The 144,179-nt window shown below is 35.6% G+C and overlaps 4 protein-coding genes and 1 pseudogene across 4 annotated transcripts; all 5 read left to right on the forward strand.

Annotated features, from left to right (window-relative positions):
• The first annotated feature begins 3,255 nt into the window (after positions 1–3,255).
• On the forward strand, positions 3,256–29,173 carry LOC145592372 (DNA-directed RNA polymerase I subunit 1-like). The gene is made up of 21 exons (XM_081648818.1): positions 3,256–3,596; positions 3,732–3,901; positions 4,756–4,915; positions 5,024–5,296; positions 7,878–8,099; positions 8,239–8,418; positions 8,590–8,752; positions 13,478–13,668; positions 15,353–15,613; positions 17,743–17,831; positions 17,925–18,072; positions 18,169–18,387; positions 18,505–18,909; positions 19,022–19,163; positions 22,513–22,715; positions 24,070–24,272; positions 24,936–25,134; positions 25,230–25,486; positions 26,542–26,682; positions 27,153–27,873; positions 28,460–29,173. The coding sequence occupies exons 1-21, from the start codon at positions 3,579–3,581 to the stop codon at positions 29,036–29,038; spliced, it is 4,944 nt and encodes a 1,647-aa protein (XP_081504944.1). The 5' UTR covers positions 3,256–3,578; the 3' UTR covers positions 29,039–29,173.
• A 14,469-nt stretch (positions 29,174–43,642) lies between these two features.
• On the forward strand, positions 43,643–57,502 carry LOC145592373 (DNA-directed RNA polymerase I subunit 1-like). The gene is made up of 13 exons (XM_081648819.1): positions 43,643–43,933; positions 46,069–46,157; positions 46,251–46,398; positions 46,495–46,713; positions 46,831–47,235; positions 47,348–47,489; positions 50,843–51,045; positions 52,400–52,602; positions 53,265–53,463; positions 53,559–53,815; positions 54,871–55,011; positions 55,482–56,202; positions 56,789–57,502. The coding sequence occupies exons 1-13, from the start codon at positions 43,658–43,660 to the stop codon at positions 57,365–57,367; spliced, it is 3,582 nt and encodes a 1,193-aa protein (XP_081504945.1). The 5' UTR covers positions 43,643–43,657; the 3' UTR covers positions 57,368–57,502.
• A 14,151-nt stretch (positions 57,503–71,653) lies between these two features.
• LOC145592375 (DNA-directed RNA polymerase I subunit 1-like) lies at positions 71,654–85,826 on the forward strand (annotated as a pseudogene).
• Positions 85,827–93,139: 7,313 nt separating this feature from the next.
• LOC145592069 (DNA-directed RNA polymerase I subunit 1-like) lies at positions 93,140–114,144 on the forward strand. The gene is made up of 15 exons (XM_081648533.1): positions 93,140–93,374; positions 94,108–94,268; positions 100,325–100,585; positions 102,715–102,803; positions 102,897–103,044; positions 103,141–103,359; positions 103,477–103,881; positions 103,994–104,135; positions 107,489–107,691; positions 109,045–109,247; positions 109,909–110,107; positions 110,203–110,459; positions 111,513–111,653; positions 112,124–112,840; positions 113,427–114,144. The coding sequence occupies exons 1-15, from the start codon at positions 93,140–93,142 to the stop codon at positions 114,007–114,009; spliced, it is 3,963 nt and encodes a 1,320-aa protein (XP_081504659.1). The 3' UTR covers positions 114,010–114,144.
• Positions 114,145–128,251: 14,107 nt separating this feature from the next.
• Positions 128,252–142,313, forward strand: LOC145592376 (DNA-directed RNA polymerase I subunit 1-like). Its single transcript, XM_081648820.1, has 13 exons — positions 128,252–128,748; positions 130,878–130,966; positions 131,060–131,207; positions 131,304–131,522; positions 131,640–132,044; positions 132,157–132,298; positions 135,652–135,854; positions 137,210–137,412; positions 138,075–138,273; positions 138,369–138,625; positions 139,682–139,822; positions 140,293–141,013; positions 141,600–142,313. Exons 1-13 carry the CDS (start codon positions 128,473–128,475, stop codon positions 142,176–142,178), a joined length of 3,582 nt encoding a protein of 1,193 aa, XP_081504946.1. The 5' UTR covers positions 128,252–128,472; the 3' UTR covers positions 142,179–142,313.
• Positions 142,314–144,179: the final 1,866 nt, after the last annotated feature.

Here is a 144,179-nt window from a genome sequence, read left to right on the forward strand (position 1 = left end):
AAATGAATAAGGAAGTCATTTGAGGTACATAACTCAAGAGAGTATAAAAGTGGTAAGTTCCAAAAAGGAACAATAAGCACCAAGAAAAGTATTTCATCAATTACTGCATAAATAAAATAAACATCCAGGAGAACAATTCTAAACCACAAAGGAAAAGGGCTTAAAAAAGTAAGATCAATAACTTGGCCAAATCTATAAAAAATACAGGTAGTACCCAAAAAATATAGCAACATATAGCTGATAAGTATATGGATCAATAACTTGGCCAAATCTATAAAAAATACAGGTACCCAAAAAATATAGGAACATATAGCGGATAAGTACCATAGCCCAGCAATACCAAAAAAGGTAAAAGGATCATCAATTGCAATCAATAGAAGAGTGAGTACCTGAATGAAGCAATTGATGAAGTACTAGTACAACCCAAAGGAATTATTATGAGAATGTTCAAAAAAAGATAGGTAGCCAGTAGCATGGCATAAACATACAAGGTAACAAGAGAAAGTCAAAGAAGATGACTTTGAAGCAAAGAACTGAAAACAACTAGTCAAACTCACCCAGATAAGTATATAATAAAACCATAAAGGACTAATATCAATTGTCCATAATGAACAAGTATCACAAGGTCCATTAGGAACAAAGGGCCGATTATACAAGTTAATACACCATAAAAAAGAAGAATCAATCATAACATAATACTAAAACAGACACCAGGAATGACACGTGTCACTTCCTGGCGCTGTTTTTTCCCTCCAATATTCTTTCTTTCTTTATTTTTTTAAATAACCAAATTTAAACAACACTATATATATCAAGTCTATGATTTCAATATGCTTTGATTGATATATTTCATTCCTTATATAAATTAATCTTTATTTAAATATTAAGTCTATAATTTCAATATATTTTGACTAAAACACTTTATACATTTATATATCACAATAGGAAATATTTCAATGATACTATATTGTTTAGTCATTGCGATATATTACCATACAATGTAGTAATATATATAAGTCATTGTGATACTTTTACTATGCACGTATTAGTCATCATTGTGATGTAATTACAATAAATTTTATTTTAAAATATCATGCACAATTTTGTGACTGAAATATATCCTTTCTTATTCTAAGTTACTAACTAAGACCACTACGCGCATTAATACATTGTATATAGTAGCTAGAACTAGAATATCATACACATTAACTTAATCAAATCAATATTCTTTATCAAAAAAAAAAAAAAAAAAAAAAATTCATTGCAAGCATATAATTTAAAAATATCATGCACAATTTTGAGATCGAAATATTTCCTTCCTTACTTTTAATTAGATCAGTGCATGCATTTATTCATTATATATTGTAGTAGCTAGAATATTTTTACACTAACTAAATCAAATAAATATTCTTTATTAAAAATAAAGTCAAAGCAATATTCAATATTGAGTTACTTGTGCAATTATACTATTTTTGGTAAATTAAACATGGTATGAAAGTCATCCCCATTCTCCAAACTATACATAATTCATTATACGACTATCTTATTAAATATTTTCGTATTATATGATTTTTATACTACTAAACCGAAATAATCCAATTTATTATTATTATTATTATTATTATTATTATTATTATTATTATATTATTATTATTATATTTGAATAACACTATATGTGAATACATGTGTATTGGAGCCACAAGCACTCTTATTTTCACTAAAATTAAAGGTTGGTATCCTAGCTAAGCTGCTTAGAAATTAAGAATGATTATAGGCTTGTGCACTAGGTTTGGACATCAATGTTTGCTATATATTTTGTATTTATACTACTCTGTAAGATTTTGATGAATAAACTTGACAAGGATTTGTGGACTATTTGTTAGAGAGTCCTAATTAGTATCATACACATTTTTTATCGAACATAATGCTATCTCTAACCTATATTGTTAAACTAGCTAGCGATTAAATTTGTTCTTAACCCGACGATTAAATTTATTCTTTTACTTCAAATATAGACTACTGATGATGAATGTGAATCACACAATGTATTTTTTTACAAGACATTTTTTTTATTTTTTATTTTTTTTTTTCTGTGAAGTGACAAGACATTTGTTAGAGTTATTAAGTTGGTTTAGACGCAGCTGACATAATTTCAAATCGTGGACTCTAGGTGCATTTTACTTAAAATACTCAATGAAATAAATTAGATGAATAAAAAAAATTGTAAAAGAATTAGTGATCAACTTAATTATATTTTTACTCAATTTAATAATTAAGTTTCCGATAATTTGTTCCATATCTTTGATAATTTTAATCATATTATGTTTGTTATACATAATTAGGTTTTTATTTTTTATTTTTTGAGAGTTTGTTAAATTTTGGACCTACCGTGCATGGCACGGGTCCTAAACTAGTAAGTACATAAAAATTGAGCCAAAGAGAAACAGAAGCAGACAAGGTTCCAAATCAGAGGTTTAACCAAAGTTTCATAGAAGAAAGGGAGGGACCAAGTAAGGAGGCAAGAATCAATGAGTAGTAATATGAAAAATCCAAATATAGACATACAAATCAACTGCAAAAGGGTAAGAATGACATTTGATTTACACAACTCAAGAGGGTATAAGTGTCGTAAGATCCAAATAGGAACAATAAGCAACAAGAAAAGTATGCCATCAATTACTACATAATTATAGAAAGCAAGTAGTACAACAAGTCTACAAAACAAATTAAAAGGAATTGATAAAGTAAGATCAAACCATGGCCAAATTTATAAAGAACACGGGTAGTGTTTAGGTGGGGGGTTAATAGAAATTTTTTGTGAAAATCATCAGGAGTATATGGGTAAAAAAGAAGGAAGAAGGGCAATTGAAATTGAAAAGCCCAAAAGTACATGCTTAGAGAGTAATAATACCAAAACCAAATTAAAACAAGGATAAAGTTACCGATCGTATGAGATCTAATAAGAAAAAGAGCTCCTGACTTGATGAAGAACACTCATAAACCCCAAATTTGTGAGGATGGAGATGTGACAAATCCTTAAATTGGAAAAGGAGGAGAGTAAGCAGCAAACCCATAATTGAGGAGCGCTCAAGAGGAAACTGAGTCAAAACCCAGAATTTTGATACTCCATTGTTGACGGCAAAATTGCTGTAGTTCAAATTTGAAGACAAACTTGAATCAAGGACGGATTGAAACCAAAGGAGAACTAACCATTAATAACACTGCACATTCTTTAGATGAATTTGAAAATGGACTGAAAATGAATGAGGTAGGAGACAGGGGAGCCGAATACGGCGGGCTAAGGGTCTTAGGGTTTCAGTAGATGAGAGCATATTTCTCTCTCTTAAGCAACAAAAAACTCACTGACCTTATTTTACAAATCCACCCATTAAACAAAACAAGCCCTTAAAAATTCTTTCACAGGCTAAAACCTCAGCTCACTTCAATTCTTCCAGTAAAACCCCGCCTCATTTCTCTTCCTCCCTTTCTCCCTTCTACCACCACCACTTCCACCACCTGCTTCCCTCTTTTCCCCTCAATCAAACCCTACCAAAAAATCTCAATCTAAACTTCACAATATGAATCAAACTTCCGAGGTATTTCATTCCACTTTTTTCTTCAATTCAATTATTGTTTGCTGAATTTATTTCGTGTGTTTGATAAATTCGGACAATTTTTGTATGTATAGCTAATTTTGTTGAATTGCGGTTTTTGTTTTGTTTTGTTTGTAGTCGGCGTCGGAGACGGTGGCGGCAGTGCGTTTCGGTGTTATGACGGATGAAGAGATACGGAAGCTTAGCGTAGTCAAAATTACGAACCGTAATATATTGAATTTGGTTGGCCGGCCCGAGCCGGGTGGTCTGTGTGATCCTGCTTTAGGTCCATCGGATGATCATAGTCTGTATGTTCCTTTAATTTTCCAAACCTTATTGTTGTTAATTTTATTGAATTTGGCATATTTATTTTTTCGGTTTTTAAAAAAATACAAGTATATATTTGTTGTACCTATAGACAAATATATGTTGGTGAGTCACGAATTCGGATTGTGGAATTAATACGGAAAGGTTATATTAAGTTTATATTTGGAGTATCTGTACACGGTTTTTGGGAAGAAAATGTTGTAATGGAAATAATGTAGAGGGAACTGGGGAGTGTATTACGTTGTTGAATAAATGCGTTGAAAGAATGGCTTACCTTATACTACGTACTTTGCACTATGTGTTATCCTTGACTCTCTGTGTTTTGGGGTGTTTTGGATATGGGATGCTAACTATTTGTCATTTTTGTGTTTCATATTGTAAAAGAAAATAGAAACTCCATTGACATTTAATTTTAAAATGGACAATAAGAGAGTGTGACAAAATTCTTAACTTTAATCAGCAATAATGGTTGGTGCCATACTGCTCTAAGAACTGTAGAATTGTGATCTAAAAAATCTTTCACAACAGAAAGATTTGGCTTGTAATAACCCTTGTTTTCTGTCTTCTGTGTGTGTATGTGGCGTGCATGCGCAAGTGCATGTGCGTGTGCGTGCCGCGTCGCCTAAAACCCCTGTATTAGATTTATTGAACCTTTTTTTACCAGTAAGTAATTTTTTATTAGACATGATTAAGGGGTGTCTTTAATTGTGTAGGAGAGGAGGGAAGGAGATGCTTTACACTTGAGTTTATTTACTCCTTAATCATCTTCATGCTGATTATATTGCGTTATTTTGTTCAGATTGCTATCATATTAATAATTTGCATTTCTGTGCAGCTGCAAAACTTGTGGTCATCGTGCCTTCTATTGCCCCGGACATTGTGGTCATATAGATTTCGTGTCATTGGTTTATCACCCTTTATTGTTCGATATGCTCTACAGAATACTGCAGAATACCTGTTTGGCTTGCTACCATTTTAAGGCACCTCCAGAGGAGGTATTTTCTATAATTGTGCAAATCTTGCCTTGACAAATTAACTTAAAATAATGCTTTCCTTAGAGTTTCATGGTCATCTAATTTTATAATTTCGTTTTTTGACTACAGGTTGAGATGTGCATCTGTAAATTGAACCTTATAACAAAGGGTGATATTGTTGGGGCCAGAGAGCTAGATAATTCAAATGGGTATCCTGATGACAGTTATAAAAGCCTTGGTGGGATTTTTGAGGGCCTTAAGCATCGTAACTTGACCTCTTTTCAGCTTACCGAAGCACTTTCAGTCTTGAGAAGTTTATTGAAGAAACGAAGTCCCAAATGTAATCGTTGTGGTGCCAAGAATCCTCCCATTACTAAGCCTACGTTTGGTTGGTTTCACATGGTAAATTAATTTATGTCCTTCAGCCCATTAAAAACTGTTTTTTTATCGCTATGGTTGTCTTACTAATTGTTTTGTATAGAAGCTACTTGGTGTTTGAAATGCTAATTTGCCTTTGCCCCATAATTTCTGAGAATATTGTCTATTCTTTTGAGCAATTAACTCTTTGCACTTACATAAAAATCCTCTCTATTAGAACTCCTGTACTAGTGACTAGTGAGGTGACTTGTCACTTGTGGTATGGAATGTGCTCCATTGTCAGTCTACAAGTCTTTCGGTCTCCATAAGTCCACTTGCTCAAATAAAATGAGAAGGGTTATTAAGTAACAGTTTTGCATCGAGTTGATACAATTTCAGACTGATTTCCATCCTTTAGGATTTACCATGTCTCTTTTTTTATTACTATTACTGTGGGAATTAGGATAACCAAAATATTAAAATAAAACAAAGTAAATGAAAATAAAATAACTTTTAATAATAAGAAAACTAAAAATGAAAGAAAGCGTTGAAATTAAGTTACCTGATAAAGCTGCAAATATACTATAATTAAAAGACAAATGATGGAAATAAGAGAAATTAAGGTTAAAACGAGAGAAATAATTGGAAAATAAACCAAAAGACTATCCTAAAAATACCCTTAAAAGTGACATAATTGTCATTTGTCAATTACATCCCTTTCTAGTTGTTTTCTTCATATTTTGCCAAATAATTTCTATTATATAGATTATGCATGTGTTTGAATTTATTATTGGGTACAATCGCAAACTATTACTTTAACAATTTGACACCAATTCCTGGATGTTTTCTATGCCATGTACACATTCGCCATGGAGAAATAGAAGATCATGTTGTGTTCAACACCATTTTCATTTTTATGCTGGAAAACATAAAGAATAATCTTAGTTAGTAATAATTGATTACTCCGAGAAACAATTGAATGTTTGGACGTATTTGGGTGCATTGCGTCCTATCTTGTGTTCTCTACTGAGAGCATGCAGATTGAGTAGAGTCCTTGTGGACTTCTGGTTTCTTATTGAAATTGTTTTCTTGTAACCATTTGCCTATTTTACATTTTACATTGTAAAAACGGTTGTAAATGCGAGCCAAGTAGTCTGTTTGTTCGAGCTAAGCTTGATAAAAATTATAAGTTTTTGAGCTATCTAGAGCTTGAACAAGCTTTTAAAAATCTTGTTCAAGCTTGGCTTGTTAAAAGTTTAGCTTAGTCGAATTTTGTTCACGAATGTTCTTGGTAGCTGTAGCATGAACAATCTTAAATTGAGATGGATTAAATAAACAAGCCCTAATTGTCGTTAAAAAATGTTTTATTTTTTTTATTTTTTATTTTTTAAGTTTTAGTGCATCCACTCAGTTTAATACTTCCTCCGTTTTTGTTTAGTTGACATGTTTAATTTAGGCACACATATTAAGGAGAGGAGAGAGAATGAGAGAGAATGATAAAGCGAGTGGGGTACACTAGTAAATGCAAGGTATAAAATTTACCCAAAAAGGAAACGTGTCAAATAAATAAGCATCCTAAAAAAGAATGTGTTAACAAAAGAAAAGGAGGTAAGTATAAGATATTTTTATTCTTTCTATAGAAAAGATAATGGTGGTGTTTTCATGCCTATATATGTTGATAATTTGTTATTTTTACATATATATATACGAGTAATAAATCTAGTAATATATATACTAAAGTAGTTTTAATAGAGATTTTTTCAACTTGAACGAGCTGTTATAATTGGGTGTGAAGTCGTGGACAAGCTTATAAATGAACTTAATCGAGCCGTTGACAAACATTATCGAGTCGAACATAATGTTGTTTGAGCTTTGTTCATTAAATTGACGAGCTTAAATTTTTTATTTAGGCTTATTTGTTAACTTAACAATCGATCACTGACTGAGCTTGTTCGCAAATATTTTATGGAAGTATCAATTCATTTACACCCCTAATTGTAAACCACATTTTTTTGTGTGGTTCTTTTGCTTTTAAGTTACTGTTTAGTTCATCGGATTTGAAAAACTGAACATTAATTATTAGAGCATATCACCAAAAATTTACCTTTTAAAAAATATAACTATGCGTTTCAGTATTATATTGACACATTTGAGGTCTTATCATTATATAACTAATAATAGATCATGGTAGGTTTTACCAATTTATATTAAAATGGCAAAGTAACCAATTATAATGTATTAGTTTGTACCATAATTATAAGTCTGGTTAAGCAAACATTGAAGAGAATGATGAACAGTCAGGGTGGGAAGGGTTGTCTGTTTTGTTAGCAAAGGAAGTCTTCTGCTCAATAATCAATACCCCCCTCCTCTCTTTTGTGCGATTGTGAACTTCTGCTATCCTATTGAGCTTTAATGCTTAAACTGCGGGATTGTCATATTGCTGTTAACACTACGGAAATGTTAACAGAACAAAATCTATGTTAGCACTTTTAATGAAGAAAGTTTATTCTTGTAGCTTCATCATGGATGCATTAACTTTTTCACAAAAATCTGGTAATATAATGAGATTATTAATTTGATCTCTTTGGTTTCTCTTGATACGTATATTCACTTTCTTATTTAAAAGGGTGGCTTAAATGATAGCAACATAAAAGCAAATATCATCAAAGGGCATAGGTTGGATGGACCTTTGGCTGAAGGAGATGATGATAATGCTTTGTCTGAGGTAGAAAATGCTGAGGATCATGATGATGGAAAATTAGCATCGCGTAAGAAAAGGAAAAAAAAAGATGACCTGCAGCTAGAATTTATGAAGTGGAAAAAGTCACGATCTCTTTTACCAACAGAAGTATGTTATTTTCCTTGTTCATATCATTAATCATTACCATTGATCTCATTTATCTCAAATCTTTTCCATTTTTATTCTTTTGATGCGATAGTTATTTGTATACTTAAAATGACTGTGTAATTTCCTCCAATAATTGCAGGTTAGAGGAATATTAGAGCGTCTATGGGAAAATGAGGCTCGATTTTGCTCGTTTGTTTGTGATATTCAGCAACATCAAGGATTTACATATGAGAAGAAAGCTGCTTTTATGATGTTTTTCTTAAAAACTCTTCTAGTACCTCCATTGAAGTTTCGTCCGCCCTCTAAGGGAGGGGAATTAGTAAGTTTCAGCTGTATTATCCCTTGCATTCATCTAATTTGGGGCAGTTTCATTGATTCTTAACCATGGTTAACTGACTTGGGAAGATTGCACTGGTTGTTCATCAATGTCAATTTTTTACCCTGGCTTTTATGCATGCACATCTATAAAGAGTTATAATTGTTTATTTAGGTGATGGAGCATCCTCGGACAGTTTTACTGAGCAAGATTTTGGAGTCTAATATATCCTTGGCAAATGCTTATGAGCAGCATGCTGAACATAACTTTATTCTTAGTAGGTGGATGAATCTTCAACAATCTGTAAATGTTCTTTTCAATAGCAAGAGTGCAGCAGGTCAGTCTGTATTTTTGTTTATTCACCTTTACCTTGTGTCCTACCTTACCATACAAGCTGCAGTCCATGTTCCTTAATGTTTGTCTAACCAAGGACTTGTTAGTCATGTGTTATTTTTGGAATTGTAATAAAAGCTATTATTACGTCAATGGCCAATTAACAATCTAATGTTTTTGGGAATTCATATATATATCGATAAGGTCTTTTTAGCTAATGGAGAGGATCAGAGGACCTTCATTTTATGTTTTACTGCAGTTGTTTGTTATAAAATTAGAACCCTTTATGAGAAGTACTTGAGCTGTTTTTTGCTATTCCTCAAAACCGAATTCTTACAACCTATTCTAGTTTCTACTGTGATATTATTATAAAAAAAAATCTAATTATAAACTTCATTACAAGACATGCAAGGCATACCAGGTGCTGAATTCATTACGTACATGAGGCATTATTTGTGAAAATTTTGTTAACACTATTAAAGAGTGTGAATCCTAAAACATAACCATTTTTTGGTATCATCTAGTACAAGTAGTTCAAAAAACGCTTTTGAATTTTTCCTTAAAAGTGGATTCAGCAAATGATTTATGTTGTATAGTTTAATCATAAATATGGATACTCCCTCCATTTTTAAATACTTGCTCCATTTCTTCATGCGCGGAGTTTTAGGAGAAATTGGAGAAAGTAATAAAATATGGAGGTAGTGGGGTAGGTGGAAGAATAAAAAATTGTAAAAGGGAAAAGCAGTGGAGAGAATTGGACAAGAGAGAATATGAAATTAATATAATACTCCCTCCGTATTTTAATAAGTGTTACACTTACCAAATCCGGCCGTGTTTTAATAAGTGTTACACTTCCTTTTTTTGGGCAAAAAGCTACATTAAAATATTATATCTCTCTCCTCTCATGGTCCCCACTCAAACCCACTACTACTTTTTTTATTATATCTTTCCTCTCACATTCATTACTTTTCAATAAACTATTAACCCCACTATCTTTCTTTTACAATTTTTTAATACTCCAACTACCCCATTTACCTCTTATTTTATTTAAGTCAATTAAATTGCCTAAAACTATGTGCCGGTCAAACTGTAACACTTAAAAAACACGGAGGGAGTATGAATCATGGTGGGTTCGCTAGGTGAGAGAAACTAATTAAATATTGTAAAAACTTTCCAAATAAGGAAATAGAGCAAGTATTTAAAAACGACCGGAAATGAAAAGTGGAGCAAGTATTTAAAAATGAGTGAGTAGTATAGTAGGTATTCCTTAAATTGGGAAAAAAAACTGGTTCATGAAATAGAAATGCAAAAACTTGTCTTGTCATTGCCACTTTATGCCTCGCATGGCTACTAACCTAAGCTCAGATATAGTCACGAAAAAAAAAAAAAAGAAGAATCATAAGATAGAATAAATAAGAAAATCAAAATTGAAAGTATATCATATGGAACATAAGGAACAAGAAATGAAGTAGTGTAATTAGAGGGACGGAATGAAGAAGTGTTATTAGCTAACCAATAAGGATGAGTAAGGATGAGCACTAAGTAGTGTCGGGATAAAAAGTAACATATGCATTTTCCCCCTGTGTACCAAAGTAATGTGTATCTTTGGGATTCCATGCTCCACTAATCATAAGTGTGTATATTGGATGGATTCCAAATTCTTATAGACTTTTCAAAGTCTAAATATTATTTGAATATAGTATTTGACATAAACCCGCTACTAATTCTTCTTGGAACATTTTGTTTCTGAGCATAAAAGTCGTTTTCAAGTAGTCCAAATGCAATTTATTGTATTATCATTATTAGTAATAGGAAAAATTGTCAAAAACAATCTTTTAAAGTGACCACTGTATTTAAAACAACCTTATGATTTTTTTTTGTTACTTCAGATTACAAAATTTATTGTCAAAGACAACCTAGAGCTACTTTCCGGCATTAACCATAGTGTGCTTGTCACGTGACCCTTACTTTTGCTAATTGCACCCCTTCCACCTCCACATTCCTACTTAAAAAAGTCCTGCGCTCTCATTTCCTCAATTTCATCCTTTGTCTTCAACAAGGTGTCGAGGGTTAATTACTCCCAAAAACTAATTGTTTCTACAATTTAAAGTCTTCAACCTCAATTTTGAACAGGTACTGTGCTTCTCCTTCTTTAATGTATAAAATTATTTTGAAAATTGAGGATTATTGAAAATTAGGGGTTTTTTCCCCAAATTTTTTCAAATCGATTTATTGACGAGCGGTTTATTAATTATGCAGTAGCCATGGTTTATTTGAAGGATATCAAATGTGCTTTATGGTCTCCGGAACCTCCTAGATGATAATGCAAGTTTCCTCCTCCCTTTGTTTTTAACCATGGTAGAAAACGTAAAAAATTAAAAAAACCCTATAAAAGAGGAAAGTTTGTATGACTTGCATCAATTAATTCTTACAGTATTTGGAAAGTCTTCATTAATGGAACTTGTAACTGCAGATATGAGTTGCAAAGTGAATGACGAACACTAATTTTTGTCTCCAAATTGAGGGAGTTTAAGAATAGAGGTTTTATGTGAGTGATCTGGAGGCAAAATGGGTACATGTAGGATAATAAGAGGTCATGTGACATTGTGACAAGCACACTATGTTCAATGCCGGAAATTAAAGGGTCAACACCGAAAAGTAGGTTTAGGTTGTCTTTGACAAAAAATTTTGTAATCGGGGGTCTGAAGTAAGTCAGTCAATCAATCAAAGCCTTAATCTCATAAATGGGGTTGGGTATATGAACCAAATATGATTATTTTGTGTGGTTGTCCACAAAAATCTTCCTCCTCCATCCCTTACGATCCAATACCTCATCCTCATGCAAATCCATGTATTTCATATCCTTCGTAACTCCTTCCAACCAAGTCATTTTTTGGTCTTCCTCTCCCTCGTTTAGCCTCTCCATGGTCCCACCCTTCCACTCTTCGCACCGGTGCACCCTTGGGTCTCCGTTTTACATGCCTAAAACAACGCAGACGATTTTCCCTTAGTTTGTCTGCAATGCCTGCCACCCCTACTTTCTTGCGGCTAACCTCATTTCTGATTCTATCTCTTAGAGTGTTCCCACACATCCGCCTTAACATGCGCAATTCTGTAACCGCCATCTTTTTAATGTGCTCCTTCTTAGAAGCTAAGAAGCCCAACATTGGTCTTATGATAGTCCTGTAGAATTTTCCCTTCAATTGTAAGGGAATGCTTTGGTCACATAACACTCCTATGGCCGCTCTCCATTTAAGCCACCTTGACTTATCCTGTGGGCCACATCTTGATAATGCTCCTATTTTTCAGGATGATCGACCCAAGATATTTAAAACAATCACTCATGGTCAAGTCTTTTCCATTCATTTCCATTCAAACTCACCACATCATTGCCTGTCCCCCTCTGAGTACCAAATCAGCATACCAAATATTCAGTCTTACTCCGACTTAACTTAAACCTCTAGATTCCAACCTTTGCTTCCATTGTTCCAACTTGGCATTAACCCCATCTTTAGTTTCATCCACCAAAACAGTTGTTTCTAATTCTAACAAAGTGGTCGCTTTAAAAGGTTGTTTTTAACAATTTTACCTTATTAATATTGATAGACCAAATATAATCCGATCTAATACAAAGTTTTGGTCAACTTATTAACTTTCCTTTTGGGTCCAATACTTCAATTTAAGCCATTTTGGCCTAGTAGTAAATCCATAAGAACTTTGTGCTTAATTTGAAATGTCACTCACACAAACATGCATATATACTCTGATTAGTCTCCCTCCCTCAGTCCACCTCTCAATTGCCTTTGCCAAGAGACAATACTTTAAAATCTATTTTCTGAAAATTAACAAGTCACATTATTACAGGGACCTGATGTTTCTCTGTTAATTATAAAGCATTCCTTTGACCTTAAAAGTAGTGTGAACTCATGATATACTTGTTTGAACATGTGTGTCAGTACAAGCATTTTGGTCTTTTAATCTAGAAAGGCAGAGTTTATTCTAAATTTAGACAATCATAAATAGAAACTGAGAAGTTTATTTAAGGACGAAAGGTGTAAATTACAAGCAGCTATCACAGAATATGGAGGCTATGCTAGTCTGAAGGGAGCAAAATGGACAATTTTATGGTGCGATTAGGGGCCCTAACTCTAATAGCCCTCCAAAAAGAATAAAATGGCCTCTATAACTTTCTTTGTGTGATAATATAATGAATTATGTTTTCCTTTCTTAATTGGTTTATTTATCTTTCAAGCATATTGTTGAGATTGAGCATTAAGATAAATTTCTAATTATATAGTTGGATCTGCCTGTTGGTTATGAATTTATAATAGGTTTAGGAGGCATATGGGCAGAATTTTCACTGGATATCAGCATTCTTGACCATTTTAATGTAGTATTTGGAATGAAATGGCAGAATTGGAGTTGGTCCTCTGGTCAAGAGTTATTGTTTGATAGAGCATCTTTGTTATTTCTGTTCGATGGTATTGTATGGGTCTGTGGCGTTATCTTGGAATTTTTGTGATGCATAACTTAATAGACACAAAATTTTCTCAGCTCTCCTAGCTGTTCATGTTTTTGTCCCTTGTAAAAAAAGTTGTGTAGTGTTTTGCTAGAGCATGTGTGAATGCATCTTGTTCATGTTAGAAATAAGAATGCAGCAAAATATTTCATCCCAACCAGGCTGTTCTGACAGGAGCTGAATGTATGTCCATTTTGGTCTAAATAACAGGTCCTGGACAAAGAGAATTGGCTTCTGGGATATGTCAATCTCTGGAAAAAAAGGAGGGTTTGTTCCGGCAGAAGATGATGGGGAAACGAGTTAATTTTGCTTGTCGTTCTGTTATATCACCTGATCCATATCTAGCAGTCAATGAGATTGGCATTCCCCCGGTTTTTGCATTGAAGTTGACCTACCCTGAGGTGAGATTTGATCTTATCAATTATCATCATGCTGTTTCATGTTATCTTGAACTTCTTGGTCTTTTCCTTCAAACTTATAATTGGCCTAGTGATATTTTCTATTGGCTGGGGGCAAATGGTTTCCAGACTTGTCATATTCTCTCTCTTTCTATATATATATATATATATATATATATATATATATATATATATATATATATATATATATATATATATATATATATGTGACAAGTTGACTTTTAATAAGTGTATTATAAAGTCAGCTTGTTGCTTGTAATAAGAAATGAAGTATGTTTTATTTTTTATTTTTTTTATTTTATGCATCCTTTGTAGTATTGAAAGAAGATTTTATGGATAGTCACTTGCAGGTATCCTTCCTGACCATGTATTACACTCATTCTGATTATTCCTAGTAAGAAGTTCAGGAATAAATGGAAATAACTTTTCACCTAAGAGAACAAGTATTTTAAATGAGGAAAAACCATCAATTGGACTGTTATTTAATATAGATTTTTCTGAAATAGCTCCCAAAACATTTCTTGGGAAATAATCCTCACGTGTTATGCGTACTAAAATACTTATATACTCCTTCTGTTCTTTTATTATTGTAACAATTGGGTATTTAGTTATTTACACTATTGACACACCATCATGTGACAATCTGCTGTGATGTTACGCAAGTTAAAAGAAGTTTAGTGGGGTCTTGTTAGATATTTCTCAATGTATACTATTACAATGTGAACATATGAGAGCCAACTTTGGTCTTCACTTGAATATAAGAAGTATATAATATGTTCACATCACCTTTTCCCATTCGTTTTGCCATTGTTCATCTTGTGATGTATTCCATTTCTTATCTTAAGTAGCCAAATCTTCATTAATTTAATTTTTTGATGGGAAGATCTAATGCAATTTTTGTGTAGCATCTTATGGCCAAGAGCAAGCTCCCTTGTTGCATTGTTGACTCTAGGACTAGTTCGACACTTTTTGTTAGTTCGTCACTGATCTCAAATAGATTCTAGATTTCCATGGATGTACTTAGACATTGCATACAATCTTATATAATTAAGATCACATAAATTGTATTGTTTTCTCTTTATGACATTGTTGAAGATAGTATCCTTTGACGGTGAGCATCAAGCTGTCTTAATTTTGACAAAAGTTTGTTTCTACAAATATTATTGGTAAACTAAACATTTATTGTACATTTTTTTAAAATTATATTTCGTTTGGAAAGACTGAAAGAGAAATATTCTCTTTTTTGAGATCCCATGTTTTGGTGTACTAGGATAGGTCTCTGTAGATTGAACTTTTCATTCTATCTATGTTTTTATTTCATATGTGGCTATATTTTCAATGGTTGTATACTTGTTTAAGCCTCTATCTAGCTGCATTTACTTTGAACCTGGTTTATTTATGTATGCTAGAACTCTCGAATTATTTATTTATTTATTTATTTTTATTTAGTAATCTGATATTTTCTTATCTTTTTTCTTTCTTACTGATTAGGCTACATGAACAATGAATTAAACTTGGTCTAATAAGTCATTAAGTGATTACAATTGAATGTAATTTGGTGACCTGAAGAATGCCTCCCCTTCCCCCTCCTCTTCTTACTTTCTGTTGATCATGCTAAGTGCTAATATTGGATATTAAAGTTGTTCGATTAATGTTGTCTACACAGAGAGTGACTCCATGGAATGCGACAAGCTTAAGAGAAGCAATTGTTAATGGACCTGATATTCATCCTGGGGCCACACACTATGTTGATAAAATAACATCAAAACTACCACCTATCAGGAAATCTCGTATTGCTTTTGCAAGAAAATTACCTTCTTCAAGAGGAGTCACAACCCAACCTGGGAAGTCTTTCAGTAATGATTACGAAGGGAAGGTTGTACACCGTCACTTGCGCAATGGGGACGTAGTTCTGGTGAATCGACAGGTATGAGGAAACAACAGTTGTTTGAAAAATGGAATGTGGCAGTGGATCTACTGTTGATCTGTTTGTGGGAAAAATGTGATGATGTGTACATTTATGTGTACTTGTATTTAACTTATGTTAAAACTTGTTAATCCTCTTGTGTATGTGCCTATGTGAGCATATGTGAGTCCTTATAGTTAAATGCTTGTAGTTCCCTTCGAGTTGTTGGTACTTGTATAAAATAAAAAATTCATGAATCAACTTAATTATTTTGCTGTTAAAATTGGATTATTGCTTTTGGTTGTTTCAACTGTAGTGTGGTTCTGGGAAGTGACTGCAAAATGAGGAACCTGAGAAGATAAATTAATGTGTTGCAGCAAAGGGATGAATATTAGGCTATAGATTTTCTGTTTTGTTATGTATTTTGCTTACTTTGACTTCCCAGAACTTAAGAAGAATTAAAGTTGCTTTCCATTTGTATAAAGGAGAAGCTATGCTGGTTTTGCTCTTAGTCTTCTTTTCTTCTGCTTTTTTTTAAGAAAATATAATTGGTATATTCTTATGTGGGACTAATTTTTGGGGGCATTTTCTTCTCTTTATAATCATGTCAGTGTTGACAGTGAAATAGCAAATCCATTGTGGAAGTATGTGTGGTTTCTCAATGCCAATGCTAGTTCAGGAGGAAGGATTAAGTAGAGCCCTTAAAACTATATAAGACTAACGTCTTTCCCTTTATGTTGCTGATATGAGAGTGCTTCTGGAATTTAGGTTTATCGCTTAGCCTGTCAGGCTCAAGTCCCATATCGTGCAATTGGTTTATAACGTAGTGTAACACAAAAATGGTCTTGGGATATCTAGGCTTGGGTGACCAGTGCAACATAAGATCCTCCACCATTGGTATGAGGGCACAAAGGGGGAGGTTGATTGGTTGGATATCAATCGATGCGTCTTTGGGTGTGCCTTATTCTGAAAGTTAGCTCCAAGGGAGTCCCCTCCCCATATGATTAATGAGGGATAAGTAATATACCTTAGAATTGAACTGTCACAGACCTCCCCACCCTCAGCTATAAGGTAAGGAGATCAAAAAATTGTCACAAGACCAAAAAAGATTATCATGTCTGATAATGGAAATGGATTATTCTATGGATGACATCAATACGGAAACATAATTTGAACACAATGAGAGGCTGACAAGTTCAAGCCATTGATTTCACTTCCACACTAACAAGTTTAGCAATGATTTACAACCAATAATAATACTTCAAAGGTTACTTTTAGCCTAGTGCATATAATTACTATCAGCAAGTCTCCTCATACCATTTATCCTCATTCTTTTCTGGAAGTGTTGGTGCATGTGTGGAAATTCATTGGATAAGGTAGGCCATACCTCTCTAGAACAGTCGGTTTCCAAAAATCTATTCTTACATTTCTCTTTTACCTTGATTTATTGAAGATGAACTTATTTGATTAAACTAAAAGAAACCCTGATTTATCAACATAATGATCATTCTATAATATGTTGTTTAATCAACAAAATTTTTTAACTTTCCAATATCTGGAACCACCAAGAAGGGAAAGCATTGCTTGTGGAAATTTTCTGTTCTGCCTACTAGGTCATAGCATCTGAATTCGGGATGAGTCAGAGATTCTTGTTGATTTATTCAGAAAGCCTAGATCTTCTGTGGTGAAATTACCTCGATGAATTGCGTTGTAAATAGGTGCTTTTATTTATTTATTTTATTTTTATTGCCCCTGTTTTTGTGCCTATGTTTAAGTAGTTTGGATTTTTGGGATATCTGTGCCATGATTTATGCCAGAGTTGTCTTTTTGGTCTTGTAATATTTGGGGTCCTGTGTTTGCTCTTCTATATGCCATTTATAATTTTGTATGTCTTTTACTTATTTATATATTATTATTGTTATTGTTATTGTTGTTGTTATTGTTACTGTTATTGTTATTATTATTGTTCTTGTTATTGTTATTGTAAAAAAAGAAGGAAATAATCAATGGATGTGTTTGACTGTTTAGGAGTTGGTTGGGCATTAGTCAACCGAGCTTGCCTATTCAGAATAACAATAACAATAATATTTTATGTGATTACTTTTGCCGCCTTGGTTTTTAGTCACTCTAATATTTTATATGCTTCTCAGCCGACGCTTCATAAACCAAGTATAATTGCACTTAAGGTCCGAGTCCTGCCTGGAGAGAAGACTATTCGTTTTCATTATGCAAACTGCGAGTATGTTTCCTACCCTTTACAATATGGCTTTGTGTTATGATTCTGCAAGGTTCTTGCTGCTGATACTTGTCACTACCTGCTGACTTTATGCAGTTCTTTCAATGCTGATTTTGACGGTGATGAAATAAACGTTCACTTTCCACAAGATGAGATATCTCGGGCTGAAGCTTACAACATTGTCAATGCTGATAACCAATATATAGTTCCTACTCGTGGTGATCCTAAAAGAGCCTTAATTCAGGTTCTTATATAAAATGAGGGTCATATGATTGATTATAATTTACCTTAATCTGTCCTCAATATCTTATTTTTCTCATATTTTCATACTTGTGAATAGGATCACATTGTAGGTGCTGTACTTCTCACAAAGAGAGATACTTTTCTTACCTTACAAGAATTTAATGAGCTTCTATATATGTCCGGTGTGTGTTCTTCTGGCGCATCATCCCTGAATGCCAAATCTGGAAAGAAAATATCTGTAGTAGATGCAGAAAATGTTATACAGGTTCATCCACCCGCTATAATTAAACCACAGATGCTTTGGACAGGGAAGCAGGTTTGAATTACCCTTATGAGATTTCTCTGTAGTAACATATCAGTCTTCTGTATTTCTTGTTGTTAGCTCTCTGATTTTCTGAATAAACTTTTACAGTCTATAATCGCTCTTGTGTAGGTTATAACTGCCATCTTGAATCACGTAACGAGAGGTTCTTTACCATTTACTGCAAAAAAGCGTGCTAAAATTGCTCGAGAATATTTTGGGAGGGATGAATCCAAACGGAAGAATGATGAAAATCTTAAGACAGCTGAAGAGGGTTCTCAAAAGAAAAAGAAGAAAAGTCGGAGTTCTAAGAAGATGACTGCTGGAGATTCGGCAATAAACATTCAAAGGGACCCCAGCCACAGCATCGATGAAGATGTTGTGTTTGTTTACAAAAATGAGCTGGTTCAAGGGGTTATTGACAAGGAACAGTTTGGGAAGTTTGGTTTAGTTCATACTGTGCAGGAGATGTACGGGTCTAATGCTGCAGGAACCTTGCTTTCTGTATTGAGTCGTGTTTTCACAGCTTTCCTGCAGGTGGCTACCCAACCTTCTTATTAGCCTGATTTTCACCTAATGCGAAATGATTTGTGTACATATGTACGTGTTGCATTTTGACTTATCTTTATAAATTTCTTGTGTCTTGTAGTTGCATGGTTTTACCTGTGGAGTTGATGATATTCTCCTATTACAACCTTATGACATCCTGAGGAAAAAATTGCTTGATATTTGCCATAATTGTGGCGAGGAGGTTCACCAGCAATTTATTGGCCGCGAGAAAGAAGGTTTAGGTACATGACAATTCTTCAATGCAAAGTTCTTGACTATAGGATGTAGCTTTGTGTTAATTTATACACTCCCTGCTCAAATGGAAAAAAATTATATCATTGCTGTCCTAGATCTAACATAATTTCAACAAAATTTCCTTACAATCTCAGTCAACTCCTTACAATTAAAAGTGGGTGGTAGTATATTAGGCTATCCAATCATATCTGTTCTATATCAGGAAATTTGGCAACTTTACTCAAAGTCCAAACATCCAAAATTATTTTTGTGACTATTATCTTAGGATGAAGATAGCATGAAGTGATTAGGTTTAGAATGTGAGATTAGTTTTCTTTGAGATTGTGCCTTGTATCTTATCCCCATTTTATACTCCCATTACTTATTTGAAAACTGTGCAAGGCATGTTGTTGAGCCTTTTTATATAAAGAAAAGGCAAGCTTGATAAAGCTGATTTCATTGTCAAATCACATATCACTCTGATGTTTGTTAGAGCAGTACAATATGTTGAGGTTTCGGCAAGAGCCTTTCTTATGCTGGTATGGTACAGCTGATCAAATCAGTCCTGTTTTCTATTCAGAATTACTGTAAAAGTCTCTTAATATTACCCTTTCAAGGACATTGAGCGGATTTTTTTTCACATTCCCATTGGTTATCATCTGCTTGTTCCATAGAAGATGGTTTTTAGACTTCCATATATTTTATAATTGTATTCTCAACTACTCCTTACATTTTTTTAAATGCTACACTTGCCTTATTCAGCCGTTTTTTTTTTTCAAATGACACACTTCCTCTTTTGGATATTCCTTATATTTTAACTTTACCCACCAATGGTCCCCACTCTCACTTATTTTATCATTTCTCACTCCTTGAATGGTTCCCATTCCCTCTCACATCCTTTTACTTTTCAATAAAATAAGAACCCCACTATTTTCTCTTACATTTTTTTTAGGTAAATACAAGTCTATAACAGAGATAATCAATTCTTGTTTATCACAGGGTACTTATGTATTTACCATTTGACTTTGACTTAACTGCCGTTTCCCATTCTCTCTTCAATTGACATTCTCTTTCCTGCTTCAACCTTGTTCAATGGCAGAATTAATGACTTTTCAGTCTTCAGAATCAAACAAGCGAAATCAATGGAGAAAGGAAAGCATACATACCCTTTAGGGTTTACCATGCCCTTTATTTCTCCCTTTGTTATTCGGGTTTTGTTTTCAGCCGCCGGAAATGGTTTGCTGGCAGAGTCGAAGGCGGGAAGAAGTAGATGTACATGAAGGAAGAATAAGATGAATAGAAAGAAAAAGATAGGAGGAGGAAGATGATGAATTTTGCAACCATTAGCAAATGTTTGCTAACGTCTGTCATCTCCATCTGTCACTGCCATATGACAAATAAAGTACAAAATATATTTTTAATGGGCCAGCAAAACCCATGCATTTGTAGTATACTAATTGTGTGAGAGAAACAACCAGGTTTATCTCTGTTATAAACCTGGGCTCCTTTTTTTTTTTTTTCCCTAATTATCCTACCTACCCCACTAGCATCTTATTTTATTTAAATCAATAAAACCTCCTAAAACTCTGTGCATTCACAACTCTACCCTTTAAAAAAAAAAACAGAGGGAGTACTTTATTGTGGTTACCATAGGTTAATTCCATAGAGGAGGGTTTTTAGACTTCCATATATATACATATATATGTGGTTACCATAGGTTACTTCCTCTGTTTTTTGTTTTGTTTTGTTTTGTTTTTTTTTTTAATTGCATCACTATACTAAAAAAGAAGTTTTAAATTAATTGCATCACTATCCTTTTTAACTTATAAGTTTTCTCTATCTCTCTCCTACCACATGGGCCCCATTTATTTTTTCTCTCTACCCAAAAAATGTCTAGGAGTCTATGAAAACAAAAGTGATGCAACTAAACTGAGGAAGTATATGTAGTTAGGATCCGGTGAGAAGTATGCTTATGGTGGGAAGCGTGAGAAATAAAGGTACATTAAGTATATAGAACTGATACATCCAATGTGTATTATAGATACATTGAAATAACATCATATATACATCAAGCCTTTTCCTCCTTTTTCCTTTTAAATATGGACATATCGGCAATACAACGCCTACACATGCCCATTACAGAAACTCACCTCTTTCTCAAGCCTTGTTAGAATTCAATTAGTGTCATAAACTTATTAATTAAATTTGAAAACCAAAACCCCCTCTTTCTGTCTTTCTCTACCAACAAATACATCATGATATTGCTGCAGCTAGCTATAAACAATGACCTTGGTTGACAACGGCATATGAAATTTAAAGGTAATTTATGAGGGGAAGAAGCAGAGATGAGCTCAACAAATAAGATGCTAAATATAGAAGAATCGTATAGATACAATCATACAATAGAATTATCTTACACATACATCACCATCAATGCTCAATAGATACATCAAAATGTTTTAGAGATACATCAATAGCATTTTTGTTTAGAGTTTACAAAAAGTTTTTCATATCTGATTGTAAAACTATAAAATAAATTTGATGTATATATTGTTGAAATAAAGCTTTGAAAATGGAGGAGAGTATGAAAAAGATTAGCTCAATAGCTTAGGAGGCCAAAAAAATGGAGGAAAAATAGAGTTTGGGGAAGAAAGGTACTCCTAAGAAAGGCACATGTATCCCATATACAGCAAGGTACACTTTGAGCTAAATATTTCACATACTTACCATCATGCCATTAATGAATGGATGATATGAGCCATCAGATTAAACTAATCCAACTGTTGACAGCTTTTCTCACCCTTCTCACATAACATTCCCTTTTCACAATGTATATATATATATATATATAATGGAATTCTCAAATACTTTATTGCGTTCTGTCTGTTGCTGGGTTTATGTGCCACTCAAGTGTTATAAGAGCTTTCATTTATTGTAGTTTCTTTTAAATATCTTCCTGGCTTTGGTCCTCTGTCTCTTCTCTCATTAGGACACATTAAGATGGGTATAGAGGAACAGGTTATTGAACATAGATTCACATGAAGGGTTTTCTTTTTTTTTTTTTTTTGTTCCCTCTTTGGCATCAGTTTTAGTCCACAGTAGTACTTTACTATAATCCATGAGCTTCTGTGTTCTGAATCTTATTGGCCGTATATCCTAGATTTCCAGTTGAGACATTCAATGTATGCCTAATCCTTTTTCCGGACTTAAAGTCGTCCCTTTAGTTGATGTAATAGCTGTAAGGGGCTTGTTGTTATGCAGTATGTTTTGATTCTGTAATTATGGCACTCTAATAATGTTAGTTGTTTTGTTTTTAATTCTTTCTGATTTCATTTTTGTGTACCTCTATCTGTCCAGAATTTTCAGAGATGCAAATCGAAATTGAAAAAGCAGTTCGGCGTAATGGAGAATCTGCAATAGCGCTTCTTGATGGGTTGATGAGAAGTAAGCTTAATACACTGAGCTCTGCGGTCACTAAGCTATTCCCTGAAGGACTAATTAAGCCTTTTCGGAAGAACTGTCTTTCTCTCATGACACTCTCTGGAGCTAAAGGTGGCACTGTAAGTTGTTGACTTTATTGACTTGCTTCAGTTTGATTTTTTTATTGCTTGGATATTCTTCTACTTTCTATAATTTAATATGAATGTAAAAGCCTGATGTAATTTGAGGCACAAAGCATCTCAAAGGCTATGGTATAGGGAGCAAGCGAAAGGTGCAGCACCGTACATGCTGAGCCTATGCTTATAAATGATTCTGAAAATTAATACAATGAATGCTTTTTATCCAGCATCGTAATAATATTAACATGAGATGCTTATACTCTGATAAACGTATCCCAATGATAAAAAGTAAAGAAATTAGAATCAGAATAATTGTTGTTTTAATGAGTCTTTACCTCAACTCCCCCTACCCAGCACATCCTATGTTTTATGGTGGACTAGAGATGTGTGTTTTATAACGCCTCTTACTTCATTCGAGGCATGCTGAAGCTTTGAAGTTGAACCCTAGGTGCCTGTGATGATTTTGTGCCTGGAGAAGTTATATTTTTACTGCTAATGACACTGTTGCACTGTGCCATAGTCACACACTAAGTAAGGCGTTTGGTTTTACCATTGCCTTGCAACTCTCAGATCCTTCCGATAAATTTTAGATATCTAAACTGTATTGAATCTCCTTATACTAGGATAAATTACAACTATTTAATTTGTCTAATGAGTCAAGATAGGTAGCTGCCTGCTACAAATAGTTTCACTGGTTCAGCATATAGCTAATGTTCATGGTCTGTACATAATTAATTACATAATAAAGGTTCATAAGGATGTTGCAACCTTGTACAATTAGAGGTGACAACAATTGCTTAAGTATAATGTATCGTGAAACGGTGGAAGGAAGAATACTTGTTGGACAAGAAAATGATGTAATTTAGTTTGCTTAACATAGCAATAGTGACTATAAGTACTATATATTATTTTATATTGTATTTGGAGTTGCAAGGTTTGCATTCCCATTTCTTATAGTGGTATTGTGGTATATATATGAAGTAGAGTAGACCTCATAGAATAACTGGTTAAGTTTCCAACCAAAATACACTTATGGATCCCTTTAGAGTTTTTGTGTTACTTGGTAACTCGAGGACTTGAAGGCATCTCACTATCTCAGTGTGTATGTTTGGAATATTGTAGTGCTTGGCTTGGCTATCTCATACGATGAAAGATAATGGGTGGAGCTATGCAATAGGCGTGGTTTATTATGATGGATTACCGCTTTGTTTTTTTTTTTTTTGTTTATTTACATGACCCTTACATCCTTCCAGCGAGTTTAGATTCTCCAAGACTGCCGGTTTCTACACTTGTTGCGTTTGTGCTGCTGTCATATTAATGCTGATTGATTCAGTTTTCTTTTAACTTTTGGCAGTTCAACTTCCAACAAATCTCTCTTCTGTTGGGTCAACAAGAGTTGGAAGGGAAACGTGTGCCTCGAATGGTTTCTGGAAAGACGCTACCTTGCTTTGTCCCTTGGGACTGTTCAGCTCGAGCTGGAGGATTTATCAGTGATCGTTATCTTACTGGCCTTCGCCCCCAAGAATTTTATTTCCACTGCATGGCTGGTCGTGAAGGGTAAATTTGTTCAGTCCTTGCTTCTCAGGCGTACAACACTAGTTTAAAATAATTCCTCTCCCGCCTCCCTTAAAAAAAAAAAAAAAACAATCGTGTGGAAGTTTAGAACTCTTAAAGTATCTTAAGTAGCAAGGAAAATCCACTTATCAGGAAGTAAATAGGCTAAGTTAATTTTGTATGTTTTGTAGATTTGTAGCTCAAATTCATCATATTGCTATGAAGAAAAAGTCACCTACAGGCTTTGAATCTTTCCCTGTGGGACCGAAATATTCCAGGCCTATGTTTCCTGGAAAAAAATGAACATTAACTGGATGGTTGTCCTTTTTGTTTCCCAAAGAGATCATAATATAAGTAGGAATCTAGTTTTTGGTTGGGTTGGACCATGCAGTTCCGAGTAAACTGTTATCAAATAAAGTGAGCTAAAGTTCCTTTATTTGTTTAGAATATAGATAGTCCATTGTATATGTTTTGTGACCTTGTTTTTCAGAATGGACTGCGTAGCACATTTTCTTTTGACTGCAACTTAGGGCTCTAATGAGAGTGTTAGTGGAGACATTAATGACAAGATGAACAGTTATTTTTAAAGAACATGCCACTCATTAATTTTTTTTTATTTTTTTTAAATGGTTTGCTTTTTGATTCATGTACATTATGTTTATGTAGGTTAGTGGATACAGCCGTCAAAACGTCTCGCAGCGGATACCTTCAAAGGTGCTTGATTAAAAATCTTGAGTGCCTCAGCGTTCAATATGACTACACAGTTCGTGATGCAGATGGTTCTGTCATTCAGTTCCGCTATGGAGAAGATGGAGTCGATGTTCACAAGAAGAACTATATGCATGAATATGAGGCATTAGCGTTGGTTGGGCTTTGTTTTTATCCTACAATGTTATTTTAATTTATTTAACTGTTATTTTTTTTATACTTATTTAACTGTTAATTTTTTTATACTTCCAGAATCAATCGCTGATTGTTAGCACAAATCCTTTAAGTCAAATCGATGATGGATCCTTATCCAAGTACATTGATGAAGATAATGAAGTACCAAATCAACTTGCCAAGGAAGCCAAAGAATTCTATAAAGGTCACCCAAAGGACCGTTTGAACTTTCTAAAATTGGTTAAGAACAAATATTACAGGAGTCTTGCACAACCTGGGGAGCCTGTTGGAATAATTGCAGCTCAGTCAGTTGGAGAACCATCTACACAGATGACGTGAGTTCTTTATTCCTCATAGTAGCTACATGTTTGAAATTTTTTTTTTGTAATCTGCTGTTAAAAAGCTTTTAATATGTGATTCAAAAGTTGCTACATTGCATTTAGGTTCAAGACAGTTGATGAAGCAGATATATGGGTTAAATTAGCTCTTTATGAGCATTTGGTTTTCCGAACATGCAATCAATGCAACAGTAGATATAATGAAATTGCTCTATAATACATTACTTTATTTGTACAAAGAAATGCTGAATCCTCAATGAACCTGCAGTTCACTTGCAGAAGAGGGGTGAATGTACATTATTGATGATGCTCTGCTTTAACCTGCTCCAAGCCATATGCCAATGTCCTTCAAAGGAGTTTGATTGGACTAAATTTTCTCAAATAAATCTGAAATTAGATTTTTTTTTCAAAGAATATTCTGTAAAGTGCTAGATTTTTTTTAGTACTTCTTGGATTAATGTTTTGGAGCTGAGATTTCTAGTCGGGGTAAAACTCGATGTTTGGAAATAATGTTAATGACAACCACGATTCTGAAACTCAAAGTTACCTTATTATTATCACCTTCTTAATCACAAGAAGTTTTTGAATGGATGTCTGAGTCTTGAGAGAATAGTATATCACATTAATAAATAAAAAAAAAAAAAAAAAAAAAAGAAAAAAAAAAGAAAAAGAGGTTTGAAAGGATATCTACTCATGTCCAAGTAGGATCAATGTTCTTTGATTACATCTTTGTTCTTCATAAGCTGACTGCCAAAAGATTTGTCTTTAATTATCTTTAGAAATTGTGTTCAGTTTTTGATCTTTGTAAACTTTTGTACGAATGTATTTTCCTAGTTGTATTTTTCTAGCCTCTTATCTGAACCTGTTCTGGCTTCTGACCTATTGACATTGCCTCAAAACTATGTACTAGAGATTTAATTTGAAATGGACAAAACATGCGTAATTATCTAAATTTTTTATTGCCTAGTTATAAGTAACATTCATACTATCTTCTTTTTTATAGGAATCTTCTAATTGATGCACTTTTTGTATCTGTGATTATGAAACTTTAGATTGAATACATTCCATCATGCCGGTCGAGGTGAAATGAACGTGACACTAGGAATTCCACGTCTGCAGGAGATATTAATGACTGCATCAAAATCTATTAGGACTCCAACTATGACATGTCCTTTGCTCAAGTGCAAAGCTAAGTGAGTTCTATTTTCCTGTTTCTTCTGTTTTAATCACAGTTCACTATCCATTGGCGGAAAGTTGGAGACAGGTATGTATTGATGTGTAAAATCATAACCATAGCAAAGCTAGACTTAAGGTTATAAAAGGTGAACAAAGTACAGAAGTACTAACCTAAGTAGATTGAAAACTTTTGTGCCTGTGGAAACTTTTAGACAGAGTTGGATATGTTTCAAAATACAACATATATGCTTCAGTAATAAATAAATGCATGAAAATTAATTCTTTTCCTTGCATTAACATTTTTAGACCTCTTCACATTCACATTTTTCCATGCAGAAATAGAGATTTAATTCCTGTTTGTTCTGTCACATTCCTACCTTGCTCTAATTTCTTCTGAACAACTTATTGCATATAATGTTGCAACTGTATATCTATTGATATCCTTCTTTCTGGAAGTTTTGCTGATTAGTATATTTGACACTTCCAGGGATGATGCAGAGCAACTTGCTGCGATGTTGAAGAGGATCACAGTTGCTGACATGATAGAAAGCATGGAAGTTAGTGTTGTGCCATTTGCAATTGAGAAACATGAAATCTGCAGTATATATAAGCTTAAAATAAAGCTCTATGATCCTGTACTTTATCCTCCTCACACTGATATAACATTAAAAGACTGTCACAGTACCCTGCTAGACGAGTATATGAGTGAGATGGAAGCTGCTATAAAAAGTCATTTGCTTTTGCTTTCTAGAATATGTGGTATCAAATCTGAATCCCAGCCAAAAGGTTCAGCAGATATGGATGAAGATGGCTTTGGGAGCCAGTCACAGACAGTAGAAGAAGAAGATGATGATGATGATGATGAAGATGATGACAATGATTGCAATGAAGCAGGGGGGGATCATTCGTCAAAAGTACGAAAAAGGAAACAGCAAGATGAGATTGAGTATGAGGATGACTCAGAAGAAGTTGAGGAGGGAAATCCTGTAGCTGATCGTGAGAATGGAGATGAAGATGGAGAAGTATCTGAGGACAATGATGTACTGAAAACCTCTTCTGGTCCTGATTCTGAAGAACAAAAGGACAAACGAGAAGCTTATCAAAGAAAAAAATCAGATAATGACAAAGCAATATATGTGGACTGTGATGGACTATTTTTTGAAGTCCATTTTAAGTTGTCAAATGAACCACACATATTGCTGGCGCAGGTATGCTGAAATTGATTTCTTTCCATTAATTTTCATTATCCTGTCTTAGTAATTGGTTTATTTATGATTGTTTATGACTGCCTTTTTTGCATAGCTGCTCTTTGATTTGAAACTTAACGAAGTGGAGAAACTTAATTTATTTTGTCATTTATATGTGATCAACATTAGTTGTGCAGGGATGGCCATAGTTAAAAAGTTTTTAGTAATATACAACCCTCGTGCCAAGTATAAGAGGCTAAAAATAGCATGTTAATTACACAAATCAACATGTGAATTTGTCATAATTTTTCTTTACTACTAATATCTAAGGGTATAAATATTTAGGGATGCATATATTATAACTGTAGGTGAAAAGCAAATACTTGCATTTCCAGTATATGTCTTCAGGTGAGCACTAAAACTTTAAGTTGAAGAAGATGTTAGAAGTGGTGTGTGCGCTGTAGGAATTTCCTCCAAACTTGAGTATATCCCTCCGAGGAGTACGCATATTTTAGTTGGATCATATTATAGTTACATCACTATCTTCCACAAGATATTCCCTGAATATAACTATGTTTCATTTTCTCATTTATGGTTGTTGATGCAGATTGCGGAGAAGGTAGCTAAGAAAGTTTATGTTAAGACTGCTGGCAAGATTGAGCAATGTAAAGTAGTGGAGCTTCATTTGGAAGACTCTGGGAAGGGAGGAATCCCAATGCTGAGAAAAGGTAAAGAATCTCGTCCTGCTCTTCAGACTGCTGGTGTGGATTTTGCTGCTTTTTGGGATATGCAAGATGAGCTGGATGTCAAGCACATTAGTTCCAATGACATTTATGCAATGCTTAGTACTTATGGGGTTGAAGCTGCCAGAGCGACCATTATAACAGAGATCTTCACAGTTTTTGGTCACTATGGAGTCACAGTAGACATGAGACACTTAACCTTAATTGCTGATTACATGACACATACGGGCGCGTATAGGCCATTGAGCAGAAGTGGGGGTATAATTGATTCGATATCTCCGTTTAGCAAAATGTCATATGAAACTGCTTCCAAGTTCCTTACTGATGCAGCAGCCCATGGTGAAGTTGATACCTTGGAGACTCCTTCGGCTAGGATTTGTCTGGGCTTGCCTGCTAAAGTTGGTACAGGATGTTTCGACTTGATGCATGATTTGGATGTGTAATATGTCACAATTGATGGTGTACAGATTCCCGATTTTGAGTCCTCACCTTAGATGCAATTCAGTTTAAGTGATAATTATGCGTGTAAAACTGATGTAATTTTTGGTTATGTATCCAATTTATGTATTTTATTGTTATTTTTGATTTTTTATTTATGCAAGTATAATTAAATTTAATGTTATGTCTTGTTTATGATCCCTACAATTTAGCCGTTCTAGACAAAGCAATAATCATAGTTTTAGGGTAAAATGCCTGTCAGCGAACAATTACCAACCGCTAGTAAAGATTTACCGACTGGTTTCGCTGTTTTTTCAAAGGTTAGTAAAAACACTTCTTTTAGTATTTATCTATTTATTTTGACAAGTTCTTACAAAACATTAAAAATCACACCAAAGAAATCACGCATACGAAAAAAACCCTAGCTTTCTCTCTCTCTCTTCTAAACTCTAGCCTACATTGTCAATTTTAAAGGGGTTTCCATTGGATTTTACCGGTAGAAAGTCCATATTTTCTTTTAAGCTTTTTGTTTCTTAAGTTACAATAATGTCTTCCTCGAAAGAAAGGGTTTATTTCCTTTAAAAGACAAGGTTTTTTCGATCTCTTTCGAAAGACAAGGTTTTTCCGAGTCCTTTGAAAGACAAGGTTTTATCTGTGCTTAATTTGATCTCCGGTTGTGCGGGACTACGATTGCTTATGGCTCGGATTCATGTTACGGAATCAACACAAGAATTTACTTTCTCACAAAATTGCGAAGCGACGACGGATCCACTTAAAAAGTTGTGTGAGACAACGAATCGAGAATATGCCGAATTGTTATATTTATGTATTTGGATTCTTAGCCCTTCCCCGATTAATTCTTGTTTGATTTTGTTAAATTTGTTTTCGTTATCGTTATTTGTCAATTGTAGATGCCGTATGACTTTAATTAATGAAATTTAGTGTTATTTAGGATCTCTTTCAAAAAAAAAAAAAATACACCAAAGAAACAGGAGCAATTTCCGGAGATAATGCTAAAATGAAAATTAATTTCCTATATACGTTGCTTTTAAAACTATTTTCCGTGATACCGTATACGTAGGCTCGGTTTTTCGGTTCGTTTTTTTGCTAGTTATAAACCGCTAATAACAATAGCGGTTCTAGATAAATTAGAACCACTAATGGTATAAGAGGTTCTTTAAAGAGAACCTCTAACGGTATTAGCGGTTCTATTTGAAGAACCTCTAATACCATCAGCGATTCTTTTAAATAGAACTTATTTTTCATAGAACCTAAACTTAAAACCTGAAAGATTGGTTAGGATTGATCACAATTTTGATTAGGATTTAAAATTGATAAGTAAATAATTAGGACTGTGTACTCGAAATTATTGTAAAAACAAATAATCAAAATTAGGGCTATCCTTTCAATTAGGAGAAAGAGTGGTGAATTAATTCCCGCACATGAAGGCTCGGTCGACGACGGCCACAATAGCAGGTGGTAGGTGGCCGGTGATTATTCTTTTGCCAGCAATTTGGAGTAGTAGGTAGAGCTTTGGAGTATGGGGTTGTAATTTTATCACTGAATAAATATAGGAGTGTCGTGCTTTTTTTTTTTTATTTTTTTTTTGCTCTGGAGGAAGATGAAGACTTCATATACTACCTCCGCTAACAGTTATTTGCAACAAAGGGGGGTAGCACGGACTCCAAGACAAAAGTTTTTAAACATGATTATTGAAATATAAGGACATTACTTCAGTATTAATCCAATTTCTTTTTTTTAAAAAAAAACCCAAAATTAACCAAAAACAAACCACCCAACCCAAAACCGAGAATAACCACCACCACCACGGAAACCCAGAATCCACCGAAAACCACCACCACCACCGCCGAAATTCAGAACCCACCGAAAACCACCCCCACCACCGAAAACCACCCCTACCGAAAACCATCACCATCGAACCCACCATCCTGAAACCCAGAACCCACCCCCAGAAACCCAGAACCCACAAATTAAACCACCACCACCACGAAACCCAGGACACCAATTAATCCACCACCACCACGAAACCCAGAACCCACTAATTAATCCACCACCACCACAAAAACTAGAACCCACCAATTAAACCACCACCACAAAACCCAAAACCCATCGAAACCAAGAACCCACTAATTGAACCACCACTACCACGAAACCCAACACCACGCCGCCCACTACCCATGAAACCCAACACCACGCCAACTACCACCCTAGGAAATCAACCACAACAAAACCTATACCCAGAACCACGACATCTAGATCCATCTACGAAACCCACAAAACTTAGACCATCATCCACGAAACTCGTGCCGCCTAGAACCACCACACCCACGAAACCCATAGGCGACCACCTCTAAATCTGGACAGCAAATAGGGAAGATGATGAAGGAGGAGTAAGATTTTGAAGATGAAGGAGGAGTGAGATCTTGAAGATGAAGGAGGAGTGAGGAGGATTGAGATTTAGATGATGAAGGAGGAGAGAGAAATTTGACGATGAAGATGAATGTTGAGATTCTGATGGTTTTTGTTTTGAGATCCTTTTTTTTTTTTTTTTTTTTTTTTTTTTGTAAGATTAGATGAGTTAAGTTGGTTATAATAGAGTATGGTTAGTGAAATGATTAAGGGAGTAAGTTGGTTAAGTAAGGGCAGTTTGGCCATTTCTTACAAAAAAACTTACTAAAAGAGGAAAAAAATTCATTTGTTGCACATAATAGGTAGCACCCGTTTATGGCAAATGTTGCAAATAACTGTTAACGGAGGTAGTAATACAATTTTTCTGTGTATATTTTAAGTGAAAACCGCTACTACCATTAGCGGTTTTAATATATAAACCGCTAATTTCAGTAGCGGTTCTTTTTTAAAAACCGTTATTGTTAGTAGCGGTTTTTAGCCTCGGATAACTTAATAACATACAAATCTCCACTATTCCAACGTGTACAGTATCACGGGAAATATTTTTAAAAGCAACGTATATACGGAATTAATTTTCATTTTAGTATTATCTATGGAAATCGCTCAAAGAAACAAAGCCAACCTAAAAGTACCAAAGAAGTACTCGTTGTTGAGCCTTCACAACCAACCAATGAGTAGGAGTTATCCACTGAGTAGGAACTTCACTAGAGGAGAAGCTCATCCTGAAGTAATCAAACATAGGTAACGTCTACTGAGCGCAAATGACAAATAAGGGAGACAAGAACAACACAATCAGTGTAGATAAAGGAGGTGACGAACACCTTTACTGGCGGTGCCAGGAATTTTTTGATATGGGTTCAAAGTTTTCGAACGTAAAATAATATACTTCCTTTGTTGTTTTTTATTTGACCTTATTTGACTTATGTACTATTCACATTCACCTTTGATCGCCTTTTGTGATTTATACGCAAGTTAAAACATAGTCACATACATATTTATTTAAATGGTCTCAATATATCTTATCACAATATGTACTAATTATAAATTTACCTTATTATGAATTAATCGGTTTTTTCACCATCTACCCCTGAGTTTTTTGTTTATTCAACATATACTCATGAAAATTTTCAAATTCACTATATACCCTTGATTTTGTTACAAAAATTCACCATATACTCCTAATGACAATAAGATGAGTTATACCCCTAATAAGATGAGTGGAATTTGATTAATTATGCATCGAAACCACTTTCGATCCCTCCATCTAACCCTGAAACCACACCTCTCCTTTGTCTAATTCTTGAAACCACTCTAAATCTCTGTAACCATATATCAGTATGATTGATTTTGGGGGTGAGAAAGAAATGTGGGTGATTTCAAAGGTAATGGAATGTATTAAGGGTGATTTCGGGTCATAATTAACCCTAATAATTGATAAAGTTAATAATCAATAGTCATCAAGGGTATATGGTGAATTTTTGTAAAAACTCAGAGGTATATGATGAATTTTAAAAAGTTCATGGGTATATGGTGAATAAATAAAAAACTCAGGGGTATATGGTGAAAATCCGGGAATTAATATATTGAAAATAGATTTATGCATTTGTAAACATAATGAATAAAGGAGGTCAAATAAAAAAGAACGAAAGAATTAGTTACCAATTACAAGCTACAACCATAATTTGGGGGTGACAACGTGTCATTCATGCAAAATTACAATTAAAATTATTACATAAATTCAATAAGTAAAACAAGTGAATAACAATAACATTAAACAAGCTCGTCAAATAAAATATTTATATGAATGATTTAAAAGAGTTATATAGTGAAATTTCAAGGGAAAGAAGGTTCGAACTCAATCCCCTTGCATTGAATTTGGTTTATTGCCCAACTCACCAACAACGCAAGAAACTTTAATTTAACACAAATACTTCAACATAAGTATCAAATTTGTTTATAATAAAAAGATGGCGTTAAAAAGCCTATCAAATTTGCTTACTTTAAGAATATGGGGCTAAAATGCAAAAAAAAAAAAAAGAAAAAAAAAAGGTCAGAGCAAAGGTTTGATCCCGCGTCAGTGTATATGGAGCATGTCTTCACGATCCATCTCCGCCTTAATGGATATTATTAACGCATAAATTTTTTGTTATATGTTTTCAATTTTCCAGACTATGCAAAATTTTTATAAGTCCAGTATGGGTTCAGTACTTGGGAACTGCCACTTCCCCAGGCAAGCTTACAACTCCGATCGATGAGCAGAGGAAGTTTGACAAGCTCTCGCACACCCACCTACCATCCTGTTCGAAGAGGCCTCCCAAAGACCCCAACCTGTTGGACTATGGGTCCCTTCCTATGTGGAGAAATCCCATTATAATGTTGTGTTAGCTTTTGGGGCAACTAGTTAAGTTTTAGCCCAAGTGGTGTTAGTGCTTCTTTGAGAAGCTACTACTTGTTGACTTTGTGGTGCTCTTTCCGTGGGAAATGGATGAGCAACAAAGCCTTAAAACATCACTTACTTGCTTCCAGCTATTGTAAGTAAATGTGAGAGGGAAGTAGTTGGGAAGAGGAGTGAAAAATACAGAGAGTTTCAAAGTTCAGCCATTTCACGTTCTTCATTGTGCAGCTCCAAAAATCAGCCTCGATCGAAGCTCATCCGTGGTCCGAATTAGCTCAAATTTTGACAGCTTGTTCGGGACATCTAGGGCTTCTTTTCCAATGGTTGGATTGTCTTTTGCTGCTACTGTTCGTGACTTACGGCCTCTGGACAGAACTCTGTTTTTTCTGGTGATACTCTTCCATTTTTCTTTCGTATCTTTGTTCTTATGATTGTTGTTGTTGGGTAAATTGAGTACCCATCTTTTAGACTTGGAATTGTGTTTATGTAACATTCCTTTGATCATAATAAGAACAATTTGGGTGGACTCCTAAAGTCCCTTGGTTTTTACTCTTCACGTCGAAGAGGTTTTCCACGTAAAAATCGTGTCTCTTGCTTGGTTGTTTATGCTCGTTCTTTGCCTTAAGTTGCTTCATTATATGTGTTGATATGCTTGTGGGTTTTTGATCTTGGAGAATACTTCATATAGCTTGGGTTAAGTGTGACCTTTAAACAAACTAGTAGCTTATGTGTGCTTGTGGTTTGTTTGTTTGGTCGATTGATTATTCCGCAAGAGGTGTGTTTATCCTCAACAATCTGGTATTAGAGCCACAGCTTTATTATTGAGTTCTCGGGATGGAATTCGGTAATATTAACACTAGTAGAATGGTTAGTTTGAATGGAACTAACTATCATCTTTGGAAGAGAAAGATGAAAGATTTGTTGTATGTTAAGAGTTGGCATTTACCTGTGTTTAGTACTAAAAAACCAGAAGGTAAAAGTGATGAGCAATGACAATTTGATCATGAGCAAGTTTATGGGTTCATTAGTCAATGGGTTGATGATAATGTCTTGAATCACATAAATGATGATGTGCATGCAAAGTCCCTTCGGAAGAAGCTTGAATCCTTATATGCTAGTAAGTCTGGCAATAATAAGTTGTACTTGATTAAGCAATTGATGGGCTTGAAGTACAGAGAAAGCAAGACACTTTCAGATCACTTGAATGATTTTCATGGCATTCTATAACAGTTGTCAGCCATGGGAATCAAGTTTGATGATGAAATTCAAGGACTTATATTGCTTGGTACTCTTCCTGATTCATGGGACACTTTTAGAATGACACTTTGTAACTCTGTACCACAAGGCAAAATCACGTTGGATCTTGCTAAGGTTGGTATCTTGAATGAGGAGATGAGAAAGAAATCTCATGGTGTGTCATCTTTGTCCGAAGAAGCATATGTTGCTGATAACAGGGGGAGAAGTAAGAGCAAGGCTCCGAGTGGAAGAGATAAAAGCAGGAGCAAGTCCCGTGGAATATACAAAAACATGAAATGCAACTATTGTGATAAAATGGGTTACATTCAGAAATACTGCTACAAGTGGAAGAAAGATAACAACAGAGGTGGTAATGGCAAGCAAGAAAGAAGCATGATCAGAAAGATCAAGATGGTGATGATCGAGCTGCAACAACAACAGATGATGATCTTATCATTGTTCATGATGAGAGCTCTGTGAATCTTGCTAGATATGAGACAAGTTGGGTTATTGACAGTGGAGCCTCACTTCATGTGACATCAAGGGAGGAATTCTTCACATCTTATACACCTGGTGACTTTGGGGTATTAAAGATGGGTAATGATGGTTTGGTTCAAGTTGTTGGTATTGGTGATGTTTGCTTGGTAACTGACATTGGAGCAAAGTTAGTGCTCAAGAATGTTAGGCATGTTCCAGGAATCCGTTTAAACTTGATCTCAACAGGAAAGCTCGATGATGAAGGCTATTGTAACACCTTTCATAGCTCACTAAGGGAAATTTGGTGTTAGCTCGTGGGAAGAAGCACACAAGCCTGTATTTGCAAGCCACAATTTCCACAGACAGTGTAAATGTTGCAGATGATGATCCAGCAAAGTTGTGGCATAGAAGACTTGGCCATATGAGTGAAAAGGGCTAAGTTGTTTGATGAAGAAGAATGCACTTCCAGATTTGAAGAGTGCAAAGTTGGACAAATGTCCACATTGTTTCGCAGGCAAACAAAACAGAGTCTCTTTCAAGAGACGCCCTCCTTCCAGAAAGTCAGGCTTGATTGACCTTGTTCTTTCTGATGTTTGTGGTCCTTTCATTTAGCTACTTTATGTTGATGACATGCTTATTGTAGGGCAAAATGTGGATAGAATTGTCAACTTGAAGCAACAGTTGAGTAAGACTTTCTCTTTGAAGGAACTCGGCCCAGAAAAGAACATTTTAGGCATGAGGATCATCCGTGATCGTAAGGCTTGAAGGTTGTGGTTGTCACACGAAGCATATATTAAAAAGGTGCTTCAAAGGTTCAACATGGAGAAAGCAAAACTAGTGAGTACTCCTCTTGCTCTGCATTCTAAGTTGAGTTCTCAACAATGCCCTTCTACATCGGAAGAGAAGGAAAAGTATGATGCATATCCCATATGCTACAGTAGTGGGTAGCTTGATGTATGCTATGGTTTGCACTAGGCCCGATTTAGCTCATGCAGTTGGTTTGGTTAGTCGTTTTCTCTCTGATCCGGGAATGGAGCATTGGAATGCTGTGAAATGGATTATGAGAAATCTACGAGGTACTGTAGATATGAAGCTATGCTTTGGGAGTGATAAGCCTATTCTTGTTGGCTACTCAGATTCTGATATGACAGGTGATATAGACTTGAGGAAGTTTACTTCGGGTTATTTGATCACTTTTGTAGGGGGAGCAGTTTCTTGGCAGTCTAGACTATAGAAATGTGTGGCATTGTCTACAATCGAGTCAGAGTTCATTGCAGGAGGCATGTAAGGAATTGTTATGGATGAAGCGGTTTGTCCGTTAACTTGGATTTAAATAAAAGAGGTATATGTTGTATTGTGACAGTCAAAGTGCTATTCATCTTACCTTTCTTGCAAATTCAAAACATATTGATGTGAGGTATCATTGGATACGGGATTTTCTTGATGCTAAGTTCCTTGAGCTTGAGAAAATCCATATAGATGACAATGGCTCCGACATGATGACTAAAGCATTGCCAAGAGGCAAGTTTGAGACTTGTCGTTTGATTGCCAGAATGGCAACCACCTCCACATAGTCGGGAGGGGGAGATTTGTTGGGCTAAGGGTCCCTTCCTATGTGGACAAAGCCCATTATAATGTTGTGTTAGATTTTGGGGCAACTAGTTAAGTTTTAGCCCAAGTGGTGTTAGTGCTTTTTTGAGAAGCTACTACTTATTGACTTTGTGGTGCTCTTTCCGTGGGAAATGGATGAGCAACATAGCCTTAAAACATCACTTACTTGCTTCCAGCTATTGTGAGTAAATGTGAGAGGGAAGTAGTTGGGAAGAGGAGTGAAAAATACAGAGAGTTTCAAAGTTCAGCCATTTCACGTTCTTCATTGTGCAGCTCCAAAAATCAGTCTCGATCAAAGCTCATCCGTGGTCCGAATTAGCTCAAATTTTGACAGCTTGTCCGGGACATCTAGGGCTTCTTTTCCAATGGTCGGATTGTCTTTTGCTGCTACTGTTCGTGAGTTACAGCTTCTGGACAGAACTCTGTTTTTTCTGGTGATACTCTTTCATTTTTCTTCCGTATCTTTGTTCTTATGATTGTTGTTGTTGGGTAAATTGAGTACCCATCTTTTAGAATTGGAATTGTGTTTGTGTAACATTCCTTTGATCATAATAAGAACAATTTGGGTGGACTCCTAAAGTCCCGTGGTTTTTACTCTTCACATCGAAGAGGTTTTCCACGTAAAAATCGTGTATCTCTTGCTTGGTTGTTTATGCTCGTTCTTTGCCTTAAGTTTCTGCATTATATGTGTTGATATGCTGGTGGGTTTTTGTTCTTGGAGAATATTTCATATAGCTTGGGTTAAGTGTGACCTTTGAACAAACTAGTAGCTTGTGTGTGCTTGTAGTTTGTTTGTTTGGTCGATTGATTATTCCGCAAGAGGTATGTTTATCCTCAACACAACCAACACCAGCTGTCCACATCCATCCAGACACCATCAATTTATAAGACAAACATCAAGCTCATAAAAAAGGTCCCTGATGCGTATGCTTAAGAGATTTAAACACACACAAGGATAATTCAAGCCTAATTCTCTATAAGATTTGTCCACAAAAAATTACACAAGAAGACAAGTAGATTAAGTATGTTAAAGGTCATGCCACCCCTTAATTGAACTACAACTTAAACAAAGCTTAAAGAACTTAGGGCTTGTTTGACATCATTTTTGGTTTTCAGTTTCCTGTATTTTTGAAAACTAAAAACCAAAAACAGGAAACAAGGAAAAGGTGTTTCCACTTTTCTGGTGTCAGTTTTCAAAATTATCATGATTTTAATAAGTCTATATAATTTTTGATTCATTATGTGACATATACAATATACTTTTAAAAAACAAAATACCAAAAAACAGAAAACCACAGCGATGCCAAACGAACCCTTAATCACCAGCTTTAAGATTAGAATGTTTTGGTTGCATAATGTAGACACCTGATTGTGTTTTCCCAGAAAACAAACCTAGTGATGAGTACTGATAAGTCTATTTTATATAGTATTTTACCCCCGTCCCTTGGTCATAATTAGTAGTGCTTTTGGCTCTTTAGAACCACTTTTATTACTAATATGTGTTTTCTAGTGTTTTCGTAGTTTTGGTTGAGTTTTATAGGGAATTGCACTCTTGGAGCATTTTCCCGGGATTTTATGAAGCGGCTACGAGCATTGGAGGAGCACGACCATCTTTCATAGCCCAAGATCGATTAGAGTCATCGAACCGGTGATTAAGGGCTCGACTTATGAGAAGATGAGGCATTGGACCGAATGATTAAAGCCCCAAGGAGGATATTTGGTTTGGGCCGATTTACAAGCCTAAACAAGGAGTCCAAGTAGCCCGATCGAGCGGTGCCGCGCCCGATCGGGTGCGAGAAGAGAAGCTCACGAAGGAAAAAAAGGCGGGCCCGATCGGGCGGTGCCTCGCCCAATCGGGCGCGTGTTTCTGAGGAGAAGTTTAAGCGTCGTTTAAGTTGTTTTAATTTAGGATTTTCGAGCGGAGTTTTAGATACGCTTTTGTTAAGCAAGTTTAATATTCTTTTTTCTCCCTTCCCTTACTCTCTCTCTCTTTCTCTCTCTAACTTTTCTCTCTCTCTCTCCTCTTAAACTCTAGTATTATTTTCTCTCTCTGCAACTCTTTGTTTAATTCCATCTTTTGTTTCCTTCAACTTTGGTAACGAATTCTTCTCCTTTAATCTCAGCTATTTATTTTATTTCTTCCATCATGACTTGTTTAATTGCTTTGTTTAGTTTATGTTCGATTATGTCTGAGTAGTTTTCTTTCTAGGGCTTATGGGGATCCATAAATAATATGAAGGGGTAGTTTATTGTTGTTGATTGTCAAAGCTTGATTAATTTCCTATGATTTAATGCTCTGTGACTAGATTAGGCCTGATCTTTTATGCATGAGTTTGACAATATTGATTCGAGATTCGAGAGATGAGAATTGATGTTTAGGTCTAGTTTCAATAGGTAGGTTAATTTATAAATGGTTAAGTCGAGATTCGAGAGATGAGATTTAATACTGGTAGATTAATTCTGTGATTGTAATACGTAGCGAAAGCCCTTTATGATCTGATTAATTGATGCATTGATGATTGATTATTATGTTTTACACTGGAATATTATTTATTGGTGAACCTATGTCCTAGGTCTTTTATTCCTTGATTTTCCTCCTACTTTTATTCCTTTCCACTTTTACTCCTAGTAGTTTAGTTCTCCTTTATAATAACAAATTGGTTACTTGATAATCTAGATTATATAGATTTATTAGGAATAAATTGACTTGTTTCCTTGTGGTTCGACCCTTCTTCCCTTTCTACATAGTTAGTGGATTTAGGTATTATTTTTTATTAGATGATTACGACTTTAGCCTATCAAGTACCTTTCACGTCATTGAATATCGAGCAGGGTGAAATGTTGAAGAGTCTTGTAGATATCCCTTTTCTAAACTGCTTTTAAATAAAAATAATTCATTTCATATTTCGAAAATCATTCATTTCGTATCCTATTTATGAAAAGCGTCCAAACCAATTTATTTTGGTCCATAATATGAGTCCAATAATTGTATAGTTGATTAGGGTTTGAAAAGAGATTTCCAAAGATATATTATAAGCCTAATTTCGAGTTATAACAAAAAAGTTATGACCAAAATACTAAACTGGGCCTAAACCGAGCTTATGTACGGACCCAATGATCATGTGGAGGGTCCATTAATATTAATTATATTTCTAAAACAATTAGGGTTCATTACAAGTTTCTAGAAGTATATAGAAGGTGCTAATCTATCCTTTCCAAAGATAAAGATCAAGAGTTTGAAATTGAATAAAACTTCTCTTTTTGAAAGTCCTAATTCTATTCGAATTGAAAGACGTTCAAAGATATTCAGATATGATTTTCGTGGCTCATACTTTTTATCCAAGTCTTAGATAGTTGGATATCCCTTGAAATTATCTTTCTAACGATATATTATATTATTAATTCTAAGCTATAATGAAAAAGATATAAAAGAAATATGAAACTATATCCGAAACTAACACCGTCCCACTATTTCGGCCATATCTTGTATTATACAAAAGAATTTAATCTGATTCTAATTGGGTTAGAAAATTAGACTTCAAGAGCTTTCCAACAACATATTATTTATCTTATTTCGAATTCTGGATCAAAAGTTATGATAAAAAACAAAAACCACAAAAACTGCGGTCTATCACAAGAGTTTTATTCCGATTTGGATTCAAATCTTTTTTAATCTTTCGATCCTCTTTTTTCCTTATAAATAGAGGTCATATCACCACTTTTAAATCATCAACAAGCTTGATCACCAAAAATCATCATCCATTCTTCCTCTCTAAGCTAAATCTTATTCTTTCTCTCTCTTTCTCTCTCTTGATTTTCAAAGCCTTGCCTGAACACAAACACACATCTTTTTGATATTTCTTGATTAAGTCACCATTCCTCATCAAGAGTTTTGAATACACCTAGCCAAATTCAAAGTTGCCTTAGACTTCAACGTAAAAGGTTCATAGTTATGAGGGTTTGGTCCCAAATTCATATTTCAATTAATATTATTTTAAGGAAAAATTGTCAAAAATAATACAAACTTTGAGCGATCCGCTAAAAACAAGTCAAACTTTTAATTATTTCTAAATAATGAAAACTTTAAGGGATATCTGCTTTAAACAAATTATTTTACCTACAACTAATTTAGCCGGTTAATTTTTTTTATTTATCTTATAAAGTTGTTTTATAGTATTAAAAAAATAATACAATGTCACGTGTTCCACATAACCTATTCATGAGGTAACTAATCGGTTTTAAATTGTTTAAAGCGGATAACCCTCAAAGTTTGTATTATTAAAAATTAATTAAAAGTTTGACTTGTTTTTGGCGGATTGCTAAAAGTTTGTATTATTTTTGACAATTTTTCCTTATATTTTAATTGTTCAATTTAATATTTTATTGAAGTTACTAATGTGTGTATTGTTTTGATAGAAAGAGGTACGAGACTTCAAAGTGAGTAATTCAATTGCTCTATTTCTTTAGGAATCATGGTTAGATTATTTTGTTAATTCCTATTATCATGTTTAGGATAAAACTTTGATTTTTATTACTTAGTGATATGCTAGGTGTTTTTGGTAAAAATACCCATACCAAGTGTCCCAATTAGAAGGTGACATGTGTCACCTTAAGATAGGTCCAAAGTGGACCCATCACCATTTGACAGGTGTCCCTTCCAGATTGTTGGGAAAAAGACTGCCTTTACGGCCCAAATCCCGAGAAAGCAGCAATGCAGTGCAACTCATCAGTCCTAGGTTTTTTGTAACCTAGGTAGAGGCACAATTCCCGATGACCCTATAAATATGGAGATTCCTCCCCTTTTTAGGAACACATTCATTTATTACATCTGACCTACATCTCTTACATCAGAAAATTCACCTGATCTCAGAATCCGAGAAGATCTCACTTTTACCTTTCCGCACTTTTCACTTTCTTCGACCGATACTAACTTGATCGTCGGAGGCAGAGCTCCTACCAACCAGAGTCTTCGTGTTTTGCAGATATTGACTGCGTGGGACTAGTCTTGGTGACGTAACTCTCCCGAGTGACCAGAAAACACCCAAAACATTTTGGCGCCGTTTGTGGGGAGAGTACCTCTAAGATGGTTCCAGAGTCTGTACCACCACCTGAACCCAATCGGGCTAGGGTCGATGGGGAGGTCTATTCTGACCATGATAAAGAGAACAACATACAAGTCAATACCCAAGTGGGCCTTGATGGGTCACTTCTTTCCAAACACATCCGTTCCAAAGATAAACTAGAACGGGTCAACAATAAGGCTAACCCAAGTAAATCTACTGGACCATTGGCAGGGGAAAGAGGGACTGCTCCCGTTACTAGGGATGAACTTATGAAGTTCATGACTAGTTTCAAGGGGGAGATCAAGGACCTCATCAACAAAAGAACGGCTGGCTCTAGCAAGAGTCAATCGGCTAAGAAGACGGCTGGCTCAAGTAAGGGTCAGTCGGCCAAGAAGACTCCTTAGGCTGAGAGGAGAAAGCCGATCAAGGACAGGCAGTCTACTCCACATCCAAAGGAGAAGGCCACACCTGCAATTGTCTGGTCTAAAATCCTTCTGCCCCATACAGGCACAAGGAAGGTCATTCGGCAAGTTTAGCCGGGTGGAAGCAAGAAGACTTTTTCTGATCCTCGACACATCATCGAGCATAATCAGAACAAGCAGTTGTCTAAGTCGGCTTCTACCTAGAGCTTTCTAGACAGCTTCAAAAACACCTCAACAAGGAATTACCAATTCTTGCATGAGAGCCATATAGACGGCAAGACCGTCAACACTGGCCCTCAGATGATTGGGTCATCCCTGTATGTGCCTCAGATGCCATAAGAGCAATATACCCCTCCTTTCATGCAGCCGACCCTCTTTGGAGGTTAGGCGACATACAATGTCCAACTCTTGGACTGGCAGCTCCATCTGCTCAAGCTTGGTGAGAAAAATTCTGCGTTCACCAAGGAGACAACTGAGGCAGCACAACTGGTTAAGGTTAAGAATTTATTAGTTGGTGCCTACGACGGTACCACCAACCCTGAAAATCACCTTGGAAAGACTGAAAGAGAAATATTCTCTTTTTTGAGATCCCATGTTTTGGTGTACTAGGATAGGTCTCTGTAGATTGAACTTTTCATTCTATCTATGTTTTTATTTCATATGTGGCTATATTTTCAATGGTTGTATACTTGTTTAAGCCTCTATCTAGCTGCATTTACTTTGAACCTGGTTTATTTATGTATGCTAGAACTCTCGAATTATTTATTTATATATTTATTTTTATTTAGTAATCTGATATTTTCTTATCTTTTTTCTTTCTTACTGATTAGGCTACATGAACAATGAATTAAACTTGGTCTAATAAGTCATTAAGTGATTACAATTGAATGTAATTTGGTGACCTGAAGAATGCCTCCCCTTCCCCCTCCTCTTCTTACTTTCTGTTGATCATGCTAAGTGCTAATATTGGATATTAAAGTTGTTCGATTAATGTTGTCTACACAGAGAGTGACTCCATGGAATGCGACAAGCTTAAGAGAAGCAATTGTTAATGGACCTGATATTCATCCTGGGGCCACACACTATGTTGATAAAATAACATCAAAACTACCACCTATCAGGAAATCTCGTATTGCTTTTGCAAGAAAATTACCTTCTTCAAGAGGAGTCACAACCCAACCTGGGAAGTCTTTCAGTAATGATTACGAAGGGAAGGTTGTACACCGTCACTTGCGCAATGGGGACGTAGTTCTGGTGAATCGACAGGTATGAGGAAACAACAGTTGTTTGAAAAATGGAATGTGGCAGTGGATCTACTGTTGATCTGTTTGTGGGAAAAATGTGATGATGTGTACATTTATGTGTACTTGTATTTAACTTATGTTAAAACTTGTTAATCCTCTTGTGTATGTGCCTATGTGAGCATATGTGAGTCCTTATAGTTAAATGCTTGTAGTTCCCTTCGAGTTGTTGGTACTTGTATAAAATAAAAAATTCATGAATCAACTTAATTATTTTGCTGTTAAAATTGGATTATTGCTTTTGGTTGTTTCAACTGTAGTGTGGTTCTGGGAAGTGACTGCAAAATGAGGAACCTGAGAAGATAAATTAATGTGTTGCAGCAAAGGGATGAATATTAGGCTATAGATTTTCTGTTTTGTTATGTATTTTGCTTACTTTGACTTCCCAGAACTTAAGAAGAATTAAAGTTGCTTTCCATTTGTATAAAGGAGAAGCTATGCTGGTTTTGCTCTTAGTCTTCTTTTCTTCTGCTTTTTTTTAAGAAAATATAATTGGTATATTCTTATGTGGGACTAATTTTTGGGGGCATTTTCTTCTCTTTATAATCATGTCAGTGTTGACAGTGAAATAGCAAATCCATTGTGGAAGTATGTGTGGTTTCTCAATGCCAATGCTAGTTCAGGAGGAAGGATTAAGTAGAGCCCTTAAAACTATATAAGACTAACGTCTTTCCCTTTATGTTGCTGATATGAGAGTGCTTCTGGAATTTAGGTTTATCGCTTAGCCTGTCAGGCTCAAGTCCCATATCGTGCAATTGGTTTATAACGTAGTGTAACACAAAAATGGTCTTGGGATATCTAGGCTTGGGTGACCAGTGCAACATAAGATCCTCCACCATTGGTATGAGGGCACAAAGGGGGAGGTTGATTGGTTGGATATCAATCGATGCGTCTTTGGGTGTGCCTTATTCTGAAAGTTAGCTCCAAGGGAGTCCCCTCCCCATATGATTAATGAGGGATAAGTAATATACCTTAGAATTGAACTGTCACAGACCTCCCCACCCTCAGCTATAAGGTAAGGAGATCAAAAAATTGTCACAAGACCAAAAAAGATTATCATGTCTGATAATGGAAATGGATTATTCTATGGATGACATCAATACGGAAACATAATTTGAACACAATGAGAGGCTGACAAGTTCAAGCCATTGATTTCACTTCCACACTAACAAGTTTAGCAATGATTTACAACCAATAATAATACTTCAAAGGTTACTTTTAGCCTAGTGCATATAATTACTATCAGCAAGTCTCCTCATACCATTTATCCTCATTCTTTTCTGGAAGTGTTGGTGCATGTGTGGAAATTCATTGGATAAGGTAGGCCATACCTCTCTAGAACAGTCGGTTTCCAAAAATCTATTCTTACATTTCTCTTTTACCTTGATTTATTGAAGATGAACTTATTTGATTAAACTAAAAGAAACCCTGATTTATCAACATAATGATCATTCTATAATATGTTGTTTAATCAACAAAATTTTTTAACTTTCCAATATCTGGAACCACCAAGAAGGGAAAGCATTGCTTGTGGAAATTTTCTGTTCTGCCTACTAGGTCATAGCATCTGAATTCGGGATGAGTCAGAGATTCTTGTTGATTTATTCAGAAAGCCTAGATCTTCTGTGGTGAAATTACCTCGATGAATTGCGTTGTAAATAGGTGCTTTTATTTATTTATTTTATTTTTATTGCCCCTGTTTTTGTGCCTATGTTTAAGTAGTTTGGATTTTTGGGATATCTGTGCCATGATTTATGCCAGAGTTGTCTTTTTGGTCTTGTAATATTTGGGGTCCTGTGTTTGCTCTCTTATATGCCATTTATAATTTTGTATGTCTTTTACTTATTTATATATTATTATTGTTATTGTTATTGTTATTGTTGTTGTTATTGTTACTGTTATTGTTATTATTATTGTTCTTGTTATTGTTATTGTGAAAAAAGAAGGAAATAATCAATGGATGTGTTTGACTGTTTAGGAGTTGGTTGGGCATTAGTCAACCGAGCTTGCCTATTCAGAATAACAATAACAATAATATTTTATGTGATTACTTTTGCCGCCTTGGTTTTTAGTCACTCTAATATTTTATATGCTTCTCAGCCGACGCTTCATAAACCAAGTATAATTGCACTTAAGGTCCGAGTCTTGCCTGGAGAGAAGACTATTCGTTTTCATTATGCAAACTGCGAGTATGTTTCCTACCCTTTACAATATGGCTTTGTGTTATGATTCTGCAAGGTTCTTGCTGCTGATACTTGTCACTACCTGCTGACTTTATGCAGTTCTTTCAATGCTGATTTTGACGGTGATGAAATAAACGTTCACTTTCCACAAGATGAGATATCTCGGGCTGAAGCTTACAACATTGTCAATGCTGATAACCAATATATAGTTCCTACTCGTGGTGATCCTAAAAGAGCCTTAATTCAGGTTCTTATATAAAATGAGGGTCATATGATTGATTATAATTTACCTTAATCTGTCCTCAATATCTTATTTTTCTCATATTTTCATACTTGTGAATAGGATCACATTGTAGGTGCTGTACTTCTCACAAAGAGAGATACTTTTCTTACCTTACAAGAATTTAATGAGCTTCTATATATGTCCGGTGTGTGTTCTTCTGGCGCATCATCCCTGAATGCCAAATCTGGAAAGAAAATATCTGTAGTAGATGCAGAAAATGTTATACAGGTTCATCCACCCGCTATAATTAAACCACAGATGCTTTGGACAGGGAAGCAGGTTTGAATTACCCTTATGAGATTTCTCTGTAGTAACATATCAGTCTTCTGTATTTCTTGTTGTTAGCTCTCTGATTTTCTGAATAAACTTTTACAGTCTATAATCGCTCTTGTGTAGGTTATAACTGCCATCTTGAATCACGTAACGAGAGGTTCTTTACCATTTACTGCAAAAAAGCGTGCTAAAATTGCTCGAGAATATTTTGGGAGGGATGAATCCAAACGGAAGAATGATGAAAATCTTAAGACAGCTGAAGAGGGTTCTCAAAAGAAAAAGAAGAAAAGTCGGAGTTCTAAGAAGATGACTGCTGGAGATTCGGCAATAAACATTCAAAGGGACCCCAGCCACAGCATCGATGAAGATGTTGTGTTTGTTTACAAAAATGAGCTGGTTCAAGGGGTTATTGACAAGGAACAGTTTGGGAAGTTTGGTTTAGTTCATACTGTGCAGGAGATGTACGGGTCTAATGCTGCAGGAACCTTGCTTTCTGTATTGAGTCGTGTTTTCACAGCTTTCCTGCAGGTGGCTACCCAACCTTCTTATTAGCCTGATTTTCACCTAATGCGAAATGATTTGTGTACATATGTACGTGTTGCATTTTGACTTATCTTTATAAATTTCTTGTGTCTTGTAGTTGCATGGTTTTACCTGTGGAGTTGATGATATTCTCCTATTACAACCTTATGACATCCTGAGGAAAAAATTGCTTGATATTTGCCATAATTGTGGCGAGGAGGTTCACCAGCAATTTATTGGCCGCGAGAAAGAAGGTTTAGGTACATGACAATTCTTCAATGCAAAGTTCTTGACTATAGGATGTAGCTTTGTGTTAATTTATACACTCCCTGCTCAAATGGAAAAAAATTATATCATTGCTGTCCTAGATCTAACATAATTTCAACAAAATTTCCTTACAATCTCAGTCAACTCCTTACAATTAAAAGTGGGTGGTAGTATATTAGGCTATCCAATCATATCTGTTCTATATCAGGAAATTTGGCAACTTTACTCAAAGTCCAAACATCCAAAATTATTTTTGTGACTATTATCTTAGGATGAAGATAGCATGAAGTGATTAGGTTTAGAATGTGAGATTAGTTTTCTTTGAGATTGTGCCTTGTATCTTATCCCCATTTTATACTCCCATTACTTATTTGAAAACTGTGCAAGGCATGTTGTTGAGCCTTTTTATATAAAGAAAAGGCAAGCTTGATAAAGCTGATTTCATTGTCAAATCACATATCACTCTGATGTTTGTTAGAGCAGTACAATATGTTGAGGTTTCGGCAAGAGCCTTTCTTATGCTGGTATGGTACAGCTGATCAAATCAGTCCTGTTTTCTATTCAGAATTACTGTAAAAGTCTCTTAATATTACCCTTTCAAGGACATTGAGCGGATTTTTTTTCACATTCCCATTGGTTATCATCTGCTTGTTCCATAGAAGATGGTTTTTAGACTTCCATATATTTTATAATTGTATTCTCAACTACTCCTTACATTTTTTTAAATGCTACACTTGCCTTATTCAGCCGTTTTTTTTTTTCAAATGACACACTTCCTCTTTTGGATATTCCTTATATTTTAACTTTACCCACCAATGGTCCCCACTCTCACTTATTTTATCATTTCTCACTCCTTGAATGGTTCCCATTCCCTCTCACATCCTTTTACTTTTCAATAAAATAAGAACCCCACTATTTTCTCTTACATTTTTTTTAGGTAAATACAAGTCTATAACAGAGATAATCAATTCTTGTTTATCACAGGGTACTTATGTATTTACCATTTGACTTTGACTTAACTGCCGTTTCCCATTCTCTCTTCAATTGACATTCTCTTTCCTGCTTCAACCTTGTTCAATGGCAGAATTAATGACTTTTCAGTCTTCAGAATCAAACAAGCGAAATCAATGGAGAAAGGAAAGCATACATACCCTTTAGGGTTTACCATGCCCTTTATTTCTCCCTTTGTTATTCGAGTTTTGTTTTCAGCCGCCGGAAATGGTTTGCTGGCAGAGTCGAAGGCGGGAAGAAGTAGATGTACATGAAGGAAGAATAAGATGAATAGAAAGAAAAAGATAGGAGGAGGAAGATGATGAATTTTGCAACCATTAGCAAATGTTTGCTAACGTCTGTCATCTCCATCTGTCACTGCCATATGACAAATAAAGTACAAAATATATTTTTAATGGGCCAGCAAAACCCATGCATTTGTAGTATACTAATTGTGTGAGAGAAACAACCAGGTTTATCTCTGTTATAAACCTGGGCTCCTTTTTTTTTTTTTTCCCTAATTATCCTACCTACCCCACTAGCATCTTATTTTATTTAAATCAATAAAACCTCCTAAAACTCTGTGCATTCACAACTCTACCCTTTAAAAAAAAAAACAGAGGGAGTACTTTATTGTGGTTACCATAGGTTAATTCCATAGAGGAGGGTTTTTAGACTTCCATATATATACATATATATGTGGTTACCATAGGTTACTTCCTCTGTTTTTTGTTTTGTTTTGTTTTGTTTTTTTTTTTAATTGCATCACTATACTAAAAAAGAAGTTTTAAATTAATTGCATCACTATCCTTTTTAACTTATAAGTTTTCTCTATCTCTCTCCTACCACATGGGCCCCATTTATTTTTTCTCTCTACCCAAAAAATGTCTAGGAGTCTATGAAAACAAAAGTGATGCAACTAAACTGAGGAAGTATATGTAGTTAGGATCCGGTGAGAAGTATGCTTATGGTGGGAAGCGTGAGAAATAAAGGTACATTAAGTATATAGAACTGATACATCCAATGTGTATTATAGATACATTGAAATAACATCATATATACATCAAGCCTTTTCCTCCTTTTTCCTTTTAAATATGGACATATCGGCAATACAACGCCTACACATGCCCATTACAGAAACTCACCTCTTTCTCAAGCCTTGTTAGAATTCAATTAGTGTCATAAACTTATTAATTAAATTTGAAAACCAAAACACCCTCTTTCTGTCTTTCTCTACCAACAAATACATCATGATATTGCTGCAGCTAGCTATAAACAATGACCTTGGTTGACAACGGCATATGAAATTTAAAGGTAATTTATGAGGGGAAGAAGCAGAGATGAGCTCAACAAATAAGATGCTAAATATAGAAGAATCGTATAGATACAATCATACAATAGAATTATCTTACACATACATCACCATCAATGCTCAATAGATACATCAAAATGTTTTAGAGATACATCAATAGCATTTTTGTTTAGAGTTTACAAAAAGTTTTTCATATCTGATTGTAAAACTATAAAATAAATTTGATGTATATATTGTTGAAATAAAGCTTTGAAAATGGAGGAGAGTATGAAAAAGATTAGCTCAATAGCTTAGGAGGCCAAAAAAATGGAGGAAAAATAGAGTTTGGGGAAGAAAGGTACTCCTAAGAAAGGCACATGTATCCCATATACAGCAAGGTACACTTTGAGCTAAATATTTCACATACTTACCATCATGCCATTAATGAATGGATGATATGAGCCATCAGATTAAACTAATCCAACTGTTGACAGCTTTTCTCACCCTTCTCACATAACATTCCCTTTTCACAATGTATATATATATATATATATATATAATGGAATTCTCAAATACTTTATTGCGTTCTATCTGTTGCTGGGTTTATGTGCCACTCAAGTGTTATAAGAGCTTTCATTTATTGTAGTTTCTTTTAAATATCTTCCTGGCTTTGGTCCTCTGTCTCTTCTCTCATTAGGACACATTAAGATGGGTATAGAGGAACAGGTTATTGAACATAGATTCACATGAAGGGTTTTCTTTTTTTTTTTTTTTTGTTCCCTCTTTGGCATCAGTTTTAGTCCACAGTAGTACTTTACTATAATCCATGAGCTTCTGTGTTCTGAATCTTATTGGCCGTATATCCTAGATTTCCAGTTGAGACATTCAATGTATGCCTAATCCTTTTTCCGGACTTAAAGTCGTCCCTTTAGTTGATGTAATAGCTGTAAGGGGCTTGTTGTTATGCAGTATGTTTTGATTCTGTAATTATGGCACTCTAATAATGTTAGTTGTTTTGTTTTTAATTCTTTCTGATTTCATTTTTGTGTACCTCTATCTGTCCAGAATTTTCAGAGATGCAAATCGAAATTGAAAAAGCAGTTCGGCGTAATGGAGAATCTGCAATAGCGCTTCTTGATGGGTTGATGAGAAGTAAGCTTAATACACTGAGCTCTGCGGTCACTAAGCTATTCCCTGAAGGACTAATTAAGCCTTTTCGGAAGAACTGTCTTTCTCTCATGACACTCTCTGGAGCTAAAGGTGGCACTGTAAGTTGTTGACTTTATTGACTTGCTTCAGTTTGATTTTTTTATTGCTTGGATATTCTTCTACTTTCTATAATTTAATATGAATGTAAAAGCCTGATGTAATTTGAGGCACAAAGCATCTCAAAGGCTATGGTATAGGGAGCAAGCGAAAGGTGCAGCACCGTACATGCTGAGCCTATGCTTATAAATGATTCTGAAAATTAATACAATGAATGCTTTTTATCCAGCATCGTAATAATATTAACATGAGATGCTTATACTCTGATAAACGTATCCCAATGATAAAAAGTAAAGAAATTAGAATCAGAATAATTGTTGTTTTAATGAGTCTTTACCTCAACTCCCCCTACCCAGCACATCCTATGTTTTATGGTGGACTAGAGATGTGTGTTTTATAACGCCTCTTACTTCATTCGAGGCATGCTGAAGCTTTGAAGTTGAACCCTAGGTGCCTGTGATGATTTTGTGCCTGGAGAAGTTATATTTTTACTGCTAATGACACTGTTGCACTGTGCCATAGTCACACACTAAGTAAGGCGTTTGGTTTTACCATTGCCTTGCAACTCTCAGATCCTTCCGATAAATTTTAGATATCTAAACTGTATTGAATCTCCTTATACTAGGATAAATTACAACTATTTAATTTGTCTAATGAGTCAAGATAGGTAGCTGCCTGCTACAAATAGTTTCACTGGTTCAGCATATAGCTAATGTTCATGGTCTGTACATAATTAATTACATAATAAAGGTTCATAAGGATGTTGCAACCTTGTACAATTAGAGGTGACAACAATTGCTTAAGTATAATGTATCGTGAAACGGTGGAAGGAAGAATACTTGTTGGACAAGAAAATGATGTAATTTAGTTTGCTTAACATAGCAATAGTGACTATAAGTACTATATATTATTTTATATTGTATTTGGAGTTGCAAGGTTTGCATTCCCATTTCTTATAGTGGTATTGTGGTATATATATGAAGTAGAGTAGACCTCATAGAATAACTGGTTAAGTTTCCAACCAAAATACACTTATGGATCCCTTTAGAGTTTTTGTGTTACTTGGTAACTCGAGGACTTGAAGGCATCTCACTATCTCAGTGTGTATGTTTGGAATATTGTAGTGCTTGGCTTGGCTATCTCATACGATGAAAGATAATGGGTGGAGCTATGCAATAGGCGTGGTTTATTATGATGGATTACCGCTTTGTTTTTTTTTTTTTTGTTTATTTACATGACCCTTACATCCTTCCAGCGAGTTTAGATTCTCCAAGAATGCCGGTTTCTACACTTGTTGCGTTTGTGCTGCTGTCATATTAATGCTGATTGATTCAGTTTTCTTTTAACTTTTGGCAGTTCAACTTCCAACAAATCTCTCTTCTGTTGGGTCAACAAGAGTTGGAAGGGAAACGTGTGCCTCGAATGGTTTCTGGAAAGACGCTACCTTGCTTTGTCCCTTGGGACTGTTCAGCTCGAGCTGGAGGATTTATCAGTGATCGTTATCTTACTGGCCTTCGCCCCCAAGAATTTTATTTCCACTGCATGGCTGGTCGTGAAGGGTAAATTTGTTCAGTCCTTGCTTCTCAGGCGTACAACACTAGTTTAAAATAATTCCTCTCCCGCCTCCCTTAAAAAAAAAAAAAAACAATCGTGTGGAAGTTTAGAACTCTTAAAGTATCTTAAGTAGCAAGGAAAATCCACTTATCAGGAAGTAAATAGGCTAAGTTAATTTTGTATGTTTTGTAGATTTGTAGCTCAAATTCATCATATTGCTATGAAGAAAAAGTCACCTACAGGCTTTGAATCTTTCCCTGTGGGACCGAAATATTCCAGGCCTATGTTTCCTGGAAAAAAATGAACATTAACTGGATGGTTGTCCTTTTTGTTTCCCAAAGAGATCATAATATAAGTAGGAATCTAGTTTTTGGTTGGGTTGGACCATGCAGTTCCGAGTAAACTGTTATCAAATAAAGTGAGCTAAAGTTCCTTTATTTGTTTAGAATATAGATAGTCCATTGTATATGTTTTGTGACCTTGTTTTTCAGAATGGACTGCGTAGCACATTTTCTTTTGACTGCAACTTAGGGCTCTAATGAGAGTGTTAGTGGAGACATTAATGACAAGATGAACAGTTATTTTTAAAGAACATGCCACTCATTAATTTTTTTTTATTTTTTTTAAATGGTTTGCTTTTTGATTCATGTACATTATGTTTATGTAGGTTAGTGGATACAGCCGTCAAAACGTCTCGCAGCGGATACCTTCAAAGGTGCTTGATTAAAAATCTTGAGTGCCTCAGCGTTCAATATGACTACACAGTTCGTGATGCAGATGGTTCTGTCATTCAGTTCCGCTATGGAGAAGATGGAGTCGATGTTCACAAGAAGAACTATATGCATGAATATGAGGCATTAGCGTTGGTTGGGCTTTGTTTTTATCCTACAATGTTATTTTAATTTATTTAACTGTTATTTTTTTTATACTTATTTAACTGTTAATTTTTTTATACTTCCAGAATCAATCGCTGATTGTTAGCACAAATCCTTTAAGTCAAATCGATGATGGATCCTTATCCAAGTACATTGATGAAGATAATGAAGTACCAAATCAACTTGCCAAGGAAGCCAAAGAATTCTATAAAGGTCACCCAAAGGACCGTTTGAACTTTCTAAAATTGGTTAAGAACAAATATTACAGGAGTCTTGCACAACCTGGGGAGCCTGTTGGAATAATTGCAGCTCAGTCAGTTGGAGAACCATCTACACAGATGACGTGAGTTCTTTATTCCTCATAGTAGCTACATGTTTGAAATTTTTTTTTTGTAATCTGCTGTTAAAAAGCTTTTAATATGTGATTCAAAAGTTGCTACATTGCATTTAGGTTCAAGACAGTTGATGAAGCAGATATATGGGTTAAATTAGCTCTTTATGAGCATTTGGTTTTCCGAACATGCAATCAATGCAACAGTAGATATAATGAAATTGCTCTATAATACATTACTTTATTTGTACAAAGAAATGCTGAATCCTCAATGAACCTGCAGTTCACTTGCAGAAGAGGGGTGAATGTACATTATTGATGATGCTCTGCTTTAACCTGCTCCAAGCCATATGCCAATGTCCTTCAAAGGAGTTTGATTGGACTAAATTTTCTCAAATAAATCTGAAATTAGATTTTTTTTTCAAAGAATATTCTGTAAAGTGCTAGATTTTTTTTAGTACTTCTTGGATTAATGTTTTGGAGCTGAGATTTCTAGTCGGGGTAAAACTCGATGTTTGGAAATAATGTTAATGACAACCACGATTCTGAAACTCAAAGTTACCTTATTATTATCACCTTCTTAATCACAAGAAGTTTTTGAATGGATGTCTGAGTCTTGAGAGAATAGTATATCACATTAATAAATAAAAAAAAAAAAAAAAAAAAAAGAAAAAAAAAAGAAAAAGAGGTTTGAAAGGATATCTACTCATGTCCAAGTAGGATCAATGTTCTTTGATTACATCTTTGTTCTTCATAAGCTGACTGCCAAAAGATTTGTCTTTAATTATCTTTAGAAATTGTGTTCAGTTTTTGATCTTTGTAAACTTTTGTACGAATGTATTTTCCTAGTTGTATTTTTCTAGCCTCTTATCTGAACCTGTTCTGGCTTCTGACCTATTGACATTGCCTCAAAACTATGTACTAGAGATTTAATTTGAAATGGAAAAAACATGCGTAATTATCTAAATTTTTTATTGCCTAGTTATAAGTAACATTCATACTATCTTCTTTTTTATAGGAATCTTCTAATTGATGCACTTTTTGTATCTGTGATTATGAAACTTTAGATTGAATACATTCCATCATGCCGGTCGAGGTGAAATGAACGTGACACTAGGAATTCCACGTCTGCAGGAGATATTAATGACTGCATCAAAATCTATTAGGACTCCAACTATGACATGTCCTTTGCTCAAGTGCAAAGCTAAGTGAGTTCTATTTTCCTGTTTCTTTTGTTTTAATCACAGTTCACTATCCATTGGCGGAAAGTTGGAGACAGGTATGTATTGATGTGTAAAATCATAACCATAGCAAAGCTAGACTTAAGGTTATAAAAGGTGAACAAAGTACAGAAGTACTAACCTAAGTAGATTGAAAACTTTTGTGCCTGTGGAAACTTTTAGACAGAGTTGGATATGTTTCAAAATACAACATATATGCTTCAGTAATAAATAAATGCATGAAAATTAATTCTTTTCCTTGCATTAACATTTTTAGACCTCTTCACATTCACATTTTTCCATGCAGAAATAGAGATTTAATTCCTGTTTGTTCTGTCACATTCCTACCTTGCTCTAATTTCTTCTGAACAACTTATTGCATATAATGTTGCAACTGTATATCTATTGATATCCTTCTTTCTGGAAGTTTTGCTGATTAGTATATTTGACACTTCCAGGGATGATGCAGAGCAACTTGCTGCGATGTTGAAGAGGATCACAGTTGCTGACATGATAGAAAGCATGGAAGTTAGTGTTGTGCCATTTGCAATTGAGAAACATGAAATCTGCAGTATATATAAGCTTAAAATAAAGCTCTATGATCCTGTACTTTATCCTCCTCACACTGATATAACATTAAAAGACTGTCACAGTACCCTGCTAGACGAGTATATGAGTGAGATGGAAGCTGCTATAAAAAGTCATTTGCTTTTGCTTTCTAGAATATGTGGTATCAAATCTGAATCCCAGCCAAAAGGTTCAGCAGATATGGATGAAGATGGCTTTGGGAGCCAGTCACAGACAGTAGAAGAAGAAGATGATGATGATGATGATGAAGATGATGACAATGATTGCAATGAAGCAGGGGGGGATCATTCGTCAAAAGTACGAAAAAGGAAACAGCAAGATGAGATTGAGTATGAGGATGACTCAGAAGAAGTTGAGGAGGGAAATCCTGTAGCTGATCGTGAGAATGGAGATGAAGATGGAGAAGTATCTGAGGACAATGATGTACTGAAAACCTCTTCTGGTCCTGATTCTGAAGAACAAAAGGACAAACGAGAAGCTTATCAAAGAAAAAAATCAGATAATGACAAAGCAATATATGTGGACTGTGATGGACTATTTTTTGAAGTCCATTTTAAGTTGTCAAATGAACCACACATATTGCTGGCGCAGGTATGCTGAAATTGATTTCTTTCCATTAATTTTCATTATCCTGTCTTAGTAATTGGTTTATTTATGATTGTTTATGACTGCCTTTTTTGCATAGCTGCTCTTTGATTTGAAACTTAACGAAGTGGAGAAACTTAATTTATTTTGTCATTTATATGTGATCAACATTAGTTGTGCAGGGATGGCCATAGTTAAAAAGTTTTTAGTAATATACAACCCTCGTGCCAAGTATAAGAGGCTAAAAATAGCATGTTAATTACACAAATCAACATGTGAATTTGTCATAATTTTTCTTTACTACTAATATCTAAGGGTATAAATATTTAGGGATGCATATATTATAACTGTAGGTGAAAAGCAAATACTTGCATTTCCAGTATATGTCTTCAGGTGAGCACTAAAACTTTAAGTTGAAGAAGATGTTAGAAGTGGTGTGTGCGCTGTAGGAATTTCCTCCAAACTTGAGTATATCCCTCCGAGGAGTACGCATATTTTAGTTGGATCATATTATAGTTACATCACTATCTTCCACAAGATATTCCCTGAATATAACTATGTTTCATTTTCTCATTTATGGTTGTTGATGCAGATTGCGGAGAAGGTAGCTAAGAAAGTTTATGTTAAGACTGCTGGCAAGATTGAGCAATGTAAAGTAGTGGAGCTTCATTTGGAAGACTCTGGGAAGGGAGGAATCCCAATGCTGAGAAAAGGTAAAGAATCTCGTCCTGCTCTTCAGACTGCTGGTGTGGATTTTGCTGCTTTTTGGGATATGCAAGATGAGCTGGATGTCAAGCACATTAGTTCCAATGACATTTATGCAATGCTTAGTACTTATGGGGTTGAAGCTGCCAGAGCGACCATTATAACAGAGATCTTCACAGTTTTTGGTCACTATGGAGTCACAGTAGACATGAGACACTTAACCTTAATTGCTGATTACATGACACATACGGGCGCGTATAGGCCATTGAGCAGAAGTGGGGGTATAATTGATTCGATATCTCCGTTTAGCAAAATGTCATATGAAACTGCTTCCAAGTTCCTTACTGATGCAGCAGCCCATGGTGAAGTTGATACCTTGGAGACTCCTTCGGCTAGGATTTGTCTGGGCTTGCCTGCTAAAGTTGGTACAGGATGTTTCGACTTGATGCATGATTTGGATGTGTAATATGTCACAATTGATGGTGTACAGATTCCCGATTTTGAGTCCTCACCTTAGATGCAATTCAGTTTAAGTGATAATTATGCGTGTAAAACTGATGTAATTTTTGGTTATGTATCCAATTTATGTATTTTATTGTTATTTTTGATTTTTTATTTATGCAAGTATAATTAAATTTAATGTTATGTCTTGTTTATGATCCCTACAATTTAGCCGTTCTAGACAAAGCAATAATCATAGTTTTAGGGTAAAATGCCTGTCAGCGAACAATTACCAACCGCTAGTAAAGATTTACCGACTGGTTTCGCTGTTTTTTCAAAGGTTAGTAAAAACACTTCTTTTAGTATTTATCTATTTATTTTGACAAGTTCTTACAAAACATTAAAAATCACACCAAAGAAATCACGCATACGAAAAAAACCCTAGCTTTCTCTCTCTCTCTTCTAAACTCTAGCCTACATTGTCAATTTTAAAGGGGTTTCCATTGGATTTTACCGGTAGAAAGTCCATATTTTCTTTTAAGCTTTTTGTTTCTTAAGTTACAATAATGTCTTCCTCGAAAGAAAGGGTTTATTTCCTTTAAAAGACAAGGTTTTTTCGATCTCTTTCGAAAGACAAGGTTTTTCCGAGTCCTTTGAAAGACAAGGTTTTATCTGTGCTTAATTTGATCTCCGGTTGTGCGGGACTACGATTGCTTATGGCTCGGATTCATGTTACGGAATCAACACAAGAATTTACTTTCTCACAAAATTGCGAAGCGACGACGGATCCACTTAAAAAGTTGTGTGAGACAACGAATCGAGAATATGCCGAATTGTTATATTTATGTATTTGGATTCTTAGCCCTTCCCCGATTAATTCTTGTTTGATTTTGTTAAATTTGTTTTCGTTATCGTTATTTGTCAATTGTAGATGCCGTATGACTTTAATTAATGAAATTTAGTGTTATTTAGGATCTCTTTCAAAAAAAAAAAAAATACACCAAAGAAACAGGAGCAATTTCCGGAGATAATGCTAAAATGAAAATTAATTTCCTATATACGTTGCTTTTAAAACTATTTTCCGTGATACCGTATACGTAGGCTCGGTTTTTCGGTTCGTTTTTTTGCTAGTTATAAACCGCTAATAACAATAGCGGTTCTAGATAAATTAGAACCACTAATGGTATAAGAGGTTCTTTAAAGAGAACCTCTAACGGTATTAGCGGTTCTATTTGAAGAACCTCTAATACCATCAGCGATTCTTTTAAATAGAACTTATTTTTCATAGAACCTAAACTTAAAACCTGAAAGATTGGTTAGGATTGATCACAATTTTGATTAGGATTTAAAATTGATAAGTAAATAATTAGGACTGTGTACTCGAAATTATTGTAAAAACAAATAATCAAAATTAGGGCTATCCTTTCAATTAGGAGAAAGAGTGGTGAATTAATTCCCGCACATGAAGGCTCGGTCGACGACGGCCACAATAGCAGGTGGTAGGTGGCCGGTGATTATTCTTTTGCCAGCAATTTGGAGTAGTAGGTAGAGCTTTGGAGTATGGGGTTGTAATTTTATCACTGAAGAAATATAGGAGTGTCGTGCTTTTTTTTTTTTATTTTTTTTTTGCTCTGGAGGAAGATGAAGACTTCATATACTACCTCCGCTAACAGTTATTTGCAACAAAGGGGGGTAGCACGGACTCCAAGACAAAAGTTTTTAAACATGATTATTGAAATATAAGGACATTACTTCAGTATTAATCCAATTTCTTTTTTTTTAAAAAAAACCCAAAATTAACCAAAAACAAACCACCCAACCCAAAACCGAGAATAACCACCACCACCACGGAAACCCAGAATCCACCGAAAACCACCACCACCACCGCCGAAATTCAGAACCCACCGAAAACCACCCCCACCACCGAAAACCACCCCTACCGAAAACCATCACCATCGAACCCACCATCCTGAAACCCAGAACCCACCCCCAGAAACCCAGAACCCACAAATTAAACCACCACCACCACGAAACCCAGGACACCAATTAATCCACCACCACCACGAAACCCAGAACCCACTAATTAATCCACCACCACCACAAAAACTAGAACCCACCAATTAAACCACCACCACAAAACCCAAAACCCATCGAAACCAAGAACCCACTAATTGAACCACCACTACCACGAAACCCAACACCACGCCGCCCACTACCCATGAAACCCAACACCACGCCAACTACCACCCTAGGAAATCAACCACAACAAAACCTATACCCAGACCCACGACATCTAGATCCATCTACGAAACCCACAAAACTTAGACCATCATCCACGAAACTCGTGCCGCCTAGAACCACCACACCCACGAAACCCATAGGCGACCACCTCTAAATCTGGACAGCAAATAGGGAAGATGATGAAGGAGGAGTAAGATTTTGAAGATGAAGGAGGAGTGAGATCTTGAAGATGAAGGAGGAGTGAGGAGGATTGAGATTTAGATGATGAAGGAGGAGAGAGAAATTTGACGATGAAGATGAATGTTGAGATTCTGATGGTTTTTGTTTTGAGATCCTTTTTTTTTTTTTTTTTTTTTTTTTTTTTTTTTTGTAAGATTAGATGAGTTAAGTTGGTTATAATAGAGTATGGTTAGTGAAATGATTAAGGGAGTAAGTTGGTTAAGTAAGGGCAGTTTGGCCATTTCTTACAAAAAAACTTACTAAAAGAGGAAAAAAATTCATTTGTTGCACATAATAGGTAGCACCCGTTTATGGCAAATGTTGCAAATAACTGTTAACGGAGGTAGTAATACAATTTTTCTGTGTATATTTTAAGTGAAAACCGCTACTACCATTAGCGGTTTTAATATATAAACCGCTAATTTCAGTAGCGGTTCTTTTTTAAAAACCGTTATTGTTAGTAGCGGTTTTTAGCCTCGGATAACTTAATAACATACAAATCTCCACTATTCCAACGTGTACAGTATCACGGGAAATATTTTTAAAAGCAACGTATATACGGAATTAATTTTCATTTTAGTATTATCTATGGAAATCGCTCAAAGAAACAAAGCCAACCTAAAAGTACCAAAGAAGTACTCGTTGTTGAGCCTTCACAACCAACCAATGAGTAGGAGTTATCCACTGAGTAGGAACTTCACTAGAGGAGAAGCTCATCCTGAAGTAATCAAACATAGGTAACGTCTACTGAGCGCAAATGACAAATAAGGGAGACAAGAACAACACAATCAGTGTAGATAAAGGAGGTGACGAACACCTTTACTGGCGGTGCCAGGAATTTTTTGATATGGGTTCAAAGTTTTCGAACGTAAAATAATATACTTCCTTTGTTGTTTTTTATTTGACCTTATTTGACTTATGTACTATTCACATTCACCTTTGATCGCCTTTTGTGATTTATACGCAAGTTAAAACATAGTCACATACATATTTATTTAAATGGTCTCAATATATCTTATCACAATATGTACTAATTATAAATTTACCTTATTATGAATTAATCGGTTTTTTCACCATCTACCCCTGAGTTTTTTGTTTATTCAACATATACTCATGAAAATTTTCAAATTCACTATATACCCTTGATTTTGTTACAAAAATTCACCATATACTCCTAATGACAATAAGATGAGTTATACCCCTAATAAGATGAGTGGAATTTGATTAATTATGCATCGAAACCACTTTCGATCCCTCCATCTAACCCTGAAACCACACCTCTCCTTTGTCTAATTCTTGAAACCACTCTAAATCTCTGTAACCATATATCAGTATGATTGATTTTGGGGGTGAGAAAGAAATGTGGGTGATTTCAAAGGTAATGGAATGTATTAAGGGTGATTTCGGGTCATAATTAACCCTAATAATTGATAAAGTTAATAATCAATAGTCATCAAGGGTATATGGTGAATTTTTGTAAAAACTCAGAGGTATATGATGAATTTTAAAAAGTTCATGGGTATATGGTGAATAAATAAAAAACTCAGGGGTATATGGTGAAAATCCGGGAATTAATATATTGAAAATAGATTTATGCATTTGTAAACATAATGAATAAAGGAGGTCAAATAAAAAAGAACGAAAGAATTAGTTACCAATTACAAGCTACAACCATAATTTGGGGGTGACAACGTGTCATTCATGCAAAATTACAATTAAAATTATTACATAAATTCAATAAGTAAAACAAGTGAATAACAATAACATTAAACAAGCTCGTCAAATAAAATATTTATATGAATGATTTAAAAGAGTTATATAGTGAAATTTCAAGGGAAAGAAGGTTCGAACTCAATCCCCTTGCATTGAATTTGGTTTATTGCCCAACTCACCAACAACGCAAGAAACTTTAATTTAACACAAATACTTCAACATAAGTATCAAATTTGTTTATAATAAAAAGATGGCGTTAAAAAGCCTATCAAATTTGCTTACTTTAAGAATATGGGGCTAAAATGCAAAAAAAAAAAAAAGAAAAAAAAAAGGTCAGAGCAAAGGTTTGATCCCGCGTCAGTGTATATGGAGCATGTCTTCACGATCCATCTCCGCCTTAATGGATATTATTAACGCATAAATTTTTTGTTATATGTTTTCAATTTTCCAGACTATGCAAAATTTTTATAAGTCCAGTATGGGTTCAGTACTTGGGAACTGCCACTTCCCCAGGCAAGCTTACAACTCCGATCGATGAGCAGAGGAAGTTTGACAAGCTCTCGCACACCCACCTACCATCCTGTTCGAAGAGGCCTCCCAAAGACCCCAACCTGTTGGACTATGGGTCCCTTCCTATGTGGAGAAATCCCATTATAATGTTGTGTTAGCTTTTGGGGCAACTAGTTAAGTTTTAGCCCAAGTGGTGTTAGTGCTTCTTTGAGAAGCTACTACTTGTTGACTTTGTGGTGCTCTTTCCGTGGGAAATGGATGAGCAACAAAGCCTTAAAACATCACTTACTTGCTTCCAGCTATTGTAAGTAAATGTGAGAGGGAAGTAGTTGGGAAGAGGAGTGAAAAATACAGAGAGTTTCAAAGTTCAGCCATTTCACGTTCTTCATTGTGCAGCTCCAAAAATCAGCCTCGATCGAAGCTCATCCGTGGTCCGAATTAGCTCAAATTTTGACAGCTTGTTCGGGACATCTAGGGCTTCTTTTCCAATGGTTGGATTGTCTTTTGCTGCTACTGTTCGTGACTTACGGCCTCTGGACAGAACTCTGTTTTTTCTGGTGATACTCTTCCATTTTTCTTTCGTATCTTTGTTCTTATGATTGTTGTTGTTGGGTAAATTGAGTACCCATCTTTTAGACTTGGAATTGTGTTTATGTAACATTCCTTTGATCATAATAAGAACAATTTGGGTGGACTCCTAAAGTCCCTTGGTTTTTACTCTTCACGTCGAAGAGGTTTTCCACGTAAAAATCGTGTCTCTTGCTTGGTTGTTTATGCTCGTTCTTTGCCTTAAGTTGCTGCATTATATGTGTTGATATGCTTGTGGGTTTTTGATCTTGGAGAATACTTCATATAGCTTGGGTTAAGTGTGACCTTTAAACAAACTAGTAGCTTATGTGTGCTTGTGGTTTGTTTGTTTGGTCGATTGATTATTCCGCAAGAGGTGTGTTTATCCTCAACAATCTGGTATTAGAGCCACAGCTTTATTATTGAGTTCTCGGGATGGAATTCGGTAATATTAACACTAGTAGAATGGTTAGTTTGAATGGAACTAACTATCATCTTTGGAAGAGAAAGATGAAAGATTTGTTGTATGTTAAGAGTTGGCATTTACCTGTGTTTAGTACTAAAAAACCAGAAGGTAAAAGTGATGAGCAATGACAATTTGATCATGAGCAAGTTTATGGGTTCATTAGTCAATGGGTTGATGATAATGTCTTGAATCACATAAATGATGATGTGCATGCAAAGTCCCTTCGGAAGAAGCTTGAATCCTTATATGCTAGTAAGTCTGGCAATAATAAGTTGTACTTGATTAAGCAATTGATGGGCTTGAAGTACAGAGAAAGCAAGACACTTTCAGATCACTTGAATGATTTTCATGGCATTCTATAACAGTTGTCAGCCATGGGAATCAAGTTTGATGATGAAATTCAAGGACTTATATTGCTTGGTACTCTTCCTGATTCATGGGACACTTTTAGAATGACACTTTGTAACTCTGTACCACAAGGCAAAATCACGTTGGATCTTGCTAAGGTTGGTATCTTGAATGAGGAGATGAGAAAGAAATCTCATGGTGTGTCATCTTTGTCCGAAGAAGCATATGTTGCTGATAACAGGGGGAGAAGTAAGAGCAAGGCTCCGAGTGGAAGAGATAAAAGCAGGAGCAAGTCCCGTGGAATATACAAAAACATGAAATGCAACTATTGTGATAAAATGGGTTACATTCAGAAATACTGCTACAAGTGGAAGAAAGATAACAACAGAGGTGGTAATGGCAAGCAAGAAAGAAGCATGATCAGAAAGATCAAGATGGTGATGATCGAGCTGCAACAACAACAGATGATGATCTTATCATTGTTCATGATGAGAGCTCTGTGAATCTTGCTAGATATGAGACAAGTTGGGTTATTGACAGTGGAGCCTCACTTCATGTGACATCAAGGGAGGAATTCTTCACATCTTATACACCTGGTGACTTTGGGGTATTAAAGATGGGTAATGATGGTTTGGTTCAAGTTGTTGGTATTGGTGATGTTTGCTTGGTAACTGACATTGGAGCAAAGTTAGTGCTCAAGAATGTTAGGCATGTTCCAGGAATCCGTTTAAACTTGATCTCAACAGGAAAGCTCGATGATGAAGGCTATTGTAACACCTTTCATAGCTCACTAAGGGAAATTTGGTGTTAGCTCGTGGGAAGAAGCACACAAGCCTGTATTTGCAAGCCACAATTTCCACAGACAGTGTAAATGTTGCAGATGATGATCCAGCAAAGTTGTGGCATAGAAGACTTGGCCATATGAGTGAAAAGGGCTAAGTTGTTTGATGAAGAAGAATGCACTTCCAGATTTGAAGAGTGCAAAGTTGGACAAATGTCCACATTGTTTCGCAGGCAAACAAAACAGAGTCTCTTTCAAGAGACGCCCTCCTTCCAGAAAGTCAGGCTTGATTGACCTTGTTCTTTCTGATGTTTGTGGTCCTTTCATTTAGCTACTTTATGTTGATGACATGCTTATTGTAGGGCAAAATGTGGATAGAATTGTCAACTTGAAGCAACAGTTGAGTAAGACTTTCTCTTTGAAGGAACTCGGCCCAGAAAAGAACATTTTAGGCATGAGGATCATCCGTGATCGTAAGGCTTGAAGGTTGTGGTTGTCACACGAAGCATATATTAAAAAGGTGCTTCAAAGGTTCAACATGGAGAAAGCAAAACTAGTGAGTACTCCTCTTGCTCTGCATTCTAAGTTGAGTTCTCAACAATGCCCTTCTACATCGGAAGAGAAGGAAAAGTATGATGCATATCCCATATGCTACAGTAGTGGGTAGCTTGATGTATGCTATGGTTTGCACTAGGCCCGATTTAGCTCATGCAGTTGGTTTGGTTAGTCGTTTTCTCTCTGATCCGGGAATGGAGCATTGGAATGCTGTGAAATGGATTATGAGAAATCTACGAGGTACTGTAGATATGAAGCTATGCTTTGGGAGTGATAAGCCTATTCTTGTTGGCTACTCAGATTCTGATATGACAGGTGATATCGACTTGAGGAAGTTTACTTCGGGTTATTTGATCACTTTTGTAGGGGGAGCAGTTTCTTGGCAGTCTAGACTATAGAAATGTGTGGCATTGTCTACAATCGAGTCAGAGTTCATTGCAGGAGGCATGTAAGGAATTGTTATGGATGAAGCGGTTTGTCCGTTAACTTGGATTTAAATAAAAGAGGTATATGTTGTATTGTGACAGTCAAAGTGCTATTCATCTTACCTTTCTTGCAAATTCAAAACATATTGATGTGAGGTATCATTGGATACGGGATTTTCTTGATGCTAAGTTCCTTGAGCTTGAGAAAATCCATATAGATGACAATGGCTCCGACATGATGACTAAAGCATTGCCAAGAGGCAAGTTTGAGGCTTGTCGTTTGATTGCCAGAATGGCAACCACCTCCACATAGTCGGGAGGGGGAGATTTGTTGGGCTAAGGGTCCCTTCCTATGTGGACAAAGCCCATTATAATGTTGTGTTAGATTTTGGGGCAACTAGTTAAGTTTTAGCCCAAGTGGTGTTAGTGCTTTTTTGAGAAGCTACTACTTATTGACTTTGTGGTGCTCTTTCCGTGGGAAATGGATGAGCAACATAGCCTTAAAACATCACTTACTTGCTTCCAGCTATTGTGAGTAAATGTGAGAGGGAAGTAGTTGGGAAGAGGAGTGAAAAATACAGAGAGTTTCAAAGTTCAGCCATTTCACGTTCTTCATTGTGCAGCTCCAAAAATCAGTCTCGATCAAAGCTCATCCGTGGTCCGAATTAGCTCAAATTTTGACAGCTTGTCCGGGACATCTAGGGCTTCTTTTCCAATGGTCGGATTGTCTTTTGCTGCTACTGTTCGTGAGTTACAGCTTCTGGACAGAACTCTGTTTTTTCTGGTGATACTCTTTCATTTTTCTTCCGTATCTTTGTTCTTATGATTGTTGTTGTTGGGTAAATTGAGTACCCATCTTTTAGAATTGGAATTGTGTTTGTGTAACATTCCTTTGATCATAATAAGAACAATTTGGGTGGACTCCTAAAGTCCCGTGGTTTTTACTCTTCACATCGAAGAGGTTTTCCACGTAAAAATCGTGTATCTCTTGCTTGGTTGTTTATGCTCGTTCTTTGCCTTAAGTTTCTGCATTATATGTGTTGATATGCTGGTGGGTTTTTGTTCTTGGAGAATATTTCATATAGCTTGGGTTAAGTGTGACCTTTGAACAAACTAGTAGCTTGTGTGTGCTTGTAGTTTGTTTGTTTGGTCGATTGATTATTCCGCAAGAGGTATGTTTATCCTCAACACAACCAACACCAGTTGTCCACATCCATCCAGACACCATCAATTTATAAGACAAACATCAAGCTCATAAAAAAGGTCCCTGATGCGTATGCTTAAGAGATTTAAACACACACAAGGATAATTCAAGCCTAATTCTCTATAAGATTTGTCCACAAAAAATTACACAAGAAGACAAGTAGATTAAGTATGTTAAAGGTCATGCCACCCCTTAATTGAACTACAACTTAAACAAAGCTTAAAGAACTTAGGGCTTGTTTGACATCATTTTTGGTTTTCAGTTTCCTGTATTTTTGAAAACTAAAAACCAAAAACAGGAAACAAGGAAAAGGTGTTTCCACTTTTCTGGTGTCAGTTTTCAAAATTATCATGATTTTAATAAGTCTATATAATTTTTGATTCATTATGTGACATATACAATATACTTTTAAAAAACAAAATACCAAAAAACAGAAAACCACAGCGATGCCAAACGAACCCTTAATCACCAGCTTTAAGATTAGAATGTTTTGGTTGCATAATGTAGACACCTGATTGTGTTTTCCCAGAAAACAAACCTAGTGATGAGTACTGATAAGTCTATTTTATATAGTATTTTACCCCCGTCCCTTGGTCATAATTAGTAGTGCTTTTGGCTCTTTAGAACCACTTTTATTACTAATATGTGTTTTCTAGTGTTTTCGTAGTTTTGGTTGAGTTTTATAGGGAATTGCACTCTTGGAGCATTTTCCCGGGATTTTATGAAGCGGCTACGAGCATTGGAGGAGCACGACCATCTTTCATAGCCCAAGATCGATTAGAGTCATCGAACCGGTGATTAAGGGCTCGACTTATGAGAAGATGAGGCATTGGACCGAATGATTAAAGCCCCAAGGAGGATATTTGGTTTGGGCCGATTTACAAGCCTAAACAAGGAGTCCAAGTAGCCCGATCGAGCGGTGCCGCGCCCGATCGGGTGCGAGAAGAGAAGCTCACGAAGGAAAAAAAGGCGGGCCCGATCGGGCAGTGCCTCGCCCAATCGGGCGCGTGTTTCTGAGGAGAAGTTTAAGCGTCGTTTAAGTTGTTTTAATTTAGGATTTTCGAGCGGAGTTTTAGATACGCTTTTGTTAAGCAAGTTTAATATTCTTTTTTCTCCCTTCCCTTACTCTCTCTCTCTTTCTCTCTCTAACTTTTCTCTCTCTCTCTCCTCTTAAACTCTAGTATTATTTTCTCTCTCTGCAACTCTTTGTTTAATTCCATCTCTTGTTTCCTTCAACTTTGGTAACGAATTCTTCTCCTTTAATCTCAGCTATTTATTTTATTTCTTCCATCATGACTTGTTTAATTGCTTTGTTTAGTTTATGTTCGATTATGTCTGAGTAGTTTTCTTTCTAGGGCTTATGGGGATCCATAAATAATATGAAGGGGTAGTTTATTGTTGTTGATTGTCAAAGCTTGATTAATTTCCTATGATTTAATGCTCTGTGACTAGATTAGGCCCGATCTTTTATGCATGAGTTTGACAATATTGATTCGAGATTCGAGAGATGAGAATTGATGTTTAGGTCTAGTTTCAATAGGTAGGTTAATTTATAAATGGTTAAGTCGAGATTCGAGAGATGAGATTTAATACTGGTAGATTAATTCTGTGATTGTAATACGTAGCGAAAGCCCTTTATGATCTGATTAATTGATGCATTGATGATTGATTATTATGTTTTACACTGGAATATTATTTATTGGTGAACCTATGTCCTAGGTCTTTTATTCCTTGATTTTCCTCCTACTTTTATTCCTTTCCACTTTTACTCCTAGTAGTTTAGTTCTCCTTTATAATAACAAATTGGTTACTTGATAATCTAGATTATATAGATTTATTAGGAATAAATTGACTTGTTTCCTTGTGGTTCGACCCTTCTTCCCTTTCTACATAGTTAGTGGATTTAGGTATTATTTTTTATTAGATGATTACGACTTTAGCCTATCAAGTACCTTTCACGTCATTGAATATCGAGCAGGGTGAAATGTTGAAGAGTCTTGTAGATATCCCTTTTCTAAACTGCTTTTAAATAAAAATAATTCATTTCATATTTCGAAAATCATTCATTTCGTATCCTATTTATGAAAAGCGTCCAAACCAATTTATTTTGGTCCATAATATGAGTCCAATAATTGTATAGTTGATTAGGGTTTGAAAAGAGATTTCCAAAGATATATTATAAGCCTAATTTCGAGTTATAACAAAAAAGTTATGACCAAAATACTAAACTGGGCCTAAACCGAGCTTATGTACGGACCCAATGATCATGTGGAGGGTCCATTAATATTAATTATATTTCTAAAACAATTAGGGTTCATTACAAGTTTCTAGAAGTATATAGAAGGTGCTAATCTATCCTTTCCAAAGATAAAGATCAAGAGTTTGAAATTGAATAAAACTTCTCTTTTTGAAAGTCCTAATTCTATTCGAATTGAAAGACGTTCAAAGATATTCAGATATGATTTTCGTGGCTCATACTTTTTATCCAAGTCTTAGATAGTTGGATATCCCTTGAAATTATCTTTCTAACGATATATTATATTATTAATTCTAAGCTATAATGAAAAAGATATAAAAGAAATATGAAACTATATCCGAAACTAACACCGTCCCACTATTTCGGCCATATCTTGTATTATACAAAAGAATTTAATCTGATTCTAATTGGGTTAGAAAATTAGACTTCAAGAGCTTTCCAACAACATATTATTTATCTTATTTTGAATTCTGGATCAAAAGTTATGATAAAAAACAAAAACCACAAAAACTGCGGTCTATCACAAGAGTTTTATTCCGATTTGGATTCAAATCTTTTTTAATCTTTCGATCCTCTTTTTTCCTTATAAATAGAGGTCATATCACCACTTTTAAATCATCAACAAGCTTGATCACCAAAAATCATCATCCATTCTTCCTCTCTAAGCTAAATCTTATTCTTTCTCTCTCTTTCTCTCTCTTGATTTTCAAAGCCTTGCCTGAACACAAACACACATCTTTTTGATATTTCTTGATTAAGTCACCATTCCTCATCAAGAGTTTTGAATACACCTAGCCAAATTCAAAGTTGCCTTAGACTTCAACGTAAAAGGTTCATAGTTATGAGGGTTTGGTCCCAAATTCATATTTCAATTAATATTATTTTAAGGAAAAATTGTCAAAAATAATACAAACTTTGAGCGATCCGCTAAAAACAAGTCAAACTTTTAATTATTTCTAAATAATGAAAACTTTAAGGGATATCTGCTTTAAACAAATTATTTTACCTACAACTAATTTAGCCGGTTAATTTTTTTTATTTATCTTATAAAGTTGTTTTATAGTATTAAAAAAATAATACAATGTCACGTGTTCCACATAACCTATTCATGAGGTAACTAATCGGTTTTAAATTGTTTAAAGCGGATAACCCTCAAAGTTTGTATTATTAAAAATTAATTAAAAGTTTGACTTGTTTTTGGCGGATTGCTAAAAGTTTGTATTATTTTTGACAATTTTTCCTTATATTTTAATTGTTCAATTTAATATTTTATTGAAGTTACTAATGTGTGTATTGTTTTGATAGAAAGAGGTACGAGACTTCAAAGTGAGTAATTCAATTGCTCTATTTCTTTAGGAATCATGGTTAGATTATTTTGTTAATTCCTATTATCATGTTTAGGATAAAACTTTGATTTTTATTACTTAGTGATATGCTAGGTGTTTTTGGTAAAAATACCCATACCAAGTGTCCCAATTAGAAGGTGACATGTGTCACCTTAAGATAGGTCCAAAGTGGACCCATCACCATTTGACAGGTGTCCCTTCCAGATTGTTGGGAAAAAGACTGCCTTTACGGCCCAAATCCCGAGAAAGCAGCAATGCAGTGCAACTCATCAGTCCTAGGTTTTTTGTAACCTAGGTAGAGGCACAATTCCCGATGACCCTATAAATATGGAGATTCCTCCCCTTTTTAGGAACACATTCATTTATTACATCTGACCTACATCTCTTACATCAGAAAATTCACCTGATCTCAGAATCCGAGAAGATCTCACTTTTACCTTTCCGCACTTTTCACTTTCTTCGACCGATACTAACTTGATCGTCGGAGGCAGAGCTCCTACCAACCAGAGTCTTCGTGTTTTGCAGATATTGACTGCGTGGGACTAGTCTTGGTGACGTAACTCTCCCGAGTGACCAGAAAACACCCAAAACATTTTGGCGCCGTTTGTGGGGAGAGTACCTCTAAGATGGTTCCAGAGTCTGTACCACCACCTGAACCCAATCGGGCTAGGGTCGATGGGGAGGTCTATTCTGACCATGATAAAGAGAACAACATACAAGTCAATACCCAAGTGGGCCTTGATGGGTCACTTCTTTCCAAACACATCCGTTCCAAAGATAAACTAGAACGGGTCAACAATAAGGCTAACCCAAGTAAATCTACTGGACCATTGGCAGGGGAAAGAGGGACTGCTCCCGTTACTAGGGATGAACTTATGAAGTTCATGACTAGTTTCAAGGGGGAGATCAAGGACCTCATCAACAAAAGAACGGCTGGCTCTAGCAAGAGTCAATCGGCTAAGAAGACGGCTGGCTCAAGTAAGGGTCAGTCGGCCAAGAAGACTCCTTAGGCTGAGAGGAGAAAGCCGATCAAGGACAGGCAGTCTACTCCACATCCAAAGGAGAAGGCCACACCTGCAATTGTCTGGTCTAAAATCCTTCTGCCCCATACAGGCACAAGGAAGGTCATTCGGCAAGTTTAGCCGGGTGGAAGCAAGAAGACTTTTTCTGATCCTCGACACATCATCGAGCATAATCAGAACAAGCAGTTGTCTAAGTCGGCTTCTACCTAGAGCTTTCTAGACAGCTTCAAAAACACCTCAACAAGGAATTACCAATTCTTGCATGAGAGCCATATAGACGGCAAGACCGTCAACACTGGCCCTCAGATGATTGGGTCATCCCTGTATGTGCCTCAGATGCCATAAGAGCAATATACCCCTCCTTTCATGCAGCCGACCCTCTTTGGAGGTTAGGCGACATACAATGTCCAACTCTTGGACTGGCAGCTCCATCTGCTCAAGCTTGGTGAGAAAAATTCTGCGTTCACCAAGGAGACAACTGAGGCAGCACAACTGGTTAAGGTTAAGAATTTATTAGTTGGTTCCTACGACGGTACCACCAACCCTGAAAATCACCTTGGAAAGACTGAAAGAGAAATATTCTCTTTTTTGAGATCCCATGTTTTGGTGTACTAGGATAGGTCTCTGTAGATTGAACTTTTCATTCTATCTATGTTTTTATTTCATATGTGGCTATATTTTCAATGGTTGTATACTTGTTTAAGCCTCTATCTAGCTGCATTTACTTTGAACCTGGTTTATTTATGTATGCTAGAACTCTCGAATTATTTATTTATTTATTTATTTTTATTTAGTAATCTGATATTTTCTTATCTTTTTTCTTTCTTACTGATTAGGCTACATGAACAATGAATTAAACTTGGTCTAATAAGTCATTAAGTGATTACAATTGAATGTAATTTGGTGACCTGAAGAATGCCTCCCCTTCCCCCTCCTCTTCTTACTTTCTGTTGATCATGCTAAGTGCTAATATTGGATATTAAAGTTGTTCGATTAATGTTGTCTACACAGAGAGTGACTCCATGGAATGCGACAAGCTTAAGAGAAGCAATTGTTAATGGACCTGATATTCATCCTGGGGCCACACACTATGTTGATAAAATAACATCAAAACTACCACCTATCAGGAAATCTCGTATTGCTTTTGCAAGAAAATTACCTTCTTCAAGAGGAGTCACAACCCAACCTGGGAAGTCTTTCAGTAATGATTACGAAGGGAAGGTTGTACACCGTCACTTGCGCAATGAGGACGTAGTTCTGGTGAATCGACAGGTATGAGGAAACAACAGTTGTTTGAAAAATGGAATGTGGCAGTGGATCTACTGTTGATCTGTTTGTGGGAAAAATGTGATGATGTGTACATTTATGTGTACTTGTATTTAACTTATGTTAAAACTTGTTAATCCTCTTGTGTATGTGCCTATGTGAGCATATGTGAGTCCTTATAGTTAAATGCTTGTAGTTCCCTTCGAGTTGTTGGTACTTGTATAAAATAAAAAATTCATGAATCAACTTAATTATTTTGCTGTTAAAATTGGATTATTGCTTTTGGTTGTTTCAACTGTAGTGTGGTTCTGGGAAGTGACTGCAAAATGAGGAACCTGAGAAGATAAATTAATGTGTTGCAGCAAAGGGATGAATATTAGGCTATAGATTTTCTGTTTTGTTATGTATTTTGCTTACTTTGACTTCCCAGAACTTAAGAAGAATTAAAGTTGCTTTCCATTTGTATAAAGGAGAAGCTATGCTGGTTTTGCTCTTAGTCTTCTTTTCTTCTGCTTTTTTTTAAGAAAATATAATTGGTATATTCTTATGTGGGACTAATTTTTGGGGGCATTTTCTTCTCTTTATAATCATGTCAGTGTTGACAGTGAAATAGCAAATCCATTGTGGAAGTATGTGTGGTTTCTCAATGCCAATGCTAGTTCAGGAGGAAGGATTAAGTAGAGCCCTTAAAACTATATAAGACTAACGTCTTTCCCTTTATGTTGCTGATATGAGAGTGCTTCTGGAATTTAGGTTTATCGCTTAGCCTGTCAGGCTCAAGTCCCATATCGTGCAATTGGTTTATAACGTAGTGTAACACAAAAATGGTCTTGGGATATCTAGGCTTGGGTGACCAGTGCAACATAAGATCCTCCACCATTGGTATGAGGGCACAAAGGGGGAGGTTGATTGGTTGGATATCAATCGATGCGTCTTTGGGTGTGCCTTATTCTGAAAGTTAGCTCCAAGGGAGTCCCCTCCCCATATGATTAATGAGGGATAAGTAATATACCTTAGAATTGAACTGTCACAGACCTCCCCACCCTCAGCTATAAGGTAAGGAGATCAAAAAATTGTCACAAGACCAAAAAAGATTATCATGTCTGATAATGGAAATGGATTATTCTATGGATGACATCAATACGGAAACATAATTTGAACACAATGAGAGGCTGACAAGTTCAAGCCATTGATTTCACTTCCACACTAACAAGTTTAGCAATGATTTACAACCAATAATAATACTTCAAAGGTTACTTTTAGCCTAGTGCATATAATTACTATCAGCAAGTCTCCTCATACCATTTATCCTCATTCTTTTCTGGAAGTGTTGGTGCATGTGTGGAAATTCATTGGATAAGGTAGGCCATACCTCTCTAGAACAGTCGGTTTCCAAAAATCTATTCTTACATTTCTCTTTTACCTTGATTTATTGAAGATGAACTTATTTGATTAAACTAAAAGAAACCCTGATTTATCAACATAATGATCATTCTATAATATGTTGTTTAATCAACAAAATTTTTTAACTTTCCAATATCTGGAACCACCAAGAAGGGAAAGCATTGCTTGTGGAAATTTTCTGTTCTGCCTACTAGGTCATAGCATCTGAATTCGGGATGAGTCAGAGATTCTTGTTGATTTATTCAGAAAGCCTAGATCTTCTGTGGTGAAATTACCTCGATGAATTGCGTTGTAAATAGGTGCTTTTATTTATTTATTTTATTTTTATTGCCCCTGTTTTTGTGCCTATGTTTAAGTAGTTTGGATTTTTGGGATATCTGTGCCATGATTTATGCCAGAGTTGTCTTTTTGGTCTTGTAATATTTGGGGTCCTGTGTTTGCTCTCTTATATGCCATTTATAATTTTGTATGTCTTTTACTTATTTATATATTATTATTGTTATTGTTATTGTTGTTGTTATTGTTACTGTTATTGTTATTATTATTGTTCTTGTTATTGTTATTGTAAAAAAAGAAGGAAATAATCAATGGATGTGTTTGACTGTTTAGGAGTTGGTTGGGCATTAGTCAACCGAGCTTGCCTATTCAGAATAACAATAACAATAATATTTTATGTGATTACTTTTGCCGCCTTGGTTTTTAGTCACTCTAATATTTTATATGCTTCTCAGCCGACGCTTCATAAACCAAGTATAATTGCACTTAAGGTCCGAGTCCTGCCTGGAGAGAAGACTATTCGTTTTCATTATGCAAACTGCGAGTATGTTTCCTACCCTTTACAATATGGCTTTGTGTTATGATTCTGCAAGCTTCTTGCTGCTGATACTTGTCACTACCTGCTGACTTTATGCAGTTCTTTCAATGCTGATTTTGACGGTGATGAAATAAACGTTCACTTTCCACAAGATGAGATATCTCGGGCTGAAGCTTACAACATTGTCAATGCTGATAACCAATATATAGTTCCTACTCGTGGTGATCCTAAAAGAGCCTTAATTCAGGTTCTTATATAAAATGAGGGTCATATGATTGATTATAATTTACCTTAATCTGTCCTCAATATCTTATTTTTCTCATATTTTCATACTTTTGAATAGGATCACATTGTAGGTGCTGTACTTCTCACAAAGAGAGATACTTTTCTTACCTTACAAGAATTTAATGAGCTTCTATATATGTCCGGTGTGTGTTCTTCTGGCGCATCATCCCTGAATGCCAAATCTGGAAAGAAAATATCTGTAGTAGATGCAGAAAATGTTATACAGGTTCATCCACCCGCTATAATTAAACCACAGATGCTTTGGACAGGGAAGCAGGTTTGAATTACCCTTATGAGATTTCTCTGTAGTAACATATCAGTCTTCTGTATTTCTTGTTGTTAGCTCTCTGATTTTCTGAATAAACTTTTACAGTCTATAATCGCTCTTGTGTAGGTTATAACTGCCATCTTGAATCACGTAACGAGAGGTTCTTTACCATTTACTGCAAAAAAGCGTGCTAAAATTGCTCGAGAATATTTTGGGAGGGATGAATCCAAACGGAAGAATGATGAAAATCTTAAGACAGCTGAAGAGGGTTCTCAAAAGAAAAAGAAGAAAAGTCGGAGTTCTAAGAAGATGACTGCTGGAGATTCGGCAATAAACATTCAAAGGGACCCCAGCCACAGCATCGATGAAGATGTTGTGTTTGTTTACAAAAATGAGCTGGTTCAAGGGGTTATTGACAAGGAACAGTTTGGGAAGTTTGGTTTAGTTCATACTGTGCAGGAGATGTACGGGTCTAATGCTGCAGGAACCTTGCTTTCTGTATTGAGTCGTGTTTTCACAGCTTTCCTGCAGGTGGCTACCCAACCTTCTTATTAGCCTGATTTTCACCTAATGCGAAATGATTTGTGTACATATGTACGTGTTGCATTTTGACTTATCTTTATAAATTTCTTGTGTCTTGTAGTTGCATGGTTTTACCTGTGGAGTTGATGATATTCTCCTATTACAACCTTATGACATCCTGAGGAAAAAATTGCTTGATATTTGCCATAATTGTGGCGAGGAGGTTCACCAGCAATTTATTGGCCGCGAGAAAGAAGGTTTAGGTACATGACAATTCTTCAATGCAAAGTTCTTGACTATAGGATGTAGCTTTGTGTTAATTTATACACTCCCTGCTCAAATGGAAAAAAATTATATCATTGCTGTCCTAGATCTAACATAATTTCAACAAAATTTCCTTACAATCTCAGTCAACTCCTTACAATTAAAAGTGGGTGGTAGTATATTAGGCTATCCAATCATATCTGTTCTATATCAGGAAATTTGGCAACTTTACTCAAAGTCCAAACATCCAAAATTATTTTTGTGACTATTATCTTAGGATGAAGATAGCATGAAGTGATTAGGTTTAGAATGTGAGATTAGTTTTCTTTGAGATTGTGCCTTGTATCTTATCCCCATTTTATACTCCCATTACTTATTTGAAAACTGTGCAAGGCATGTTGTTGAGCCTTTTTATATAAAGAAAAGGCAAGCTTGATAAAGCTGATTTCATTGTCAAATCACATATCACTCTGATGTTTGTTAGAGCAGTACAATATGTTGAGGTTTCGGCAAGAGCCTTTCTTATGCTGGTATGGTACAGCTGATCAAATCAGTCCTGTTTTCTATTCAGAATTACTGTAAAAGTCTCTTAATATTACCCTTTCAAGGACATTGAGCGGATTTTTTTTCACATTCCCATTGGTTATCATCTGCTTGTTCCATAGAAGATGGTTTTTAGACTTCCATATATTTTATAATTGTATTCTCAACTACTCCTTACATTTTTTTAAATGCTACACTTGCCTTATTCAGCCGTTTTTTTTTTTCAAATGACACACTTCCTCTTTTGGATATTCCTTATATTTTAACTTTACCCACCAATGGTCCCCACTCTCACTTATTTTATCATTTCTCACTCCTTGAATGGTTCCCATTCCCTCTCACATCCTTTTACTTTTCAATAAAATAAGAACCCCACTATTTTCTCTTACATTTTTTTTAGGTAAATACAAGTCTATAACAGAGATAATCAATTCTTGTTTATCACAGGGTACTTATGTATTTACCATTTGACTTTGACTTAACTGCCGTTTCCCATTCTCTCTTCAATTGACATTCTCTTTCCTGCTTCAACCTTGTTCAATGGCAGAATTAATGACTTTTCAGTCTTCAGAATCAAACAAGCGAAATCAATGGAGAAAGGAAAGCATACATACCCTTTAGGGTTTACCATGCCCTTTATTTCTCCCTTTGTTATTCGGGTTTTGTTTTCAGCCGCCGGAAATGGTTTGCTGGCAGAGTCGAAGGCGGGAAGAAGTAGATGTACATGAAGGAAGAATAAGATGAATAGAAAGAAAAAGATAGGAGGAGGAAGATGATGAATTTTGCAACCATTAGCAAATGTTTGCTAACGTCTGTCATCTCCATCTGTCACTGCCATATGACAAATAAAGTACAAAATATATTTTTAATGGGCCAGCAAAACCCATGCATTTGTAGTATACTAATTGTGTGAGAGAAACAACCAGGTTTATCTCTGTTATAAACCTGGGCTCCTTTTTTTTTTTTTCCCTAATTATCCTACCTACCCCACTAGCATCTTATTTTATTTAAATCAATAAAACCTCCTAAAACTCTGTGCATTCACAACTCTACCCTTTAAAAAAAAAAAACAGAGGGAGTACTTTATTGTGGTTACCATAGGTTAATTCCATAGAGGAGGGTTTTTAGACTTCCATATATATACATATATATGTGGTTACCATAGGTTACTTCCTCTGTTTTTTGTTTTGTTTTGTTTTGTTTTTTTTTTTAATTGCATCACTATACTAAAAAAGAAGTTTTAAATTAATTGCATCACTATCCTTTTTAACTTATAAGTTTTCTCTATCTCTCTCCTACCACATGGGCCCCATTTATTTTTTCTCTCTACCCAAAAAATGTCTAGGAGTCTATGAAAACAAAAGTGATGCAACTAAACTGAGGAAGTATATGTAGTTAGGATCCGGTGAGAAGTATGCTTATGGTGGGAAGCGTGAGAAATAAAGGTACATTAAGTATATAGAACTGATACATCCAATGTGTATTATAGATACATTGAAATAACATCATATATACATCAAGCCTTTTCCTCCTTTTTCCTTTTAAATATGGACATATCGGCAATACAACGCCTACACATGCCCATTACAGAAACTCACCTCTTTCTCAAGCCTTGTTAGAATTCAATTAGTGTCATAAACTTATTAATTAAATTTGAAAACCAAAACCCCCTCTTTCTGTCTTTCTCTACCAACAAATACATCATGATATTGCTGCAGCTAGCTATAAACAATGACCTTGGTTGACAACGGCATATGAAATTTAAAGGTAATTTATGAGGGGAAGAAGCAGAGATGAGCTCAACAAATAAGATGCTAAATATAGAAGAATCGTATAGATACAATCATACAATAGAATTATCTTACACATACATCACCATCAATGCTCAATAGATACATCAAAATGTTTTAGAGATACATCAATAGCATTTTTGTTTAGAGTTTACAAAAAGTTTTTCATATCTGATTGTAAAACTATAAAATAAATTTGATGTATATATTGTTGAAATAAAGCTTTGAAAATGGAGGAGAGTATGAAAAAGATTAGCTCAATAGCTTAGGAGGCCAAAAAAATGGAGGAAAAATAGAGTTTGGGGAAGAAAGGTACTCCTAAGAAAGGCACATGTATCCCATATACAGCAAGGTACACTTTGAGCTAAATATTTCACATACTTACCATCATGCCATTAATGAATGGATGATATGAGCCATCAGATTAAACTAATCCAACTGTTGACAGCTTTTCTCACCCTTCTCACATAACATTCCCTTTTCACAATGTATATATATATATATATAATGGAATTCTCAAATACTTTATTGCGTTCTGTCTGTTGCTGGGTTTATGTGCCACTCAAGTGTTATAAGAGCTTTCATTTATTGTAGTTTCTTTTAAATATCTTCCTGGCTTTGGTCCTCTGTCTCTTCTCTCATTAGGACACATTAAGATGGGTATAGAGGAACAGGTTATTGAACATAGATTCACATGAAGGGTTTTCTTTTTTTTTTTTTTTTGTTCCCTCTTTGGCATCAGTTTTAGTCCACAGTAGTACTTTACTATAATCCATGAGCTTCTGTGTTCTGAATCTTATTGGCCGTATATCCTAGATTTCCAGTTGAGACATTCAATGTATGCCTAATCCTTTTTCCGGACTTAAAGTCGTCCCTTTAGTTGATGTAATAGCTGTAAGGGGCTTGTTGTTATGCAGTATGTTTTGATTCTGTAATTATGGCACTCTAATAATGTTAGTTGTTTTATTTTTAATTCTTTCTGATTTCATTTTTGTGTACCTCTATCTGTCCAGAATTTTCAGAGATGCAAATCGAAATTGAAAAAGCAGTTCGGCGTAATGGAGAATCTGCAATAGCGCTTCTTGATGGGTTGATGAGAAGTAAGCTTAATACACTGAGCTCTGCGGTCACTAAGCTATTCCCTGAAGGACTAATTAAGCCTTTTCGGAAGAACTGTCTTTCTCTCATGACACTCTCTGGAGCTAAAGGTGGCACTGTAAGTTGTTGACTTTATTGACTTGCTTCAGTTTGATTTTTTTATTGCTTGGATATTCTTCTACTTTCTATAATTTAATATGAATGTAAAAGCCTGATGTAATTTGAGGCACAAAGCATCTCAAAGGCTATGGTATAGGGAGCAAGCGAAAGGTGCAGCACCGTACATGCTGAGCCTATGCTTATAAATGATTCTGAAAATTAATACAATGAATGCTTTTTATCCAGCATCGTAATAATATTAACATGAGATGCTTATACTCTGATAAACGTATCCCAATGATAAAAAGTAAAGAAATTAGAATCAGAATAATTGTTGTTTTAATGAGTCTTTACCTCAACTCCCCCTACCCAGCACATCCTATGTTTTATGGTGGACTAGAGATGTGTGTTTTATAACGCCTCTTACTTCATTCGAGGCATGCTGAAGCTTTGAAGTTGAACCCTAGGTGCCTGTGATGATTTTGTGCCTGGAGAAGTTATATTTTTACTGCTAATGACACTGTTGCACTGTGCCATAGTCACACACTAAGTAAGGCGTTTGGTTTTACCATTGCCTTGCAACTCTCAGATCCTTCCGATAAATTTTAGATATCTAAACTGTATTGAATCTCCTTATACTAGGATAAATTACAACTATTTAATTTGTCTAATGAGTCAAGATAGGTAGCTGCCTGCTACAAATAGTTTCACTGGTTCAGCATATAGCTAATGTTCATGGTCTGTACATAATTAATTACATAATAAAGGTTCATAAGGATGTTGCAACCTTGTACAATTAGAGGTGACAACAATTGCTTAAGTATAATGTATCGTGAAACGGTGGAAGGAAGAATACTTGTTGGACAAGAAAATGATGTAATTTAGTTTGCTTAACATAGCAATAGTGACTATAAGTACTATATATTATTTTATATTGTATTTGGAGTTGCAAGGTTTGCATTCCCATTTCTTATAGTGGTATTGTGGTATATATATGAAGTAGAGTAGACCTCATAGAATAACTGGTTAAGTTTCCAACCAAAATACACTTATGGATCCCTTTAGAGTTTTTGTGTTACTTGGTAACTCGAGGACTTGAAGGCATCTCACTATCTCAGTGTGTATGTTTGGAATATTGTAGTGCTTGGCTTGGCTATCTCATACGATGAAAGATAATGGGTGGAGCTATGCAATAGGCGTGGTTTATTATGATGGATTACCGCTTTGTTTTTTTTTTTTTTGTTTATTTACATGACCCTTACATCCTTCCAGCGAGTTTAGATTCTCCAAGACTGCCGGTTTCTACACTTGTTGCGTTTGTGCTGCTGTCATATTAATGCTGATTGATTCAGTTTTCTTTTAACTTTTGGCAGTTCAACTTCCAACAAATCTCTCTTCTGTTGGGTCAACAAGAGTTGGAAGGGAAACGTGTGCCTCGAATGGTTTCTGGAAAGACGCTACCTTGCTTTGTCCCTTGGGACTGTTCAGCTCGAGCTGGAGGATTTATCAGTGATCGTTATCTTACTGGCCTTCGCCCCCAAGAATTTTATTTCCACTGCATGGCTGGTCGTGAAGGGTAAATTTGTTCAGTCCTTGCTTCTCAGGCGTACAACACTAGTTTAAAATAATTCCTCTCCCGCCTCCCTTAAAAAAAAAAAAAAAACAATCGTGTGGAAGTTTAGAACTCTTAAAGTATCTTAAGTAGCAAGGAAAATCCACTTATCAGGAAGTAAATAGGCTAAGTTAATTTTGTATGTTTTGTAGATTTGTAGCTCAAATTCATCATATTGCTATGAAGAAAAAGTCACCTACAGGCTTTGAATCTTTCCCTGTGGGACCGAAATATTCCAGGCCTATGTTTCCTGGAAAAAAATGAACATTAACTGGATGGTTGTCCTTTTTGTTTCCCAAAGAGATCATAATATAAGTAGGAATCTAGTTTTTGGTTGGGTTGGACCATGCAGTTCCGAGTAAACTGTTATCAAATAAAGTGAGCTAAAGTTCCTTTATTTGTTTAGAATATAGATAGTCCATTGTATATGTTTTGTGACCTTGTTTTTCAGAATGGACTGCGTAGCACATTTTCTTTTGACTGCAACTTAGGGCTCTAATGAGAGTGTTAGTGGAGACATTAATGACAAGATGAACAGTTATTTTTAAAGAACATGCCACTCATTAATTTTTTTTTATTTTTTTTAAATGGTTTGCTTTTTGATTCATGTACATTATGTTTATGTAGGTTAGTGGATACAGCCGTCAAAACGTCTCGCAGCGGATACCTTCAAAGGTGCTTGATTAAAAATCTTGAGTGCCTCAGCGTTCAATATGACTACACAGTTCGTGATGCAGATGGTTCTGTCATTCAGTTCCGCTATGGAGAAGATGGAGTCGATGTTCACAAGAAGAACTATATGCATGAATATGAGGCATTAGCGTTGGTTGGGCTTTGTTTTTATCCTACAATGTTATTTTAATTTATTTAACTGTTATTTTTTTTATACTTATTTAACTGTTAATTTTTTTATACTTCCAGAATCAATCGCTGATTGTTAGCACAAATCCTTTAAGTCAAATCGATGATGGATCCTTATCCAAGTACATTGATGAAGATAATGAAGTACCAAATCAACTTGCCAAGGAAGCCAAAGAATTCTATAAAGGTCACCCAAAGGACCGTTTGAACTTTCTAAAATTGGTTAAGAACAAATATTACAGGAGTCTTGCACAACCTGGGGAGCCTGTTGGAATAATTGCAGCTCAGTCAGTTGGAGAACCATCTACACAGATGACGTGAGTTCTTTATTCCTCATAGTAGCTACATGTTTGAAATTTTTTTTTTGTAATCTGCTGTTAAAAAGCTTTTAATATGTGATTCAAAAGTTGCTACATTGCATTTAGGTTCAAGACAGTTGATGAAGCAGATATATGGGTTAAATTAGCTCTTTATGAGCATTTGGTTTTCCGAACATGCAATCAATGCAACAGTAGATATAATGAAATTGCTCTATAATACATTACTTTATTTGTACAAAGAAATGCTGAATCCTCAATGAACCTGCAGTTCACTTGCAGAAGAGGGGTGAATGTACATTATTGATGATGCTCTGCTTTAACCTGCTCCAAGCCATATGCCAATGTCCTTCAAAGGAGTTTGATTGGACTAAATTTTCTCAAATAAATCTGAAATTAGATTTTTTTTTCAAAGAATATTCTGTAAAGTGCTAGATTTTTTTTAGTACTTCTTGGATTAATGTTTTGGAGCTGAGATTTCTAGTCGGGGTAAAACTCGATGTTTGGAAATAATGTTAATGACAACCACGATTCTGAAACTCAAAGTTACCTTATTATTATCACCTTCTTAATCACAAGAAGTTTTTGAATGGATGTCTGAGTCTTGAGAGAATAGTATATCACATTAATAAATAAAAAAAAAAAAAAAAAAAAAAGAAAAAAAAAAGAAAAAGAGGTTTGAAAGGATATCTACTCATGTCCAAGTAGGATCAATGTTCTTTGATTACATCTTTGTTCTTCATAAGCTGACTGCCAAAAGATTTGTCTTTAATTATCTTTAGAAATTGTGTTCAGTTTTTGATCTTTGTAAACTTTTGTACGAATGTATTTTCCTAGTTGTATTTTTCTAGCCTCTTATCTGAACCTGTTCTGGCTTCTGACCTATTGACATTGCCTCAAAACTATGTACTAGAGATTTAATTTGAAATGGACAAAACATGCGTAATTATCTAAATTTTTTATTGCCTAGTTATAAGTAACATTCATACTATCTTCTTTTTTATAGGAATCTTCTAATTGATGCACTTTTTGTATCTGTGATTATGAAACTTTAGATTGAATACATTCCATCATGCCGGTCGAGGTGAAATGAACGTGACACTAGGAATTCCACGTCTGCAGGAGATATTAATGACTGCATCAAAATCTATTAGGACTCCAACTATGACATGTCCTTTGCTCAAGTGCAAAGCTAAGTGAGTTCTATTTTCCTGTTTCTTCTGTTTTAATCACAGTTCACTATCCATTGGCGGAAAGTTGGAGACAGGTATGTATTGATGTGTAAAATCATAACCATAGCAAAGCTAGACTTAAGGTTATAAAAGGTGAACAAAGTACAGAAGTACTAACCTAAGTAGATTGAAAACTTTTGTGCCTGTGGAAACTTTTAGACAGAGTTGGATATGTTTCAAAATACAACATATATGCTTCAGTAATAAATAAATGCATGAAAATTAATTCTTTTCCTTGCATTAACATTTTTAGACCTCTTCACATTCACATTTTTCCATGCAGAAATAGAGATTTAATTCCTGTTTGTTCTGTCACATTCCTACCTTGCTCTAATTTCTTCTGAACAACTTATTGCATATAATGTTGCAACTGTATATCTATTGATATCCTTCTTTCTGGAAGTTTTGCTGATTAGTATATTTGACACTTCCAGGGATGATGCAGAGCAACTTGCTGCGATGTTGAAGAGGATCACAGTTGCTGACATGATAGAAAGCATGGAAGTTAGTGTTGTGCCATTTGCAATTGAGAAACATGAAATCTGAAGTATATATAAGCTTAAAATAAAGCTCTATGATCCTGTACTTTATCCTCCTCACACTGATATAACATTAAAAGACTGTCACAGTACCCTGCTAGACGAGTATATGAGTGAGATGGAAGCTGCTATAAAAAGTCATTTGCTTTTGCTTTCTAGAATATGTGGTATCAAATCTGAATCCCAGCCAAAAGGTTCAGCAGATATGGATGAAGATGGCTTTGGGAGCCAGTCACAGACAGTAGAAGAAGAAGATGATGATGATGATGATGAAGATGATGACAATGATTGCAATGAAGCAGGGGGGGATCATTCGTCAAAAGTACGAAAAAGGAAACAGCAAGATGAGATTGAGTATGAGGATGACTCAGAAGAAGTTGAGGAGGGAAATCCTGTAGCTGATCGTGAGAATGGAGATGAAGATGGAGAAGTATCTGAGGACAATGATGTACTGAAAACCTCTTCTGGTCCTGATTCTGAAGAACAAAAGGACAAACGAGAAGCTTATCAAAGAAAAAAATCAGATAATGACAAAGCAATATATGTGGACTGTGATGGACTATTTTTTGAAGTCCATTTTAAGTTGTCAAATGAACCACACATATTGCTGGCGCAGGTATGCTGAAATTGATTTCTTTCCATTAATTTTCATTATCCTGTCTTAGTAATTGGTTTATTTATGATTGTTTATGACTGCCTTTTTTGCATAGCTGCTCTTTGATTTGAAACTTAACGAAGTGGAGAAACTTAATTTATTTTGTCATTTATATGTGATCAACATTAGTTGTGCAGGGATGGCCATAGTTAAAAAGTTTTTAGTAATATACAACCCTCGTGCCAAGTATAAGAGGCTAAAAATAGCATGTTAATTACACAAATCAACATGTGAATTTGTCATAATTTTTCTTTACTACTAATATCTAAGGGTATAAATATTTAGGGATGCATATATTATAACTGTAGGTGAAAAGCAAATACTTGCATTTCCAGTATATGTCTTCAGGTGAGCACTAAAACTTTAAGTTGAAGAAGATGTTAGAAGTGGTGTGTGCGCTGTAGGAATTTCCTCCAAACTTGAGTATATCCCTCCGAGGAGTACGCATATTTTAGTTGGATCATATTATAGTTACATCACTATCTTCCACAAGATATTCCCTGAATATAACTATGTTTCATTTTCTCATTTATGGTTGTTGATGCAGATTGCGGAGAAGGTAGCTAAGAAAGTTTATGTTAAGACTGCTGGCAAGATTGAGCAATGTAAAGTAGTGGAGCTTCATTTGGAAGACTCTGGGAAGGGAGGAATCCCAATGCTGAGAAAAGGTAAAGAATCTCGTCCTGCTCTTCAGACTGCTGGTGTGGATTTTGCTGCTTTTTGGGATATGCAAGATGAGCTGGATGTCAAGCACATTAGTTCCAATGACATTTATGCAATGCTTAGTACTTATGGGGTTGAAGCTGCCAGAGCGACCATTATAACAGAGATCTTCACAGTTTTTGGTCACTATGGAGTCACAGTAGACATGAGACACTTAACCTTAATTGCTGATTACATGACACATACGGGCGCGTATAGGCCATTGAGCAGAAGTGGGGGTATAATTGATTCGATATCTCCGTTTAGAAAAATGTCATATGAAACTGCTTCCAAGTTCCTTACTGATGCAGCAGCCCATGGTGAAGTTGATACCTTGGAGACTCCTTCGGCTAGGATTTGTCTGGGCTTGCCTGCTAAAGTTGGTACAGGATGTTTCGACTTGATGCATGATTTGGATGTGTAATATGTCACAATTGATGGTGTACAGATTCCCGATTTTGAGTCCTCACCTTAGATGCAATTCAGTTTAAGTGATAATTATGCGTGTAAAACTGATGTAATTTTTGGTTATGTATCCAATTTATGTATTTTATTGTTATTTTTGATTTTTTATTTATGCAAGTATAATTAAATTTAATGTTATGTCTTGTTTATGATCCCTACAATTTAGCCGTTCTAGACAAAGCAATAATCATAGTTTTAGGGTAAAATGCCTGTCAGCGAACAATTACCAACCGCTAGTAAAGATTTACCGACTGGTTTCGCTGTTTTTTCAAAGGTTAGTAAAAACACTTCTTTTAGTATTTATCTATTTATTTTGACAAGTTCTTACAAAACATTAAAAATCACACCAAAGAAATCACGCATACGAAAAAAACCCTAGCTTTCTCTCTCTCTCTTCTAAACTCTAGCCTACATTGTCAATTTTAAAGGGGTTTCCATTGGATTTTACCGGTAGAAAGTCCATATTTTCTTTTAAGCTTTTTGTTTCTTAAGTTACAATAATGTCTTCCTCGAAAGAAAGGGTTTATTTCCTTTAAAAGACAAGGTTTTTTCGATCTCTTTCGAAAGACAAGGTTTTTCCGAGTCCTTTGAAAGACAAGGTTTTATCTGTGCTTAATTTGATCTCCGGTTGTGCGGGACTACGATTGCTTATGGCTCGGATTCATGTTACGGAATCAACACAAGAATTTACTTTCTCACAAAATTGCGAAGCGACGACGGATCCACTTAAAAAGTTGTGTGAGACAACGAATCGAGAATATGCCGAATTGTTATATTTATGTATTTGGATTCTTAGCCCTTCCCCGATTAATTCTTGTTTGATTTTGTTAAATTTGTTTTCGTTATCGTTATTTGTCAATTGTAGATGCCGTATGACTTTAATTAATGAAATTTAGTGTTATTTAGGATCTCTTTCAAAAAAAAAAAAAATACACCAAAGAAACAGGAGCAATTTCCGGAGATAATGCTAAAATGAAAATTAATTTCCTATATACGTTGCTTTTAAAACTATTTTCCGTGATACCGTATACGTAGGCTCGGTTTTTCGGTTCGTTTTTTTGCTAGTTATAAACCGCTAATAACAATAGCGGTTCTAGATAAATTAGAACCACTAATGGTATAAGAGGTTCTTTAAAGAGAACCTCTAACGGTATTAGCGGTTCTATTTGAAGAACCTCTAATACCATCAGCGATTCTTTTAAATAGAACTTATTTTTCATAGAACCTAAACTTAAAACCTGAAAGATTGGTTAGGATTGATCACAATTTTGATTAGGATTTAAAATTGATAAGTAAATAATTAGGACTGTGTACTCGAAATTATTGTAAAAACAAATAATCAAAATTAGGGCTATCCTTTCAATTAGGAGAAAGAGTGGTGAATTAATTCCCGCAAATGAAGGCTCGGTCGACGACGGCCACAATAGCAGGTGGTAGGTGGCCGGTGATTATTCTTTTGCCATTAATTTGGAGTAGTAGGTAGAGCTTTGGAGTATGGGGTTGTAATTTTATCACTGAAGAAATATAGGAGTGTCGTGCTTTTTTTTTTTTATTTTTTTTTTGCTCTGGAGGAAGATGAAGACTTCATATACTACCTCCGCTAACAGTTATTTGCAACAAAGGGGGGTAGCACGGACTCCAAGACAAAAGTTTTTAAACATGATTATTGAAATATAAGGACATTACTTCAGTATTAATCCAATTTCTTTTTTTTTAAAAAAAACCCAAAATTAACCAAAAACAAACCACCCAACCCAAAACCGAGAATAACCACCACCACCACGGAAACCCAGAATCCACCGAAAACCACCACCACCACCGCCGAAATTCAGAACCCACCGAAAACCACCCCCACCACCGAAAACCACCCCTACCGAAAACCATCACCATCGAACCCACCATCCTGAAACCCAGAACCCACCCCCAGAAACCCAGAACCCACAAATTAAACCACCACCACCACGAAACCCAGGACACCAATTAATCCACCACCACCACGAAACCCAGAACCCACTAATTAATCCACCACCACCACAAAAACTAGAACCCACCAATTAAACCACCACCACAAAACCCAAAACCCATCGAAACCAAGAACCCACTAATTGAACCACCACTACCACGAAACCCAACACCACGCCGCCCACTACCCATGAAACCCAACACCACGCCAACTACCACCCTAGGAAATCAACCACAACAAAACCTATACCCAGACCCACGACATCTAGATCCATCTACGAAACCCACAAAACTTAGACCATCATCCACGAAACTCGTGCCGCCTAGAACCACCACACCCACGAAACCCATAGGCGACCACCTCTAAATCTGGACAGCAAATAGGGAAGATGATGAAGGAGGAGTAAGATTTTGAAGATGAAGGAGGAGTGAGATCTTGAAGATGAAGGAGGAGTGAGGAGGATTGAGATTTAGATGATGAAGGAGGAGAGAGAAATTTGACGATGAAGATGAATGTTGAGATTCTGATGGTTTTTGTTTTGAGATCCTTTTTTTTTTTTTTTTTTTTTTTTTTTGTAAGATTAGATGAGTTAAGTTGGTTATAATAGAGTATGGTTAGTGAAATGATTAAGGGAGTAAGTTGGTTAAGTAAGGGCAGTTTGGCCATTTCTTACAAAAAAACTTACTAAAAGAGGAAAAAAATTCATTTGTTGCACATAATAGGTAGCACCCGTTTATGGCAAATGTTGCAAATAACTGTTAACGGAGGTAGTAATACAATTTTTCTGTGTATATTTTAAGTGAAAACCGCTACTACCATTAGCGGTTTTAATATATAAACCGCTAATTTCAGTAGCGGTTCTTTTTTAAAAACCGTTATTGTTAGTAGCGGTTTTTAGCCTCGGATAACTTAATAACATACAAATCTCCACTATTCCAACGTGTACAGTATCACGGGAAATATTTTTAAAAGCAACGTATATACGGAATTAATTTTCATTTTAGTATTATCTATGGAAATCGCTCAAAGAAACAAAGCCAACCTAAAAGTACCAAAGAAGTACTCGTTGTTGAGCCTTCACAACCAACCAATGAGTAGGAGTTATCCACTGAGTAGGAACTTCACTAGAGGAGAAGCTCATCCTGAAGTAATCAAACATAGGTAACGTCTACTGAGCGCAAATGACAAATAAGGGAGACAAGAACAACACAATCAGTGTAGATAAAGGAGGTGACGAACACCTTTACTGGCGGTGCCAGGAATTTTTTGATATGGGTTCAAAGTTTTCGAACGTAAAATAATATACTTCCTTTGTTGTTTTTTATTTGACCTTATTTGACTTATGTACTATTCACATTCACCTTTGATCGCCTTTTGTGATTTATACGCAAGTTAAAACATAGTCACATACATATTTATTTAAATGGTCTCAATATATCTTATCACAATATGTACTAATTATAAATTTACCTTATTATGAATTAATCGGTTTTTTCACCATCTACCCCTGAGTTTTTTGTTTATTCAACATATACTCATGAAAATTTTCAAATTCACTATATACCCTTGATTTTGTTACAAAAATTCACCATATACTCCTAATGACAATAAGATGAGTTATACCCCTAATAAGATGAGTGGAATTTGATTAATTATGCATCGAAACCACTTTCGATCCCTCCATCTAACCCTGAAACCACACCTCTCCTTTGTCTAATTCTTGAAACCACTCTAAATCTCTGTAACCATATATCAGTATGATTGATTTTGGGGGTGAGAAAGAAATGTGGGTGATTTCAAAGGTAATGGAATGTATTAAGGGTGATTTCGGGTCATAATTAACCCTAATAATTGATAAAGTTAATAATCAATAGTCATCAAGGGTATATGGTGAATTTTTGTAAAAACTCAGAGGTATATGATGAATTTTAAAAAGTTCATGGGTATATGGTGAATAAATAAAAAACTCAGGGGTATATGGTGAAAATCCGGGAATTAATATATTGAAAATAGATTTATGCATTTGTAAACATAATGAATAAAGGAGGTCAAATAAAAAAGAACGAAAGAATTAGTTACCAATTACAAGCTACAACCATAATTTGGGGGTGACAACGTGTCATTCATGCAAAATTACAATTAAAATTATTACATAAATTCAATAAGTAAAACAAGTGAATAACAATAACATTAAACAAGCTCGTCAAATAAAATATTTATATGAATGATTTAAAAGAGTTATATAGTGAAATTTCAAGGGAAAGAAGGTTCGAACTCAATCCCCTTGCATTGAATTTGGTTTATTGCCCAACTCACCAACAACGCAAGAAACTTTAATTTAACACAAATACTTCAACATAAGTATCAAATTTGTTTATAATAAAAAGATGGCGTTAAAAAGCCTATCAAATTTGCTTACTTTAAGAATATGGGGCTAAAATGCAAAAAAAAAAAAAAGAAAAAAAAAAGGTCAGAGCAAAGGTTTGATCCCGCGTCAGTGTATATGGAGCATGTCTTCACGATCCATCTCCGCCTTAATGGATATTATTAACGCATAAATTTTTTGTTATATGTTTTCAATTTTCCAGACTATGCAAAATTTTTATAAGTCCAGTATGGGTTCAGTACTTGGGAACTGCCACTTCCCCAGGCAAGCTTACAACTCCGATCGATGAGCAGAGGAAGTTTGACAAGCTCTCGCACACCCACCTACCATCCTGTTCGAAGAGGCCTCCCAAAGACCCCAACCTGTTGGACTATGGGTCCCTTCCTATGTGGAGAAATCCCATTATAATGTTGTGTTAGCTTTTGGGGCAACTAGTTAAGTTTTAGCCCAAGTGGTGTTAGTGCTTCTTTGAGAAGCTACTACTTGTTGACTTTGTGGTGCTCTTTCCGTGGGAAATGGATGAGCAACAAAGCCTTAAAACATCACTTACTTGCTTCCAGCTATTGTAAGTAAATGTGAGAGGGAAGTAGTTGGGAAGAGGAGTGAAAAATACAGAGAGTTTCAAAGTTCAGCCATTTCACGTTCTTCATTGTGCAGCTCCAAAAATCAGCCTCGATCGAAGCTCATCCGTGGTCCGAATTAGCTCAAATTTTGACAGCTTGTTCGGGACATCTAGGGCTTCTTTTCCAATGGTTGGATTGTCTTTTGCTGCTACTGTTCGTGACTTACGGCCTCTGGACAGAACTCTGTTTTTTCTGGTGATACTCTTCCATTTTTCTTTCGTATCTTTGTTCTTATGATTGTTGTTGTTGGGTAAATTGAGTACCCATATTTTAGACTTGGAATTGTGTTTATGTAACATTCCTTTGATCATAATAAGAACAATTTGGGTGGACTCCTAAAGTCCCTTGGTTTTTACTCTTCACGTCGAAGAGGTTTTCCACGTAAAAATCGTGTCTCTTGCTTGGTTGTTTATGCTCGTTCTTTGCCTTAAGTTGCTGCATTATATGTGTTGATATGCTTGTGGGTTTTTGATCTTGGAGAATACTTCATATAGCTTGGGTTAAGTGTGACCTTTAAACAAACTAGTAGCTTATGTGTGCTTGTGGTTTGTTTGTTTGGTCGATTGATTATTCCGCAAGAGGTGTGTTTATCCTCAACAATCTGGTATTAGAGCCACAGCTTTATTATTGAGTTCTCGGGATGGAATTCGGTAATATTAACACTAGTAGAATGGTTAGTTTGAATGGAACTAACTATCATCTTTGGAAGAGAAAGATGAAAGATTTGTTGTATGTTAAGAGTTGGCATTTACCTGTGTTTAGTACTAAAAAACCAGAAGGTAAAAGTGATGAGCAATGACAATTTGATCATGAGCAAGTTTATGGGTTCATTAGTCAATGGGTTGATGATAATGTCTTGAATCACATAAATGATGATGTGCATGCAAAGTCCCTTCGGAAGAAGCTTGAATCCTTATATGCTAGTAAGTCTGGCAATAATAAGTTGTACTTGATTAAGCAATTGATGGGCTTGAAGTACAGAGAAAGCAAGACACTTTCAGATCACTTGAATGATTTTCATGGCATTCTATAACAGTTGTCAGCCATGGGAATCAAGTTTGATGATGAAATTCAAGGACTTATATTGCTTGGTACTCTTCCTGATTCATGGGACACTTTTAGAATGACACTTTGTAACTCTGTACCACAAGGCAAAATCACGTTGGATCTTGCTAAGGTTGGTATCTTGAATGAGGAGATGAGAAAGAAATCTCATGGTGTGTCATCTTTGTCCGAAGAAGCATATGTTGCTGATAACAGGGGGAGAAGTAAGAGCAAGGCTCCGAGTGGAAGAGATAAAAGCAGGAGCAAGTCCCGTGGAATATACAAAAACATGAAATGCAACTATTGTGATAAAATGGGTTACATTCAGAAATACTGCTACAAGTGGAAGAAAGATAACAACAGAGGTGGTAATGGCAAGCAAGAAAGAAGCATGATCAGAAAGATCAAGATGGTGATGATCGAGCTGCAACAACAACAGATGATGATCTTATCATTGTTCATGATGAGAGCTCTGTGAATCTTGCTAGATATGAGACAAGTTGGGTTATTGACAGTGGAGCCTCACTTCATGTGACATCAAGGGAGGAATTCTTCACATCTTATACACCTGGTGACTTTGGGGTATTAAAGATGGGTAATGATGGTTTGGTTCAAGTTGTTGGTATTGGTGATGTTTGCTTGGTAACTGACATTGGAGCAAAGTTAGTGCTCAAGAATGTTAGGCATGTTCCAGGAATCCGTTTAAACTTGATCTCAACAGGAAAGCTCGATGATGAAGGCTATTGTAACACCTTTCATAGCTCACTAAGGGAAATTTGGTGTTAGCTCGTGGGAAGAAGCACACAAGCCTGTATTTGCAAGCCACAATTTCCACAGACAGTGTAAATGTTGCAGATGATGATCCAGCAAAGTTGTGGCATAGAAGACTTGGCCATATGAGTGAAAAGGGCTAAGTTGTTTGATGAAGAAGAATGCACTTCCAGATTTGAAGAGTGCAAAGTTGGACAAATGTCCACATTGTTTCGCAGGCAAACAAAACAGAGTCTCTTTCAAGAGACGCCCTCCTTCCAGAAAGTCAGGCTTGATTGACCTTGTTCTTTCTGATGTTTGTGGTCCTTTCATTTAGCTACTTTATGTTGATGACATGCTTATTGTAGGGCAAAATGTGGATAGAATTGTCAACTTGAAGCAACAGTTGAGTAAGACTTTCTCTTTGAAGGAACTCGGCCCAGAAAAGAACATTTTAGGCATGAGGATCATCCGTGATCGTAAGGCTTGAAGGTTGTGGTTGTCACACGAAGCATATATTAAAAAGGTGCTTCAAAGGTTCAACATGGAGAAAGCAAAACTAGTGAGTACTCCTCTTGCTCTGCATTCTAAGTTGAGTTCTCAACAATGCCCTTCTACATCGGAAGAGAAGGAAAAGTATGATGCATATCCCATATGCTACAGTAGTGGGTAGCTTGATGTATGCTATGGTTTGCACTAGGCCCGATTTAGCTCATGCAGTTGGTTTGGTTAGTCGTTTTCTCTCTGATCCGGGAATGGAGCATTGGAATGCTGTGAAATGGATTATGAGAAATCTACGAGGTACTGTAGATATGAAGCTATGCTTTGGGAGTGATAAGCCTATTCTTGTTGGCTACTCAGATTCTGATATGACAGGTGATATCGACTTGAGGAAGTTTACTTCGGGTTATTTGATCACTTTTGTAGGGGGAGCAGTTTCTTGGCAGTCTAGACTATAGAAATGTGTGGCATTGTCTACAATCGAGTCAGAGTTCATTGCAGGAGGCATGTAAGGAATTGTTATGGATGAAGCGGTTTGTCCGTTAACTTGGATTTAAATAAAAGAGGTATATGTTGTATTGTGACAGTCAAAGTGCTATTCATCTTACCTTTCTTGCAAATTCAAAACATATTGATGTGAGGTATCATTGGATACGGGATTTTCTTGATGCTAAGTTCCTTGAGCTTGAGAAAATCCATATAGATGACAATGGCTCCGACATGATGACTAAAGCATTGCCAAGAGGCAAGTTTGAGACTTGTCGTTTGATTGCCAGAATGGCAACCACCTCTACATAGTCGGGAGGGGGAGATTTGTTGGGCTAAGGGTCCCTTCCTATGTGGACAAAGCCCATTATAATGTTGTGTTAGATTTTGGGGCAACTAGTTAAGTTTTAGCCCAAGTGGTGTTAGTGCTTTTTTGAGAAGCTACTACTTATTGACTTTGTGGTGCTCTTTCCGTGGGAAATGGATGAGCAACATAGCCTTAAAACATCACTTACTTGCTTCCAGCTATTGTGAGTAAATGTGAGAGGGAAGTAGTTGGGAAGAGGAGTGAAAAATACAGAGAGTTTCAAAGTTCAGCCATTTCACGTTCTTCATTGTGCAGCTCCAAAAATCAGTCTCGATCAAAGCTCATCCGTGGTCCGAATTAGCTCAAATTTTGACAGCTTGTCCGGGACATCTAGGGCTTCTTTTCCAATGGTCGGATTGTCTTTTGCGGCTACTGTTCGTGAGTTACAGCTTCTGGACAGAACTCTGTTTTTTCTGGTGATACTCTTTCATTTTTCTTCCGTATCTTTGTTCTTATGATTGTTGTTGTTGGGTAAATTGAGTACCCATCTTTTAGAATTGGAATTGTGTTTGTGTAACATTCCTTTGATCATAATAAGAACAATTTGGGTGGACTCCTAAAGTCCCGTGGTTTTTACTCTTCACATCGAAGAGGTTTTCCACGTAAAAATCGTGTATCTCTTGCTTGGTTGTTTATGCTCGTTCTTTGCCTTAAGTTTCTGCATTATATGTGTTGATATGCTGGTGGGTTTTTGTTCTTGGAGAATATTTCATATAGCTTGGGTTAAGTGTGACCTTTGAACAAACTAGTAGCTTGTGTGTGCTTGTAGTTTGTTTGTTTGGTCGATTGATTATTCCGCAAGAGGTATGTTTATCCTCAACACAACCAACACCAGTTGTCCACATCCATCCAGACACCATCAATTTATAAGACAAACATCAAGCTCATAAAAAAGGTCCCTGATGCGTATGCTTAAGAGATTTAAACACACACAAGGATAATTCAAGCCTAATTCTCTATAAGATTTGTCCACAAAAAATTACACAAGAAGACAAGTAGATTAAGTATGTTAAAGGTCATGCCACCCCTTAATTGAACTACAACTTAAACAAAGCTTAAAGAACTTAGGGCTTGTTTGACATCATTTTTGGTTTTCAGTTTCCTGTATTTTTGAAAACTAAAAACCAAAAACAGGAAACAAGGAAAAGGTGTTTCCACTTTTCTGGTGTCAGTTTTCAAAATTATCATGATTTTAATAAGTCTATATAATTTTTGATTCATTATGTGACATATACAATATACTTTTAAAAAACAAAATACCAAAAAACAGAAAACCACAGCGATGCCAAACGAACCCTTAATCACCAGCTTTAAGATTAGAATGTTTTGGTTGCATAATGTAGACACCTGATTGTGTTTTCCCAGAAAACAAACCTAGTGATGAGTACTGATAAGTCTATTTTATATAGTATTTTACCCCCGTCCCTTGGTCATAATTAGTAGTGCTTTTGGCTCTTTAGAACCACTTTTATTACTAATATGTGTTTTCTAGTGTTTTCGTAGTTTTGGTTGAGTTTTATAGGGAATTGCACTCTTGGAGCATTTTCCCGGGATTTTATGAAGCGGCTACGAGCATTGGAGGAGCACGACCATCTTTCATAGCCTAAGATCGATTAGAGTCATCGAACCGGTGATTAAGGGCTCGACTTATGAGAAGATGAGGCATTGGACCGAATGATTAAAGCCCCAAGGAGGATATTTGGTTTGGGCCGATTTACAAGCCTAAACAAGGAGTCCAAGTAGCCCGATCGAGCGGTGCCGCGCCCGATCGGGTGCGAGAAGAGAAGCTCACGAAGGAAAAAAAGGCGGGCCCGATCGGGCGGTGCCTCGCCCAATCGGGCGCGTGTTTCTGAGGAGAAGTTTAAGCGTCGTTTAAGTTGTTTTAATTTAGGATTTTCGAGCGGAGTTTTAGATACGCTTTTGTTAAGCAAGTTTAATATTCTTTTTTCTCCCTTCCCTTACTCTCTCTCTCTTTCTCTCTCTAACTTTTCTCTCTCTCTCTCCTCTTAAACTCTAGTATTATTTTCTCTCTCTGCAACTCTTTGTTTAATTCCATCTCTTGTTTCCTTCAACTTTGGTAACGAATTCTTCTCCTTTAATCTCAGCTATTTATTTTATTTCTTCCATCATGACTTGTTTAATTGCTTTGTTTAGTTTATGTTCGATTATGTCTGAGTAGTTTTCTTTCTAGGGCTTATGGGGATCCATAAATAATATGAAGGGGTAGTTTATTGTTGTTGATTGTCAAAGCTTGATTAATTTCCTATGATTTAATGCTCTGTGACTAGATTAGGCCTGATCTTTTATGCATGAGTTTGACAATATTGATTCGAGATTCGAGAGATGAGAATTGATGTTTAGGTCTAGTTTCAATAGGTAGGTTAATTTATAAATGGTTAAGTCGAGATTCGAGAGATGAGATTTAATACTGGTAGATTAATTCTGTGATTGTAATACGTAGCGAAAGCCCTTTATGATCTGATTAATTGATGCATTGATGATTGATTATTATGTTTTACACTGGAATATTATTTATTGGTGAACCTATGTCCTAGGTCTTTTATTCCTTGATTTTCCTCCTACTTTTATTCCTTTCCACTTTTACTCCTAGTAGTTTAGTTCTCCTTTATAATAACAAATTGGTTACTTGATAATCTAGATTATATAGATTTATTAGGAATAAATTGACTTGTTTCCTTGTGGTTCGACCCTTCTTCCCTTTCTACATAGTTAGTGGATTTAGGTATTATTTTTTATTAGATGATTACGACTTTAGCCTATCAAGTACCTTTCACGTCATTGAATATCGAGCAGGGTGAAATGTTGAAGAGTCTTGTAGATATCCCTTTTCTAAACTGCTTTTAAATAAAAATAATTCATTTCATATTTCGAAAATCATTCATTTCGTATCCTATTTATGAAAAGCGTCCAAACCAATTTATTTTGGTCCATAATATGAGTCCAATAATTGTATAGTTGATTAGGGTTTGAAAAGATATTTCCAAAGATATATTATAAGCCTAATTTCGAGTTATAACAAAAAAGTTATGACCAAAATACTAAACTGGGCCTAAACCGAGCTTATGTACGGACCCAATGATCATGTGGAGGGTCCATTAATATTAATTATATTTCTAAAACAATTAGGGTTCATTACAAGTTTCTAGAAGTATATAGAAGGTGCTAATCTATCCTTTCCAAAGATAAAGATCAAGAGTTTGAAATTGAATAAAACTTCTCTTTTTGAAAGTCCTAATTCTATTCGAATTGAAAGACGTTCAAAGATATTCAGATATGATTTTCGTGGCTCATACTTTTTATCCAAGTCTTAGATAGTTGGATATCCCTTGAAATTATCTTTCTAACGATATATTATATTATTAATTCTAAGCTATAATGAAAAAGATATAAAAGAAATATGAAACTATATCCGAAACTAACACCGTCCCACTATTTCGGCCATATCTTGTATTATACAAAAGAATTTAATCTGATTCTAATTGGGTTAGAAAATTAGACTTCAAGAGCTTTCCAACAACATATTATTTATCTTATTTCGAATTCTGGATCAAAAGTTATGATAAAAAACAAAAACCACAAAAACTGCGGTCTATCACAAGAGTTTTATTCCGATTTGGATTCAAATCTTTTTTAATCTTTCGATCCTCTTTTTTCCTTATAAATAGAGGTCATATCACCACTTTTAAATCATCAACAAGCTTGATCACCAAAAATCATCATCCATTCTTCCTCTCTAAGCTAAATCTTATTCTTTCTCTCTCTTTCTCTCTCTTGATTTTCAAAGCCTTGCCTGAACACAAACACACATCTTTTTGATATTTCTTGATTAAGTCACCATTCCTCATCAAGAGTTTTGAATACACCTAGCCAAATTCAAAGTTGCCTTAGACTTCAACGTAAAAGGTTCATAGTTATGAGGGTTTGGTCCCAAATTCATATTTCAATTAATATTATTTTAAGAAAAAATTGTCAAAAATAATACAAACTTTGAGCGATCCGCTAAAAACAAGTCAAACTTTTAATTATTTCTAAATAATGAAAACTTTAAGGGATATCTGCTTTAAACAAATTATTTTACCTACAACTAATTTAGCCGGTTAATTTTTTTTATTTATCTTATAAAGTTGTTTTATAGTATTAAAAAAATAATACAATGTCACGTGTTCCACATAACCTATTCATGAGGTAACTAATCGGTTTTAAATTGTTTAAAGCGGATAACCCTCAAAGTTTGTATTATTAAAAATTAATTAAAAGTTTGACTTGTTTTTGGCGGATTGCTAAAAGTTTGTATTATTTTTGACAATTTTTCCTTATATTTTAATTGTTCAATTTAATATTTTATTGAAGTTACTAATGTGTGTATTGTTTTGATAGAAAGAGGTACGAGACTTCAAAGTGAGTAATTCAATTGCTCTATTTCTTTAGGAATCATGGTTAGATTATTTTGTTAATTCCTATTATCATGTTTAGGATAAAACTTTGATTTTTATTACTTAGTGATATGCTAGGTGTTTTTGGTAAAAATACCCATACCAAGTGTCCCAATTAGAAGGTGACATGTGTCACCTTAAGATAGGTCCAAAGTGGACCCATCACCATTTGACAGGTGTCCCTTCCAGATTGTTGGGAAAAAGACTGCCTTTACGGCCCAAATCCCGAGAAAGCAGCAATGCAGTGCAACTCATCAGTCCTAGGTTTTTTGTAACCTAGGTAGAGGCACAATTCCCGATGACCCTATAAATATGGAGATTCCTCCCCTTTTTAGGAACACATTCATTTATTACATCTGACCTACATCTCTTACATCAGAAAATTCACCTGATCTCAGAATCCGAGAAGATCTCACTTTTACCTTTCCGCACTTTTCACTTTCTTCGACCGATACTAACTTGATCGTCGGAGGCAGAGCTCCTACCAACCAGAGTCTTCGTGTTTTGCAGATATTGACTGCGTGGGACTAGTCTTGGTGACGTAACTCTCCCGAGTGACCAGAAAACACCCAAAACATTTTGGCGCCGTTTGTGGGGAGAGTACCTCTAAGATGGTTCCAGAGTCTGTACCACCACCTGAACCCAATCGGGCTAGGGTCGATGGGGAGGTCTATTCTGACCATGATAAAGAGAACAACATACAAGTCAATACCCAAGTGGGCCTTGATGGGTCACTTCTTTCCAAACACATCCGTTCCAAAGATAAACTAGAACGGGTCAACAATAAGGCTAACCCAAGTAAATCTACTGGACCATTGGCAGGGGAAAGAGGGACTGCTCCCGTTACTAGGGATGAACTTATGAAGTTCATGACTAGTTTCAAGGGGGAGATCAAGGACCTCATCAACAAAAGAACGGCTGGCTCTAGCAAGAGTCAATCGGCTAAGAAGACGGCTGGCTCAAGTAAGGGTCAGTCGGCCAAGAAGACTCCTTAGGCTGAGAGGAGAAAGCCGATCAAGGACAGGCAGTCTACTCCACATCCAAAGGAGAAGGCCACACCTGCAATTGTCTGGTCTAAAATCCTTCTGCCCCATACAGGCACAAGGAAGGTCATTCGGCAAGTTTAGCCGGGTGGAAGCAAGAAGACTTTTTCTGATCCTCGACACATCATCGAGCATAATCAGAACAAGCAGTTGTCTAAGTCGGCTTCTACCTAGAGCTTTCTAGACAGCTTCAAAAACACCTCAACAAGGAATTACCAATTCTTGCATGAGAGCCATATAGACGGCAAGACCGTCAACACTGGCCCTCAGATGATTGGGTCATCCCTGTATGTGCCTCAGATGCCATAAGAGCAATATACCCCTCCTTTCATGCAGCCGACCCTCTTTGGAGGTTAGGCGACATACAATGTCCAACTCTTGGACTGGCAGCTCCATCTGCTCAAGCTTGGTGAGAAAAATTCTGCGTTCACCAAGGAGACAACTGAGGCAGCACAACTGGTTAAGGTTAAGAATTTATTAGTTGGTGCCTACGACGGTACCACCAACCCTGAAAATCACCTTGGAAAGACTGAAAGAGAAATATTCTCTTTTTTGAGATCCCATGTTTTGGTGTACTAGGATAGGTCTCTGTAGATTGAACTTTTCATTCTATCTATGTTTTTATTTCATATGTGGCTATATTTTTAATGGTTGTATACTTGTTTAAGCCTCTATCTAGCTGCATTTACTTTGAACCTGGTTTATTTATGTATGCTAGAACTCTCGAATTATTTATTTATTTATTTATTTTTATTTAGTAATCTGATATTTTCTTATCTTTTTTCTTTCTTACTGATTAGGCTACATGAACAATGAATTAAACTTGGTCTAATAAGTCATTAAGTGATTACAATTGAATGTAATTTGGTGACCTGAAGAATGCCTCCCCTTCCCCCTCCTCTTCTTACTTTCTGTTGATCATGCTAAGTGCTAATATTGGATATTAAAGTTGTTCGATTAATGTTGTCTACACAGAGAGTGACTCCATGGAATGCGACAAGCTTAAGAGAAGCAATTGTTAATGGACCTGATATTCATCCTGGGGCCACACACTATGTTGATAAAATAACATCAAAACTACCACCTATCAGGAAATCTCGTATTGCTTTTGCAAGAAAATTACCTTCTTCAAGAGGAGTCACAACCCAACCTGGGAAGTCTTTCAGTAATGATTACGAAGGGAAGGTTGTACACCGTCACTTGCGCAATGGGGACGTAGTTCTGGTGAATCGACAGGTATGAGGAAACAACAGTTGTTTGAAAAATGGAATGTGGCAGTGGATCTACTGTTGATCTGTTTGTGGGAAAAATGTGATGATGTGTACATTTATGTGTACTTGTATTTAACTTATGTTAAAACTTGTTAATCCTCTTGTGTATGTGCCTATGTGAGCATATGTGAGTCCTTATAGTTAAATGCTTGTAGTTCCCTTCGAGTTGTTGGTACTTGTATAAAATAAAAAATTCATGAATCAACTTAATTATTTTGCTGTTAAAATTGGATTATTGCTTTTGGTTGTTTCAACTGTAGTGTGGTTCTGGGAAGTGACTGCAAAATGAGGAACCTGAGAAGATAAATTAATGTGTTGCAGCAAAGGGATGAATATTAGGCTATAGATTTTCTGTTTTGTTATGTATTTTGCTTACTTTGACTTCCCAGAACTTAAGAAGAATTAAAGTTGCTTTCCATTTGTATAAAGGAGAAGCTATGCTGGTTTTGCTCTTAGTCTTCTTTTCTTCTGCTTTTTTTTAAGAAAATATAATTGGTATATTCTTATGTGGGACTAATTTTTGGGGGCATTTTCTTCTCTTTATAATCATGTCAGTGTTGACAGTGAAATAGCAAATCCATTGTGGAAGTATGTGTGGTTTCTCAATGCCAATGCTAGTTCAGGAGGAAGGATTAAGTAGAGCCCTTAAAACTATATAAGACTAACGTCTTTCCCTTTATGTTGCTGATATGAGAGTGCTTCTGGAATTTAGGTTTATCGCTTAGCCTGTCAGGCTCAAGTCCCATATCGTGCAATTGGTTTATAACGTAGTGTAACACAAAAATGGTCTTGGGATATCTAGGCTTGGGTGACCAGTGCAACATAAGATCCTCCACCATTGGTATGAGGGCACAAAGGGGGAGGTTGATTGGTTGGATATCAATCGATGCGTCTTTGGGTGTGCCTTATTCTGAAAGTTAGCTCCAAGGGAGTCCCCTCCCCATATGATTAATGAGGGATAAGTAATATACCTTAGAATTGAACTGTCACAGACCTCCCCACCCTCAGCTATAAGGTAAGGAGATCAAAAAATTGTCACAAGACCAAAAAAGATTATCATGTCTGATAATGGAAATGGATTATTCTATGGATGACATCAATACGGAAACATAATTTGAACACAATGAGAGGCTGACAAGTTCAAGCCATTGATTTCACTTCCACACTAACAAGTTTAGCAATGATTTACAACCAATAATAATACTTCAAAGGTTACTTTTAGCCTAGTGCATACAATTACTATCAGCAAGTCTCCTCATACCATTTATCCTCATTCTTTTCTGGAAGTGTTGGTGCATGTGTGGAAATTCATTGGATAAGGTAGGCCATACCTCTCTAGAACAGTCGGTTTCCAAAAATCTATTCTTACATTTCTCTTTTACCTTGATTTATTGAAGATGAACTTATTTGATTAAACTAAAAGAAACCCTGATTTATCAACATAATGATCATTCTATAATATGTTGTTTAATCAACAAAATTTTTTAACTTTCCAATATCTGGAACCACCAAGAAGGGAAAGCATTGCTTGTGGAAATTTTCTGTTCTGCCTACTAGGTCATAGCATCTGAATTCGGGATGAGTCAGAGATTCTTGTTGATTTATTCAGAAAGCCTAGATCTTCTGTGGTGAAATTACCTCGATGAATTGCGTTGTAAATAGGTGCTTTTATTTATTTATTTTATTTTTATTGCCCCTGTTTTTGTGCCTATGTTTAAGTAGTTTGGATTTTTGGGATATCTGTGCCATGATTTATGCCAGAGTTGTCTTTTTGGTCTTGTAATATTTGGGGTCCTGTGTTTGCTCTTCTATATGCCATTTATAATTTTGTATGTCTTTTACTTATTTATATATTATTATTGTTATTGTTATTGTTGTTGTTATTGTTACTGTTATTGTTATTATTATTGTTCTTGTTATTGTTATTGTAAAAAAAGAAGGAAATAATCAATGGATGTGTTTGACTGTTTAGGAGTTGGTTGGGCATTAGTCAACCGAGCTTGCCTATTCAGAATAACAATAACAATAATATTTTATGTGATTACTTTTGCCGCCTTGGTTTTTAGTCACTCTAATATTTTATATGCTTCTCAGTCGACGCTTCATAAACCAAGTATAATTGCACTTAAGGTCCGAGTCCTGCCTGGAGAGAAGACTATTCGTTTTCATTATGCAAACTGCGAGTATGTTTCCTACCCTTTACAATATGGCTTTGTGTTATGATTCTGCAAGCTTCTTGCTGCTGATACTTGTCACTACCTGCTGACTTTATGCAGTTCTTTCAATGCTGATTTTGACGGTGATGAAATAAACGTTCACTTTCCACAAGATGAGATATCTCGGGCTGAAGCTTACAACATTGTCAATGCTGATAACCAATATATAGTTCCTACTCGTGGTGATCCTAAAAGAGCCTTAATTCAGGTTCTTATATAAAATGAGGGTCATATGATTGATTATAATTTACCTTAATCTGTCCTCAATATCTTATTTTTCTCATATTTTCATACTTGTGAATAGGATCACATTGTAGGTGCTGTACTTCTCACAAAGAGAGATACTTTTCTTACCTTACAAGAATTTAATGAGCTTCTATATATGTCCGGTGTGTGTTCTTCTGGCGCATCATCCCTGAATGCCAAATCTGGAAAGAAAATATCTGTAGTAGATGCAGAAAATGTTATACAGGTTCATCCACCCGCTATAATTAAACCACAGATGCTTTGGACAGGGAAGCAGGTTTGAATTACCCTTATGAGATTTCTCTGTAGTAACATATCAGTCTTCTGTATTTCTTGTTGTTAGCTCTCTGATTTTCTGAATAAACTTTTACAGTCTATAATCGCTCTTGTGTAGGTTATAACTGCCATCTTGAATCACGTAACGAGAGGTTCTTTACCATTTACTGCAAAAAAGCGTGCTAAAATTGCTCGAGAATATTTTGGGAGGGATGAATCCAAACGGAAGAATGATGAAAATCTTAAGACAGCTGAAGAGGGTTCTCAAAAGAAAAAGAAGAAAAGTCGGAGTTCTAAGAAGATGACTGCTGGAGATTCGGCAATAAACATTCAAAGGGACCCCAGCCACAGCATCGATGAAGATGTTGTGTTTGTTTACAAAAATGAGCTGGTTCAAGGGGTTATTGACAAGGAACAGTTTGGGAAGTTTGGTTTAGTTCATACTGTGCAGGAGATGTACGGGTCTAATGCTGCAGGAACCTTGCTTTCTGTATTGAGTCGTGTTTTCACAGCTTTCCTGCAGGTGGCTACCCAACCTTCTTATTAGCCTGATTTTCACCTAATGCGAAATGATTTGTGTACATATGTACGTGTTGCATTTTGACTTATCTTTATAAATTTCTTGTGTCTTGTAGTTGCATGGTTTTACCTGTGGAGTTGATGATATTCTCCTATTACAACCTTATGACATCCTGAGGAAAAAATTGCTTGATATTTGCCATAATTGTGGCGAGGAGGTTCACCAGCAATTTATTGGCCGCGAGAAAGAAGGTTTAGGTACATGACAATTCTTCAATGCAAAGTTCTTGACTATAGGATGTAGCTTTGTGTTAATTTATACACTCCCTGCTCAAATGGAAAAAAATTATATCATTGCTGTCCTAGATCTAACATAATTTCAACAAAATTTCCTTACAATCTCAGTCAACTCCTTACAATTAAAAGTGGGTGGTAGTATATTAGGCTATCCAATCATATCTGTTCTATATCAGGAAATTTGGCAACTTTACTCAAAGTCCAAACATCCAAAATTATTTTTGTGACTATTATCTTAGGATGAAGATAGCATGAAGTGATTAGGTTTAGAATGTGAGATTAGTTTTCTTTGAGATTGTGCCTTGTATCTTATCCCCATTTTATACTCCCATTACTTATTTGAAAACTGTGCAAGGCATGTTGTTGAGCCTTTTTATATAAAGAAAAGGCAAGCTTGATAAAGCTGATTTCATTGTCAAATCACATATCACTCTGATGTTTGTTAGAGCAGTACAATATGTTGAGGTTTCGGCAAGAGCCTTTCTTATGCTGGTATGGTACAGCTGATCAAATCAGTCCTGTTTTCTATTCAGAATTACTGTAAAAGTCTCTTAATATTACCCTTTCAAGGACATTGAGCGGATTTTTTTTCACATTCCCATTGGTTATCATCTGCTTGTTCCATAGAAAATGGTTTTTAGACTTCCATATATTTTATAATTGTATTCTCAACTACTCCTTACATTTTTTTAAATGCTACACTTGCCTTATTCAGCCGTTTTTTTTTTCAAATGACACACTTCCTCTTTTGGATATTCCTTATATTTTAACTTTACCCACCAATGGTCCCCACTCTCACTTATTTTATCATTTCTCACTCCTTGAATGGTTCCCATTCCCTCTCACATCCTTTTACTTTTCAATAAAATAAGAACCCCACTATTTTCTCTTACATTTTTTTTAGGTAAATACAAGTCTATAACAGAGATAATCAATTCTTGTTTATCACAGGGTACTTATGTATTTACCATTTGACTTTGACTTAACTGCCGTTTCCCATTCTCTCTTCAATTGACATTCTCTTTCCTGCTTCAACCTTGTTCAATGGCAGAATTAATGACTTTTCAGTCTTCAGAATCAAACAAGCGAAATCAATGGAGAAAGGAAAGCATACATACCCTTTAGGGTTTACCATGCCCTTTATTTCTCCCTTTGTTATTCGGGTTTTGTTTTCAGCCGCCGGAAATGGTTTGCTGGCAGAGTCGAAGGCGGGAAGAAGTAGATGTACATGAAGGAAGAATAAGATGAATAGAAAGAAAAAGATAGGAGGAGGAAGATGATGAATTTTGCAACCATTAGCAAATGTTTGCTAACGTCTGTCATCTCCATCTGTCACTGCCATATGACAAATAAAGTACAAAATATATTTTTAATGGGCCAGCAAAACCCATGCATTTGTAGTATACTAATTGTGTGAGAGAAACAACCAGGTTTATCTCTGTTATAAACCTGGGCTCCTTTTTTTTTTTCCCTAATTATCCTACCTACCCCACTAGCATCTTATTTTATTTAAATCAATAAAACCTCCTAAAACTCTGTGCATTCACAACTCTACCCTTTAAAAAAAAAAACAGAGGGAGTACTTTATTGTGGTTACCATAGGTTAATTCCATAGAGGAGGGTTTTTAGACTTCCATATATATACATATATATGTGGTTACCATAGGTTACTTCCTCTGTTTTTTGTTTTGTTTTGTTTTGTTTTTTTTTTTAATTGCATCACTATACTAAAAAAGAAGTTTTAAATTAATTGCATCACTATCCTTTTTAACTTATAAGTTTTCTCTATCTCTCTCCTACCACATGGGCCCCATTTATTTTTTCTCTCTACCCAAAAAATGTCTAGGAGTCTATGAAAACAAAAGTGATGCAACTAAACTGAGGAAGTATATGTAGTTAGGATCCGGTGAGAAGTATGCTTATGGTGGGAAGCGTGAGAAATAAAGGTACATTAAGTATATAGAACTGATACATCCAATGTGTATTATAGATACATTGAAATAACATCATATATACATCAAGCCTTTTCCTCCTTTTTCCTTTTAAATATGGACATATCGGCAATACAACGCCTACACATGCCCATTACAGAAACTCACCTCTTTCTCAAGCCTTGTTAGAATTCAATTAGTGTCATAAACTTATTAATTAAATTTGAAAACCAAAACCCCCTCTTTCTGTCTTTCTCTACCAACAAATACATCATGATATTGCTGCAGCTAGCTATAAACAATGACCTTGGTTGACAACGGCATATGAAATTTAAAGGTAATTTATGAGGGGAAGAAGCAGAGATGAGCTCAACAAATAAGATGCTAAATATAGAAGAATCGTATAGATACAATCATACAATAGAATTATCTTACACATACATCACCATCAATGCTCAATAGATACATCAAAATGTTTTAGAGATACATCAATAGCATTTTTGTTTAGAGTTTACAAAAAGTTTTTCATATCTGATTGTAAAACTATAAAATAAATTTGATGTATATATTGTTGAAATAAAGCTTTGAAAATGGAGGAGAGTATGAAAAAGATTAGCTCAATAGCTTAGGAGGCCAAAAAAATGGAGGAAAAATAGAGTTTGGGGAAGAAAGGTACTCCTAAGAAAGGCACATGTATCCCATATACAGCAAGGTACACTTTGAGCTAAATATTTCACATACTTACCATCATGCCATTAATGAATGGATGTTATGAGCCATCAGATTAAACTAATCCAACTGTTGACAGCTTTTCTCACCCTTCTCACATAACATTCCCTTTTCACAATGTATATATATATATATATATATATATATAATGGAATTCTCAAATACTTTATTGCGTTCTGTCTGTTGCTGGGTTTATGTGCCACTCAAGTGTTATAAGAGCTTTCATTTATTGTAGTTTCTTTTAAATATCTTCCTGGCTTTGGTCCTCTGTCTCTTCTCTCATTAGGACACATTAAGATGGGTATAGAGGAACAGGTTATTGAACATAGATTCACATGAAGGGTTTTTTTTTTTTTTTTTTTTTGTTCCCTCTTTGGCATCAGTTTTAGTCCACAGTAGTACTTTACTATAATCCATGAGCTTCTGTGTTCTGAATCTTATTGGCCGTATATCCTAGATTTCCAGTTGAGACATTCAATGTATGCCTAATCCTTTTTCCGGACTTAAAGTCGTCCCTTTAGTTGATGTAATAGCTGTAAGGGGCTTGTTGTTATGCAGTATGTTTTGATTCTGTAATTATGGCACTCTAATAATGTTAGTTGTTTTGTTTTTAATTCTTTCTGATTTCATTTTTGTGTACCTCTATCTGTCCAGAATTTTCAGAGATGCAAATCGAAATTGAAAAAGCAGTTCGGCGTAATGGAGAATCTGCAATAGCGCTTCTTGATGGGTTGATGAGAAGTAAGCTTAATACACTGAGCTCTGCGGTCACTAAGCTATTCCCTGAAGGACTAATTAAGCCTTTTCGGAAGAACTGTCTTTCTCTCATGACACTCTCTGGAGCTAAAGGTGGCACTGTAAGTTGTTGACTTTATTGACTTGCTTCAGTTTGATTTTTTTATTGCTTGGATATTCTTCTACTTTCTATAATTTAATATGAATGTAAAAGCCTGATGTAATTTGAGGCACAAAGCATCTCAAAGGCTATGGTATAGGGAGCAAGCGAAAGGTGCAGCACCGTACATGCTGAGCCTATGCTTATAAATGATTCTGAAAATTAATACAATGAATGCTTTTTATCCAGCATCGTAATAATATTAACATGAGATGCTTATACTCTGATAAACGTATCCCAATGATAAAAAGTAAAGAAATTAGAATCAGAATAATTGTTGTTTTAATGAGTCTTTACCTCAACTCCCCCTACCCAGCACATCCTATGTTTTATGGTGGACTAGAGATGTGTGTTTTATAACGCCTCTTACTTCATTCGAGGCATGCTGAAGCTTTGAAGTTGAACCCTAGGTGCCTGTGATGATTTTGTGCCTGGAGAAGTTATATTTTTACTGCTAATGACACTGTTGCACTGTGCCATAGTCACACACTAAGTAAGGCGTTTGGTTTTACCATTGCCTTGCAACTCTCAGATCCTTCCGATAAATTTTAGATATCTAAACTGTATTGAATCTCCTTATACTAGGATAAATTACAACTATTTAATTTGTCTAATGAGTCAAGATAGGTAGCTGCCTGCTACAAATAGTTTCACTGGTTCAGCATATAGCTAATGTTCATGGTCTGTACATAATTAATTACATAATAAAGGTTCATAAGGATGTTGCAACCTTGTACAATTAGAGGTGACAACAATTGCTTAAGTATAATGTATCGTGAAACGGTGGAAGGAAGAATACTTGTTGGACAAGAAAATGATGTAATTTAGTTTGCTTAACATAGCAATAGTGACTATAAGTACTATATATTATTTTATATTGTATTTGGAGTTGCAAGGTTTGCATTCCCATTTCTTATAGTGGTATTGTGGTATATATATGAAGTAGAGTAGACCTCATAGAATAACTGGTTAAGTTTCCAACCAAAATACACTTATGGATCCCTTTAGAGTTTTTGTGTTACTTGGTAACTCGAGGACTTGAAGGCATCTCACTATCTCAGTGTGTATGTTTGGAATATTGTAGTGCTTGGCTTGGCTATCTCATACGATGAAAGATAATGGGTGGAGCTATGCAATAGGCGTGGTTTATTATGATGGATTACCGCTTTGTTTTTTTTTTTTTGTTTATTTACATGACCCTTACATCCTTCCAGCGAGTTTAGATTCTCCAAGACTGCCGGTTTCTACACTTGTTGCGTTTGTGCTGCTGTCATATTAATGCTGATTGATTCAGTTTTCTTTTAACTTTTGGCAGTTCAACTTCCAACAAATCTCTCTTCTGTTGGGTCAACAAGAGTTGGAAGGGAAACGTGTGCCTCGAATGGTTTCTGGAAAGACGCTACCTTGCTTTGTCCCTTGGGACTGTTCAGCTCGAGCTGGAGGATTTATCAGTGATCGTTATCTTACTGGCCTTCGCCCCCAAGAATTTTATTTCCACTGCATGGCTGGTCGTGAAGGGTAAATTTGTTCAGTCCTTGCTTCTCAGGCGTACAACACTAGTTTAAAATAATTCCTCTCCCGCCTCCCTTAAAAAAAAAAAAAACAATCGTGTGGAAGTTTAGAACTCTTAAAGTATCTTAAGTAGCAAGGAAAATCCACTTATCAGGAAGTAAATAGGCTAAGTTAATTTTGTATGTTTTGTAGATTTGTAGCTCAAATTCATCATATTGCTATGAAGAAAAAGTCACCTACAGGCTTTGAATCTTTCCCTGTGGGACCGAAATATTCCAGGCCTATGTTTACTGGAAAAAAATGAACATTAACTGGATGGTTGTCCTTTTTGTTTCCCAAAGAGATCATAATATAAGTAGGAATCTAGTTTTTGGTTGGGTTGGACCATGCAATTCCGAGTAAACTGTTATCAAATAAAGTGAGCTAAAGTTCCTTTATTTGTTTAGAATATAGATAGTCCATTGTATATGTTTTGTGACCTTGTTTTTCAGAATGGACTGCGTAGCACATTTTCTTTTGACTGCAACTTAGGGCTCTAATGAGAGTGTTAGTGGAGACATTAATGACAAGATGAACAGTTATTTTTAAAGAACATGCCACTCATTAATTTTTTTTTATTTTTTTTAAATGGTTTGCTTTTTGATTCATGTACATTATGTTTATGTAGGTTAGTGGATACAGCCGTCAAAACGTCTCGCAGCGGATACCTTCAAAGGTGCTTGATTAAAAATCTTGAGTGCCTCAGCGTTCAATATGACTACACAGTTCGTGATGCAGATGGTTCTGTCATTCAGTTCCGCTATGGAGAAGATGGAGTCGATGTTCACAAGAAGAACTATATGCATGAATATGAGGCATTAGCGTTGGTTGGGCTTTGTTTTTATCCTACAATGTTATTTTAATTTATTTAACTGTTATTTTTTTTATACTTATTTAACTGTTAATTTTTTTATACTTCCAGAATCAATCGCTGATTGTTAGCACAAATCCTTTAAGTCAAATCGATGATGGATCCTTATCCAAGTACATTGATGAAGATAATGAAGTACCAAATCAACTTGCCAAGGAAGCCAAAGAATTCTATAAAGGTCACCCAAAGGACCGTTTGAACTTTCTAAAATTGGTTAAGAACAAATATTACAGGAGTCTTGCACAACCTGGGGAGCCTGTTGGAATAATTGCAGCTCAGTCAGTTGGAGAACCATCTACACAGATGACGTGAGTTCTTTATTCCTCATAGTAGCTACATGTTTGAAATTTTTTTTTTGTAATCTGCTGTTAAAAAGCTTTTAATATGTGATTCAAAAGTTGCTACATTGCATTTAGGTTCAAGACAGTTGATGAAGCAGATATATGGGTTAAATTAGCTCTTTATGAGCATTTGGTTTTCCGAACATGCAATCAATGCAACAGTAGATATAATGAAATTGCTCTATAATACATTACTTTATTTGTACAAAGAAATGCTGAATCCTCAATGAACCTGCAGTTCACTTGCAGAAGAGGGGTGAATGTACATTATTGATGATGCTCTGCTTTAACCTGCTCCAAGCCATATGCCAATGTCCTTCAAAGGAGTTTGATTGGACTAAATTTTCTCAAATAAATCTGAAATTAGATTTTTTTTTCAAAGAATATTCTGTAAAGTGCTAGATTTTTTTTAGTACTTCTTGGATTAATGTTTTGGAGCTGAGATTTCTAGTCGGGGTAAAACTCGATGTTTGGAAATAATGTTAATGACAACCACGATTCTGAAACTCAAAGTTACCTTATTATTATCACCTTCTTAATCACAAGAAGTTTTTGAATGGATGTCTGAGTCTTGAGAGAATAGTATATCACATTAATAAATAAAAAAAAAAAAAAAAAAAAGAAAAAAAAAAGAAAAAGAGGTTTGAAAGGATATCTACTCATGTCCAAGTAGGATCAATGTTCTTTGATTACATCTTTGTTCTTCATAAGCTGACTGCCAAAAGATTTGTCTTTAATTATCTTTAGAAATTGTGTTCAGTTTTTGATCTTTGTAAACTTTTGTACGAATGTATTTTCCTAGTTGTATTTTTCTAGCCTCTTATCTGAACCTGTTCTGGCTTCTGACCTATTGACATTGCCTCAAAACTATGTACTAGAGATTTAATTTGAAATGGACAAAACATGCGTAATTATCTAAATTTTTTATTGCCTAGTTATAAGTAACATTCATACTATCTTCTTTTTTATAGGAATCTTCTAATTGATGCACTTTTTGTATCTGTGATTATGAAACTTTAGATTGAATACATTCCATCATGCCGGTCGAGGTGAAATGAACGTGACACTAGGAATTCCACGTCTGCAGGAGATATTAATGACTGCATCAAAATCTATTAGGACTCCAACTATGACATGTCCTTTGCTCAAGTGCAAAGCTAAGTGAGTTCTATTTTCCTGTTTCTTCTGTTTTAATCACAGTTCACTATCCATTGGCGGAAAGTTGGAGACAGGTATGTATTGATGTGTAAAATCATAACCATAGCAAAGCTAGACTTAAGGTTATAAAAGGTGAACAAAGTACAGAAGTACTAACCTAAGTAGATTGAAAACTTTTGTGCCTGTGGAAACTTTTAGACAGAGTTGGATATGTTTCAAAATACAACATATATGCTTCAGTAATAAATAAATGCATGAAAATTAATTCTTTTCCTTGCATTAACATTTTTAGACCTCTTCACATTCACATTTTTCCATGCAGAAATAGAGATTTAATTCCTGTTTGTTCTGTCACATTCCTACCTTGCTCTAATTTCTTCTGAACAACTTATTGCATATAATGTTGCAACTGTATATCTATTGATATCCTTCTTTCTGGAAGTTTTGCTGATTAGTATATTTGACACTTCCAGGGATGATGCAGAGCAACTTGCTGCGATGTTGAAGAGGATCACAGTTGCTGACATGATAGAAAGCATGGAAGTTAGTGTTGTGCCATTTGCAATTGAGAAACATGAAATCTGCAGTATATATAAGCTTAAAATAAAGCTCTATGATCCTGTACTTTATCCTCCTCACACTGATATAACATTAAAAGACTGTCATAGTACCCTGCTAGACGAGTATATGAGTGAGATGGAAGCTGCTATAAAAAGTCATTTGCTTTTGCTTTCTAGAATATGTGGTATCAAATCTGAATCCCAGCCAAAAGGTTCAGCAGATATGGATGAAGATGGCTTTGGGAGCCAGTCACAGACAGTAGAAGAAGAAGATGATGATGATGATGATGAAGATGATGACAATGATTGCAATGAAGCAGGGGGGGATCATTCGTCAAAAGTACGAAAAAGGAAACAGCAAGATGAGATTGAGTATGAGGATGACTCAGAAGAAGTTGAGGAGGGAAATCCTGTAGCTGATCGTGAGAATGGAGATGAAGATGGAGAAGTATCTGAGGACAATGATGTACTGAAAACCTCTTCTGGTCCTGATTCTGAAGAACAAAAGGACAAACGAGAAGCTTATCAAAGAAAAAAATCAGATAATGACAAAGCAATATATGTGGACTGTGATGGACTATTTTTTGAAGTCCATTTTAAGTTGTCAAATGAACCACACATATTGCTGGCGCAGGTATGCTGAAATTGATTTCTTTCCATTAATTTTCATTATCCTGTCTTAGTAATTGGTTTATTTATGATTGTTTATGACTGCCTTTTTTGCATAGCTGCTCTTTGATTTGAAACTTAACGAAGTGGAGAAACTTAATTTATTTTGTCATTTATATGTGATCAACATTAGTTGTGCAGGGATGGCCATAGTTAAAAAGTTTTTAGTAATATACAACCCTCGTGCCAAGTATAAGAGGCTAAAAATAGCATGTTAATTACACAAATCAACATGTGAATTTGTCATAATTTTTCTTTACTACTAATATCTAAGGGTATAAATATTTAGGGATGCATATATTATAACTGTAGGTGAAAAGCAAATACTTGCATTTCCAGTATATGTCTTCAGGTGAGCACTAAAACTTTAAGTTGAAGAAGATGTTAGAAGTGGTGTGTGCGCTGTAGGAATTTCCTCCAAACTTGAGTATATCCCTCCGAGGAGTACGCATATTTTAGTTGGATCATATTATAGTTACATCACTATCTTCCACAAGATATTCCCTGAATATAACTATGTTTCATTTTCTCATTTATGGTTGTTGATGCAAATTGCGGAGAAGGTAGCTAAGAAAGTTTATGTTAAGACTGCTGGCAAGATTGAGCAATGTAAAGTAGTGGAGCTTCATTTGGAAGACTCTGGGAAGGGAGGAATCCCAATGCTGAGAAAAGGTAAAGAATCTCGTCCTGCTCTTCAGACTGCTGGTGTGGATTTTGCTGCTTTTTGGGATATGCAAGATGAGCTGGATGTCAAGCACATTAGTTCCAATGACATTTATGCAATGCTTAGTACTTATGGGGTTGAAGCTGCCAGAGCGACCATTATAACAGAGATCTTCACAGTTTTTGGTCACTATGGAGTCACAGTAGACATGAGACACTTAACCTTAATTGCTGATTACATGACACATACGGGCGCGTATAGGCCATTGAGCAGAAGTGGGGGTATAATTGATTCGATATCTCCGTTTAGCAAAATGTCATATGAAACTGCTTCCAAGTTCCTTACTGATGCAGCAGCCCATGGTGAAGTTGATACCTTGGAGACTCCTTCGGCTAGGATTTGTCTGGGCTTGCCTGCTAAAGTTGGTACAGGATGTTTCGACTTGATGCATGATTTGGATGTGTAATATGTCACAATTGATGGTGTACAGATTCCCGATTTTGAGTCCTCACCTTAGATGCAATTCAGTTTAAGTGATAATTATGCGTGTAAAACTGATGTAATTTTTGGTTATGTATCCAATTTATGTATTTTATTGTTATTTTTGATTTTTTATTTATGCAAGTATAATTAAATTTAATGTTATGTCTTGTTTATGATCCCTACAATTTAGCCGTTCTAGACAAAGCAATAATCATAGTTTTAGGGTAAAATGCCTGTCAGCGAACAATTACCAACCGCTAGTAAAGATTTACCGACTGGTTTCGCTGTTTTTTCAAAGGTTAGTAAAAACACTTCTTTTAGTATTTATCTATTTATTTTGACAAGTTCTTACAAAACATTAAAAATCACACCAAAGAAATCACGCATACGAAAAAAACCCTAGCTTTCTCTCTCTCTCTTCTAAACTCTAGCTTACATTGTCAATTTTAAAGGGGTTTCCATTGGATTTTACCGGTAGAAAGTCCATATTTTCTTTTAAGCTTTTTGTTTCTTAAGTTACAATAATGTCTTCCTCGAAAGAAAGGGTTTATTTCCTTTAAAAGACAAGGTTTTTTCGATCTCTTTCGAAAGACAAGGTTTTTCCGAGTCCTTTGAAAGACAAGGTTTTATCTGTGCTTAATTTGATCTCCGGTTGTGCGGGACTACGATTGCTTATGGCTCGGATTCATGTTACGGAATCAACACAAGAATTTACTTTCTCACAAAATTGCGAAGCGACGACGGATCCACTTAAAAAGTTGTGTGAGACAACGAATCGAGAATATGCCGAATTGTTATATTTATGTATTTGGATTCTTAGCCCTTCCCCGATTAATTCTTGTTTGATTTTGTTAAATTTGTTTTCGTTATCGTTATTTGTCAATTGTAGATGCCGTATGACTTTAATTAATGAAATTTAGTGTTATTTAGGATCTCTTTCAAAAAAAAAAAAAAATACACCAAAGAAACAGGAGCAATTTCCGGAGATAATGCTAAAATGAAAATTAATTTCCTATATACGTTGCTTTTAAAACTATTTTCCGTGATACCGTATACGTAGGCTCGGTTTTTCGGTTCGTTTTTTTGCTAGTTATAAACCGCTAATAACAATAGCGGTTCTAGATAAATTAGAACCACTAATGGTATAAGAGGTTCTTTAAAGAGAACCTCTAACGGTATTAGCGGTTCTATTTGAAGAACCTCTAATACCATCAGCGATTCTTTTAAATAGAACTTATTTTTCATAGAACCTAAACTTAAAACCTGAAAGATTGGTTAGGATTGATCACAATTTTGATTAGGATTTAAAATTGATAAGTAAATAATTAGGACTGTGTACTCGAAATTATTGTAAAAACAAATAATCAAAACAAAAGTTTATCACTGAAGAAATATAGGAGTGTCGTGCTTTTTTTTTTTATTTTTTTTTTGCTCTGGAGGAAGATGAAGACTTCATATACTACCTCCGCTAACAGTTATTTGCAACAAAGGGGGGTAGCACGGACTCCAAGACAAAAGTTTTTAAACATGATTATTGAAATATAAAGACATTACTTCAGTATTAATCCAATTTCTTTTTTTTTTAAAAAAACCCAAAATTAACCAAAAACAAACCACCCAACCCAAAACCGAGAATAACCACCACCACCACGGAAACCCAGAATCCACCGAAAACCACCACCACCACCACCGCCGAAATTCAGAACCCACCGAAAACCACCCCCACCACCGAAAACCACCCCTACCGAAAACCATCACCATCGAACCCACCATCCTGAAACCCAGAACCCACCCCCAGAAACCCAGAACCCACAAATTAAACCACCACCACCACGAAACCCAGGACACCAATTAATCCACCACCACCACGAAACCCAGAACCCACTAATTAATCCACCACCACCACAAAAACTAGAACCCACCAATTAAACCACCACCACAAAACCCAAAACCCATCGAAACCAAGAACCCACTAATTGAACCACCACTACCACGAAACCCAACACCACGCCGCCCACTACCCATGAAACCCAACACCAGGCCAACTACCACCCTAGGAAATCAACCACAACAAAACCTATACCCAGACCCACGACATCTAGATCCATCTACGAAACCCACAAAACTTAGACCATCATCCACGAAACTCGTGCCGCCTAGAACCACCACACCCACGAAACCCATAGGCGACCACCTCTAAATCTGGACAGCAAATAGGGAAGATGATGAAGGAGGAGTAAGATTTTGAAGATGAAGGAGGAGTGAGATCTTGAAGATGAAGGAGGAGTGAGGAGGATTGAGATTTAGATGATGAAGGAGGAGAGAGAAATTTGACGATGAAGATGAATGTTGAGATTCTGATGGTTTTTGTTTTGAGATCCTTTTTTTTTTTTTTTTTTTTTTTTTTGTAAGATTAGATGAGTTAAGTTGGTTATAATAGAGTATGGTTAGTGAAATGATTAAGGGAGTAAGTTGGTTAAGTAAGGGCAGTTTGGCCATTTCTTACAAAAAAACTTACTAAAAGAGGAAAAAAATTCATTTGTTGCACATAATAGGTAGCACCCGTTTATGGCAAATGTTGCAAATAACTGTTAACGGAGGTAGTAATACAATTTTTCTGTGTATATTTTAAGTGAAAACCGCTACTACCATTAGCGGTTTTAATATATAAACCGCTAATTTCAGTAGCGGTTCTTTTTTAAAAACCGTTATTGTTAGTAGCGGTTTTTAGCCTCGGATAACTTAATAACATACAAATCTCCACTATTCCAACGTGTACAGTATCACGGGAAATATTTTTAAAAGCAACGTATATACGGAATTAATTTTCATTTTAGTATTATCTATGGAAATCGCTCAAAGAAACAAAGCCAACCTAAAAGTACCAAAGAAGTACTCGTTGTTGAGCCTTCACAACCAACCAATGAGTAGGAGTTATCCACTGAGTAGGAACTTCACTAGAGGAGAAGCTCATCCTGAAGTAATCAAACATAGGTAACGTCTACTGAGCGCAAATGACAAATAAGGGAGACAAGAACAACACAATCAGTGTAGATAAAGGAGGTGACGAACACCTTTACTGGCGGTGCCAGGAATTTTTTGATATGGGTTCAAAGTTTTCGAACGTAAAATAATATACTTCCTTTGTTGTTTTTTATTTGACCTTATTTGACTTATGTACTATTCACATTCACCTTTGATCGCCTTTTGTGATTTATACGCAAGTTAAAACATAGTCACATACATATTTATTTAAATGGTCTCAATATATCTTATCACAATATGTACTAATTATAAATTTACCTTATTATGAATTAATCGGTTTTTTCACCATCTACCCCTGAGTTTTTTGTTTATTCAACATATACTCATGAAAATTTTCAAATTCACTATATACCCTTGATTTTGTTACAAAAATTCACCATATACTCCTAATGACAATAAGATGAGTTATACCCCTAATAAGATGAGTGGAATTTGATTAATTATGCATCGAAACCACTTTCGATCCCTCCATCTAACCCTGAAACCACACCTCTCCTTTGTCTAATTCTTGAAACCACTCTAAATCTCTGTAACCATATATCAGTATGATTGATTTTGGGGGTGAGAAAGAAATGTGGGTGATTTCAAAGGTAATGGAATGTATTAAGGGTGATTTCGGGTCATAATTAACCCTAATAATTGATAAAGTTAATAATCAATAGTCATCAAGGGTATATGGTGAATTTTTGTAAAAACTCAGAGGTATATGATGAATTTTAAAAAGTTCATGGGTATATGGTGAATAAATAAAAAACTCAGGGGTATATGGTGAAAATCCGGGAATTAATATATTGAAAATAGATTTATGCATTTGTAAACATAATGAATAAAGGAGGTCAAATAAAAAAGAACGAAAGAATTAGTTACCAATTACAAGCTACAACCATAATTTGGGGGTGACAACGTGTCATTCATGCAAAATTACAATTAAAATTATTACATAAATTCAATAAGTAAAACAAGTGAATAACAATAACATTAAACAAGCTCGTCAAATAAAATATTTATATGAATGATTTAAAAGAGTTATATAGTGAAATTTCAAGGGAAAGAAGGTTCGAACTCAATCCCCTTGCATTGAATTTGGTTTATTGCCCAACTCACCAACAACGCAAGAAACTTTAATTTAATACAAATACTTCAACATAAGTATCAAATTTGTTTATAATAAAAAGATGGCGTTAAAAAGCCTATCAAATTTGCTTACTTTAAGAATATGGGGCTAAAATGCAAAAAAAAAAAAAGAAAAAAAAAAGGTCAGAGCAAAGGTTTGATCCCGCGTCAGTGTATATGGAGCATGTCTTCACGATCCATCTCCGCCTTAATGGATATTATTAACGCATAAATTTTTTGTTATATGTTTTCAATTTTCCAGACTATGCAAAATTTTTATAAGTCCAGTATGGGTTCAGTACTTGGGAACTGCCACTTCCCCAGGCAAGCTTACAACTCCGATCGATGAGCAGAGGAAGTTTGACAAGCTCTCGCACACCCACCTACCATCCTGTTCGAAGAGGCCTCCCAAAGACCCCAACCTGTTGGACTATGGGTCCCTTCCTATGTGGAGAAATCCCATTATAATGTTGTGTTAGCTTTTGGGGCAACTAGTTAAGTTTTAGCCCAAGTGGTGTTAGTGCTTCTTTGAGAAGCTACTACTTGTTGACTTTGTGGTGCTCTTTCCGTGGGAAATGGATGAGCAACAAAGCCTTAAAACATCACTTACTTGCTTCCAGCTATTGTAAGTAAATGTGAGAGGGAAGTAGTTGGGAAGAGGAGTGAAAAATACAGAGAGTTTCAAAGTTCAGCCATTTCACGTTCTTCATTGTGCAGCTCCAAAAATCAGCCTCGATCGAAGCTCATCCGTGGTCCGAATTAGCTCAAATTTTGACAGCTTGTTCGGGACATCTAGGGCTTCTTTTCCAATGGTTGGATTGTCTTTTGCTGCTACTGTTCGTGACTTACGGCCTCTGGACAGAACTCTGTTTTTTCTGGTGATACTCTTCCATTTTTCTTTCGTATCTTTGTTCTTATGATTGTTGTTGTTGGGTAAATTGAGTACCCATCTTTTAGACTTGGAATTGTGTTTATGTAACATTCCTTTGATCATAATAAGAACAATTTGGGTGGACTCCTAAAGTCCCTTGGTTTTTACTCTTCACGTCGAAGAGGTTTTCCACGTAAAAATCGTGTCTCTTGCTTGGTTGTTTATGCTCGTTCTTTGCCTTAAGTTGCTGCATTATATGTGTTGATATGCTTGTGGGTTTTTGATCTTGGAGAATACTTCATATAGCTTGGGTTAAGTGTGACCTTTAAACAAACTAGTAGCTTATGTGTGCTTGTGGTTTGTTTGTTTGGTCGATTGATTATTCCGCAAGAGGTGTGTTTATCCTCAACAATCTGGTATTAGAGCCACAGCTTTATTATTGAGTTCTCGGGATGGAATTCGGTAATATTAACACTAGTAGAATGGTTAGTTTGAATGGAACTAACTATCATCTTTGGAAGAGAAAGATGAAAGATTTGTTGTATGTTAAGAGTTGGCATTTACCTGTGTTTAGTACTAAAAAACCAGAAGGTAAAAGTGATGAGCAATGACAATTTGATCATGAGCAAGTTTATGGGTTCATTAGTCAATGGGTTGATGATAATGTCTTGAATCACATAAATGATGATGTGCATGCAAAGTCCCTTCGGAAGAAGCTTGAATCCTTATATGCTAGTAAGTCTGGCAATAATAAGTTGTACTTGATTAAGCAATTGATGGGCTTGAAGTACAGAGAAAGCAAGACACTTTCAGATCACTTGAATGATTTTCATGGCATTCTATAACAGTTGTCAGCCATGGGAATCAAGTTTGATGATGAAATTCAAGGACTTATATTGCTTGGTACTCTTCCTGATTCATGGGACACTTTTAGAATGACACTTTGTAACTCTGTACCACAAGGCAAAATCACGTTGGATCTTGCTAAGGTTGGTATCTTGAATGAGGAGATGAGAAAGAAATCTCATGGTGTGTCATCTTTGTCCGAAGAAGCATATGTTGCTGATAACAGGGGGAGAAGTAAGAGCAAGGCTCCGAGTGGAAGAGATAAAAGCAGGAGCAAGTCCCGTGGAATATACAAAAACATGAAATGCAACTATTGTGATAAAATGGGTTACATTCAGAAATACTGCTACAAGTGGAAGAAAGATAACAACAGAGGTGGTAATGGCAAGCAAGAAAGAAGCATGATCAGAAAGATCAAGATGGTGATGATCGAGCTGCAACAACAACAGATGATGATCTTATCATTGTTCATGATGAGAGCTCTGTGAATCTTGCTAGATATGAGACAAGTTGGGTTATTGACAGTGGAGCCTCACTTCATGTGACATCAAGGGAGGAATTCTTCACATCTTATACACCTGGTGACTTTGGGGTATTAAAGATGGGTAATGATGGTTTGGTTCAAGTTGTTGGTATTGGTGATGTTTGCTTGGTAACTGACATTGGAGCAAAGTTAGTGCTCAAGAATGTTAGGCATGTTCCAGGAATCCGTTTAAACTTGATCTCAACAGGAAAGCTCGATGATGAAGGCTATTGTAACACCTTTCATAGCTCACTAAGGGAAATTTGGTGTTAGCTCGTGGGAAGAAGCACACAAGCCTGTATTTGCAAGCCACAATTTCCACAGACAGTGTAAATGTTGCAGATGATGATCCAGCAAAGTTGTGGCATAGAAGACTTGGCCATATGAGTGAAAAGGGCTAAGTTGTTTGATGAAGAAGAATGCACTTCCAGATTTGAAGAGTGCAAAGTTGGACAAATGTCCACATTGTTTCGCAGGCAAACAAAACAGAGTCTCTTTCAAGAGACGCCCTCCTTCCAGAAAGTCAGGCTTGATTGACCTTGTTCTTTCTGATGTTTGTGGTCCTTTCATTTAGCTACTTTATGTTGATGACATGCTTATTGTAGGGCAAAATGTGGATAGAATTGTCAACTTGAAGCAACAGTTGAGTAAGACTTTCTCTTTGAAGGAACTCGGCCCAGAAAAGAACATTTTAGGCATGAGGATCATCCGTGATCGTAAGGCTTGAAGGTTGTGGTTGTCACACGAAGCATATATTAAAAAGGTGCTTCAAAGGTTCAACATGGAGAAAGCAAAACTAGTGAGTACTCCTCTTGCTCTGCATTCTAAGTTGAGTTCTCAACAATGCCCTTCTACATCGGAAGAGAAGGAAAAGTATGATGCATATCCCATATGCTACAGTAGTGGGTAGCTTGATGTATGCTATGGTTTGCACTAGGCCCGATTTAGCTCATGCAGTTGGTTTGGTTAGTCGTTTTCTCTCTGATCCGGGAATGGAGCATTGGAATGCTGTGAAATGGATTATGAGAAATCTACGAGGTACTGTAGATATGAAGCTATGCTTTGGGAGTGATAAGCCTATTCTTGTTGGCTACTCAGATTCTGATATGACAGGTGATATCGACTTGAGGAAGTTTACTTCGGGTTATTTGATCACTTTTGTAGGGGGAGCAGTTTCTTGGCAGTCTAGACTATAGAAATGTGTGGCATTGTCTACAATCGAGTCAGAGTTCATTGCAGGAGGCATGTAAGGAATTGTTATGGATGAAGCGGTTTGTCCGTTAACTTGGATTTAAATAAAAGAGGTATATGTTGTATTGTGACAGTCAAAGTGCTATTCATCTTACCTTTCTTGCAAATTCAAAACATATTGATGTGAGGTATCATTGGATACGGGATTTTCTTGATGCTAAGTTCCTTGAGCTTGAGAAAATCCATATAGATGACAATGGCTCCGACATGATGACTAAAGCATTGCCAAGAGGCAAGTTTGAGACTTGTCGTTTGATTGCCAGAATGGCAACCACCTCCACATAGTCGGGAGGGGGAGATTTGTTGGGCTAAGGGTCCCTTCCTATGTGGACAAAGCCCATTATAATGTTGTGTTAGATTTTGGGGCAACTAGTTAAGTTTTAGCCCAAGTGGTGTTAGTGCTTTTTTGAGAAGCTACTACTTATTGACTTTGTGGTGCTCTTTCCGTGGGAAATGGATGAGCAACATAGCCTTAAAACATCACTTACTTGCTTCCAGCTATTGTGAGTAAATGTGAGAGGGAAGTAGTTGGGAAGAGGAGTGAAAAATACAGAGAGTTTCAAAGTTCAGCCATTTCACGTTCTTCATTGTGCAGCTCCAAAAATCAGTCTCGATCAAAGCTCATCCGTGGTCCGAATTAGCTCAAATTTTGACAGCTTGTCCGGGACATCTAGGGCTTCTTTTCCAATGGTCGGATTGTCTTTTGCTGCTACTGTTCGTGAGTTACAGCTTCTGGACAGAACTCTGTTTTTTCTGGTGATACTCTTTCATTTTTCTTCCGTATCTTTGTTCTTATGATTGTTGTTGTTGGGTAAATTGAGTACCCATCTTTTAGAATTGGAATTGTGTTTGTGTAACATTCCTTTGATCATAATAAGAACAATTTGGGTGGACTCCTAAAGTCCCGTGGTTTTTACTCTTCACATCGAAGAGGTTTTCCACGTAAAAATCGTGTATCTCTTGCTTGGTTGTTTATGCTCGTTCTTTGCCTTAAGTTTCTGCATTATATGTGTTGATATGCTGGTGGGTTTTTGTTCTTGGAGAATATTTCATATAGCTTGGGTTAAGTGTGACCTTTGAACAAACTAGTAGCTTGTGTGTGCTTGTAGTTTGTTTGTTTGGTCGATTGATTATTCCGCAAGAGGTATGTTTATCCTCAACACAACCAACACCAGTTGTCCACATCCATCCAGACACCATCAATTTATAAGACAAACATCAAGCTCATAAAAAAGGTCCCTGATGCGTATGCTTAAGAGATTTAAACACACACAAGGATAATTCAAGCCTAATTCTCTATAAGATTTGTCCACAAAAAATTACACAAGAAGACAAGTAGATTAAGTATGTTAAAGGTCATGCCACCCCTTAATTGAACTACAACTTAAACAAAGCTTAAAGAACTTAGGGCTTGTTTGACATCATTTTTGGTTTTCAGTTTCCTGTATTTTTGAAAACTAAAAACCAAAAACAGGAAACAAGGAAAAGGTGTTTCCACTTTTCTGGTGTCAGTTTTCAAAATTATCATGATTTTAATAAGTCTATATAATTTTTGATTCATTATGTGACATATACAATATACTTTTAAAAAACAAAATACCAAAAAACAGAAAACCACAGCGATGCCAAACGAACCCTTAATCACCAGCTTTAAGATTAGAATGTTTTGGTTGCATAATGTAGACACCTGATTGTGTTTTCCCAGAAAACAAACCTAGTGATGAGTACTGATAAGTCTATTTTATATAGTATTTTACCCCCGTCCCTTGGTCATAATTAGTAGTGCTTTTGGCTCTTTAGAACCACTTTTATTACTAATATGTGTTTTCTAGTGTTTTCGTAGTTTTGGTTGAGTTTTATAGGGAATTGCACTCTTGGAGCATTTTCCCGGGATTTTATGAAGCGGCTACGAGCATTGGAGGAGCACGACCATCTTTCATAGCCCAAGATCGATTAGAGTCATCGAACCGGTGATTAAGGGCTCGACTTATGAGAAGATGAGGCATTGGACCGAATGATTAAAGCCCCAAGGAGGATATTTGGTTTGGGCCGATTTACAAGCCTAAACAAGGAGTCCAAGTAGCCCGATCGAGCGGTGCCGCGCCCGATCGGGTGCGAGAAGAGAAGCTCACGAAGGAAAAAAAGGCGGGCCCGATCGGGCGGTGCCTCGCCCAATCGGGCGCGTGTTTCTGAGGAGAAGTTTAAGCGTCGTTTAAGTTGTTTTAATTTAGGATTTTCGAGCGGAGTTTTAGATACGCTTTTGTTAAGCAAGTTTAATATTCTTTTTTCTCCCTTCCCTTACTCTCTCTCTCTTTCTCTCTCTAACTTTTCTCTCTCTCTCTCCTCTTAAACTCTAGTATTATTTTCTCTCTCTGCAACTCTTTGTTTAATTCCATCTCTTGTTTCCTTCAACTTTGGTAACGAATTCTTCTCCTTTAATCTCAGCTATTTATTTTATTTCTTCCATCATGACTTGTTTAATTGCTTTGTTTAGTTTATGTTCGATTATGTCTGAGTAGTTTTCTTTCTAGGGCTTATGGGGATCCATAAATAATATGAAGGGGTAGTTTATTGTTGTTGATTGTCAAAGCTTGATTAATTTCCTATGATTTAATGCTCTTTGACTAGATTAGGCCTGATCTTTTATGCATGAGTTTGACAATATTGATTCGAGATTCGAGAGATGAGAATTGATGTTTAGGTCTAGTTTCAATAGGTAGGTTAATTTATAAATGGTTAAGTCGAGATTCGAGAGATGAGATTTAATACTGGTAGATTAATTCTGTGATTGTAATACGTAGCGAAAGCCCTTTATGATCTGATTAATTGATGCATTGATGATTGATTATTATGTTTTACACTGGAATATTATTTATTGGTGAACCTATGTCCTAGGTCTTTTATTCCTTGATTTTCCTCCTACTTTTATTCCTTTCCACTTTTACTCCTAGTAGTTTAGTTCTCCTTTATAATAACAAATTGGTTACTTGATAATCTAGATTATATAGATTTATTAGGAATAAATTGACTTGTTTCCTTGTGGTTCGACCCTTCTTCCCTTTCTACATAGTTAGTGGATTTAGGTATTATTTTTTATTAGATGATTACGACTTTAGCCTATCAAGTACCTTTCACGTCATTGAATATCGAGCAGGGTGAAATGTTGAAGAGTCTTGTAGATATCCCTTTTCTAAACTGCTTTTAAATAAAAATAATTCATTTCATATTTCGAAAATCATTCATTTCGTATCCTATTTATGAAAAGCGTCCAAACCAATTTATTTTGGTCCATAATATGAGTCCAATAATTGTATAGTTGATTAGGGTTTGAAAAGAGATTTCCAAAGATATATTATAAGCCTAATTTCGAGTTATAACAAAAAAGTTATGACCAAAATACTAAACTGGGCCTAAACCGAGCTTATGTACGGACCCAATGATCATGTGGAGGGTCCATTAATATTAATTATATTTCTAAAACAATTAGGGTTCATTACAAGTTTCTAGAAGTATATAGAAGGTGCTAATCTATCCTTTCCAAAGATAAAGATCAAGAGTTTGAAATTGAATAAAACTTCTCTTTTTGAAAGTCCTAATTCTATTCGAATTGAAAGACGTTCAAAGATATTCAGATATGATTTTCGTGGCTCATACTTTTTATCCAAGTCTTAGATAGTTGGATATCCCTTGAAATTATCTTTCTAACGATATATTATATTATTAATTCTAAGCTATAATGAAAAAGATATAAAAGAAATATGAAACTATATCCGAAACTAACACCGTCCCACTATTTCGGCCATATCTTGTATTATACAAAAGAATTTAATCTGATTCTAATTGGGTTAGAAAATTAGACTTCAAGAGCTTTCCAACAACATATTATTTATCTTATTTCGAATTCTGGATCAAAAGTTATGATAAAAAACAAAAACCACAAAAACTGCGGTCTATCACAAGAGTTTTATTCCGATTTGGATTCAAATCTTTTTTAATCTTTCGATCCTCTTTTTTCCTTATAAATAGAGGTCATATCACCACTTTTAAATCATCAACAAGCTTGATCACCAAAAATCATCATCCATTCTTCCTCTCTAAGCTAAATCTTATTCTTTCTCTCTCTTTCTCTCTCTTGATTTTCAAAGCCTTGCCTGAACACAAACACACATCTTTTTGATATTTCTTGATTAAGTCACCATTCCTCATCAAGAGTTTTGAATACACCTAGCCAAATTCAAAGTTGCCTTAGACTTCAACGTAAAAGGTTCATAGTTATGAGGGTTTGGTCCCAAATTCATATTTCAATTAATATTATTTTAAGGAAAAATTGTCAAAAATAATACAAACTTTGAGCGATCCGCTAAAAACAAGTCAAACTTTTAATTATTTCTAAATAATGAAAACTTTAAGGGATATCTGCTTTAAACAAATTATTTTACCTACAACTAATTTAGCCGGTTAATTTTTTTTATTTATCTTATAAAGTTGTTTTATAGTATTAAAAAAATAATACAATGTCACGTGTTCCACATAACCTATTCATGAGGTAACTAATCGGTTTTAAATTGTTTAAAGCGGATAACCCTCAAAGTTTGTATTATTAAAAATTAATTAAAAGTTTGACTTGTTTTTGGCGGATTGCTAAAAGTTTGTATTATTTTTGACAATTTTTCCTTATATTTTAATTGTTCAATTTAATATTTTATTGAAGTTACTAATGTGTGTATTGTTTTGATAGAAAGAGGTACGAGACTTCAAAGTGAGTAATTCAATTGCTCTATTTCTTTAGGAATCATGGTTACATTATTTTGTTAATTCCTATTATCATGTTTAGGATAAAACTTTGATTTTTATTACTTAGTGATATGCTAGGTGTTTTTGGTAAAAATACCCATACCAAGTGTCCCAATTAGAAGGTGACATGTGTCACCTTAAGATAGGTCCAAAGTGGACCCATCACCATTTGACAGGTGTCCCTTCCAGATTGTTGGGAAAAAGACTGCCTTTACGGCCCAAATCCCGAGAAAGCAGCAATGCAGTGCAACTCATCAGTCCTAGGTTTTTTGTAACCTAGGTAGAGGCACAATTCCCGATGACCCTATAAATATGGAGATTCCTCCCCTTTTTAGGAACACATTCATTTATTACATCTGACCTACATCTCTTACATCAGAAAATTCACCTGATCTCAGAATCCGAGAAGATCTCACTTTTACCTTTCCGCACTTTTCACTTTCTTCGACCGATACTAACTTGATCGTCGGAGGCAGAGCTCCTACCAACCAGAGTCTTCGTGTTTTGCAGATATTGACTGCGTGGGACTAGTCTTGGTGACGTAACTCTCCCGAGTGACCAGAAAACACCCAAAACATTTTGGCGCCGTTTGTGGGGAGAGTACCTCTAAGATGGTTCCAGAGTCTGTACCACCACCTGAACCCAATCGGGCTAGGGTCGATGGGGAGGTCTATTCTGACCATGATAAAGAGAACAACATACAAGTCAATACCCAAGTGGGCCTTGATGGGTCACTTCTTTCCAAACACATCCGTTCCAAAGATAAACTAGAACGGGTCAACAATAAGGCTAACCCAAGTAAATCTACTGGACCATTGGCAGGGGAAAGAGGGACTGCTCCCGTTACTAGGGATGAACTTATGAAGTTCATGACTAGTTTCAAGGGGGAGATCAAGGACCTCATCAACAAAAGAACGGCTGGCTCTAGCAAGAGTCAATCGGCTAAGAAGACGGCTGGCTCAAGTAAGGGTCAGTCGGCCAAGAAGACTCCTTAGGCTGAGAGGAGAAAGCCGATCAAGGACAGGCAGTCTACTCCACATCCAAAGGAGAAGGCCACACCTGCAATTGTCTGGTCTAAAATCCTTCTGCCCCATACAGGCACAAGGAAGGTCATTCGGCAAGTTTAGCCGGGTGGAAGCAAGAAGACTTTTTCTGATCCTCGACACATCATCGAGCATAATCAGAACAAGCAGTTGTCTAAGTCGGCTTCTACCTAGAGCTTTCTAGACAGCTTCAAAAACACCTCAACAAGGAATTACCAATTCTTGCATGAGAGCCATATAGACGGCAAGACCGTCAACACTGGCCCTCAGATGATTGGGTCATCCCTGTATGTGCCTCAGATGCCATAAGAGCAATATACCCCTCCTTTCATGCAGCCGACCCTCTTTGGAGGTTAGGCGACATACAATGTCCAACTCTTGGACTGGCAGCTCCATCTGCTCAAGCTTGGTGAGAAAAATTCTGCGTTCACCAAGGAGACAACTGAGGCAGCACAACTGGTTAAGGTTAAGAATTTATTAGTTGGTGCCTACGACGGTACCACCAACCCTGAAAATCACCTTGGAAAGACTGAAAGAGAAATATTCTCTTTTTTGAGATCCCATGTTTTGGTGTACTAGGATAGGTCTCTGTAGATTGAACTTTTCATTCTATCTATGTTTTTATTTCATATGTGGCTATATTTTCAATGGTTGTATACTTGTTTAAGCCTCTATCTAGCTGCATTTACTTTGAACCTGGTTTATTTATGTATGCTAGAACTCTCGAATTATTTATTTATTTATTTAGTTTTATTTAGTAATCTGATATTTTCTTATCTTTTTTCTTTCTTACTGATTAGGCTACATGAACAATGAATTAAACTTGGTCTAATAAGTCATTAAGTGATTACAATTGAATGTAATTTGGTGACCTGAAGAATGCCTCCCCTTCCCCCTCCTCTTCTTACTTTCTGTTGATCATGCTAAGTGCTAATATTGGATATTAAAGTTGTTCGATTAATGTTGTCTACACAGAGAGTGACTCCATGGAATGCGACAAGCTTAAGAGAAGCAATTGTTAATGGACCTGATATTCATCCTGGGGCCACACACTATGTTGATAAAATAACATCAAAACTACCACCTATCAGGAAATCTCGTATTGCTTTTGCAAGAAAATTACCTTCTTCAAGAGGAGTCACAACCCAACCTGGGAAGTCTTTCAGTAATGATTACGAAGGGAAGGTTGTACACCGTCACTTGCGCAATGGGGACGTAGTTCTGGTGAATCGACAGGTATGAGGAAACAACAGTTGTTTGAAAAATGGAATGTGGCAGTGGATCTACTGTTGATCTGTTTGTGGGAAAAATGTGATGATGTGTACATTTATGTGTACTTGTATTTAACTTATGTTAAAACTTGTTAATCCTCTTGTGTATGTGCCTATGTGAGCATATGTGAGTCCTTATAGTTAAATGCTTGTAGTTCCCTTCGAGTTGTTGGTACTTGTATAAAATAAAAAATTCATGAATCAACTTAATTATTTTGCTGTTAAAATTGGATTATTGCTTTTGGTTGTTTCAACTGTAGTGTGGTTCTGGGAAGTGACTGCAAAATGAGGAACCTGAGAAGATAAATTAATGTGTTGCAGCAAAGGGATGAATATTAGGCTATAGATTTTCTGTTTTGTTATGTATTTTGCTTACTTTGACTTCCCAGAACTTAAGAAGAATTAAAGTTGCTTTCCATTTGTATAAAGGAGAAGCTATGCTGGTTTTGCTCTTAGTCTTCTTTTCTTCTGCTTTTTTTTAAGAAAATATAATTGGTATATTCTTATGTGGGACTAATTTTTGGGGGCATTTTCTTCTCTTTATAATCATGTCAGTGTTGACAGTGAAATAGCAAATCCATTGTGGAAGTATGTGTGGTTTCTCAATGCCAATGCTAGTTCAGGAGGAAGGATTAAGTAGAGCCCTTAAAACTATATAAGACTAACGTCTTTCCCTTTATGTTGCTGATATGAGAGTGCTTCTGGAATTTAGGTTTATCGCTTAGCCTGTCAGGCTCAAGTCCCATATCGTGCAATTGGTTTATAACGTAGTGTAACACAAAAATGGTCTTGGGATATCTAGGCTTGGGTGACCAGTGCAACATAAGATCCTCCACCATTGGTATGAGGGCACAAAGGGGGAGGTTGATTGGTTGGATATCAATCGATGCGTCTTTGGGTGTGCCTTATTCTGAAAGTTAGCTCCAAGGGAGTCCCCTCCCCATATGATTAATGAGGGATAAGTAATATACCTTAGAATTGAACTGTCACAGACCTCCCCACCCTCAGCTATAAGGTAAGGAGATCAAAAAATTGTCACAAGACCAAAAAAGATTATCATGTCTGATAATGGAAATGGATTATTCTATGGATGACATCAATACGGAAACATAATTTGAACACAATGAGAGGCTGACAAGTTCAAGCCATTGATTTCACTTCCACACTAACAAGTTTAGCAATGATTTACAACCAATAATAATACTTCAAAGGTTACTTTTAGCCTAGTGCATATAATTACTATCAGCAAGTCTCCTCATACCATTTATCCTCATTCTTTTCTGGAAGTGTTGGTGCATGTGTGGAAATTCATTGGATAAGGTAGGCCATACCTCTCTAGAACAGTCGGTTTCCAAAAATCTATTCTTACATTTCTCTTTTACCTTGATTTGTTGAAGATGAACTTATTTGATTAAACTAAAAGAAACCCTGATTTATCAACATAATGATCATTCTATAATATGTTGTTTAATCAACAAAATTTTTTAACTTTCCAATATCTGGAACCACCAAGAAGGGAAAGCATTGCTTGTGGAAATTTTCTGTTCTGCCTACTAGGTCATAGCATCTGAATTCGGGATGAGTCAGAGATTCTTGTTGATTTATTCAGAAAGCCTAGATCTTCTGTGGTGAAATTACCTCGATGAATTGCGTTGTAAATAGGTGCTTTTATTTATTTATTTTATTTTTATTGCCCCTGTTTTTGTGCCTATGTTTAAGTAGTTTGGATTTTTGGGATATCTGTGCCATGATTTATGCCAGAGTTGTCTTTTTGGTCTTGTAATATTTGGGGTCCTGTGTTTGCTCTTCTATATGCCATTTATAATTTTGTATGTCTTTTACTTATTTATATATTATTATTGTTATTGTTATTGTTGTTGTTATTGTTACTGTTATTGTTATTATTATTGTTCTTGTTATTGTTATTGTAAAAAAAGAAGGAAATAATCAATGGATGTGTTTGACTGTTTAGGAGTTGGTTGGGCATTAGTCAACCGAGCTTGCCTATTCAGAATAACAATAACAATAATATTTTATGTGATTACTTTTGCCGCCTTGGTTTTTAGTCACTCTAATATTTTATATGCTTCTCAGCCGACGCTTCATAAACCAAGTATAATTGCACTTAAGGTCCGAGTCCTGCCTGGAGAGAAGACTATTCGTTTTCATTATGCAAACTGCGAGTATGTTTCCTACCCTTTACAATATGGCTTTGTGTTATGATTCTGCAAGGTTCTTGCTGCTGATACTTGTCACTACCTGCTGACTTTATGCAGTTCTTTCAATGCTGATTTTGACGGTGATGAAATAAACGTTCACTTTCCACAAGATGAGATATCTCGGGCTGAAGCTTACAACATTGTCAATGCTGATAACCAATATATAGTTCCTACTCGTGGTGATCCTAAAAGAGCCTTAATTCAGGTTCTTATATAAAATGAGGGTCATATGATTGATTATAATTTACCTTAATCTGTCCTCAATATCTTATTTTTCTCATATTTTCATACTTGTGAATAGGATCACATTGTAGGTGCTGTACTTCTCACAAAGAGAGATACTTTTCTTACCTTACAAGAATTTAATGAGCTTCTATATATGTCCGGTGTGTGTTCTTCTGGCGCATCATCCCTGAATGCCAAATCTGGAAAGAAAATATCTGTAGTAGATGCAGAAAATGTTATACAGGTTCATCCACCCGCTATAATTAAACCACAGATGCTTTGGACAGGGAAGCAGGTTTGAATTACCCTTATGAGATTTCTCTGTAGTAACATATCAGTCTTCTGTATTTCTTGTTGTTAGCTCTCTGATTTTCTGAATAAACTTTTACAGTCTATAATCGCTCTTGTGTAGGTTATAACTGCCATCTTGAATCACGTAACGAGAGGTTCTTTACCATTTACTGCAAAAAAGCGTGCTAAAATTGCTCGAGAATATTTTGGGAGGGATGAATCCAAACGGAAGAATGATGAAAATCTTAAGACAGCTGAAGAGGGTTCTCAAAAGAAAAAGAAGAAAAGTCGGAGTTCTAAGAAGATGACTGCTGGAGATTCGGCAATAAACATTCAAAGGGACCCCAGCCACAGCATCGATGAAGATGTTGTGTTTGTTTACAAAAATGAGCTGGTTCAAGGGGTTATTGACAAGGAACAGTTTGGGAAGTTTGGTTTAGTTCATACTGTGCAGGAGATGTACGGGTCTAATGCTGCAGGAACCTTGCTTTCTGTATTGAGTCGTGTTTTCACAGCTTTCCTGCAGGTGGCTACCCAACCTTCTTATTAGCCTGATTTTCACCTAATGCGAAATGATTTGTGTACATATGTACGTGTTGCATTTTGACTTATCTTTATAAATTTCTTGTGTCTTGTAGTTGCATGGTTTTACCTGTGGAGTTGATGATATTCTCCTATTACAACCTTATGACATCCTGAGGAAAAAATTGCTTGATATTTGCCATAATTGTGGCGAGGAGGTTCACCAGCAATTTATTGGCCGCGAGAAAGAAGGTTTAGGTACATGACAATTCTTCAATGCAAAGTTCTTGACTATAGGATGTAGCTTTGTGTTAATTTATACACTCCCTGCTCAAATGGAAAAAAATTATATCATTGCTGTCCTAGATCTAACATAATTTCAACAAAATTTCCTTACAATCTCAGTCAACTCCTTACAATTAAAAGTGGGTGGTAGTATATTAGGCTATCCAATCATATCTGTTCTATATCAGGAAATTTGGCAACTTTACTCAAAGTCCAAACATCCAAAATTATTTTTGTGACTATTATCTTAGGATGAAGATAGCATGAAGTGATTAGGTTTAGAATGTGAGATTAGTTTTCTTTGAGATTGTGCCTTGTATCTTATCCCCATTTTATACTCCCATTACTTATTTGAAAACTGTGCAAGGCATGTTGTTGAGCCTTTTTATATAAAGAAAAGGCAAGCTTGATAAAGCTGATTTCATTGTCAAATCACATATCACTCTGATGTTTGTTAGAGCAGTACAATATGTTGAGGTTTCGGCAAGAGCCTTTCTTATGCTGGTATGGTACAGCTGATCAAATCAGTCCTGTTTTCTATTCAGAATTACTGTAAAAGTCTCTTAATATTACCCTTTCAAGGACATTGAGCGGATTTTTTTTCACATTCCCATTGGTTATCATCTGCTTGTTCCATAGAAGATGGTTTTTAGACTTCCATATATTTTATAATTGTATTCTCAACTACTCCTTACATTTTTTTAAATGCTACACTTGCCTTATTCAGCCGTTTTTTTTTTTTCAAATGACACACTTCCTCTTTTGGATATTCCTTATATTTTAACTTTACCCACCAATGGTCCCCACTCTCACTTATTTTATCATTTCTCACTCCTTGAATGGTTCCCATTCCCTCTCACATCCTTTTACTTTTCAATAAAATAAGAACCCCACTATTTTCTCTTACATTTTTTTTAGGTAAATACAAGTCTATAACAGAGATAATCAATTCTTGTTTATCACAGGGTACTTATGTATTTACCATTTGACTTTGACTTAACTGCCGTTTCCCATTCTCTCTTCAATTGACATTCTCTTTCCTGCTTCAACCTTGTTCAATGGCAGAATTAATGACTTTTCAGTCTTCAGAATCAAACAAGCGAAATCAATGGAGAAAGAAAAGCATACATACCCTTTAGGGTTTACCATGCCCTTTATTTCTCCCTTTGTTATTCGGGTTTTGTTTTCAGCCGCCGGAAATGGTTTGCTGGCAGAGTCGAAGGCGGGAAGAAGTAGATGTACATGAAGGAAGAATAAGATGAATAGAAAGAAAAAGATAGGAGGAGGAAGATGATGAATTTTGCAACCATTAGCAAATGTTTGCTAACGTCTGTCATCTCCATCTGTCACTGCCATATGACAAATAAAGTACAAAATATATTTTTAATGGGCCAGCAAAACCCATGCATTTGTAGTATACTAATTGTGTGAGAGAAACAACCAGGTTTATCTCTGTTATAAACCTGGGCTCCTTTTTTTTTTTTTCCCTAATTATCCTACCTACCCCACTAGCATCTTATTTTATTTAAATCAATAAAACCTCCTAAAACTCTGTGCATTCACAACTCTACCCTTTAAAAAAAAAAACAGAGGGAGTACTTTATTGTGGTTACCATAGGTTAATTCCATAGAGGAGGGTTTTTAGACTTCCATATATATACATATATATGTGGTTACCATAGGTTACTTCCTCTGTTTTTTGTTTTGTTTTGTTTTGTTTTTTTTTTTAATTGCATCACTATACTAAAAAAGAAGTTTTAAATTAATTGCATCACTATCCTTTTTAACTTATAAGTTTTCTCTATCTCTCTCCTACCACATGGGCCCCATTTATTTTTTCTCTCTACCCAAAAAATGTCTAGGAGTCTATGAAAACAAAAGTGATGCAACTAAACTGAGGAAGTATATGTAGTTAGGATCCGGTGAGAAGTATGCTTATGGTGGGAAGCGTGAGAAATAAAGGTACATTAAGTATATAGAACTGATACATCCAATGTGTATTATAGATACATTGAAATAACATCATATATACATCAAGCCTTTTCCTCCTTTTTCCTTTTAAATATGGACATATCGGCAATACAACGCCTACACATGCCCATTACAGAAACTCACCTCTTTCTCAAGCCTTGTTAGAATTCAATTAGTGTCATAAACTTATTAATTAAATTTGAAAACCAAAACCCCCTCTTTCTGTCTTTCTCTACCAACAAATACATCATGATATTGCTGCAGCTAGCTATAAACAATGACCTTGGTTGACAACGGCATATGAAATTTAAAGGTAATTTATGAGGGGAAGAAGCAGAGATGAGCTCAACAAATAAGATGCTAAATATAGAAGAATCGTATAGATACAATCATACAATAGAATTATCTTACACATACATCACCATCAATGCTCAATAGATACATCAAAATGTTTTAGAGATACATCAATAGCATTTTTGTTTAGAGTTTACAAAAAGTTTTTCATATCTGATTGTAAAACTATAAAATAAATTTGATGTATATATTGTTGAAATAAAGCTTTGAAAATGGAGGAGAGTATGAAAAAGATTAGCTCAATAGCTTAGGAGGCCAAAAAAATGGAGGAAAAATAGAGTTTGGGGAAGAAAGGTACTCCTAAGAAAGGCACATGTATCCCATATACAGCAAGGTACACTTTGAGCTAAATATTTCACATACTTACCATCATGCCATTAATGAATGGATGATATGAGCCATCAGATTAAACTAATCCAACTGTTGACAGCTTTTCTCACCCTTCTCACATAACATTCCCTTTTCACAATGTATATATATATATATATATATATATAATGGAATTCTCAAATACTTTATTGCGTTCTGTCTGTTGCTGGGTTTATGTGCCACTCAAGTGTTATAAGAGCTTTCATTTATTGTAGTTTCTTTTAAATATCTTCCTGGCTTTGGTCCTCTGTCTCTTCTCTCATTAGGACACATTAAGATGGGTATAGAGGAACAGGTTATTGAACATAGATTCACATGAAGGGTTTTCTTTTTTTTTTTTTTGTTCCCTCTTTGGCATCAGTTTTAGTCCACAGTAGTACTTTACTATAATCCATGAGCTTCTGTGTTCTGAATCTTATTGGCCGTATATCCTAGATTTCCAGTTGAGACATTCAATGTATGCCTAATCCTTTTTCCGGACTTAAAGTCGTCCCTTTAGTTGATGTAATAGCTGTAAGGGGCTTGTTGTTATGCAGTATGTTTTGATTCTGTAATTATGGCACTCTAATAATGTTAGTTGTTTTGTTTTTAATTCTTTCTGATTTCATTTTTGTGTACCTCTATCTGTCCAGAATTTTCAGAGATGCAAATCGAAATTGAAAAAGCAGTTCGGCGTAATGGAGAATCTGCAATAGCGCTTCTTGATGGGTTGATGAGAAGTAAGCTTAATACACTGAGCTCTGCGGTCACTAAGCTATTCCCTGAAGGACTAATTAAGTCTTTTCGGAAGAACTGTCTTTCTCTCATGACACTCTCTGGAGCTAAAGGTGGCACTGTAAGTTGTTGACTTTATTGACTTGCTTCAGTTTGATTTTTTTATTGCTTGGATATTCTTCTACTTTCTATAATTTAATATGAATGTAAAAGCCTGATGTAATTTGAGGCACAAAGCATCTCAAAGGCTATGGTATAGGGAGCAAGCGAAAGGTGCAGCACCGTACATGCTGAGCCTATGCTTATAAATGATTCTGAAAATTAATACAATGAATGCTTTTTATCCAGCATCGTAATAATATTAACATGAGATGCTTATACTCTGATAAACGTATCCCAATGATAAAAAGTAAAGAAATTAGAATCAGAATAATTGTTGTTTTAATGAGTCTTTACCTCAACTCCCCCTACCCAGCACATCCTATGTTTTATGGTGGACTAGAGATGTGTGTTTTATAACGCCTCTTACTTCATTCGAGGCATGCTGAAGCTTTGAAGTTGAACCCTAGGTGCCTGTGATGATTTTGTGCCTGGAGAAGTTATATTTTTACTGCTAATGACACTGTTGCACTGTGTCATAGTCACACACTAAGTAAGGCGTTTGGTTTTACCATTGCCTTGCAACTCTCAGATCCTTCCGATAAATTTTAGATATCTAAACTGTATTGAATCTCCTTATACTAGGATAAATTACAACTATTTAATTTGTCTAATGAGTCAAGATAGGTAGCTGCCTGCTACAAATAGTTTCACTGGTTCAGCATATAGCTAATGTTCATGGTCTGTACATAATTAATTACATAATAAAGGTTCATAAGGATGTTGCAACCTTGTACAATTAGAGGTGACAACAATTGCTTAAGTATAATGTATCGTGAAACGGTGGAAGGAAGAATACTTGTTGGACAAGAAAATGATGTAATTTAGTTTGCTTAACATAGCAATAGTGACTATAAGTACTATATATTATTTTATATTGTATTTGGAGTTGCAAGGTTTGCATTCCCATTTCTTATAGTGGTATTGTGGTATATATATGAAGTAGAGTAGACCTCATAGAATAACTGGTTAAGTTTCCAACCAAAATACACTTATGGATCCCTTTAGAGTTTTTGTGTTACTTGGTAACTCGAGGACTTGAAGGCATCTCACTATCTCAGTGTGTATGTTTGGAATATTGTAGTGCTTGGCTTGGCTATCTCATACGATGAAAGATAATGGGTGGAGCTATGCAATAGGCGTGGTTTATTATGATGGATTACCGCTTTGTTTTTTTTTTTTTTTGTTTATTTACATGACCCTTACATCCTTCCAGCGAGTTTAGATTCTCCAAGACTGCCGGTTTCTACACTTGTTGCGTTTGTGCTGCTGTCATATTAATGCTGATTGATTCAGTTTTCTTTTAACTTTTGGCAGTTCAACTTCCAACAAATCTCTCTTCTGTTGGGTCAACAAGAGTTGGAAGGGAAACGTGTGCCTCGAATGGTTTCTGGAAAGACGCTACCTTGCTTTGTCCCTTGGGACTGTTCAGCTCGAGCTGGAGGATTTATCAGTGATCGTTATCTTACTGGCCTTCGCCCCCAAGAATTTTATTTCCACTGCATGGCTGGTCGTGAAGGGTAAATTTGTTCAGTCCTTGCTTCTCAGGCGTACAACACTAGTTTAAAATAATTCCTCTCCCGCCTCCCTTAAAAAAAAAAAAAAACAATCGTGTGGAAGTTTAGAACTCTTAAAGTATCTTAAGTAGCAAGGAAAATCCACTTATCAGGAAGTAAATAGGCTAAGTTAATTTTGTATGTTTTGTAGATTTGTAGCTCAAATTCATCATATTGCTATGAAGAAAAAGTCACCTACAGGCTTTGAATCTTTCCCTGTGGGACCGAAATATTCCAGGCCTATGTTTACTGGAAAAAAATGAACATTAACTGGATGGTTGTCCTTTTTGTTTCCCAAAGAGATCATAATATAAGTAGGAATCTAGTTTTTGGTTGGGTTGGACCATGCAGTTCCGAGTAAACTGTTATCAAATAAAGTGAGCTAAAGTTCCTTTATTTGTTTAGAATATAGATAGTCCATTGTATATGTTTTGTGACCTTGTTTTTCAGAATGGACTGCGTAGCACATTTTCTTTTGACTGCAACTTAGGGCTCTAATGAGAGTGTTAGTGGAGACATTAATGACAAGATGAACAGTTATTTTTAAAGAACATGCCACTCATTAATTTTTTTTTATTTTTTTTAAATGGTTTGCTTTTTGATTCATGTACATTATGTTTATGTAGGTTAGTGGATACAGCCGTCAAAACGTCTCGCAGCGGATACCTTCAAAGGTGCTTGATTAAAAATCTTGAGTGCCTCAGCGTTCAATATGACTACACAGTTCGTGATGCAGATGGTTCTGTCATTCAGTTCCGCTATGGAGAAGATGGAGTCGATGTTCACAAGAAGAACTATATGCATGAATATGAGGCATTAGCGTTGGTTGGGCTTTGTTTTTATCCTACAATGTTATTTTAATTTATTTAACTGTTATTTTTTTTATACTTATTTAACTGTTAATTTTTTTATACTTCCAGAATCAATCGCTGATTGTTAGCACAAATCCTTTAAGTCAAATCGATGATGGATCCTTATCCAAGTACATTGATGAAGATAATGAAGTACCAAATCAACTTGCCAAGGAAGCCAAAGAATTCTATAAAGGTCACCCAAAGGACCGTTTGAACTTTCTAAAATTGGTTAAGAACAAATATTACAGGAGTCTTGCACAACCTGGGGAGCCTGTTGGAATAATTGCAGCTCAGTCAGTTGGAGAACCATCTACACAGATGACGTGAGTTCTTTATTCCTCATAGTAGCTACATGTTTGAAATTTTTTTTTTTGTAATCTGCTGTTAAAAAGCTTTTAATATGTGATTCAAAAGTTGCTACATTGCATTTAGGTTCAAGACAGTTGATGAAGCAGATATATGGGTTAAATTAGCTCTTTATGAGCATTTGGTTTTCCGAACATGCAATCAATGCAACAGTAGATATAATGAAATTGCTCTATAATACATTACTTTATTTGTACAAAGAAATGCTGAATCCTCAATGAACCTGCAGTTCACTTGCAGAAGAGGGGTGAATGTACATTATTGATGATGCTCTGCTTTAACCTGCTCCAAGCCATATGCCAATGTCCTTCAAAGGAGTTTGATTGGACTAAATTTTCTCAAATAAATCTGAAATTAGATTTTTTTTTCAAAGAATATTCTGTAAAGTGCTAGATTTTTTTTAGTACTTCTTGGATTAATGTTTTGGAGCTGAGATTTCTAGTCGGGGTAAAACTCGATGTTTGGAAATAATGTTAATGACAACCACGATTCTGAAACTCAAAGTTACCTTATTATTATCACCTTCTTAATCACAAGAAGTTTTTGAATGGATGTCTGAGTCTTGAGAGAATAGTATATCACATTAATAAATAAAAAAAAAAAAAAAAAAAAAAGAAAAAAAAAAGAAAAAGAGGTTTGAAAGGATATCTACTCATGTCCAAGTAGGATCAATGTTCTTTGATTACATCTTTGTTCTTCATAAGCTGACTGCCAAAAGATTTGTCTTTAATTATCTTTAGAAATTGTGTTCAGTTTTTGATCTTTGTAAACTTTTGTACGAATGTATTTTCCTAGTTGTATTTTTCTAGCCTCTTATCTGAACCTGTTCTGGCTTCTGACCTATTGACATTGCCTCAAAACTATGTACTAGAGATTTAATTTGAAATGGACAAAACATGCGTAATTATCTAAATTTTTTATTGCCTAGTTATAAGTAACATTCATACTATCTTCTTTTTTATAGGAATCTTCTAATTGATGCACTTTTTGTATCTGTGATTATGAAACTTTAGATTGAATACATTCCATCATGCCGGTCGAGGTGAAATGAACGTGACACTAGGAATTCCACGTCTGCAGGAGATATTAATGACTGCATCAAAATCTATTAGGACTCCAACTATGACATGTCCTTTGCTCAAGTGCAAAGCTAAGTGAGTTCTATTTTCCTGTTTCTTCTGTTTTAATCACAGTTCACTATCCATTGGCGGAAAGTTGGAGACAGGTATGTATTGATGTGTAAAATCATAACCATAGCAAAGCTAGACTTAAGGTTATAAAAGGTGAACAAAGTACAGAAGTACTAACCTAAGTAGATTGAAAACTTTTGTGCCTGTGGAAACTTTTAGACAGAGTTGGATATGTTTCAAAATACAACATATATGCTTCAGTAATAAATAAATGCATGAAAATTAATTCTTTTCCTTGCATTAACATTTTTAGACCTCTTCACATTCACATTTTTCCATGCAGAAATAGAGATTTAATTCCTGTTTGTTCTGTCACATTCCTACCTTGCTCTAATTTCTTCTGAACAACTTATTGCATATAATGTTGCAACTGTATATCTATTGATATCCTTCTTTCTGGAAGTTTTGCTGATTAGTATATTTGACACTTCCAGGGATGATGCAGAGCAACTTGCTGCGATGTTGAAGAGGATCACAGTTGCTGACATGATAGAAAGCATGGAAGTTAGTGTTGTGCCATTTGCAATTGAGAAACATGAAATCTGCAGTATATATAAGCTTAAAATAAAGCTCTATGATCCTGTACTTTATCCTCCTTACACTGATATAACATTAAAAGACTGTCACAGTACCCTGCTAGACGAGTATATGAGTGAGATGGAAGCTGCTATAAAAAGTCATTTGCTTTTGCTTTCTAGAATATGTGGTATCAAATCTGAATCCCAGCCAAAAGGTTCAGCAGATATGGATGAAGATGGCTTTGGGAGCCAGTCACAGACAGTAGAAGAAGAAGATGATGATGATGATGATGAAGATGATGACAATGATTGCAATGAAGCAGGGGGGGATCATTCGTCAAAAGTACGAAAAAGGAAACAGCAAGATGAGATTGAGTATGAGGATGACTCAGAAGAAGTTGAGGAGGGAAATCCTGTAGCTGATCGTGAGAATGGAGATGAAGATGGAGAAGTATCTGAGGACAATGATGTACTGAAAACCTCTTCTGGTCCTGATTCTGAAGAACAAAAGGACAAACGAGAAGCTTATCAAAGAAAAAAATCAGATAATGACAAAGCAATATATGTGGACTGTGATGGACTATTTTTTGAAGTCCATTTTAAGTTGTCAAATGAACCACACATATTGCTGGCGCAGGTATGCTGAAATTGATTTCTTTCCATTAATTTTCATTATCCTGTCTTAGTAATTGGTTTATTTATGATTGTTTATGACTGCCTTTTTTGCATAGCTGCTCTTTGATTTGAAACTTAACGAAGTGGAGAAACTTAATTTATTTTGTCATTTATATGTGATCAACATTAGTTGTGCAGGGATGGCCATAGTTAAAAAGTTTTTAGTAATATACAACCCTCGTGCCAAGTATAAGAGGCTAAAAATAGCATGTTAATTACACAAATCAACATGTGAATTTGTCATAATTTTTCTTTACTACTAATATCTAAGGGTATAAATATTTAGGGATGCATATATTATAACTGTAGGTGAAAAGCAAATACTTGCATTTCCAGTATATGTCTTCAGGTGAGCACTAAAACTTTAAGTTGAAGAAGATGTTAGAAGTGGTGTGTGCGCTGTAGGAATTTCCTCCAAACTTGAGTATATCCCTCCGAGGAGTACGCATATTTTAGTTGGATCATATTATAGTTACATCACTATCTTCCACAAGATATTCCCTGAATATAACTATGTTTCATTTTCTCATTTATGGTTGTTGATGCAGATTGCGGAGAAGGTAGCTAAGAAAGTTTATGTTAAGACTGCTGGCAAGATTGAGCAATGTAAAGTAGTGGAGCTTCATTTGGAAGACTCTGGGAAGGGAGGAATCCCAATGCTGAGAAAAGGTAAAGAATCTCGTCCTGCTCTTCAGACTGCTGGTGTGGATTTTGCTGCTTTTTGGGATATGCGAGATGAGCTGGATGTCAAGCACATTAGTTCCAATGACATTTATGCAATGCTTAGTACTTATGGGGTTGAAGCTGCCAGAGCGACCATTATAACAGAGATCTTCACAGTTTTTGGTCACTATGGAGTCACAGTAGACATGAGACACTTAACCTTAATTGCTGATTACATGACACATACGGGCGCGTATAGGCCATTGAGCAGAAGTGGGGGTATAATTGATTCGATATCTCCGTTTAGCAAAATGTCATATGAAACTGCTTCCAAGTTCCTTACTGATGCAGCAGCCCATGGTGAAGTTGATACCTTGGAGACTCCTTCGGCTAGGATTTGTCTGGGCTTGCCTGCTAAAGTTGGTACAGGATGTTTCGACTTGATGCATGATTTGGATGTGTAATATGTCACAATTGATGGTGTACAGATTCCCGATTTTGAGTCCTCACCTTAGATGCAATTCAGTTTAAGTGATAATTATGCGTGTAAAACTGATGTAATTTTTGGTTATGTATCCAATTTATGTATTTTATTGTTATTTTTGATTTTTTATTTATGCAAGTATAATTAAATTTAATGTTATGTCTTGTTTATGATCCCTACAATTTAGCCGTTCTAGACAAAGCAATAATCATAGTTTTAGGGTAAAATGCCTGTCAGCGAACAATTACCAACCGCTAGTAAAGATTTACCGACTGGTTTCGCTGTTTTTTCAAAGGTTAGTAAAAACACTTCTTTTAGTATTTATCTATTTATTTTGACAAGTTCTTACAAAACATTAAAAATCACACCAAAGAAATCACGCATACGAAAAAAACCCTAGCTTTCTCTCTCTCTCTTCTAAACTCTAGCCTACATTGTCAATTTTAAAGGGGTTTCCATTGGATTTTACCGGTAGAAAGTCCATATTTTCTTTTAAGCTTTTTGTTTCTTAAGTTACAATAATGTCTTCCTCGAAAGAAAGGGTTTATTTCCTTTAAAAGACAAGGTTTTTTCGATCTCTTTCGAAAGACAAGGTTTTTCCGAGTCCTTTGAAAGACAAGGTTTTATCTGTGCTTAATTTGATCTCCGGTTGTGCGGGACTACGATTGCTTATGGCTCGGATTCATGTTACGGAATCAACACAAGAATTTACTTTCTCACAAAATTGCGAAGCGACGACGGATCCACTTAAAAAGTTGTGTGAGACAACGAATCGAGAATATGCCGAATTGTTATATTTATGTATTTGGATTCTTAGCCCTTCCCCGATTAATTCTTGTTTGATTTTGTTAAATTTGTTTTCGTTATCGTTATTTGTCAATTGTAGATGCCGTATGACTTTAATTAATGAAATTTAGTGTTATTTAGGATCTCTTTCAAAAAAAAAAAAAATACACCAAAGAAACAGGAGCAATTTCCGGAGATAATGCTAAAATGAAAATTAATTTCCTATATACGTTGCTTTTAAAACTATTTTCCGTGATACCGTATACGTAGGCTCGGTTTTTCGGTTCGTTTTTTTGCTAGTTATAAACCGCTAATAACAATAGCGGTTCTAGATAAATTAGAACCACTAATGGTATAAGAGGTTCTTTAAAGAGAACCTCTAACGGTATTAGCGGTTCTATTTGAAGAACCTCTAATACCATCAGCGATTCTTTTAAATAGAACTTATTTTTCATAGAACCTAAACTTAAAACCTGAAAGATTGGTTAGGATTGATCACAATTTTGATTAGGATTTAAAATTGATAAGTAAATAATTAGGACTGTGTACTCGAAATTATTGTAAAAACAAATAATCAAAATTAGGGCTATCCTTTCAATTAGGAGAAAGAGTGGTGAATTAATTCCCGCACATGAAGGCTCGGTCGACGACGGCCACAATAGCAGGTGGTAGGTGGCCGGTGATTATTCTTTTGCCAGCAATTTGGAGTAGTAGGTAGAGCTTTGGAGTATGGGGTTGTAATTTTATCACTGAAGAAATATAGGAGTGTCGTGCTTTTTTTTTTTTATTTTTTTTTTGCTCTGGAGGAAGATGAAGACTTCATATACTACCTCCGCTAACAGTTATTTGCAACAAAGGGGGGTAGCACGGACTCCAAGACAAAAGTTTTTAAACATGATTATTGAAATATAAGGACATTACTTCAGTATTAATCCAATTTCTTTTTTTTTAAAAAAAACCCAAAATTAACCAAAAACAAACCACCCAACCCAAAACCGAGAATAACCACCACCACCACGGAAACCCAGAATCCACCGAAAACCACCACCACCACCGCCGAAATTCAGAACCCACCGAAAACCACCCCCACCACCGAAAACCACCCCTACCGAAAACCATCACCATCGAACCCACCATCCTGAAACCCAGAACCCACCCCCAGAAACCCAGAACCCACAAATTAAACCACCACCAC

Source organism: Chenopodium album, chromosome 18 (assembly GCF_948465745.1).
Source record: "Chenopodium album chromosome 18, dcCheAlbu1.1, whole genome shotgun sequence".
Lineage (NCBI taxonomy): Eukaryota > Viridiplantae > Streptophyta > Magnoliopsida > Caryophyllales > Amaranthaceae > Chenopodium > Chenopodium album.

Bases quoted from the DNA above. Each gene is read 5' to 3' on its own strand.
- LOC145592373 (XM_081648819.1), top strand. From the start codon at position 43,658: ATGTTGTCTACACAGAGAGTGACTCCATGGAATGCGACAAGCTTAAGA. The intron at 47,236-47,347 runs GTGGCTACCCAA...TGTGTCTTGTAG, and splicing joins TTTTCACAGCTTTCCTGCAG to TTGCATGGTTTTACCTGTGG. The intron at 51,046-52,399 runs GTAAGTTGTTGA...AACTTTTGGCAG, and splicing joins CTGGAGCTAAAGGTGGCACT to TTCAACTTCCAACAAATCTC.
- LOC145592372 (XM_081648818.1), top strand. The intron at 3,902-4,755 runs GTATGTTCCTTT...ATTTCTGTGCAG, and splicing joins CCATCGGATGATCATAGTCT to CTGCAAAACTTGTGGTCATC. The intron at 26,683-27,152 runs GTGAGTTCTATT...TGACACTTCCAG, and splicing joins TTGCTCAAGTGCAAAGCTAA to GGATGATGCAGAGCAACTTG.
- LOC145592376 (XM_081648820.1), top strand. From the start codon at position 128,473: ATGTTGTCTACACAGAGAGTGACTCCATGGAATGCGACAAGCTTAAGA. The intron at 130,967-131,059 runs GTATGTTTCCTA...GACTTTATGCAG, and splicing joins TTTCATTATGCAAACTGCGA to TTCTTTCAATGCTGATTTTG. The intron at 137,413-138,074 runs GTAAATTTGTTC...ATGTTTATGTAG, and splicing joins TGCATGGCTGGTCGTGAAGG to GTTAGTGGATACAGCCGTCA.
- LOC145592069 (XM_081648533.1), top strand. From the start codon at position 93,140: ATGCATATCCCATATGCTACAGTAGTGGGTAGCTTGATGTATGCTATG. The intron at 107,692-109,044 runs GTAAGTTGTTGA...AACTTTTGGCAG, and splicing joins CTGGAGCTAAAGGTGGCACT to TTCAACTTCCAACAAATCTC. The intron at 110,108-110,202 runs GTTGGGCTTTGT...TTATACTTCCAG, and splicing joins AATATGAGGCATTAGCGTTG to AATCAATCGCTGATTGTTAG.